This window comes from Engystomops pustulosus, chromosome 10 (assembly GCF_040894005.1).
Source record: "Engystomops pustulosus chromosome 10, aEngPut4.maternal, whole genome shotgun sequence".
Taxonomy (NCBI): domain Eukaryota; kingdom Metazoa; phylum Chordata; class Amphibia; order Anura; family Leptodactylidae; genus Engystomops; species Engystomops pustulosus.
Window position 1 is genome coordinate 53,245,698 of NC_092420.1, and position 144,179 is coordinate 53,389,876.

A 144,179-nucleotide genomic window follows, 5' to 3' on the forward strand; every position below is an offset into this window, starting at 1 on the left:
GCTCAGCCCCATTTTTTGGATTTGGACTTGCGTCGCTTTATATGGTTATAACTTTTGAAAACTATTACTTATCAAAGCGATTCTGAGATTGTTATTTCCCCACATGTTGTACTTCATTTTAGTGGTAAATGTTGGCTGATGAGTTTTGCGTTTATTTTCCAAAAAAAGAAAAAATTATGAATTTTTTGAAAAATTTCACTTTTTTGAAATTCGAAATCATTACATTTTCAGGCAGATAGATTTACCACCTAAATAAGTTGCTGAATAACATTTCCCATGTGTCTACTTTACATTTTCATAATTTTTGATATGTCTGGATAATTTATTTTGATGTCGCACGGCTTACAAATTGAATAGCATTTTCAGAATTTACTCTTTTGCAGATAAATACTGTTTTGAATGAAATTTTACATATTTAGCATCAAAACCTCCTATATAATCATTTTCAAATCTGCACCCCTCAAACTATCAGAAACAGCTTTTAGGAAAATTGTTAACCCCTTGAGATCTTCATAGTAATTGAATCAAAATGGAGGTGAAATTTAGGTCAAATTGTGCCGGTTATACGTTCAGTTAGAACTAAAATTGCCACATTTCCAAAAGATAAAAAGAGAAAACCCAACATACAATTTGTTCTGCAATTCCTCCCAAGTACAGACCCCCCCCCCCCCACACACGTGGACGTTGCTTATTTTATGGGTGCACAGCGAGGTGCAGAAGGGAAGGAGCACCCTGCAGCTGCCAGGATTTTAGTTTTCTCATTGCCCCCTTTTGTAGGCTATAAAATTTTAGCTTTTCCGTTATTGGGGCCATGTGATGTCATTTTTTGGGGGGATGAGATGCTTTTTCCCGTGTTGCCATTTTGGGGTTGGTATCACCTATTTTTGAAAATTTAGGAACTCGTTTTTGAGGGGAGGAGTAGAAAAGCATCAATTCTGTACTGGATTTTTTACTTTTTTTTTTTTTCGTGTTCACCGTTTAACCTAATAATCATGTTATCTTTATTCTATGGGTTGATACGATTACGGGGATACCAGACTTGAATATATTTTCTTACATGTTACTAAATTTGTCAAATAAAACCCTAATGTGGGGAAAAAATCTATCATTTTTGCATTGCCGTCTTCCAAGTGGCATAACATTTTTACTTTTTTGGCTACGAAGGTGGTTGATGGCTAGTTTTTTGCAGGACATGTTGTACCTGGCACCAGTATCATTCTGGAGTACATATGTTTTTTTGATCACTTTTTATTACATTTTTTTGTAAGATTGAATAGGTAAAAATGATCATTTCTGGCGGGTTTTCAACAGTTTTTTTTTTTTTTAACGGCGTTCATCGTACGGGTTAAATAATTATTTACTTTAGGCGATGTATACGCTTCAGATCGGACCCCAGCACTTCCATAGCAGAGATCAGCGCCCCCTAAAACGGTGGGGGGTGATCGTGGGGGAAAGAACCCCCAGAGGCACGTTAGATGCCGCGGTCGGACTGACCGCAGCATTTAATGGGTTACACACCTGCGATCGGAGCCCACACCGATCGCGGGTGTTACACTGGGGTGCCGGCTATATGTTACAGCTGGCACCCTGTGTTTCCCGATGCCGGTTCGGCTCAGATCCAGAGCCAAGCCGGCATCAGCTCCGTGGTGAATATATCCGCCACGGAGCGCTAAGGGGTTAAAAAGAGTTTTTAATAGTGAAAACCCTGTTGTACTATTTGCGTTTGTCCCCTATTGGTGCCATGTGGAATTGAACGGTACGATAGTGGAACAGTGTGGTTTCTGAGCCGGAAGACCGGAGACCTGCACTACAATCCGCCTAGAACCGCGAGACCAAACAAGCAAATCCACCTGCTCGAACGCTGCACCGTAGGAATGAGCACGCAGGAAGTTTTTTACCTCCACTCGGGTTTACGGTCTTGGAGATGGAAAGGTACTGTCCCCTTTGACTGCTTTATATATTTACAGCATCTTTAAAGGACATAGATGCAGAAAAAAAAAAAACTTTGTATACAACTTTATACCAAATTTGTATAGCTTTTATAATGTTTTCATACATTTACAAAAAAAAAAAAAGCTGTGGGTGCTTTAATTTTTTGTGAATTTTGATGACGTTTTCAATGTTACCATTTTTAGGACTGTACAACCTTTTGATCACTTTTTATAAAATTTTTAATATTTTTCAAAATGGCAAAAAAGTGGCACTTCTAACTACGGGGGCCATTTTCTAAACGTCGGGAATAACCATTATTATATTTTGATAGGTTGGACATTTTGGCACACAGCGATACCTAAAAGGTTTGTAATTTTTACTGTTTATTTATATTTATATATCAGTTTTAGTGTACAAGCACGCAAGGAGATGATCGGAGACTAAGAAGTGGAGGCGATGTATACGCTTCAGGTAATTCTTAAAACGATGTATTTTTTATTTGAAACGCGTAGCAGTATACAATCTCAAACAGATTTTCCTCGGGCATAAAAACATACAAATTGCACATTGTTATGAATGGGTTAAAATGAGACAGCCTCGGGTCTCCGTATGACCCGAGGCTGTCATAGCAACTAACCCCCCCCCCCCCCAAATGAGCTCACAGGGGGTGGCGATCGAATCCAAAATGGCGGCGCCCACGTTCCACCAGGATTTTAATGCCTCTGGCAGCTTTTCTTTACGTGCTTAACATCCGCAATTGATGCCAGCACCTACCGTGGGTGTTACCGGTGGGCTCAGCCCCCTCTTTCCTCCTGCTCTGCACCATACTCCCAGTAAGTATCTGAAGATTCGATCCTTTACTAGGGCTGACCTCCCTGTCAAAAAAGTGGTATTGCTAGACAAGTTGTGTACAACTGATGCAAAAACAAGTTCCAATTTTGGTTCATGCCATGATCACACATTTCCGATGACTTCCACCAGAAAATTGGTGCAACCTATATCTAAAATCTACAAAGTTACTAGTTGGTGCAGAATTTAATTCTGGCACACTGGACCTCTCAAGTTACAGCCGAAGGACCGAGCCTCCAAATTCAAATGCATTTCGCACCACCTTATTATTTTTAAGGTCAGTAGATGAAGAATTACCTAAAAGGCTGCACGGAGGCTCAGTGGTTAGCATTACAACCCTGCAGCGCTGGGGACCTGAATTCAAGTCCCAGGGTCAACATCTGCAAAGAGTTTGTATGTTCTCTCCATGTTTGTGTGGGTTTTCTCTGGCTCCTCCAGTTTCCGCTCACATTCCAAAAAATACTGGCAGGTTGATTAGATTGTGAGGCCCATTAAAGGACAGTAACCGATTTGGTAAGCTCTGTGCAGGGCTGTGTAATCTGTGTGCGCTATATAAAGACTAATATATTTATTTAAGGCTAAGAATACAGAGCGAGGGTCCCGGCATGGTCTCTCATTCTCACTCCTTTCTGGTCCATTTGTTGGCATGTTCTGTAACCGCACCAGGTTTTGCCACTGTGAAGTGACCTGTAATGTAAGTTTAATGTTATCAGTAAGTGTTACCCTTTTTGCTGGTTCTGTCCAGTGATATTTTTGCAATCAGATCTGCAGGCAGCATGTTATAGAGCAGAAGCTGAGAGGCATCCATCTACCATCGTGCATGCAGAAAGCGGTCAATTGGCAATAGTTAGGCAAATAGTTTGTCAAAATTAGGCAATTACACAATTTTATTTGGAACCAATCCACAGACCAGAAATAAAATGCCCCTTGAACACAATGCAGTGAAGAGATCTTTTATTTTCTATTGCTTGCAGTGATGACAAGGCAAGCAAAATGTGCAGGTTTCCTCTTACCCATCACATATATGTACATACACACCAATATACATAGTATCTACACAATTGTTTAGATCTCATGTACATGCAAACAATATGACACAGATTCATGTTAATGAAACACGTCCTTGTGAACATTCATACAAAATGTCAGTCATCTAAAGGTTTTGGATGCCATTGGAGATGTTGAAACATCAGTCATATAATTTGTGTTACACCATAAAACATTCCATAAACGGTACTCTCTCTTTAAGGAAATGTGCAGGTTTCTACTTTTTGCAGCGCTATGGCTACCTAAGAGTTAAAACTGGATACCCAATACTGTATGTGCAGTGTGCGACAGAAGAACGACATACAAATGATCCTGAATCACTGCAGAAAGATAAAATGTGTTAAAAAGAGAAAAATTACGTTTTTGTTAAAAAAAAAATGATAATACTGCATAAATAGCTATGGCAGTGAGATATAAAAGTAATAATACTCACAAAAAGAAAACATAAGAAAAGAAACTTTAATACATTAAAAGACAGTTTTATACTTAGAATATATAATGACGTTTAGGGCAGTATAAATTAAAAGGGAATGTAACATAACAGCACTTGCATGATATGCTCACATACAAGTTACCCCTAACGCCACAGTATGACCTAGTTCAGGGCCTGATATTTTGGGGGATGATGATATAAATGTACGCAGCTCATCCATATATTGTGCTGTTGGCAGACAAGGGGTCACACTGGTACCTTTAAGACTGCAGTATTCTTGCATTCATGAATATTGGGAGGCAAGATACAAACTGCAATGGGCACCAGCTACCAGCCATTTTTCATTACAGATTTCTAAAACCTATAGCTTTTTGCCTGCCAATACAGCCATACGAGGGCTTGCTTTATGTGGTCTGAGTAAGACGTTAAACGGCATAATTTAGTGTTCCATATAATGTACTGAAAAAAGTTTAGAACATTATTACGATTTAGCCAGTTAATAAAAATTAAAATTAAGATCCCTTACAAAATTCTGACACGAATTGCAATGATTGAGGGCTTGACTTTTGTGGTTCTTTATATTGGTACTATTTTAACCCTTACTGTGCTAGCAAATCATGTAAAATAGCCTTGTATTTGGTACAGTATAACTACTTCATCCAGACTTTGCCTGGACCCCTGGGGACTACAGTTATTTCCGCAGCAGGCGCCGGTTCTAGAATGAAGTTCTGCTCCCACTGCATGGTCTATAAAGATTGCAGTGACATCCAAAACAATGGTCATTTTTATCAACCACAAATTGTATAGAGGCATCTGTCTGTGTCCAGCTAGCTCTACAAACAGTACTCGTCACCTCTCTATTTTTCTTATGTTTCCCAGTTCATATCATTAAAAAATGTAATGGTCCTAAGTAGACACTGGGAGTGTCCTATAACAGAGATTAGGAGCAAAACAAACGATGATAAATCTTTAACACTGATCTGTGTAGGTGCTGGACTTCGGTTTTATATATGTTTTGCCATTCCATCATTTAATTACCCCTAACTTGGATGTAGATATAAAGTAAAAATATAGGATAAGAATAACAAAAATGTGGTATTAGTAAAGTGTTACAGAAAAGGGTGAAGAAGAGTTTCTTTACCAGATAAATAATAATGGTTAACATTTCATCTGGGGAACTGTAAAGCCAGAAGCTCTTTCTAGTGTTGTAAAGAGGTATCAGAGAGGCAGCCATGGGATAGAGGGGGTTAATACCAGCTAGATAATTTATTTTCTCCCCTTTCCTTTTATTCTGACTGCTTAAAGAGGTGTTCCCATCACAGCGAATTAATACTGAAATGAAAGTTTTATACAATGAAAAGTTTTATACAAATTTCCAATACAGTTTCTGTATCAATTCCTCATTATTTTCTAGATCTCTGCTTGCTGTCATAGTATAGGAAGCTTCTATGTTTTCTTCTTCCAGCTCTGATTATTGTACGGTCATGTGGCTGCGCATCTGTGTTACCATGGACAGATTTCTATCCACTGGAAGTAAACATAGAAGCCGCCTACAGAATGACAGCAAGCAGAGATCTAGAAAGTGTCGAGGAATTGATACAGAAAATATATTGGAAAATTGTATAACTTTTCATTATATAAACAATAACATTTATTTACCTAAATGGGAATACCCCTTTAAGGCTGCCTTCACACAAAGGGTGGAGCCTGTGGAAACAGGCCTGATCCTATGTACTATGCACCATATACATTGTATTATACAGAAATATGGACTTTGCATCTGCCGGATGAACTTCACAGCTGGCACTATTTTAACTGTTACCTGTGCATACAGGTGGACCGAAAAGCGAATTATACTAATGGCTGCGTGCCTAGAGGTATAACCAGCAGAAGGAGAAAGATTGTGATTCCTGCTGTATATAGATCTAGAAACTGTCCTCAGATCAGGAGACTGAACAGGAAAGAACAGGACCCAGGAAATTCTGCAAGTGTGTTTTATCTAGTTCTACAGTGCCAAGCATCACAACGGGGGGATCTTTTAGCTTATGGTTCATGACTTTAGTGTGGAGTTCTATAGATGCTGAAGGACAGGCTGAATTATTGATGAAAGTATCACCCCCTCCCTAACAACACAGTAACAAAAGGCCTGAATTTCGGAGGCAGGTAATGAATTCTCCCTCCCCAGCAACATACCTGGTAAACATTAAGGAAAAAAATTGTAATGTATGATGATACATTGCAATTTTTCACTACTACCCCATTTCCTATACCTTGGTCCGTAGATACATGTCCTTTTTTTTTTTCGCTTTTTGGTAACAGTGTAAATAAACTAAATTACATTCTGCTGGTCTTTGACCATCTCTGTTCAGTAAAAAAAAAATTTAAATTAATGTACAACCCATCCTCCCGACATACCTACTTATATATATAACAAAATAGATATTAGAGTGAAAAACACTATTCAAAATGTAATGACCATATGGTTTATCTTTGCATTTAGCTTTAAAAAAACTGTTAATTCTCACATGATATGAAATACTTTACACCAAATCTCATAAAAACAACCATTCTCATCCTCGAAATGGATAATAATAATAAAAGACACCCACAGCCACGCTTACCTTTCATCCTGGAAAGTGCATGCAACTAGAGAGACAGGATGCACGGCCCCGTCTGCAGCATCTTAGTGTTATACCCTATCGTCTTGTAACACTGCTTACGTTGGCACTCGATTCACCTTGCTGGCTCTTGTACATTCCTAGTGTAATATTCATCATGTAATATAAATGCAGGGCTCTTCACACCGGGGACATCCTAGACGTGTCCACTCAGCGGATGGTCTCAATAAATATAACCAAGCAAAATCCTGCGTCAGGAGATCCAGACAGCATTGAACTGCTAAGACCAGTTTTAGCCCGTATATAAAGGATCTAGCACTAACCCCAACGACAATCAATCTCAGTTATTTTTTAGATCACGCTAAATAAAATACAAAATGAAAACAGTAAAAAAAAACTAATAAACTAAGCACAGACACAGTCACTCTCCATGAGGTGATAAGAGGAGACATGGACCGAGCATTGTATAACAAGCACGCTGCACGCTAGGAATGTCAGACTGGAGAGAATTCTCAAATACGCCATTTCCTTGTCATACCTGGAGACATAAATATAAAGCAAGTAATGCTGTCATCCCAATTCATGCTTACTGGCTTGCATTTTTGAGGTAAGCTGTCTTAGCCCACAATCCTCTCACTGCCCGAGAGCTTGGAAATACTTAGTAAAGTATATAGTGCCACCCTTCCTGGCAGTGATACCAACGGACATTTTACGCCCTTATCCCAATATAGAATAGACAAAAAAATTCCTAAATTTATCCTTGAACTCAACATCATCTTGCAAACACGCAAATGCAGAATAAAAAAAACAAAAAAACAACAACAATATATAAGGCAAGAGATGTCGAGTAATACCACTCACCTAACATGGACAAACGTCAGTGCTTCAGTGTCATACCGCACATGCCCCATGAAGAAAGCATACAGCTTACCCTCCCAATTAAGTGAGTCAAAAACATTTTGTGATAAATAACCCCCCTCCCTTGCACCCCTTTGCATTGCCCACCCTAACCCACCCATAGTCAATCCTGTCCTACATTCCAGTTGTGTGTAAAGACAGCAGGAGGAAGTGTCTGTGTTCACTCAATACAAGTCTCACCGGCAACCAGTAATTGCCCTCTCCATAAAACATCCGGAGGCTCAATGTTTTGGCCAGCCACCGCTATGCTTTGGAAGAAAGAAGTTTTTTGGGGGTCATAGGTCTCTTAGCTTGCCATAGGTGGCTGTGAATGGTCACAGCGTCAACACTGGCAGACATAGTTTTCGCTGGGATTTGACTGAACTGTTTGCGATCAGAGTTATATTTGTAGAGACCGTCAATCATTTTACGCGATATGGAACGCGGTCCGATGCCTGCCAGCTTGGTTATCTCTTCCGTTTCCGGGTAGTAAGTATATATAGAACGGAACTGACATCCCGAGTCGCGGAACAGGATCAGGAAGTTGTTGGCATTCGATTTCTCCATCTCCTGGGAAAGAAGAGTAGAAAATTTGAATATATTTTAATTGAGCTTTCCACCACTATAATATTTACTATTCAAGTTTTTCACACACAGATAAGAAGATTGCAAATTATTTATTCAAACGTACTGGGCATAAATTCATAAACTCATATTGCAGATTCAAGGGAAGCAAAAAAAAAAAACAACAAACACACACAACACAAAAGTGTTGGAAACAAAATTTGGCTTCAAATATGTCTGAAGAAATCCCTCGATCAAGGTCCCAGTAAGAAATAAATAAAACTCCCAAACCATTTTATTGCCCCTCCCCCTGATAAGATCTTATCACATGACAATTACATTTTTAGCACTGACCTCCAGAATCTTGTTCTTCTGCCCTTCATTCACTTTACCAGCCAGGCAACAATGGGATATAGCGTTCTGGATAATGTACTTGTTAGATTTAGCACTTGGTTCCTTGTACAACTTTGGTCCTGTAAATAAAAAGTAGCAAGACTGAAGAAACTATATATGCACTGATATGTAAGATAGTAAGATAGAGAATAGCTTATAATATATAGAATGCTTCATGATATATCATATCACTCACATAAGCCTTTGTGCCAAGGTTAACTCACTCTCAATCCAGACTGCATATAAAGCTACGGGTAGGTGTTTGGAGTTTCGTAGGATACCCATGAAAAATCAGCAACATAAAACCTCCATGCAGATTTTACCTTTCATCAAATTTAGACCCAGAACTGCAGGTAAGGTGTTCTATACTACACACAGGGCACAAAATATAGCTCAATATATCCATCCTTTCACCAACGCTGAACATATGCAAGGCTGGAGACTCCTAGTGTAGCGGCCACTAACCTGTGTACTCCGTAGCGGAGGCCACTGAAGATGTAGTGGAAGCATTTTCCCAGTCTTTTTCCCCATTACGACTTCCAGAACGGCCAGGAGACAGAAACCCTTCTACCGACTCAGACCTAAAAGGGCTGTCAAACAATGCAAAGGGAGGGGAAAAAGATTAGAATTTCCATTTACAAGTCAAAAATTAAAGCTACTGACCACAACAAAAGGTACTGAGCAAACCTCTGATGTCCATGGTAGAGTGCTGGAAAACCCTAATAACCTGTGGATAGGAATATTAATTCCTTCTCAAACCCTCAACATTGCAACAATCTAAAATATGTAATGTTCTAAAAAATCCCCTCAAATTGAAGTTAATTTATTTATTTATTAAATAGAAAAAAAAAATTGCATCCAAAGTAGTCTCTATGAAAAATGTTATTTGTTTCAGATCTCCGTTTAGAAAACAAGGCACCATACTCTTTCAAAGCCAATCTGGCATCAACCCGTAAGAAGCTGAGAAGCGAAAACCCTAGATGTGATTGCTGTATATACTCGAGTATAAGCCGACTCGGTTATAAGCCGAGGTACCTACTTTTACCGCTAAAAACTGGGAAAACCTATTGACTTGAGTATAAGCCAAGGGTTTCAACAGGTGCCAGCACCAGGCCCGCGACAGCTCCGTGGGCACGGCTCGGTCAGCGCACTCTGTGATGTCAGCAGCGGCTGATATCACAGTTGTGCACCAGCTGGGCTGTGCACACGAAGCTGTCGTGGACCTGTGGCCAGCATGAAAACAGAAGAGGCGCAGCCACGGAGCTGTCGCGGACCTGTGGCATGAAGATGAATAGGAGCTGCCCAGGCAGTCGGAATGGTGAGTAGTTTCTTTTTTTGTATAACCGAGTATGAGCCGAGTTGGGAATTCTCAGCACAAAAATTGTGCTGAAAAACTGGGCTTACACTTGAGTATATACGGTACTCTAAAATAAGATTTTATGGGCTAAATTTGCAAACAGGCTACACTATGTTTCCTAATTATCCTCTATGCAGCATTGAAAGAGTATGTTCCGTGTGCGGACGAGTGGAACGAACGGAGGTGGCTTGTTTCTAAATGGAGACCTGAAACGAATAACAATTCTCATAGAGAGCACTGAAATTTTTATTTAATATTTAAAAATACAAAATATAACATTATAGAACATAACAGAAAGCAAATGTAGGGACCATTATTTGTATTTTGGACCATAACATTTTTTTAATTTGGTTAGGAAAGGTTATCACCTTGGAGTTCTTTTCCCAGAATTCACACTTTCATTGTCACCCGTGTTCAGCGAGGCCAGGGAAAAGCTGGAAGCTAAAGAAAAGCAATCCAAAAAAGACACCCATGTTACAGCAAAACAAGTCTGGTAGAATTGGGATTCAGTAAAGAAAAATAATAAATCACAAAACTTTCAGTTCTATTGCTCTTAATTAGCTGAGTTTTTGGTTCCAAGTCCATAAAAACACTCTAGGATTGTAGAAAAACCTACCCATGAACATAAGCAATTATCAGAGTGATTTGCATATTGTTAACGCTTATGCAGTCATTGTCTTTCCAAGAACTATAAGTAGTACTAATTTTACCCTCCAAACACTTATTTTCCTTTACTGACATAATAATGGCTAAAAAGTGATCTCCAGAAAACAGGAAGTTTCAGATTATTATTAGGATTAGTGGTCAATAAGAGAACATCGGAGTCTTATTAAATAGTTACAAGAATTATTTTTAAACAAATACCATGGACAATGGTAATTTTCTGAGGACACATCACCAGATGCTGAAGCTTACAAGGGCACAGCTACTTCGGACTGTCCCCATTAATGGAAAGTAATTTATATTAAATATATTTTATTTATATTTATATATTTATACATTATATGTTCTGTATTATACCTGGTGGTGCACCAGTAGGTGTTCGGGGCAATTCCACGTTGTGGTCTCTGTGGATGGATTTAGGCCTGGTCTTCTTTGCTCTGTTCAGTGTAACCCGAGGTTTAATAACAGAATCCATGTCTTCCATTAACTTCAGCTGTTTCCTGCGCAGGTATTCTTGTTTGATAAACTCGCGTCTCGCCTTCTCATCTTCTTTCTTGCTACGTTCCTCTTCCGACTTTCGTCTGTATGAATGCAGATAATACGCATTGGCATCCTATATCCTCATAAAGATTATCAGATGTTCATGTCCATTTTTGATACTTTTGCATTTACCAAATTACCCTTTTTTACAATTAAAGCTTTTCTGATTTTGCTGTACAAACCCTTAGTAATTTGAGACCACTAGCTGTGTCCTGTAGGTCCTCGAGTTGATGAATTTAGTGTCACAGTCTTCCTGTAACGTTCTATCACCTTACATTCCTTCCTCAATGCTACACACAGAAGCCTTGGAGTAAATGCACATGCACTTTGTAAATAAGAAACTAATACCACTGAAAAATTGAAATCAGTAAATGCTATAGCTTTCTTCACTGCTCATGCTGTGGGTATTGTGTGACTGCGCAGTGAAACCAGATGTAATGCCTTGCACTCTGTGCATGCGCTGGAGGTTCATGCAGACCCCTCTTGATGGAATGGACCGCTGCCAACTTTATTTTCTCTCCAGTGCAGCAATGGGCAGAGGTGAGCAGAATATATTTGGTGTGCTAAACCCCAGCAGTGTAAGTACTTCTATGCCCCTGGCACACTGACCATGTACTGCAAGTACACTATAAAGGTCATGTGCCATTGTTCACATCCGTTTTCATGACTTGGTGAACTCCACACAAACTCTGACGAGAAGAGCCAATGCCATCTTTTACTGTCTACGCATGAACGGCATGTGCTTCTATTCATCAGGTGAATAACACTTCCTCACTCTGTTCTTAGGCACATTAACTAACCTGGCTTCTTCCTTCTTGTGTTCCAGCTCCGTCTCTTGCTCCATCTTCTTCTGCTGATTTTCACGTTCTCTCCTTAGTCTCTTCTCCAGAAGAGCAGCTCGCTTTGCCGCCATATCATTCTCTTCTTGGCGATCATCCTGCAGCAAGGTAACGCATAATTGTAAAAAATTATTAGTAAATTGCTAATTATGGTGTCTCTGCAAATAATAAACATTTTACACAAGTTATAATTTAATCGGGTATTATACATTAAACGGATTTCAGAGATCAAGAGGGTCTGTGTAATTCATGAATATTGCTAGTCCTCTAGATCTAAAAATATTTTATTCCTATGAAAGGAAGTGTTTCCAGGACCTATAGGCACTGAATGCACATATGAAAAGTATTACAAGGTAAAATATTAATAAAACAACAAAAAATACAAACCTTGAAGAAGAAGCCGCAACAGACTTTCTGGTCCTCAGCGATCAGTTCTTTCTCAGCTTCTGCTTCAATGTTTTCAGACTCCGGCGGCTGAAGCTTTGAAAGCGGGACTTCGATAAGGCTGCCATTTTTAGCGGTGGCAAAGCTCCTCTGGCTGAACACTTCATCATTGGGTGTCACACACACAGTTTCTATTATAGGCTGAGACAACACCTCAGACACTGTTGATTCAATGGGTTTTTTCTCCACTTCCACAACCTTCTCAGTGGGATGAGAAGATTTATACGATTCAACTTTGTCAAAGCCCTCATTCCCTGGAGTCTCACTATTTAAACATTCGCCCATAATAGATGCATCTTTAGCTTCTTCATCCTGACTTACAGGTTTTCTATCATCTCCAAAGTAAACAAAAGATCTTGTTTGTGTCTGGCTTGGTGAGAACCTTCGTAGGCGCGGAAGGCTATCGACAGATTGTGGAGGAGTCAAAGTGCGATTCAAAGGAGTTATCTTAAGCTCATTGGGGCGAGGTATCCTTTGGGCTTTTACAGGAAAAGATGATGTTTTTTTGAGGGAGCTTTGAGGAGATCTGTGAGCTTGTCGTGGAGATTCCAAAGTGAAGCAAGGAATGGGGGACCATGTTACAGAAGGCTTGGTAGCTGGTTTTGTCTCCTTCTGGGGTAGTTTTTGTGGTGAGGGTTGTGGTGGAGAGATAACCCACGCTTGCTTCTCTCTCATCTGCATTAACATGTCCTGTTGTAATGCCAATCTTTGCATTTCCTGCTGCAGAAAATTCAGAGAGGAATTTAGTTTTTCAATAGACTTGGTGTACTCTCCTACATCGACTTCAGTCATGTTTTCTTCACTTGGGCTTGTGAGACTCCAAGATTTTTCAGTATCTACAGGTGTTGTAGGAGACTTAAGCCATCTGGATGATATTTGATCGCGGTTTATTTTTAGGGATGGGATGCCAGTAGCTAAAGGTCGCAGTCCCCTTTCAGCAGAGGCTTCTTGATGGGCTTTTTCATTTTCTAAAGACGCAGCTTCTTCTTGTAGGGGAGAGATTCCATCTCCCTTCTTTTTAACAACCGTTAGAAACGCGGTTCTCCCCATTTTCTGCCGTTGACGTGTAAACGCTGCCTCTACCTTCTTTTTCTGCGCCTCGATAGCTCTCCGTTTTTCTTCCAATTTCATTCTCAGCTGCACCACCTCAGAAGCCAAGAGCTGTGTTGTGTCTTTGCTTTGTGGAAGGGAGTTGACTTCTTGGATTTGGCCAAGTGCAACCACTTGAGGAATATTTAGTTCTGAACCTTCAGGGGTAGTTTTCTGGGAACTACTTCCACTGCTCCTACCATCTCCATGATTAAGTTTTCTGAATTTCTGTTCTGCAAAACTCGTCATTTTAATACCAGAACTTGAAGAAGCTGTACTGCCAGCTTGTGATTTGCCGCTAACAGAGCTAGGACAAGGACTGACCGATTCCCTAACATTATTTATGTGAATGCCATAATCCTGCTGTAACTTTAGATGGTCTTCTAAGTCAGAATCTAGACTAACAGTGTAGTCCTTCAAAGAGGAGTCCTCATCCATCGTTTCTGGAATGTCTTCCGATTGTACATGTATTCCAGTGTCCACCTCTGTGTTGTCAGTAACGGGGCTCTGGGATCCTTTTTTATCTAGAATATCTAAATTAGTCTCTGTAAGACATAGAGGTAATACACCAATGTTTATATCAGCGTTATGAAGAAAGAAGCCATTGTTTATTTGATCGCTAATGATAGGAGTAGTCTTCTCTGGGTTGTGAATGATTTCAAGGGCTTCCTCAATACTTGGAGCATCTATCTGAGCGTCCAGTTCATCTGCAGCTATCCTATTCTCATGGGGGCCATTGGGCTGTCTGTTGAGATCACCATCATCAGAGTCCCATTTGTTGCTGGTAGGTGACAAGTCATCATAGTTCTGTGGTACATGCGTCCATTCTTCATTGATGCTATCCGATTGCCCTTGTCCATTGATGGGTTGGAAGGAAAGGTTTTTCCTGATGTGTTTTGGGACACGAGTCAGGTTCAGAGAGAAGCCTTCAGTACTAACAGATCTCCGGATTGGTCTGCTTGGGGTTGTCACTCTGATTCCATCTTCTTTATCAAACGAAATGTCAAAAGATACACCATGCATTGATGACCTAAGGAGGGAAAATGAGGGAAAAGTTTAAGACATGGGCAACTATATATACACATACATACATGATAAATTATAATATATATATATATATATATATATATATATATATATTTATTCATAGAACAATTTGTGTAACTTTTTGCATGCCCACAATTATCCATAGGCTAGGCTCTGACCAGGCTCAGCATTACACAAAGAAATTTTGGAATCATATGTCTCCTTGTGCTGTCACTCAAGGCACAGCATCCACCGAAGTGGATCTAAGCCGAGCCTGCAGTTAGAGCACATGACCACCGCTCTGCTTTATGCCGGGACACCCTTGTAATTGGAGCATGAGTCGACTGTCCACCCTCAGATACTGACAACCTATCCTGAGGACAAGTAAAAACAATACCAAAGGTCAACAACGTCCTCAACTGGCATCTCTTCAGTGAAACAATGCAAAAACGTCTGCAAGTATTGGAAATGCAGACTCATCGGGGCAGATTTATCAAGCTGTCTGAAAGTCAGAATATTTCTAGTTGCCCATGGCAACCAATCACAGCTCAGCTTTCATTTTATCAGTGGCTTATGAATATTTTAAAGGGGAGCTGTGATTGGTTGCCACGGGCAACTAGAAATATTCTGCCTTTCAGACAGCTTGATAAATCTGCCCCATCATATCCTGTATCCTGACATTTTAATTGGAATATATGTAAATCACATTTATTTGATTTGTTATCAAAAAATGTGAGTGGCATGGAACAGTTACAATGAATGTCAAGAATGGCATAAATCCTTAAAACTATGCACTTTCTACAAATTAGAAGGTTCTTCAGAATAGTCAATTAGAGGAAAACCTTTCATCTATTGAATCATTTATGTCCTATTAGAATGTGCATTTTAATATCTACATTATTTCTATGTTCTAAACTGAATGTTTACTCAATGTATATATTCTAAATCCTGCATTACTTTTTATATAGTGTGTGGGCTGCCCAAGCAGTGATCAGCACTATTTGGGTGGTGCCCATGCCGCCTGGGTACAGCAATCATATTTAACCACATAGGGGTTAACAGGGGTATTTTTAGGTCGTTCCCAATCGCAAATTGGACAAATTGTTTCAGTTCTGGTCCCGAGATACCCTGAAGTAGTTAAAGGGATTATCCAAATAATGTCCCTCTCTCCCTTTCCCCTTCATTGCAGCCCAGTGATGGTAAGGATCATACAAAACAGAATCTCATGATTCAGCCATTGACTGGATGAAGTGATCACACCTGGGTTGATAGCAGGAGATCTAGCACTGGTTACACATAAAGAAAAGTATTTGGGACATGATTATTATTATTGATAACCCCCTTAACAATTGCCAACTTAACTCACCGTTTTTCTTTAGGCCAAGTCCCAACCTGTCCATCCACATAGGACATTGAAGATGATCTCCGAATAACAGCTGAAATAAAAACAGTTAATAGAAGAGATTTCATTATTTAGATTTCCATCAATAATTTGCTTTTCAGGGAGTAATTTGTTCACCAAGTCATGGAAAACACGGCTCTTAGTTTTAAAATTTTGAACAAATAAATGTAACGTCACCATAACATGACTTTCAAGGTTCAATAACTTACAATACACATTACAATACACATTAGAAGGTCCTTACAATACACATTAGAAGGTGTAGACAATACTAGATCATATATAATGAGAATTTCCATCACCAATCCTAATAGTGAGAAAAACTTACCTGGGCCAGGCGACGTTGGCTCATCTTGTGGGGTTCTACAAGATAAATTACAATACATTTACTAATGTCACTATTCCTTAATGAATTTCTACAAACCAAATATTATGGCAATAAAAAAAGGTCATTAGTAGTAAAGGACTGGTCTATGGTTATATTTTGTGCAGTTTGTCATGTAAAGGAAGTCTTCATATATCAGACCTGGGACAGTAAAGTAACCCTTTGGCTACATTCCCACTGCCGTGAGCCTGCCGCACCGTAGTACAGCGGGCACACGGCAGTGCGGGGAGAGGAGGAGGAGGTGAGCGCAGCTCACCCCCGGCCCTCTCCATAGTGATGTGTGGCCGCGGCGCCGTAATACGGGAAAAGATGGGACATGTCCTATCTTTTCCCGGGCTATGGAGCGGTACGGTGCCGCACGTGTGCTGCACCGTACCGCTCCCGTAGGGCGCCGCGAGCCCATAGAAGTGTATGGGGGACGTATATACGTCCCCCATACTGTAGTGTGAATGCAGCCTTTATTCAATTTTCTCACAAATACGTTCTCAGGATTATAATGCTGATAACTGATGGCAAAATGCATTAAGTACTATGTATAGTCAGTGGCATTTGTCACCAGGGCTGGCACAGTATTACCGCTATTGGCACCGTAACAGGGCATTACATACTAAACATTATCAATGGTTCCAGGTCTGTACCCTACGAGTGTCAAATTTATTACACAGACCACAAACGCTGAACCATAACCATTACTGCTTCTACAAGTCACTTCCCTAGTAATGGGCAGATGACCTAACCATTCACCAGCTATGGTGTGCCCACACCACCGCCTCTGTGTGACCACACCACCATATTAGTAATGTCAATTTACCTTGGATTTGAAGAACTTCCTAATGTATGCCTCCTGTTAAAACGTGATGATTTAGAAGAGGACTTTGTGGGTCCTGAAAGCAAAATGCACAAAGAAAAAAATATATTATACATAAAATATAGTGCAGCTGAACAAAAAAAGCGACAGGATGAGTAAAAGAAGCGCTAAACTGCTGCAAAAGTAATAAGATCCTATGTGCTACTAGAACAGAAAACCGTTATTGAAACAAGAGTTCCTAGTGATCATGAGAATAAGGGGGCCCAATCTAGGCCAAAAGAATGAAGAATGATGATGTCTGACCAGTGCTCCATTTATTCTAAGTATTCAACAGGAACTTACAGGCCCCTGGTCTTGGGATTGGGGGCTGTACCCTTCTCCTGTGCATAGGGGATAAAAGTAATAACTGGCATAACCCCTTTATAAATACATCAATGTGAAAGCCCTAACCTCCTGAAGAATTGATAATTTCCTGCACTATATTTTACACAATCTTCTTTTCAGAAAGCTGAATTTATAGGGGTCTCCTACAACGACTACTTCTAATTACTTGGAAAATGCAATGAATATAATCTAGTGCTTAATCCGCTGAAACCTTACCTTGAGTATCAACCACCCTTGGCTGTACAAATGAGGGTTTTACCACTTCAAACCACCAGAAAAGTTCTGCCATAAATACCAAATAATTTGCCTGAAAAGATAAATAAAAATATGAGACATCAATGATATAAAAAGGATAAAAAAAACCCATCTAATTCAGCTCCATAAATCAAACAGGACTGCATCCAGGAGGTGGGAGGGCTGCAGGAGGGTTTTGTGTGAAACTCCTCAATACAATGGACTCATCTTAAAGGAAATCTACCATCAAAATCAAGCATAGATAAACCTGGTACACTTTGCCTCAGTCACTGTGCCTGTGCAAATCTCCTTATATTTGTTATCCATGGCCTCCTTTCTAAAATCAACCTTTATAATTATTCTAATGAGCCGAGGGGTTCTGGCGGGTGTTTCCTGAGCCCCTCAGTGTTGTAGCTTCACAGGCTGTTACAATCAGCAGAGTAGGTCTCCTCCCCCCAGCAGAGGGGCTAAACATGTTCTGCTCACGAGAACAGCCTGTGAAGCTGCAACACCCCTGGAGCGCTCCAGGCTCAACAGCATAATTTCAAAAGTTGATTTTAGAAGGAAGGAGGCCATGAATAACAAATATAATAGATTACCACAGTCACGGTGTCTGGATCTGTAAGTAAGTGCCCATGGTTTATTATGCTGGATATTCAGGGTAAATTTTCACAGGAAATCTTTTTATAATTGCTAAAAAATTATGCATCATTGTGTGTGATAATGACGTCCGGTTTTTATTCTTCGTGCCTACATGGCTCTGCAAGAGGTCGTTCCTGGAGCAATAGAAGAGTAGTTTACCTTGTTTAATATTTACTGTATTTTTTGGACTAGGACACACTTTTAAGCAAGAAAAAAAACCTTGCTAAAAAATATGTCTGCATTGTATAGTCCAAAGGTTAGGAGGGTCCACCAACGCAGCAAAAGACTAACGTGGCCAAGCTCTGAAATTTTGGAGCCTATGACACATAAAATTTTTGTTGAAACAGTTTATTCTGGTAACCACAAATGTAATTTTTAGCTGGTGACAGGTTCCAATAGCCTATGTCAGTGATGGCGAACCTTTTAGAGACCAAGTGCCCAAACTGCAACCCAACCCCACTTATTTATCGCAAAGTGCCAACACAGCAATTCGGGCAGTAACTTATCCCAATCTTCTTGCTCCTTGTTGTAACACAACTTTCAATGTTACTTAGGAAATCAATATCATTGACAGAAGGTAAAATTTGGATTTCCATTGGAGCTTCCCTTGACAACCAAGAGCAGTAGCTCCAATGATAATCTGACCCCGTTCACACCTTCTCTTCCTGCAGTCTCAGGTAGATCCGGATGCTTCATTTTAAAATAACGCTAAACTTGTCACATCTTGGGCTTCCTGGACCTGCAGGAGGATCCCTAAATCTCTTGTCTGGTGAATTCTGTCTTGGGGCAATATTCTGAGTGCCCACTGACAGAGCTCAGAGTGCCACCTCTGGCCTATGTTATTGCGATTTGTCAGCTTTTCTGTACCGTATAATAACTCACATCATCTGGTTTCCTGCCAGCAGCATGTGAGGAGTTCTTGGGGAAGTCAGTCAGTCCCCTCTCCTCCGGCGGAGTACATGAAGAATGCATGAGGAGACACACGCTGCAGCTGCCCCTCCCCAGGTGCTCACCACACGCTGCAGCTGCCCCTCCCCAGGTGCTCACCACACGCTGCAGCTGCCCCTCCCCAGGTGCTCACCACACGCTGCAGCTGCCCCTCCCCAGGTGCTCACCACACGCTGCAGCTGCCCCTCCCCAGGTACTCACCGCATGCTGCAGGTAGGGGAGTCAGTAATGTAAACCAATCTACTGAAATGATTCACAATGCTGACAAAGTCATTTTAAAAATCAGCATAGCAAAGGTTATTGGAACCAGTCACCAGCTAAATAGGAGACAGGTTCCCTTTAATGCATTTTGTTAATTACACTGTGCCTATCTGGGATGAAAAATTATCCTTCCAAAATTTATTAAACATTTACATCTTATTTTTAAACCGTTTAGTGGAGGGGCAGATAACATAACAATAGGGCATTAATTTTTAGATGGCCTTCGTGGTTTTATCTTAGCACACTTTTTTTTAACAGACACAAAAGAGTGGCCCAACTTTTTTCTGTGAAATGAAAAAAAGGACAGCAATGGAAACAATTTCTCTAATAACGCATAATAAATGAGATGAAAACATCCCACTGTTTCTGCATGTTGTAATATATACGTTGAAGGATTCCATGTTCAATTCTCTGCAAAATCCATCAGATTGGCTCCCAGGAGATGGGCAGGTGAGCTGGCTTGTATGCTGAGCCATCAGATAGGGATTTAACAGAGAACAGACTCCAAGCACAAATATTACACACTATAAAAGGAAACAGAATGCTGGAAAATGTTTAAACCCAAAGAAACAAATGTAAAAATAACTTTCAAGCTTTATCCTGAACCATAATACAAATCCAGAGCTGCTACTTTATTCTCCCGCCTCTACTGGAGCATCCTAGAAAATGCCATAAAACACGGAACCAACCTTGATAGAGGACGATGCGTAGAGCATATCTTCCAAGCTAAAATGACAACATCCATTCAGGTACTCTTGGCAGAATTCCTGAATTAACTGAAGGTTATAGAGGCTGTCGGCAAGGGACATTGACTCCTTGAAGCAGATATCTACAAAAAAATGAATAAAAGTCAACAAAATATAATAACCAAGTAATAACTGTTGTAGATAAACATATAGGGGAATCGGTGGCCAGATCAATATTCTGATCTAAATCACGATGGAAACATCCTCTTAATTCCATGATATGACAAAGCCCCTAGAAGGTCTTTGAATTAGATAAATACTATGGATGGTATGCATTCAGTGTTTATATGGGGCACCAGCGATGGCACGGGTTGGCAATATCCCCTTATCATGGAGGAGGGTGTATAGAAACAAGAGCCATTGTCCCATAGGTATGAAGCATAGACTTGGGGTACATTCAAACAAATGTATGAGGGACTTGTATCCAGCTGCAAATTTGAGGCTGGATATACCTTCCCCATAGGCTTCTATGGCGACACGAATGCTCAACGTTCCGAGCCGCGACAAAAATAAATAAATAAATAAGAGCATGCATCTGTGTGAATGTACCTGTATTCAACACAATATTATATATACCATTTATTTTTCACCTGTGGATCGACATAAAATGAAGATTAGGAAAGATGACAGATGTAGACGTACGGTACATGTGTGCTACACCGTACTGCTCCTGTAGGGCACCATGCGCCCATCGCCGTGTATGGGGGATGTATATATGCCGTATATACACCCCCCTCACACATTTGTGTGAATGCAGCCTTTATCAGATTAGAGATCATACTGACAGTTTGGGTAGCAATCTTGGGTGGCGTGGTCTAGCCAAAACACTCCTGGCAATGTTTCCAAATAATGATTCCAAATTTTGTTAGCTGCACATGGCTGCTACTAGACATCTTTATAAATAAGAGGGCACGTTTATTAGGGCTTATGAGGCAGTTTTCTAGTGTACAAGCCCAGGTAGGAATGGCTGCCCTTTCCCCTCTTACGCCACCTCCACATTAAGCATCATAAGCTGGCAGCTGAGTGGGCCGGCATGTGGCGTTCCTTCCACAGGCCTGGGCACTGTCTATGGCCTGTGCCCTCCACTGCCCGCCTAGTTTTATCAGGAGGCTGGAGCCTCCCAATGAATCCGCCAGGTACTGGGGGGCACCATATGATAAATGTGCAAGAAGGACTTCATTTTTCATACACTGCTTTTGCGTTTTAGCCTACTTTATGTTAAATGATCCTGTGCAATAGTCGTTTCTCATCTGATTCTGAATGTACTTAAAGCAGCAGATGCTTGTTGTGTCCTAATTTGTAAAACCACAGGATTAAAAGATAGTGTCATTTGTCTCATCACAGTATAAGCGAAGTGTTAATATTGCTTCATCATCTCTAAACTCAACAGACATAGATAGCATCTTTTCTGTTAACTCATGTTTAAGGGGAGTCTGAACTATCAACAAAATAATAAAATACATCTACAGTGAAGCAGAACAATGTTCAAAATGTCACTAACTAGCTTGAAACTTTTTTGTATCATTAGTTTGCTTAACAGAACCATGTTGAACCTGTCTGTATGGGATTATAGCATATTAGTTTATTGCCAAGTGTGTAATTGTCTAATGGTAAACCAAAGCTTAAGTCCTAAGTCATAAAGGCAGCTTAAGAATTGTAAATAGTCACCGGGTAATAAAGCTGAAGATCCAAGCATATCATGGAAAGTGGAAATAATGCCACTGACCTTAACGAGGATCTGTCACCTCTCCCGACGTGTCTAGTAGTAGACACCTGTACCATCCATCAAATACAAATTCTGCAACCGTTTTAATTTTTAGAACTCTACACCAAACCATCTCTCCATTAATGAACCACTGGCAGGTGTGTTGGGTCCAATGCTGGACATACACTTATAGACACACCTTTTGACAAGCAGAAGGAACAACACAACTGAAAGTTTTAAAGGGAACCTGTGAAGCAAACTAACCCAGACTTCATTAAAAACTATGATTAAAAAGCATTGCCCTTAACCCTAAATGGTACCTTTCCATGGCTGCAACGCTAAAACATCAGTTTGTAAATTTATAATTTACCTGATGTTAGCCATTCCTTCTAATTGAGTCACACATTAAATGCCCAATTCAAGTAAAATTTAAAAAGTCATGATATCCTGACGTTCTGCTACATCTGCAATGTCTACCTCATGTATGTATCTGATCACATGAAAGCACAGCAGCCTCCATGGAAGATGGGGAGGAGTACAAATCCATGGAGGCATACTGCGATATCTGTGATCAGATATATGCATGGTGTTTAGTTAGCTAATGATAGGAAAATAAAAGGACCAGTGCTGGTCATTTAACATGCTAAGAAGTCGCATGGGACATGGAAAAGAGTAGCTGGGAGGGGCCGGCTGAGCAGGATGTGCATTCTCCGATGCCAGGGAATAGAACATAAAGTTGATTTATTTGGAAGTAAGGGAACCAATTTTTAGCTAAAAGAAGAGTGTCAGCTAATAGGGCTCTATAGGAACCTGCACTTGAAAAATGTGGTGACAGGTTCTTTTAAGAAGAAATTCTCCAAAAATACTATGAACAAGGTAGCAGTACAAACATTGTAGTTGAGCATGATTAATTGTCATTCATTCTGAAGTGGGGAGAATTTGCCAGTAAGAAACACGAATGACTGAAAGGTTTATGTGCTCAAGATAAAACACATTTATCAAATGGAAATAGATTGTTATGAAATTGGAAAGAACTGTTCTGGCACTATATCCTCTGATTAAAAATTAAAACGACTGTTATAAAAAACCTGCAAGTTTATAAAACACAGCGGTCACAGCCTGGTGGAATGAGCAAGTTTCTGTCATTTCCAAACCTTGGGCGTTTATGACAATCTGCTGCTAGACAGATGTGACATGGATTGACATGATCTGTCAGTCTGTAATACAGAAATATTGCGCATACTACATAAATGGTGTAGTAAGCCCTGTATATATCTCAAGAAACACCTTGTGACTACTGTCGAGTGAGAATCTGCAGGTTACTGACACACAAAGAAAGAATGGCACATGTTCAGTACATGAAAACTCCAACAATAAATGGACCTGCAGCTAAGCACAAGTTCTTTAAAGGACACCGGTCATCAGGTATTTCACCTCTACCTGCTGGAGCAGCTCACAAGGATCCCAGCCTTTATCTAGTCAGTTCATAAATTTGATTCTATAATAATTAATGTATTATGTAAATGAGGCTGGGCACGTGGCAAAAGGCAGTGATGTCATCCCTGTTACCCCTCCCCTCTCCTCCGCCTGGTGTGGCCACCAGCAGGCACATAGAGGAGCCAGCACCATAAGTGTTACATCATTATACAGGCTGTTAGTCATGTGTATAGGAGTATCTCATACACACACAGGCTGCAGGGAGGGGGAGGTGGCTGCCAGCAGAAGGAAGCACATGGAGGAGCCATTATACCATTATACCTCCTCATTATATAGGCTGTCAGTCAAGCACTGGGGGTGTGGCTGTGCCTCCCTCTCATGAATAAGCTGGACAGCTGAATATAATAATGACTCATTAGACATCTCTTAGGTCATTTTAGGACCTCATTGCTTACAGGACGTAGAGGGGCAATGCTTTCTAATGGAAGTTTATGTAATATATAAATATATATAGTTTTGGGGGTTAATTTGCCTGACAGGGTCTCTTTAACATAACATTTCGACGTATGATATATACCAATGACTCCCAGGCACCAACCACAAAGAAATCCATAAGGAAATTATGTGTAGAGTAACTCTCCCACCGGCACTGTAGCCCCTTCATGATAAAATGAGGATTCTGGGGTCTTTCCCGCTAATCAGTCATTATTGTGTCATCACTTGCTTATGTGGTAAATCCCCAATGATATAATACAGTTAAAGGTAATAGGAAATTATGCAAATCTCCAAAATCTTTACATCATTGCAACAACCTACCTTCCAACCTGATCACTTCAGGGCAGTAGAAGTGGATGAGGGTGGCGAGGGCGCATCCATCAGTGCCATCTTTTAAGATGTTCTCCATGAGCGGTATACATGGCAGCTGCTTGTACAGGTTCTGGTCCTTCCTGTATCTGGCCTGTATATGGCAAAAGTGGAAACCGTGAACAAGAAATCACCAGAACCACTGTAATCAAGTTTATATGAATGAAGTCCATACAGTATGTGATGTCCTAGTTACTACATATGAATCACAGCTTCTAGGACTATTGTAATAAATCAAGGTGTCACTCGTTCACTGTTGTAATAACATTTTACAGGGAAAAAAAAAAATCAGAATTTTTATGTAACATATTTAGCAGAGTTCACTAAAACATATGGGAGCCTATGATGAGGTCTTTACATACTTTGTATGTAGCCTAATGCAAATGTCAATCAAGTATCAATATAGCGTTTCAAGAAGTCAACAAAAGCCTCTGGGCCATATGTTAATAACTGAGTTAAGAGTGATAACCAAAGTTTGGTTTATACAAAGACACTAGTTTATTGCAGTAGCCATAGGCAAGTGCCAAGTTCTCAAAAACCAAACCTTGACTTGTGCTCTATTTCACGTGTATTCTCGCTATGGATACCTCCCAGGGAGGATTTTAATGTTCTACAGTGAGAAACGGCAGCATTCGGCAGTAAATTGTGCCATATTGGTGCTGGCCCCTAAAGGGAAAAACCAGGTAAATGGGGACCTATCATAAAGAATGATTTAGCAATGCTAAATGGAGGAGTATTGCTTTGTGCATCATGATGAATCTGCGGTATAGAGCATGATATGGAGGACAAGCCACTAAGAACTAGCACACCACGGATCAGAAGCGGAGCAGAACTTACAGGGACCAGTTTCCAAAACCATTTGGAAGAAGACTTCATAGGAAGCAGCGGGAATAACAGAGAAAGCAAGGGAAGGAAAAAGCAAACAGAGAAAGAATGAATCATATTTAATGAAGCAGCCATAGCCTTACATAGTATACTGTACTGCAGGCTAAGCGGCATGTGCAAACAGGGCAAGTGTAAGAGAACTGAGCTACCAGTAATAAAACCAATCATATATGTGAGTGACATAAGATAAAGCAACAAACTGACAGACTCGCCACCTACATGCCAGATTTACTAATCCGCATTAGGGACTGCAGAACTGTAACCCAGTATGTCCCTTCAGCTCAGCAGTTCTAGGTTCAGTCCCTGAAATCCAGCGCACACAGGAACAAGCCCGCAGTTAAGTAATCCTGTTACTCTGCTGCAATCACTATATGGGAGGTAGTAGCCTCATCTGCGGAGGACCAGAGCATCTCTGTCACACGAGACAACAGCAGTGACGTACTGCTCAGGCATGATGAACCAGGGACACTTACTCATAGGACAAGGCACAATGAATCTGGAAATCTTTATAAATTTGTTATCCATGGCCTCATTCTTTCTAAAATCAACTTTTCAAATGATGGTAATGAGCCTGAAGGGCTCTAGGTGAGTGTTACCAGAGCCACCCTACGCTGTAGCGTCACAGGCTTCTCTCACCCTCCCTCTGCTTCCTTTGCACTTCCCCCTCCCCCTGCCTGCTGTAATCTCTCTGCAGCAAATGCGGTTTCAGCAAACAGGGCGAGGGGGTAGTTGATAAGAATGTTTTATTAATTACATATTTCCTTCTTTATAAAATTAGCTGATACATGACTACAAGTGTGAAAAAATAAGCTAAGTAGTAAATCTGAATAAAACTTTTACCAAAATATATTATACCATATTTTTGGACTAGAAGACGTTCCTTACTATAACACACTTAGGAAAAATATCTTTTACACCAATTAAAATATCCTTGTTGGTTGCACAAAAGCATAGCACACACAGCTATCCATACATTTAAAGGAAACCTACCACTTAAAAGTGGTAGGTATATACACATATACATGGCACCAGCTCAGGGTGAGCTGGTGCCAGAGCATATTTTTGTTAAGGGAACAAAGCCCCTATCTTAGAATTATAAGTTATATTAACTTATAACTTGGCGCACTGCACTTGACGTCCCGAGCTCTCCGGTACACGCGCGCCTGCGCAACTTAGCACGGGGAAACAGGCCGTGCTAAGTTGCGCAGGCGCGCGTGTGCCGGAGAGCTCGGGACGTCACTGGCTCTCCTGCACTTCAGAATCTGGCGCACGCACGGGCACGTGCATGGTGCGCCGAGCCCAAGTGCGGTGCGCCGAGTTATAAGTTAATATAACTTATAATTCTAAGATAGGGGCTTTGTTCCCTTAACAAAAATATGCTCTGGCACCAGCTCACCCTGAGCTGGTGCCATGTATATGTGTATAAACCTACCACTTTTAAGTGGTAGGTTTCCTTTAAACACACAGTTAAGCTATAATCCAATACTCCTATATATTAAAAACAAAACAGAAATAGGAACACACTCATTCCTGTTATACATACACACATAGGAACACACTGGTCACTACTATATACATAAACACAGACACACACACAGAACCCCTTCTTCTTCCCTTGTCCCAGCGCAGCATGTCCCTCTCCTCAGCAACATGAGGACCTTGAGTGATGTAGGAAGCATGTGATCAGTCACATGCTTCTGACAACATCACAGGTCCTGTGGGCAGTGACAATGACAAGACACCCAGGAGAGAAGGTAGCAGTGCGGAGGCTCTCCTCTCTAGGAAATCTGGTGAAGCGCAATGTCAGTGCTTTACCTGATCTCCATTTCAGTACTCAGGGGGGTCTGGCAGTGCTGGATCCTTCTGACTACAAGTGGGCGCACTTCATATGCCTAGATCTCCCAGGACCGGAGATATCCACTCTTAAAATTACAATCGGACTTCTCGGGAACAGGAAGCTGTATTTAAAAATCAAATCTTTACTATAACTTAAAGAGTGGATATCTCTGGTTCTGTGAAGCATCCATACACAAATATCTACATATCATATTAAAGTGGCGATCCTCAAGTTTAATAGGACACTGAAATTGTTCCGGAGATGTAGCTGTTTGAAGTTGGTTACTGTCATGACATTTATAAGCATCCGTTCTGCATGGTGCTTGTATATGAGTATATAGTCGTATGGCAATTGTGCAGGGATAAAGCTACGTTTTTACAAAAGAGCGAGTGGCAGTATTGTGCCTCGCTCACAGTGCCATCCCAAGGACCTACCTTTTGTGTAGTGTTTGGGTCCACATTCTGCTGCTCTTTTACTCGCTGTTCTTGTTCAAGAATTCCCTTCAAGTGTCTGTTTACCTGAAATATCCAGAAATAGGGGGTTATGCAAAATGATTTTCACTTTCAAGGAATATGAACATATACATGTGGTATAACATATTCCAATGTTACAAAAACATTTGCAGACTAAGCAAAGCAAATTTACTTTATTTCTAGACTTCTGATAATTCTCATCACTGCACGTCTGTCCCTGTACCCAGTGGGCTCACAAACCTTATGGCACATACAGTAAGCCCATATTTTATATATTAGACAGTTATCTAAACAATTATCTATTACTAAGCTTTAGAAGAGTGTAAAGATATAGCAAAAACTAAAGTGTCAGCTTTTGCTGTGTGCTGTGGAGAAATGACAAGGGCCATTTACAACAGCTTGTATTGTGTGGCTGACACAAGTGCAGTCATCACTTCCATAAGAACATCACAGATCGGTGAGGAATTCATCATTCACCCGCTGATGCTGTAAAAGTCTGCGCTTCCTACCATATATCAAGTACAGAAGGTGCCTTCTCATATTATTGATGTAAGTAGTGTGGATTGGGCATTATGGATGAGGGATGATTGCTCCCAGCACTGTATAAAGGCAGTCCCCGGGTTACATACAAGATAGGGTCTGTAGGTTTGTTCTTAAGTTGAATTTGTAGTTAAGTCGGAACTGTATATTTTATCATTGTAATCCCAGCCAGAACTTTTTTGGTCTCTGTGACAATTGGATTCTAAAAATGTTGGGTTGTCATAAGAATCAAGATTAACAATGAAGCTTCATTACAGACACCTCTGATAACTGTTACAGCTGATCATTGTAGCCTAAGGCTAAGTACAATAAATTACCAATAACCAGAGGTCCGTTTGTAAATAGGGGTCGTATGTAAGTCGGGTGTTCTTAAGTAGAGGACCGCCTGTATGGTATCTGTGTAAGGTGCAGCAAGGTATCTAGGGCAGAATACCCAGGTGATATGACATGCCACATAATATGCCATTCTGGCAACCTCGGTGTGCCTCTATATGAAACTAAAAGCATATGTAGGCATAAAATGTGGGAATGGAAATGTATCATCTGGCTGAATAATTCTCTTTTTTTATATGTATCTTTGACAAGTCAAGATAAAAGGCCAGCATTGTGGGTAATAGGTGGTAAATGTCTCATATAAAAGGTCTAGTAGTTAATGTGACATCAAAGAAAAAAATCTGTAGTTTACGAGGGTCACCATATGTTCAGGGATAGGTGACCATTGTATAGCTGCCCAATTCCCAAACTTCTGCCATTTACACCCTGGACTTACACAAATGTGTTTAGGATAAGAGGGACAATAGAGGACACCAGTCATAATGGATATTGCCCATATGTAACTAGGTACATAGCACCTATATTTAGGTGGGTACAGGCGGTCCCCTACTTAAGAACACCTGACGGACCTCTGGATGTTGGTAATTTACTGTACTTTAGTCCTAGGCTACAATAAACAGCTATAACAGTTATCACAGGAGTCTGTAATGAAGCTTTATTGTTATTCCTGATTCTTATGACAACCCAACATTTTTAAAATACAATTGTGAGACCCAAAATATTTTGGCTGGGTATACAATTATAAAGTAAACAGTTCCGACTTACATACAAATTCAACTTCAGAACAAACCTACAGACCCTATCTTGTATGTAACCCAGGGACTGCCTGTATAACTACTTTATATTTAGATTAGCCAATAAATTACCGTACATTTTTAAATCCACTGCAAAGGGAAAACAAAGACGACTTCTGTCTATAGTGTGTTATTACAGGTCTCCCAGGAAAGACTGGATCAACGATGTAAAGTAAAGCACAAACTCACTTTAATCCCACAATACTACTTTTCTGGTAGTGATCCAGTACTAGAGAGAAGTCTGTCTGACGTTCACATCCACACAGATCTCATGGCTGAAGAGAAATTGTTGGCACACTTGAAAGTTTACGGATGTCTTGTCCTCAGTGTCAGGAGCCGCTCAATAAACATTTCATGACGTTTGTACAAACCTTTGACTAAAAGGATAAACCTACTCTAACATCGCAGTGAGGAGAAGATATCATATGCCAAGCATCAGAGAGTGAAGTGTGTGCAGGCGGTAGAGCTGGCATCTGCTTGAGGTGCCCAGTACATAGGTGACTGGATGTAGATGCCAATCACATCTACAACCAAGAAAGTTCAGCTCCCGTCCTGGGATCCATCACTGGAGAAGGTCAGCGTGTATGTCAGGCTAGGTACTCTGAGTATTTTCCTACCTTATTTATCCAGTACATGACAGCATCTTCAATGTCGTAGGGTAGGTCCGCAGTCTGGAAGAAGGGCGAGTACTTGTGGACACATGCAATAACTTTTTCTATGCTGACCATCTCCACCGTGTACGCCATCATCAGAGTGTCGATCATTGCGAGATGAGCGCTCTGTATTAAAATAATGGTTAGAAAAATCAGCATCATTTAAAAAAAACAAACAAAAACATGCATACAAAGGATCAGCAATACAAAGAAAAACATGATGACTTAGATAGTTTCTCTGGCGTTCACTTTTACCATTCTTCTTGTGTCTGACAATGGCAGCTCTGATTAGACAGCGTGAGATTGTATAGGGATGTTACTTACAATGTCCACACTGACAGACAATTCATTCATATATTTCTTGTGGGAATTACAAATTACATAAACTGTTTCCAAATTATAATCGGTGACAGGTCCTTTATAATTTACTGTAGCAGTAAGAAACTGCTTTGCCTCTGATCACACCATGGTTAGTGACTTTCCAACTTTTCCATAAACACAATAGGGCGGCATCAATTATTCGGTTACAGAGGCACATTGGTAGACAGCCGTATGTAAATGTAGCCATATGGGAAACATTATGGAAGAGCTAAATATGGAAGGTGAGCGTAGTAGAATAACAGAAAATTCTGCAGTGTTGTGAACCTACCCTTATATAGTATACATAGCTAAGAAACCGGTTGTATATAAAAATATCCAAACAAGATATTGCTATTTATAAAAGAACAATGAATGAAAGAAAACCAATAAAATATATTAAAGGCTCATCTAGATTCATAGAGAGCGCTGGGCCACGCTGTAGTGGATGGGGAGTTCACATAAGGGGATTATAACCTAATCCTTGTAATACGGTTGTTAGGGTTTTATGTATGTGACAATCTCCTTCTCACCTTGATCTAATCTCCCGCACAGTGTCCTGCTCCATTCTCACTCGGAAATTATATGGTGAAACGTCTAATGTGTATGCAGGACCAACAGCTATTTAAGGTGCCCAACCATTTTTATTTTGGGGCCTTTATAGTTCACATCTCATGCACTGCTCAGCCGAGCCGGGGGTGAATGTGGAAAGGAGATTGAGACGACATACGGGCAGCTACATTGTATTATCCACTAAAGCTCTACCAAAAACATTGAGATCTTATTTTTCCTAATACAAGATGACCCAAAGTAGCCACGATTCCTGGGCCACACATGGCCATCTGAATGGACTCTGAATATAGGCCTTTGGGGTCATCTTATGTAGCCAAATCCCCAATTACCAATCACAGTATGAGTTTGAAGGGATAATGTTACGGGTACTGGCAAACCTTATGCGGTTATTGGCTACTACAGATGGACAAGGATCTGGCCCAAGTGAAGTACAAGTAAAATTTTGCATGCTGCAAATATTTAAATATTTTTATGCAGGTTAGACCCGTCGTATGATACATCTCCCCCATCAACTCCATATCTGGATACTGACTTGGGCCTTGTGCACACAAATGCTGTGCGCTCTCAGGTCGCAGACAATGGGCCCATAGTCCGTGGCCTATCTGTCATCGTGATTTGAGGTCCCCTCACAACAGCTAGAACATGTCACCAAATATACAGTCCTATGCATGAGGCATTACTGTATGATATAGGTGACCAGGAACAACGCCCAACATTTAAAACAAATGTTTTTAATTATTTATTTTAAGAACTAGCTGTCCATTTATAGCTCTCAAGCAAATAACCTTAAAATGCCAATTTGTGCTCATGTGCACTGGCAGCATCTGGTCCTCCTGGCAGCTGCAGTTACAGTGGAATGGGTTAACTCCCTTCCACTCCCTCATACATTATGCAGAGCATTAGTCCCAAAATAAAAGAAAGACACTACCTGTGAGTACACGAGTTATTGGCTTTCCTATGCAGCCTGTTAAGACAACACAACAACGCCTATAGAAACACATATGTGATCGGGCCGAGTCCCGCCACCAAGCGTTTATAAACACCATATAAATGGCGAGTGTGGCTGCACACTTACGGCTCTTTCACATTTGTGTTGTTTTTCGCATCAGTGGTTCAGTGATTTTCAAGAATACATTACTGATCATTGTTTTCAATGGGTGCTTTCACATTTCAGTTGTGACCTGTCCTATTTTTTGTGGATCACGTAAGGAAATAGAAGTCCAGGATAGCGCATGCTACATATCACACAACTGTCCTCACACTTATGGTACCTACATACCGTAACTAAACAGAACCATTTCTGCAGTGGGCATGGATCGCTTCCATTCAGGACTAGAAAAGATTATCTGTAATGAAGTCTCTAAAAATATACAATTTTCCCAGACGTGATAATATCCTTGTTTCATTGTGGTTATTATAATGATGTATATAGGATGCCTTGCATTCCTGGTAATAACTGTAATTAAAGTTGTGCTCTGCCGAAACGCTAATTGTACAGGATAGACAACTGGTTAATTAGACGGGGGAGGGGGGGATTGGGGGAATAACAGCAAGCCACAAAGTGACTAGTCCAGACTAAACTATGTACGAGGGTGTCATAATCATTTCTACTATGAAAGAATATGTTGTCACATCTACATCCATGATGCACTGCACACGGCTAAGACATCCATAAAGAACAGCTCTTCATTGTTATATGATGAGTGCCAGGTCCATAGCCCGCTACAAGGGCAGAATGGCCTGACAAGGTAAAGGCTGCTTATGGGGCAGCCCCTTTAAAGGGGTATTCCAGGAATATGAACGTCTGACACAAAAACCCTTGATGATATAAATAAATGAATACAACAATACTCAATGCCATTAGTCACAAAACGGAGCTAAAATAATATGATTTTATGATTTACAAAATTTATGGCCTCTCTAAAGTAGGTGGAGTTATCACTAAGATGGCCGCCACTGGAAACTACAAGTTCCATGATCCTTTAGTTCTCAGTAACTCCTCCTTTCACTTATGCTCTGCTCCCAGTGATGATGTAACAGGTTTTCTTGCTCTGTTACCATAGTAATGATGTGTAACTGCCGCCACCACAACACTGGCCATACTGGCTGCACTGCAACCAACCGACTACAGCCAAACATAGTGATGATCACATGACCCTGCCCAGGCAGGTACAGGACATGTGATGTGGACATGTGACCAGCGGCCATCTTCTTTTCTGCGACGGACCGCGCGGAGGAAATTAACGGACTGATTAAAGGTCCGGAAGCATTTTAATTCTTCATTACAGTCTATGTCACCAGCATTTTCTGCTAAGGGGAGCAAAATTTTAAATAACAACTAATTACACATTAGCTTATATTTTGAGTGCCCACTTGTATATGAATTATGCTGATTCCTGGAATACCCCTTTAAGTGAGTGACTATCCATGCCCGAATGGAAGGTCTAGAACAACATGAATAAATAGACATTTGTTGTTTTTATGAAGCAACTGCTTTAACAGTATTTTCCTGGTCTGAAAGGTACAGACTAATAAACATGTATATTTGGGCTTGTTTTACACCTGTTTTAGGACTTCCCATTTTAGCAGACCTTGTCAAGTGACAACAAGCCCCCACACACTGAATAGATGTTTGGTGCCGCCCAAACACAGGACACAAAGCTCCCACTGAAAGTGAGTATGTGGCACAGCTATAGTTCTAGCTGCTACAGGGACATAGAACAATAGCAATTCCTGGCTATCCTCCTAATGGCAAAACTAAACAAATCAGACAACATTCAAATCTACGTTAGGATTTCTGAGAACTCTAAAGATTTTTTAGTTTCTTTTCTTTAAACAGTTACTAAAGTGCAGTAAACAAAAATGAAAAGTCCATGAAAATTCTTTACTTTCAGTTTCCATTCAGTTATTACAGTGACTGGTATTCCTACAATGGATCAGTTTGATATCCGCTATTTTCTTTCTAATGCATTAGAAAGTGAAGGAAACACCAGTGGGCTGCAAAATGTAATCTTTAATAATTACCCTGCATTAGGCTACACTAATGCATTTTCCGTGTTGCATGGATTCTGTGAATTTTACCTTGGTCATCAATGAAGCATACAGGGAGTAACTTGTCACACCAATGGGCGCACGTAGGGATAGGGTGCCATACCGCCGCTCCGAACACAGGAAAAAGATAGGACATGTCCTATCTTTCCCGGTGTTACGGGGTCACATGTAATGCAGTGCAATAGAGAGGGGAGGGGGTCACATCATGGCGGATGTATACCCGCCCGGTGTAAATGTAAATGTCAGTGTAAGTGCAGGATTTAGGCCACGGATCAACAACATTTATCGGTCCAATGACCATACTCTCTGATAAACTTTTAGAGGCAGCACCCATAACCAGCACCATCGATGCACCACAACACAGCCGAAATATCATCCCAGAAATTATAAAGACCACAGTACAGGAATAAATATATGTATATGTACCCCCCAACACAGTACTGGAGATGCCCCAGAACAGACTAACAGCACTACAGAGTTGTGCCACCACTGTAAATTCACTGGGGGTAACTATATCAGGGATAAAAAGGGATCAAAAAGTCCATCCGTAATTGGGCAGCTGATGCATAGAAGCCGGTGTGCTTTCATAGATTGTAAGCTCTTGCGAGAAGGATCTTCATTCCTATCGCTATATCTGAACATTTTATTACTCCGCAAAATCTTATTTTGTCTGAATCTGTAGTCCATGATCTATAAAGCACGGCCGAATATGATGCTGGGATATACAGAAATAAAAAATTGGAATACAGAATGCTGCCACTATATAAAAACAGGCTGTCCCCTAATTAAGGACACCCGACTTACAGACAACTCCTAATTAAAGACAGACCCCTCTGCCCCCTGTGACCTCTGGTGAAGCTCTCTGGATGTTACTATAGTCCCAGGCTGCAATGATCAGCTGTAAGGTGCCTGTAATGAAGCTTTATTGATAATCCTTGGTCTAATTACAGCAAAAAATGTTGAAACTCCAATTGTCACGGAGACAAAAAAAAAAAATGTTGTCTGGAACTACAATTATAAAATATACAGTTTTGACTTACGGTACATACAAATTCAACTTAAGAAAAAACTATGGAACCTATCTTGTACTTATATATATACCTATATACAGGCCTTGTACAACAAAGTACACAAAATATATGCATAAATACCATAATATGGAAAACACAGAATTTTATTAACAACAAAATAATAATACACATATGATCACTGCAATAAAAACAACCCATAAAATCAATCCCTGGTGGACTAAAAGTACACCGCCAATCCTGTACAATCACATTGTAAACCACAGTCAGTCAATACATTACAAGTGTAAACATAAGGTTTCAATGTAACACACAAGTCAATGAATATAATATATTACATATACAAGTGTATACAAGTGTTTACAAGTGTAAACAAGAGGTTATAACATAAACCTAATCTAAATAACATGGAACCTGGTAGGAGGTCATATAAACCAAACAAGACAAAATAAAGTGCATTGTGCAAAATAGCTATATATACCAACCAGGCTGCATATTGAACAGGAGATAGGCGCTGTACCAGACATATCTTGTACTTAACCCAGGGACTTCCTGTACTTACTATCATTGGGACTTGATGTACTTTCAGCTGCTCCATCTAGTGATTAAGGGTGGTCCCAGCAATCAGACCTTGAGCAAGCAGTTACTTTTCCCTTATGCTGTGAATATGGTTCAAGCTTCAAAAGGTGAGCCTACCCTTTATATCTATCCAGTCTACTGTCTAAATAAAAGGTAATGGGATAGGGATTACGAGCTGGACTCAGACCATACTAAATAGCCAACTATTATACTACAATCTCTAGACCGACGCCAATAAAAACAATGTGACAAGCTGCCAGAGAGAAAACTAAATTGTGAAAAAAACTGACTCCTAAGGGGTTAACAAGTAGCCTTTATTTAGAAGTGCAGACAGAGGGGGTTGTTCCCTTACATGTAAAGCCGGCAGGGAAATGGGAGTCACCATCCATTCCAGGCATACCCCTGCGTCTGCCCCTCTGGCTGCGCCATTAACCCTATTATGGCTCATGTCCTTTTTTTTGCAGATGATACTAACACGAGTTTTTCTGGGCACATGCCAGAGACACTGAACTTGCTTCCTGAAGCCGCACATTCCCGCTTACTCAAGGAATGATTAGCATATTCCAGAAATGTGTCCTACAACATATTGTAAATGTCCCAGAACAGCGCCCTGGTCACCGGTGAATATGAACATGCTTTCTCAGACGGCCTCCTGATCCTGTATATTCATGTCTACAATCCTGCATATGCTTGCTGCAGCCGCTGCGCTCCCCGGGGGCACATAACAGCGGTTATCTCACATTCTCCTCTGTGACAGGTCAGCGTTTCCATCTGATCAGCAATCCTGATGTACCGCCTGACTGTACACACCGGGCAGGAAACGCACCGCCGACCGCTCATCAGCACATTCACCATCTCACAACAAGAGACTTGTACACAGCGATCAACCCCCCACAACCCCCAAGCAGGTCAGTCCAAGAACAATACAAAAGCAACCAAGCAAAAAAAGATTCCCCTACAATCCAACAAAATCTGGCAAATGTTATTCAACGCCATGTCTGACGTCTCTTTCCTGAACTTCCACAGAATGGAACAAAAAACATCAGAGACAGAAAACAGAACTACTGAAATTATCACAAAAACTGGCGCCTTTAAGGGTTTTCCCAAGAATTTAAGAATAGATAAGCAGTGATCTGACCGAAGGGAAACAAACCAGTCAAAACTATATACTGTATAGCAGGGCCGCCGATAGGGCAGTACAACTGGTACTGCCCTATGGGGCCCGGACTCTAAGACACTAGGGGGGGGGGGGGAAGGGTGAGGGGGGGGGAGGGAGGGGGGGGGCCCGGCCGGTGGGCCGCAGACTGTGCGGTCTGTGCTGCACAATATGTGTGGGGTGGAGGCGCCGGGGGCCGCTGGTTAACCCCTTCCCGACATTTGACGTACTATTACTGCATGGCGGGAGGTGCGTTCCCGCAATATGCGGTAATAGTACGTCAAACTTCTGGCCCCGGCTCCTGAATGGAGCCGGGGCCAGAAGCTGCGGGTGTCGGCTATATATTATAGCCGACACCCTCCTCTAACACCCGCGATCGGAGATTTCTCCGATCGCGGGTGTTAACCCCTAACACGCCGCGGTCGCGCTGACCGCGGCGTGCTAGGGGCATTTAACAGGATTCGGACCCCCCCCGCGGCGCTTACCGGGGGGGTCCCGCTGCTCTGATCGTAGCCTCGGGACTGCCGGTGCCCGGGGCTGCGCGATCTTCTTCCGGGTGCCGGGTCCGTGCCTCCTGGCAGGACCCGGCTGTGACACACTGAGCATGCGCAGCATGCTCAGTGTTTCACATAATACAGTGTAATACATCTGTATTACACTGTATTAGGTGAAGAATAGCTTGAACAAGTGATCAGTGGATCACTTGTTCAAGCTAACCTGTAAAAGTAAAGAAAAAAAAGTTAAAAACACTGAATAAACACAATTTTTAATAAAAATAATTAATTAAATAGAGTTAAAGTCCCCTAAACACAAACATTCCCTACACATCTAATAAAGTAAAAATACCTGAAAATCACCAAAACCCCCCACATATTTGGTATCACCGCGTCCGTAACAATCTGTACAATAAGTCAGAAACATTATTGGACCCGTACGGTGAACGCCGTAAAAACAAAACCCGAAAAACTCGCCAAAAATATAAATTTTCATAAAATCCCTTTACAAAAATGTTCTAAAAAGTGATCAAAAAAAGTTATGTGCCCCAAAATGGTACCAATTGAAAGAACAACTCAACACGTAAAAAATAAGCCCTAAACTAGCTCTGTCAACCAAAAAATATTAAGGTTAAGTTCCCGAAAAGATGGCGATGCAGAAACAAATAAGATTTCCTCTGTATTAGTTTTTCTCCAGTAAAATTGTAAAAATAAATGAAAAACTATATAAATGAGGTATCACCGTAATCGTAGTGATCTATAGAATGAAAATATTATAGTATTTTTAGTGTATGGTGTACGACCCCCAAAATATACAAAAAAAAGAAACCCCAAATTGACAATTTTCTTTTCCTCCATACATTAAAGAGTTAATAAAATCTCATCGAAAAGCTATAGACCCACTTAAATGAAGTATTTGTAAAGTGCATCTCATGTCGCAAAAAATAAGCCCTTAAATGTCCAAATTGCCAAAAAAATAAAGATTGTATAGCCAATAAAAAGTGACAATGCATAATCTGCTCTGAATGGCGCAGCTCCCCCTCAATGCCCTGGCGTGTGCCCATACAGCAGGTTACCACCACATATGGGGTATTGTTATACGCGGGAGAGATGGGGGATCAAATTTTGAGGAGCGTTTTGGAATTTTATCCACTGAGAATTTGTACATTTTATGAAAAACACATTAATTTAGCCAAATAAAATGTAATTTCGAAATTGCATCCGATTTTGTTTTAACCCCTGTAAACCAATTAAAGGGTTAACAAACTTCATAAAAGTTGTTTTACGTACGTTGAGGGGTGTAGTTTCTATAATGGAGTAATTTATGGGGTTTTACTTTATTTAGGCCTCTCAAAGTGACTTGAAACCTGAGCAGGTCCCTCAATAGCAGGATTTAGCTTTTTTTATGAAAATGTGAAAAATTGCACGTGACGTTCAATAGTATGACTCCTATTGGCAATCTACCAGAAGAGTGTGCCTTGTCGTAGCAACAGGCCTCAAACCCTGTTTGTGAAAGGTCACTGCGGGGGGCAGGAGGCTTGTTCGGTTTTGGGGTGTGTTGGGGCCCAGACACTTTTGCTGTATGGGGCCCCGAATTTCCTGATGGCTGCCCTGCTGTATAGAGACAGAAGACAACTAATCCGCACACAATATACAGTGATACCTCAGACCACAGATAAAGTGGTGGCAGCTTCCAAGTGTAGAGTATTCATTTGTTACACAATTACATGTTCGTAACGGCCATTGTGAATTCTGTCAGCTTGTAGCTGCCACTAGAGGGAACTTAATGACAACCATAATTACATGGGAGCTATATGTGCGATAATCATGAACAATCCATACTTTTTAAGGGGTATTCCCACAAACACAAGATTCTTTAATATACTCAGGATAACAAAATAATATATACTCTAATTCACTTATACAAAAAATACAGCATTTCACATATATTATTCCAACATGTCTCTATTAGTCCTGGTGCTTAAATTATTGATTGCCCCTGGATACGACCATGCATTACAAGACAAGCTCAGACAAAGGCACTTCCTGCCAGCAAGCAACAGTGTTCAGAGACTTAATCTACAAGCTATAGACAGATAAGCTGAGCTGTGTATTTTATTGATAAGGTGAGGAAGTAGAGCCGAGAATGTCATTGTATACTGTATCCATCTCATAGATCTCATCATCTCTGATCTGTCTCATGTGTTAGATGGTAGCAGAATGTTCAGAAGCTAAAATAAAAGTATAGATAAATCCTGCTAATATAACAATCTAAGCACATTGTCAGTGTGATAAATAGGGCCAGGGGAGGGAGACCTTATACTACTCAAATTCCCCACTTTCCCCTGGCCTACGCTTAATTAGCCTAATGGAGCTAGCAGAGTGTTGTTTGGGAGGGCGCCGAGCTTCAAAAAATGTCCCCACTCGTCTCTGAAGACTTGAGCTGATTTTCCCTCCAATTTTCAGGAGACAAATCGCCATAAAACTCATAAGACCAATACATTGATTAGGGACAGTTACGGTCCATCTCGGCCCAAGGGCATTTTTGGAACCGGTGCTCCCGTAGTATTATTTCATTATTTCTATTTAGGCTCTAGCACCCTAGGACCATAGCAAACGTATCAGGTTTGGTATCAATGAGATCTAGGGATTCATCCGGATCCAATGATACCAGAACCTGGACCCTACGACTTCCCCTTGAGAAGCTTGGAGTGGACAGAGGTGTGTCTGCAACTGATATAATCAGACACATCTGAGGCCAAATCGTCTTTTTGTCTGGGAACCATTTTAACATCGAGAGCAGAGGAAGATCCTAAGGGTGATATCACACATGGTGCTTTGTCTGGGTTTGCAAATGCAAACAAAGCCGAAGCCACCGGGGCGGGCCGCGGCCCGATCGCATCGGCGTTTCTATGGGTTAATTTAATGCAAAACACCGGCGGCTCGTTCCCAATTGCAGGCGTTTACATTGAAACGCCGATGCGATCAGGTTGCGGCCCGCCCCGGACAAAGCGACATGTGTGGCATCACCCTAAGGCCGACAGCACACGTGGCGTTTTGAAACTGTTTTTGGGCCGTTTTTAAGCAGTCCAATAAAAAACACATGCCCTTTTGACCAGTTTTAAATAAGATAATTGGTAAAACTGGTCAAAAACGGATGTGTTTTTTAACCCCTTAACGCTCTGCGCCGTAGCTCTACGGCGCAGAGGTATAAGGGATGTATGAAGAGGGCTCACGGGCTGAGTCCTCTTCATACAGAGGTGGGGTTTTTGCATTTTGCACAAAACCCCCACCGCTAATAACCGCGGTCGGTGCTTGCACCGATCGCGGCTATTAACCCTCTAAACGGGCGCCGCCATCTTTTTTTCGATCGCCACGCCCCCGAACGTCATTGGGGGGCGGCGATCGGTTACCATGGTAGCCTCGGGTCTTCGTTTGACACGAGGCTACATGGTTTATGCAGGTTCGTTACAATGAGCCAGTGGCTCATTGTAATGTATGACCTGCAAAAATGCCATATATTGCAATACTGTAGTATTGCAGTATATGGTAGGAGCGATCTGACCATCTAGGGTTAATGTACCCTAGATGGTCTAAAAAATAGTGGAAAAAAATAGAAAAAAAAAAGTTTAAAAAATAAAAAAAATTAATAAAATATTAAAAGTTCAAATCACCCCCCTTTCCCTAAAACGGATATAAAACATAACAAACAGTAAAAATCACAGACATATTAGGTATCTCCGTGTCCCAAAATGCCCGATCTATCAAAATATAAAAACGGTTACGGCCGGCGGTGACCTCCGAGGCGGGAAATGGCGCCCAAATGTCCGAAATGTGACTTTTACACCTTTTTACATAACATAAAAAATGAAATAAAAAATGATCAAAATGTTGCACAGACCTCAAAATGGTAGCAATGAAAACGTCGCCTCATTTCGCAAAAAATGACCCCTCACACATCTCGCACATTGATGCGTCTTATTAACCATCACAGTGATTAACAAGGTAAACAAAAAAAGCAAAACAAACAAAAGCAATTTGGTTACTATACTATAGTAGAGGACGATAGTAAGGCAACAAGTAATTGACACTTCCGCAGACCTACCGGCACCAACAGTTCTCACAGAGTTCACTACACTTCTTTTAGACAAAGAGCCATAAATTATCCAGTAACTTATTTAAGCAATGTGCCAGTCTTGTATTTATGGTCCATCCCAGTCCAAGGTCAAGGCCCAGTCGGTCTCAACACAATCCAGAGATTCAGTTGGCCAAACCCTTTACCCCAATAGTTCAGCACAAGGTACCGGAACCGCTTGTACTTTTAGCACTACACTTGTAATCCACACTCTTCTTTGTACGGTTTAGTCTTGTGTTCCCTTAAGACATTTAAATGTAAAATTGCACCTCAATCCACGAATCTCCCACGTGCATGGTTTGTCATGGACTAGTCTTATATCACATGAGAAGTTGGTGGCAGCCTACTGTACTGGTAAATCTCTGTTTTAAAAAAATAATAAAAAAAAAAAAAAACACCACCATAATTGACCATAAATACCCCCCTCCTCCAGGAGTCCAGAACTTCACAACTGGTGGAAGCAATTGGATCAAGATAATAGAGAGCGGATGTGGGGTCCATACTCAGACACTAAAGATAACCAACAACAGCTTTAGCCATTAGGGTCTTAAGACCACTGGAGCACTAGACACAGGCAGAGTGCAGTTACAGTCAGGTGTCAGGTACATCGGTTACCAGGATGGCTGGTACAAATAAAGGCAGAAAGATTGCGGCCAGTACTATGGACAATGCAGTAGATCAGGTGGACCAGGAGGAGGTGGGGGCGCTATTGTTCCAGACAAGTGAGAGCATTGCTCAGACTCCCCATGGAGCCAGTCACCAACAGTCAGTCCCACATTGAACTTCCCACCCTCATGGTCCGATAGGCTCAGCGGACATCTTGCAAGCAGTCTTGACAAGTTTGCAGGCAGGAAACCATACTGCATACGAGACACTCATTTCAGTTGCGTCAGAAAAGCCTCAGCAAGCAAAGGGTGCAGAACCGAAACTGTAGTGGGAACAACCGCTGCAGATGCTCCAGCTACCATAGTCTGCCCCAGCTAGTCCAGATTTACCTCCAAAAGCTGTGGGAAGAGGACTTTCCCCTCCTGGATAAAGGTACAGGCTTGGATTTGTTATTTCTTGCCTTTACAAAAACATGTCAGCAGCACTGTGTACCTGTCAGTGTACCTGTGGACCAGAAGGTCCAGTACATGACCCCTTCTCAGAGGGAGAGCCCTTGAAATATTTGGCTATTTATCCAGCAGACTCTGGTCCGACAGTACAACTTGACCCCTATGGAAAGAAGCTCCGGAGTGTACAGTGTGGTCTGCGGACGGCTGGACTGACCACATGAGGGCGCTCTTATGAGCAGTGGACCAGTGGTCCTCGGGATTGGGACTGACCACCTTCCAGCAGCTGAAGGAGCAAATCGCCATAGAGGTATTTTTGGAGCCCAACTCACACGGAGATTAAGGGGGTTGTCATCTTTCACCAAAAAAAAAAAAAATTGTAATGAATAGCTATTCAATTTTTCAATACACTTTCTGTATCAATTCCTCAATTTATCCTAGATCACTGCTTGCTGTCACCCTGGAGGAAGCTTCTAGGTTAACTTTCTGTGTATGGAAACCAGTCTATGGTCATGTGATGTCACACAGGTGCTAGTTAGTATTAGAGAGAGTAATCAGAGTTGTGTGTTATAAGGGGCCGTGCACCTGTGTGACATCACATGACTAGGGATATAACGGCTTGTGCACCTGTGTGACATCACATGACCAGGGATATAACGGCCATGCACCTATGTGACATCACATGACCAGGGATATAACAGGCCGTGCACCTGTGTGACATCACATGACTACGGATATAACGGGCCGTTCACCTGTGTGACATCACATGACTACGGATATAACGGGCCGTGCACCTGTGTGACATCACATGACTACGGATATAACGGGCCGTGCACCTGTGTGACATCACATGACTACGGATATAACGGGCCGTGCACCTGTGTGACATCACATGACTACGGATATAACGGGCCGTGCACCTGTGTGACATCACATGACTACGGATATAACGGGCCGTGCACCTGTGTGACATCACATGACTACGGATATAACGGGCCGTGCACCTGTGTGACATCACATGACTACGGATATAACGGGCCTTGCACCTGTGTGACATCACATGACTACGGATATAACGGGCCGTGCACCTGTGTGACATCACATGACCAGGAACAGGTTTCTACACTAAAGAATGACAGCAAGCTGAGATCTAGAAAACTATGAGGAATTGATACATAAAAAAAATGATACATTTGCTGAACGTAAACAAGTTTTATGCCCCTATAGGCATTAAAGAAAACACAAAAATTTGCACTATAGAATACCGCATTTTTTGCACTATAAGGCGCACCATCAATAAATGCCTGCTAAAACATCTAGGTTCATATATAAGGCGCACCTGATTATAAGGATGAATGACCAGCAGGTGGCAGACCTGTGCACAGTTCAAGGCAGCTGTTGTCTGAAAGTATGGTTTATATATAAGGCGCACTGGACTATAAGGCGCACTGGACTATAAGGCGCACTGGATAGTCCGAAAAAAATATTTTGTTTATTACAGTATCCCGTAATACCACATTCCTGTATTTCCATTCCATGGCGTCCCCTTTATGTTTGTTAGAAGTGTCATCTCAGATACAGACTACAGACCGAGGACACGTAATGTGACTACAGGGGAGAGGGGCGACGGTACAGGACACAGTCCATGGTCTAGAGATCATCTCCTGGATACTGCAGGGAGCCGGGGTCAGACACTGCCAGATATCTGTGCCAGGGACAAGCTGAGCTCACACTACGAGGAGTCCAGATGGCTTAAATGTTGTCACCGAGAGGCCATCACGTTACATTGCTGGGGTTGTCATGGTAATCCGGGATATCAGGGGCGACGCATTACATCTCTAATCTGTCACACAGAAGGAAGACGATTGCAGAAAGTGACTCCACACAGGTCACAGCGGCACTAAGCTGCTTCTATGTGGAGGGGCCACAAAGTCTAATAATCAGAAAATATTAATTATTAATGTGCAGCTTCAGGACCTGAAATATAATCACTAAATAGTTCAAGGGGAAAAAAAAATAACTCTTATGATCATTTTATTTCCAGCTGTGCCTTGCAAAAGTATAAATGAGTTTAAGATAAAGAAAGTGCAACAACATAAAATTCTGCATCGGTCATGATTGTGAATTAGGCTAGGCAGGGGCTCACCATTCATGAGGAGAGCTGAGTCTCTTGCCTCAGGCAGCACACCTACAGCAAGATGGGGGCAGCCCAGGGATGCAGTCGGCTCCTACAAGGCAGGACCTGGGACCTAGAAACAGTGTTTCTTCCCATCCAGCGTCAGCACGGGTGTGAGATACTGTATGGTGAACCCAAAATAAACTAATATATATCTCTTTCATGGGGAAGAGGGGGTACCACTACAGAGTTCGCCTCAGGAAGCAGAGAGCTTAGGTTCACTTCTTGTTTTCTTCATACACTGAGCATATATACGCTGAGGGAACTCCAGATGTATACACTCAGCGTTAGATTAATACTGGTACTGTAGTATGCTACATACATGCATCCTGCTCCCTCCTGCATTCATGGGGGGGAAGAGGGCAAAGGTCAATGTATCCCACTGTAGAAGCATACGGTGGGATACGTCTGTGATGTGTTATACAAATACGTCAGGGATCTGCCCAACGGGTCCTTACAATGTATGTGAAAAACAAGTTACGAACCCATGCTAACCCGGCTGTGCTAACCCGGCCAATGGAACAGTAGGTACTGCAAGCATTGTACATTACACCCCACTGATCTTTTTGAAAGCGATGTTCAAATGACAAAGAGGTATGAAGATCAAAGATTTAAAGAGGACCCGTTTCCTATAAAAACAGCACTGGAGCTGCTTACTAAAGTTACACTGCTAGAGTTATTGAAACCCTCCGATAACGCTAACAAAACACTGCCGCCCTGTACACTAGAATCTGTGCTGGAAGCGCACTGGCGTGTTCATGAGGGGGTGGTCTGAGGCGCTGCCTCTTCCCTTGAGCGTCTCGCCCACTCCATAGGCCAGCAGTGACCTCCGCTTGTCATGTGGCAGTCACCACCACTAAATACGCCCCCTCATGAATACGTGGACCGCTTCCAGCATGGTCCGGCATTTGTAGTGTACAGCGCGGCAGTGTTTGTTAGCATTATCAGAGGTTTCGGAGGTGTAACACTGCTGCGTCTGTTTTAGCACTAGGAGCTGCTTACTTTAGGTGACAGGTTCTCTTTAATCTCAAATTGTGGTAAACAGAGAGCTATGGAGACCATCTGCCAGAGCCAAAGCTCGGTAGGACATTCATTCAAACTGCCATCCGGCAATATTTACGTCCTGATCGCCTATACCCAGTGGAGATAGTATGTGTACAGATATAGACAAAATGGCAGCAAACACAGTTATGGTGTCAAAGTTAAGAGGAGAATGACACATTGCCGATACCGACGCGCGCCGTAGTAGTACGGCGTGGGCCGGCTCCCAATGCATGGAGAGGGCTCACAGGCTGAGCCCCTCCATAGCGGATAAGTCTTTGCTGCATATTGCATATTGGGTGTTTTCCCGTCGATCGCCACCAGCAACTTCAAAAAGATGGCGGCAACATGATGTCATCGGGGAGCGGCCATCCGTCACCATGACAGCCTTGGGTCTTCCGGAGACCCGAGGCTGACTCGTGTTAACCCCTTCATTACAATGTGCTACCAGCACATTGTAATGAATGAGGAGGAAAATCCCCATATACTGCCATACTGTAGTATGGCAGTATATGATAGGATCAATCAGACAACCTAGTGTTAAAGTACCCTAGGGAGTCTGAAAAATAGTAAAAATGTCAAAAAAAAAAGTTAAAAATAAATTAATTTAAAAAAAAAAACTAAAAATGTAACCCCCCCCCCCCTTTACCTAGAACTGATATAAAAATAAATAAACAGTAAAAATCACAAACACATTAGGTATTGCCACGTCTGAAAATGGCCGATCTATCAAAATATAATAACGGGTTTTCACTGCGTTCAAAAGCTGTAAAATTCAAGCCCACAAGACAATGGCACAAATGCGGTTTTTCACCATTTTCACTGCATTCAGAATTTTTTTCCCGCTTCCCAGTACACGCCATGGAATATTAAATGCCGTCACTATGAAGTGCAATTTGTTACGCAGAAAACAAGCCATCACAAAGCATCACAAGCGTGTAAAAAGAAAAAAAAGTTATAGATTTTGGGAGTGGGGAGTGAAAAATGGAAATGAAAAAACAAAAGAGCCGGTCGTTAAGGGGTTAATATCACATCAGGATTTGTGTTTCTAGGTGCCACTGAACCAAAGTTATCCACTGTTAAAGGAAATCAAAATCAAGGGTCACTTACTGATAGATTCAGGCACTCTGACTGTGGTAAACGTATTAGTCGTTATCCATGGCATCGTTCCTTCTAAAATAAACTTTTAACATTATGGTAATGAGCCTGAAGGGCTCTGTTGGGTGTATTCAGAGCCCGTCAGTATTGCAGCGTCACACACTGTTACAATGAGGAGAGCATGTCTTCCCCTCCCTCTGCCTGTATAATCCAGCAGCAGCAGGAAGTGCAGGGGGAAGGGAGACCTGCTCTGCGCTTTGTATCACTGAGGCTCATTAGCATAACTTTAAAAGTTGATTTTAGAAGGATCATATAAGAAGATTACCACAGTCCTGGTTCCTGGATCTATGAGTAAGTGTCCCTGGTTTATCATGATGGATTTTGATTTAGATTTTCTTGCAGTAAGAAACACATTTAATAGTGGATATCACCGGTTCTTAAAGGTGAGTTTCACCTCTATGATATATATACCCATCTATATCTATACATCTATATCTGCCAGTCCAGGAGCATTACAGATTATCATCTAATACTGAGAAACCATTGCTACAATAACATTACTCTGCATAAATATATCACATAAATAATACCCTGGAAATGTCAAGATGCCCACAAAACTATAGGAGATGAGGAACACGGATCACTAAAAAGGTTTCCATGGTAACCACACACTTGTCAGAGCAAATCTACGGATCAGAATGTTCTTCAATACATAAATGGACCTGGTACTTTATTTTATAATATTCAGACTCAGCCAGAAGCCAATAGCGCATCTAATATATATCTGTATATACACATAGAAACAGTCAGATTCAATAGAGTATTTAAAGAAACAAATAACCCCTAAACCGCCATGTCAAGGCCACATTTGAAAGCAGTGTATATTGGGAATTTATCCCAAAACGTACACCTGCATGTTTATGGCTGGTTCAGATTTGGGTTTTTATTGCATTTTTTTCCCCTTATTTTAATCCAAAGCAAAGAGCATCTCCAGTCATCTACATGAAATGGCATTCAACAGCACAACAACTCCAAAAGTACCAAATGAATTCAGTCTACACAAACCTTTTATGTCCGTGTGCTATTCATTGTTTCAACAGTTAGTATGCAGACAGACGCATCTCTACGGCTCCTACACAGGGCTGGGGTTTCCATCGCCCTCAGCGTAGGTCTTATTGCTGCCTCTGTTTGCAGCTCAGCACTAACAACTGCAAACAATGAACCCCTGAGCCTTTGTTTGGGGCCCATGAAATCACTTATCACTACCTTTCTTCTAAATGTTACAACAAAAAGTCACAGATATTTGTGCAATTCTGTTGTAGCCTGCCCCCCTCGTACATAGCCAGCGCGCTTCAGCTCGGGCTCCATCTTCAGGTCTCTGCACGTTGCTGTTGCATATACCATGACGTTGGCCGCTTGCTGACAGAGTGTGTGAAGATGGCGGCGCTCACACTATGATGTCGGCAAGCAGCTGACGTCATGGTGTGTGAGACGCAGCGCACAGAGACCCAAAGGCTGAGCTGAAGACAGAAGAAGACCTGCGGGTGCGTCAGAAAGGTAAGTACATACTACACAAAGTTAGGGGTTTTTGTGCTAAAAAATGGGGCTTATACTCAAGTATATATGGCACTTTCTGTATGAGTTCCTCATATTTTTCTACATCTCTGCTTAACCCCTTAGCGCTCCGCGCCGTAGCTGTACTGCGCAGCTTCCGACGATTAGCGCTCAGCGCAGAACAGCTACGGCGCAGAGCAGATGCCGGTTCAGCGCTACATAGCAGCCGAACCGGCATCGTTAGCCGCGGGATTTCAGCGGTACTTTACCGCTGACATCCCCGGCTAACACCCGCGGTCGGAGTGGGCTCCGATCGCGGGTGTTTAACCCGTTAAATGCCGCGGTCGCGTTGACTTGCCTTCTGGGGGTCTTTACCCCACGATCGGCCCCCCCGCACCGTTTTCGGGGGGGGGGGGGGGGCGATCGCTGTTTTGGCTCCTCCTGGGGTCCGATCGGGACCCCAGAGAAGCCTGGAGGGTTTACCTTTAAGATGGCGTCTGTGACGTCATCTTAAAGGCAAAGTGTCAGCCTATGCATCTGCATAGGCTGGCACTGATAATACCCTGCAATACATTAGTATTGCAGAGTATTATCAAGAACAAGCAATCAGATGATTGCTTGTTCATATCCCATGGTGGATCATGTAAAAAATGTACAAAATAATGTTTTTCAATAAAAAATTACTTTATAAATCACTAAAAATGCCCATAAGCCCCAAAACATATAAAGAGACATATAACGCTCAAAAAAGTCTAAATCATAACACAAACCCCACATATATAGTATCACTGCGTCCGTAACAATCCGTAGAATAAAACTAAATAACTATTGAACCCATATGATGAACGCCGTAAAAAAAAACGTCAAAAACCCGCCAAAAATTATGATTTTTACCTATTATATCCCACTAAAAATGCAATAAAAAGTGATCAACAAAACATATGTACTCCAGAATGATATTGTTGCAAAGAACAACATGTCCCGCAAAAAACAAGCTATCAACCAGCTCTGTAGCCAAAAACGTAACAATGTTATGCCACTTGGAAGACAGCGATGCAAAAATGATAGATTTTTCCCCACATTAGGGTTTTATTTGGCAAATTTAGTAAAACATAAGAAAAAATATTCATGTCTGGTATCTCCGTAATCGTATCGACCCATATAATAAAGATAACAGGATTATTAGGCTATACGGTGAACACCAAAAAAAAAAAAAGTAAAAAATCCAGTACAGAATTGATGCTTTTCTACTCATGACCTCAAAAAAAAGTTCCAAAATTTTCAACAATAGGTGATACCAACCCCAAAATGGTAACACTGGAAAAAGCATCTTGTCCCGCAAAAAAAATGCCGTCACATGGCCCCAATAACGGAAAAGCGAACATTTTATAGCCTTCAAAAGGGGGCAACCAGAAAACTAAAATCCTGGCAGCTGCAGGGTGCTCCTTCCCTTCTGCGCCTCGCTGTGCCCCCATAACACAAGTAATGTCCACATGTGGGGGGTCGCTGCACTCAGGGGAAATTGTAGAACAAATTTTATGGTGAGTTTTCTCTTTTTATCTTTTGGAAATGTGTAAATTTTAGGGCTAAATGAACGTATAACCGACAAAATTTGACCATTCTAAATTTCACCGCCATTTTGATTCAATTACTATGAAGATCTCAAGGGGTTAACAATTTTTGTAAGTGCTGTTTCTGATAGTTTGTGGGGTGCAGATTTGAAAATGGGTTGGTTATATAGGGGGTTTTGTTGCTAAATATGTAAAATTTGATTTCAAACTGTATTTATCCCCAAAATAGTCAATTCCGAAAATACGGAAAATCGCTATCTGATTTGTAGGCCGCGTGACGTCAAAATAAATTATCCAAACATTTCAAAAATTATGAAAATGAAAAGTAGACAAATGGGAAATGTTATTCTGCAAGTTATTTAGGTGGTAAATCTATCTGCCTGAAAACGCGGTGATTTTGAATTTCGAAAATGGCAAATTTTTCTAAAAATTCATCATTTTTTTCTTTTTTTTGTAAATAAACGCAAAACTTATCAGCCAAAATTTACCACTAAAATGAAGTACAACATGTGGGGAAAAAAACTATCTCAGAATCGCTTTGATAAGTAACAGTGTTCAAAAGTTATTACCACAGGAAGAGACACTGGTCAAATTTAAAAAAAAAGTTGCGAGCCTTAACCTGCAAACAGGCTGCGTCCTTAAGGGGGTTAAAGTCAGTCAACAGGAAGCTTCATTGTTTACATCCCATGTAACCTGCCGTTGGTCATGTGATGTCACACAGGTGCACGGCTTGTTATAGCACACGGCTCGGTTTACTCTCTGTGATATTTACAAGCCATGCACCTGTGTGACATCACATGACCAGGGATATAACAAGCCGTGCACCTGTGTAATGTCACAGACCAGGGACCGGTCTTTATGCACAGGAAGTAAACAATATCAATTATTTGCTAAACGTGGACAGTCCCTTTAATGTGAATAGATGCAGTATAAATATAACCTTATGTTTGGCCACATCATTGGGGTCAATTGTAACACATATTAAACAAGGTTTCACCCAGCTGAAAATAAAGAGACCATTATATCAGAATCCATCCTAGCAGACATGGACAGCTTCAGACAATGAGCCCCTTTATTAGGGTCCGACATAGGAGAAGTGTACCCAGCACAGCGGACAATACGATACCAGATATAAGACTCTCCATTATTTACTGCCCGTCACTTAACAATAGAAATGACATTCACAAACGTGGAATAAATTGAGCTACACATCAAGAATCTTGCCTGATGCCCTATATTTGGAGGATTTATTTTATTTACAGATAACACGATGTTTTCTTACCATCTGAATGGGCTTCTTTCTAAGGTCTCGCTCAGTCACCAGCTTTTCATGGTCCGTCACATAGAGCCCACGCTGTGCCAAGGCTTGGATGACAGCATCGTGCCCCAGAAGAGGTTTGGCTGTATCACTCTTAAGAATAAGGCTCCCTGCTCGACAGTACAAGTCTGCAGAAAGGAGAAGGTTCACCACAGGCGGCTTCATATGCTCCTGGTCATACTGATCCGTATAGAAAGGCTCTTGAAGTTCCTCTGGGATATTTTCTGAAAATAATAATAAATAAATAAAAAAAATACACTGGTCAGACTTCCCAATGCAAAGAATATATAAAACTTATTTTTCTTAAGTACACTTGAGCCAGAATAAAAAAAATTGTGGTGGGGGTTCAATTGGGAGTCCAGTATTTGAACCTGACAGACTCCAGCACCAGCCAGTGAGCGCCATCAGGAAGCACTGGTGTCCATCGAGCCATAGATCCACCACTCCTCCTACTATGACAGAGCCAAAACTTCATATGCAAACTAATTCTTTTTCTTTTTTGATCTTCAACCAAGTCTATGGAAAAGATGAGCCAAGATGATACCTTACGACTTATCTGTAGGAAGGGTGATTCGTGCCCAACAGCTGGCATCCCAAGAAAAGGGTCTATTGTACCATTAGCCGATATCCAACATTATGGGGCTTCTGCAGACAGGGGATACCCAAATCGGCTTACCTTATGCATCACTACAGCTCCGATCAGACAGGATATAAGTAGCAGTATAATGTGAGTGGGTGCTAACCATTGTCACTGACCATGTACTTATCACCAAGCCAGGGTATAGCTGATAAAGGTTGTGCTAAGAATACAACTTAAGTTACTAATTTGTTTAAAACTAACATGTACACCAGCTACCATAAGAATTGTCACCTCTGGACAAGTAATCCGAATTATCAACCTTCCATTGCTTCCAAACAACCTTTTATTTTATTTCTAATCTCTGCACACAGACATGTCATCCAGACAACAGCAGCTACTTCCAATATGAAGATCCAAGTAAAAGGATGTCCCCAAATTACGTCTACTGATCCAAACTAACCTCACACAATGAAAATGCAGTGAACAATCTGCACAGCTTCTCCTGCTCTACAACAGGCTGTCTGCAGTTCGGCCACACTGCACATACTACTCAGCTCCTCCTGCTCTACAACAGCATCTGTTCAGCATTTTGCATCAATGTTCGTAAACCAAAAACAGATTGAAACCTACAGATGAAAATGGTCAGAAAAAAAAGTTGCCTTTTCTACGTGACAGGCCCCTATTCTACTAATGGCCTATGCAGAAGACACATCATAAGTAATTGCTTAGCAGGGATACAACATCCAGCACCTCCACCAATGGTCTTCAGTTGTATATAGAACCTTTTTAAAGGGGTTCTTGCAGCATTAGAAGCGACAGTGTTTCCTCAATATATGTCATCACAAATGTCCAAAAGGTCAGGTTGACATTGGGAAACCGAACACAGATAAACCTTGGTCCCCACAATAATAAAAGGCATAAAACAGCATGAAGCCGGGAACATGAAGTCTCCTAGAACATTTTAAGAATCCAGTTGCTGTTAACAGAACCATCGAGACACAGGATACATGTAGGAAAGTTTTGTGCAGGCTTCAGAGAAGTGAACTCACAATGTAGGTCTTATCCGTCATATTTATAGGTAACCTCATTTTCCATCATGCTTCATCCAATAACAGCATTTCAGACAAGATTTCAAACACTTTGAAAAAAAAGTACATAAATAACTCTCATTCACATCAGTAGACTTATTTTTGCTGCGGCTCCAAAAATCTACCGAACATTAGTTACATAGAAAAATAGGCAATGGAAACTAGTTTACAGTCTACAGCAGCCGTTGTATCCAATAGGACAAGTATGACCAGACCTGAAGGCAGGACAGTCTCCTCAAAAGCCTATAAAAACATCCGAAACAAGTGGCATTTGCTGCTATAGCCCTCCTATTATTGCAGAGGTTGAAAGGGAGAAATTACAGGATAAAGTGACCTGTCAATTTGCGCTGTGAGTTTTTCGAGACGCAGGTAGAAGAAATTTTACTAAATCACATCCATTGCTGATAATGTACATCATAGCGTAGTCACCCACTGAGCCTACATCATACATGGACACGGCCCAAGGCTAAAAATGGTGGATATTTTAGGATTTTACTTCTATAACTATAAATGTCAGGCAGAGGATATGGTATATAGAGACGCATAGATACACTACTTTTATATCAGACACCCATTAAACATGTACACGAGGAGGAGAGGATTGTGCCAGTGATTAGAATGTAAACCCGCACAGAGGTGCAGAGGCTTTCATACATACATTGCTCTGGATTGTAACCTAAGGATTTACTAACTATACTAATAATTCATATAATGAAAGTGAACTCTGATATGTTTTGATTCAGATGGGTCTACTTATGTCAATTTGTACCACAGTTTAGTATAACCAGACAACTGTGTTCAGCAAGTGTCTGTTGAACAATGAGATGGAATAAAATAATAAATGATAAGAAAATCTTTGAATTAAAAAAAATAAATAAATATTCAAGTATGTCACAGAAATAAGATATTGGGGATAACTGCAATAGTAAATAGCAAATGTATGATTTTGAACAGAGTCTGGACTAGAGAGAAGATTCTGCGCACTAGAGCTGGATATCTACATGAAGAACCAAGGGAAAAACCGTCCATGTGTTGGACACATACTCCAGCTTGACCACAGTTCATATGAATGTTACTCACAGCATTATAGAGGAGTTTCAGAACTACTGTAGCTAAACTGTATAGCACCATGATAATCCCCCAATATTTCTGAAGGTCACATCATACTATGAAGGACCTACCTTCCTATGAAGCCTGTGTAGTATCCACACAAGCTATAGGTAGGGACATGTAGCCAACACACAAATCTTATTTCTCAGCCCTTCTACTCCTTGGTTAATATGCTGAAGATGCGCACACTTATAGGGAATGGGTCACAGGCAATTTGGGACAAGTATCCACCTGTCCTGTGGTTTAGTGTTCCATATCACCATACATTATTTCTGCCCGGACATACAATTAAAAAAACACATTCATATACTTACCTCAGTCTAGAGCTGTGCCATTCAGGGAAGCCGGCGTAGCCCTGGATCCACTGTTCTACTGGGGTGTACGCTGCCTTATCAGAAATTTCTAGGTAGGCAGAAACATTACTTTCATAGTGGCCACAGTTGTGCGCCGTATGCTGCCATATATACGTGCAGCATCCAGGACCTGTGGAAGGTGCATTCTGTCTTCCAGCCAATAGTCAGCCATCCATCATTTTTATACGGATATGGTACAATACGTTGCCATATGCTTCGTATTTATGGCCAGAATACAGACGTATACACAAAACAGAAAAGACCATATGAACTTGTGCATGAGGCCTAAGCAGGTATAGAGGCAAATCACTTTATCAGAAGAAACTAATACATCCTGCGCTCTATAAGTCACCTCTGTGACACCCTGGATTCACTGTGCATTTCTAGGTAGGTATAAACTTTTTTTTATTAATAGAGGCCACAGGCAAAGAAAAAAATTGGGACACCAAACAAAAGGTCTACGAGGACCTGTAGTCAGTTTAGGGTCCCAAATTGTCCTGAAAGGTTGCCTTTAACGCCCCATTCACACAGACATTTAGAGAACTAATATAAATGGCTGTATATGCGGCCAGGACATGAACCCATGAATTCCAATGGGCAATACGGCCATCCATGTACATGGCTATACTGTCCACTGTGTGAGCGGTATGTATAGAAATATAGAGCTTGTCCTATTTTCCACCTTATTTCTTTTCTGCACAGCTCGCAGAAGTCAATGGGAAGGTATAAAATACGGGCTAAATGCGTGCTGCATAAAGTTGTGCACCGTATGCTTCTGTATATACGTGCAGTATCCAGAAACAGGGGGAGGTGCAATCTGTCAGCCAGCCATCATTTTATAGGGATACGGTCCAATACCATTCGGTCTCAAATTTAAGGCCAGAATACAGCCGTATATACAGAGCAGAAAAGACCATACAGCCGTGTGCATGAGGCCTAAGCAGGTATGGACGCACTGCACTGCACCAGAAGAAACAAATACATCCTGCGCTCTATAAGTCACCTCTGTGACACGTCATAAGTGGATCATTTCTTTTTAAAAGAAATTGAATAAAGTGGTTAAATAATTACTGATTACATTTTCTGGATAATGTTGTACTGACGAATTTTTCTTTAGTAGTGCGATTTGCACAGAGGCTTTCACAGTAATTACATATATATCTGTCAGCGCAGATTAGGCGGCATTACACGGCTCCTGCTGAAGAAGAGCTCCTCTGACTCATTCACTACAGAAGAATTTCAGGACATATTTCCCTCTCTGGTTCATCTTCCGTGTTCATGTCTATGCTGTATGGGGTGATCCGAGACTGACTGAGGACATGCTACAACATGAGCCTGTAACCTGCGCTCCAGGACCCAATATATAGTATGCAATAACATTAACATTCCAACAGCCAGACAACGTCACAACCCAAAACTAATTGAGGATTTATATTTTATTACTTCTTATAGTAGGACTTCTCCAAGTGGGTCACTCCTACCAACAATAGCCCTTGCAGTTTAAAGGGATTGTTCATCATTTAAAACAAAAACCTCATGGGCTGTATTAGCTAGACTCCATTTATCCCAATCACGGCTTATAAAATATATTGCAGCAGCTGTTCTCCTCTCATTAGCTTAGTGTGCAGAGGTTAAAACTGCTACAAAATTGAGAACATATAATGATATAACATATAATGCACACATTGTAGTTGATCCCAAGGTTGGGTTCACACATTGTTTTTGCCATACGTTGCAAGGACACGTTGGGCGAATTCCTGACATGTCCTTACAACATATGGCACAGGCGCATCCCACTGTATGAGCATATGTCGCCCTATGACTCCCACCCCCATATTGTCTGTGATTTGACTGCTGCCAATGTAAGGGGGATTTCCCAAGTGATGTCAATGTCCTTATAAGGACAGTGACATCACCTGGTCCCCCCCCTGCTGAGCGACATACCCGCTCAGCAAGGCTGGAGAAGAGATGCAATACGTCTCATCCACTCCCCGTAGCCTACCACTGCCTCCGCTGAGGACAGGATGGAAAGACATGTTATCTGCAAAACAACTTTGTACTTCCCATTGGACATGGGTCCAATGAGAAGCCTGGGACCCATCTCATATGCTCCCAATGCCTGTGCAGTCATGTAGGGAAGCCAGAGCTGTACACAGCTATGGCGCATGTGGAGTGAAGCCGGGGTTTAGTATGCTGGCTTCATTACGCGACTACGCAGGTGCGGGGAGCACTGGAAGTATATACGTTTTTTATTTTAACAGCGGCTCATTAGGACACTAATCACTGGTCGATAAGGACCAGTGGGTGGTTAAGTGTCCCAAATCGCCCTGACGGGTTCTCTAAGTTATCAGAATTTTTCATCAAATGACACGCATTGCGCATTATATTGTGGGTAGCAATCATGGCCAGAATCACAGCAGACAAGTGTATCTAACATCATTAAAACTGTCACAGGAAAATAACTTCTTTGGATGTTTAAAGACATTTTCAAGACACATCTCAATATTTCTATCCCTCTTATCAATAAAAGAAAACGAGGGGTTTAAGTTTTATTTTAATATAAAATTTCCTCCCCTCTATACTGCATCCACCATATACCACTACATTTAAGGGTTCATTCATGTGTGCTGGAGAGGAGGAGGTGGCCCCTCCTCCCATCATAAAGATCAGCGCCGCCTTACTATGGGGACCTATATGCGGCCGCACGTACGTCCCCCCCAGGTGGCCGTGTGAATGTAGCCTAGGCTACATTCACACACATGTATGGGCGATGTATATACGGCCGATATACGTCCCCCATACACTTCTATGGGCTCACGGCGCACGTGCGGCACCGTACCGCTCCGTAGTCTGGGAAAAGAAAGGACATGTCCTCTCTTTTCCCGTGTTACGTCACCGTGCGCCATATGTTCCTATGGAGAGGGGCGGGGGTGAGCAGCGCTCCTCTTCCTTTCCCCGCGCCCTGCCGTGTGCCCGCCGTGCTACAGTACAGCGGGCAACGGCAGTGTATGTCCCACCTTCCCCCTGCTTTAGGGCACATTCACATGGCCGTCTGCGGGGACGTACATACGGCCGCATGTACGTCCCCATAGATGGCAATAGCGGCGCGGATCCGGCCCGCACACCGCAAGAAGATAGAGCATGCTCTATCTTTTGGCGTGTGTGCAGCCGTGCGCCGCACCTCCTCCTCCTCTCCATCACAAGGAGGTATGCCCGCACGGCACATGCCACAATGTGCACATGCATCATGTGAGAACATTCTCAATTTATGAAATACATAAGACGTAAATCTATTTTTTTCCACATTCTGCTGCCACTAACACCAGGCCACTATAATGATCTTTTCATGCACCCAAGTGGCGATACCTTAGAATAAACATGATACAAAAGCGTGCAGGCCGTCCTGACCATCACATCCGTCTTCTTGCATGACAGCAATAGATTCAGGGAATATTTTCAAGGAATGATTATACCGTATACATCCAAAAATTTATACAACTGTACGTTCATCTGAATGGTGCTTGCAAAAAAAAAAAAAACACCGTCATCCTCATCCAGATGAATGGAAAAGATTTGTATTACATATTCATGTGCAATAAATCTGTAAAACTAAAGCCAGAATCACTGGAGAAAACATAGTAACCGTCGTTCTTCTCTTATATACTTCCCATACATAACATATACAGCGCACAGAGACTGTAAAGCAGCATTGCCTCGGACCCACAGCTAACCACGCAGGTCACGTGACATGGAACGCTGGAAATATAAGATGTTCTTTCCAGCGCTGAGTGACCTCACAAAGAGAATATTTCTCAAGGGCAATGAGCGAGGCAGAGAAATGACCAGTCAACAATTCCATTCCACTGAGTTTTTGTGGTTTCTTTAGCTAAACCTAAAGAGACATTCTGTTATTATTTGGGGATTGACAAATACAGTTTGACTATATATAAACTTAATAACTTATAATCAGACAAACTTCAGAACTGGGATTGTCCAGGCAGAAAAATATATGAACCAGCAGAATTGTTGACAGGCCATTTACAATTATTGGGACTTGTTCAGACAGCCGTACAATCATAAGGAATGACCTGATAAATGCATATGGTCTGCAGAGGAGACAGACCAGGGGGCAATGTGCTCTCCCACTCATACAATTCGTCAACACCTTCTACAGTGGAACATGGAGCAATCTGTAATGTGCATAGACCAAACATATGACTTGTGAATGAGCCCTTAAAGGGGTCATCCCAATTTAGGAGGTTATCCCCAATCACAGGGAGATCCATCTCTGTAGTGGTTAAAGTTTTATCAGCCAGTTTGATGAATATGAATAATTGAACATTTTGGATTGTATTATGTCCAATGTCTTGGTATAGTCAGGTGATTAAAGGGGTTGTCAGAATAGGAATTATTATCAGACTATGGTATCTTCACCTCCTACCAGCACAGCACTGTATGGTTGTCTTGTTCTTTCAATAAAGTCCACCAATGGTGCCCACAGCATGTTTGGTGTGATCATCCTTTCTGCCCAAAGGAAGGGGCACTGTGACCAACCAGCTTCTGGGATTAATAATTATACCTTTATTTATATAGCGCCCTACATATTCCTACACAGAGCTTGCCGGGATCCTTCTGTTATTGTTTGACACGTCAAAAAATATATATATTTCAAATTCAGATTTTTTTTTCCAGCTCCCCAGTACTGGACCATACACTGAATATTATAAATATGCTTCTCCAATTTTTGCAAACAAATCTTATAGTTTCTATAATTAGTTGTAGAACTTTCCAATACGCTCCATGTATCAATTCCTCACAGTTCTCTGTATCTCTGCTTGCTGTGGATAAACGCCAGTCCCTGGTCACGTGATCACACGACCAGGTACAGATTTCTATCAACTGGAAGTAAAAGATGAAGATTCCTATAGCAAGACAGCAAGCAGAGATCTAGAAAATTGTGTAGAATAGATACATAAAGTATATTGGGTAATTATATAACTTTACAATATAGAAAAAAAAATAACAATTTGCTGAAACTGGACAAGCCCTTTAATGTAACATCTGAGGCACACAAAGATACAAATCCCTAGTATGGTCACTTACATGAGGACAAGGGGTGCCAGCTCACAGATACATATCTACATAACCATTCCTCATTATCACTGCTGTACTAGGAGTCACTTTCTTCCAGAGATTTCAGAATGAATAGATCTTTTCATATATTATTTTTCATTATGAAATCCCTGTAATGATGTGACACACATACACATGTATCAGCTGGTAGAGCGGTGTATAACATAACACTGACAGTTCTCCGCTCTGTTCCCTATAGTTATTCATTGCCGATCATAAATAATACTGCACCTGAGAACACTATACACATATTACTCATCTCTGACTACATGTCAGCTATTGTGCTATAGAGAGACAGACGTGGTCCGAGAGACACCCCGTGTCTGCTCATTAGTTTTGGTAGCACCAGTGAGGGTGTGTTCACACTTTCAGTTTTTGATGTCCAAACCAGGAGTGGATTGAAAACAGAAGAGGAAAAGCTTCTCTGAGGGCACATTCACATGGCCATCTGCTGGGACGTACATGCGGCCGCAAATTTGCGGCCGCATGTACGTCCCGATAGACGGCAATAGCGGCGCGGCGCAGATACGGTGCCACAATGCTCTATCTTTTTGCGGTGTGCGGGCCGGATCGGTGCCACACATGTGTGGCACCGCATCTGCGCCGCGCCACTATTGCCTTCTATGGGGATGTACATGCGGCCGCAAATTTGCGACCGCATGTACGTCCCCGCAGACGGCCATGTGAATGTGCCCTTTTGGCGTGTGTGCGGCCGTGCGGCCCTATTCTCTATGGAGGGAGGAGGGGTCACCTCCTCCTCCTCTCCAGCACACGGCGGTATGCATACCGCTGTGTAAATGTACCCCGAGGGTGATGCCACACATGGCGTTTTGAACCCGTTTTTGGTCCGTTTTTAAACAGTCCATTAAAAAGGCATCCGCTTTTTGACCAGTTTAAATTTAAGATAAATTTTGACCAGTTTAAGATAATTGGTAAAACCTGTCAAAAAACACATTTTTCAATAATGGATGCGTTAAATTAACGCAAAACACCGGCGGCTCGTTCCCGATCGCAGGCGTTTCCATAGAGATGCCGATGCGATCGGGCCGAGGCCCGCCCTGGTGGGCGCGACTTTGTATGCGTTTGCAAGCGCAGACAAAGCACTATGTGTGGCGCCGGCCTAAGGGTGAAGACACAGGTGGCGTTTTTAGGCCGTTTTTAGTTAGTGCGTTTTCACATCGTTAAAAATGCATGTGTTAAAAAACGCATCAGTTTTTTAAAAACGCATCCGTTTTTGTCTTTTGTGCAATTTCGGAAAAAAGGACAAAAATGGATGCGTTTTTTAACGGACTGCTCAAAAACGGCCTAAAAACTCCACGTGTGTCTTCACCCTAAGGGTGATGCCACATGTGGCGTTTTGAACACGTTTTTGGGCCGTTTTTGAGCAGTCCGTTAAAAACCGCATCTGTTTTTTGAAAACGCATCCGTTTTTGTCCAGTTTTCCGAATTTGCACAATTAAAAACGCACGCATTTACAAAAAATGGATGCGTTTTTTAACGGACTGCTCAAAAACGTGTTCAAAACGCCATGTGTGGCATCACCCTAAGGCTGGTGCCACACGCATCGTTTTGTCTGCGTTTGAAAACGCAAATGCAGACAAAACCTCGCCTACCGGGGTGGACCGCGGCCCGATCACATCGGCGTTTCTATGGAAGTTAATTTAATGCAAAACACCGGCTCGTTCCAGATCACAGGCGTTTCCATAGAAACGCCAATGCGATCGGGCCGTGCCTCTATCTGCGTTTGCAAGCGCAGACAAAGTGCCACGTCTGACATCACCCTGAGGCCAGCACCACACGTGGTGTTTTTAACTCGTTTTTGGGCCATTTTTAAGCAGTCCATTAAAAAATACATCCGTTTTTGACAGGTTTTACCAATTATCTTAATTAAGACTGTTCAAAAACGGATGTGTTTTAAAAAAAAATTTGTCAACATTGCGTTTACAAAACGCATCTGTTAATGCTTTGTTAACGTATACATATTTGAATGTTTACCATGTGTTTTGCTGTTTCGAACCCGTGTATCTTCATTTGTAGAAGTGTGGGCAAGTGTGATACAGATTAAAACCAGCCAAACACAGGGTAAACATTCAAAAATGCATGATTTAAAATGGTCCAAAAACATGACGCGTGACTTCACCCCCACACCCATCACACTGTAATTTTTGCAACCATTCTACTGTATGTGCAGGTAGTCTTTTGGTCTCTGCAGATGCAGAGTTTTCTATCTAAAATATTCTATTTCATACTTTGAAAATGGATTGTTTCTGAAGCTTGTGGATGAATTTCTTAAATAACCATTCAGATGAACGAGGCAGACACAGAAACTTTGACCATAATTAATAGTTTCTGCAGACATTTACAAACAATACTGAGGCTGGAGCTGTACAGCAGCATATTATATGTAACCTCAAACAAAACTGTAGCTCAAACCCGCAGGCTACATTTACACGCAGCAATTGAATTTCATTTTAAAACACGAATCGAATGTTGCAGGGAAGGGGTGTCCCAATAGCAGATGCGCGTCCACTGCGACACATGTGACTGGACACAAGTGTCACGTGCTTTGCAATGTTTACAAACAAAATTTGTAAACAGAATTCAAAGGCTTCATTTAGAACATTTGATTATTGCAATAATCACATGAAATGAGGGGGTTAATGCTTGGCACTGGCTTTACATGCAGCAAGCAAATGGCCAACTCCACATCACACCATAAAATGCTGCTTTTACCATGTGGCCATTAAAAAGAAAATTGCCTTCAAACACATTCATTTGATCCTGGATGGAGATGAGTGGACCGGTTCAAGTCTGGCGTGTACATATTGCGGTATAGGTGGCCGAACAGTCAATTCGCCAAAATGAACTCCCCTAGCAATTAGCCTTGGCCATGATTGGCCAGGGGAACACCCCAGGGCACAAAGAGCAACGTGATAACATCTATCATTTAGGCAATGTCCAGGTCCAAATGCAGCATGGAGAACAGAACCTGCACAAAACAACTCCAATTCTTATTAAGAGATTTGTAGACTTTATTCTGCGTCCTCTGAAGACACCCAGACACACACAGATTTATTCTCTTTAAACCTATAATCCTATTAATCCATGTAAACTGAATTGTGCCACTAGTTACATTAATAAATTCTTGAACAGCACTTCTGTTTTTGTCCGGGTTATAGAGGGAATCTCTAGAGCTACTATTACTAGAAGGTTCCAGTTGTGTCGTTCATCTTGCCATGGGTGGCATCTCCTAGGTTAGGGTGCAGCCTGTCATCCACGATAAACACTTACCCCAGGCTGATGGGATTGGATTACATAAACATTCCTGTGATAGCTTACAGTCGAGGACACTACAGCCATCACCAAAATCAGACACTATAGCATTTCATGTCAAGGCATGAGGGACCAGTAAAACACATGCCACACTCTATGTAGAGGGGGTAATTGTCAAAAAATATCTATATTCTCAGCATTTGACAAACTCTTCCAATTCCAATTAATGCAGCTTTTTCCCAATCGGTAGTGTGGTATTGCAATTAAGCTTCATTAGCTTCTATACAGCTGAACTGCATTACCACCACAAACCTGAGGCCGCGGTCACACGTACCGCTAAGCGTCCGTCATAACTCGATGCTAGCGCACAGGGGGAGGTCCTCGTCCCGAACGCACATGCGTTTCCAGGGACACCTGTGCGCTAGCGTCGCATTATGAATGGACGTCTAGCGGTACGTGTGACCGCGGCCTTAGTCAGACGCAGCGCTGTTTTTAGAAGAAAGCAGCCATGTTTTTCAACCTCAAAACCACTACTTAAAAGCCCTGTGCACATGAACGTATACTCGCTGGGGCTGTAGCCAGATGTAGCACGTGTCCTGGTACAGAAGCAGTAGGCTGAGCACTTCTCTCCATAGGAGCCGGGCGGCTGCAGGTCTAGTAAATAGATAGGACAATTCCTATGTTTTGTGGGGTGGTCGTCTGTCAGGCCATGGTGCTGGGAGCAGGTGCCATAGACCACAATGGTGGCTGTGATTAAGGGCAGCTAGATCATGGCCACCATTACGGTCGTGTGCATGGGGCCTAAATAGGGTGGGTCATAGTAGTCAGGGATACAAAAGCTGGCACCCAGACTTATGCCCTGATCAGAGGGAGGAAGCAGCCCCTTATGAGTTACCCAACTACTTAGGCTCTATGGTGAGTGAGAATTGTTAGGATGTGGCCTTATTGTCCACCAGCGTCTCCATACTACAGACTTGAATATTGACTTTGGAAAAGCCACACTGAGTAACCACAGACATGCTTCAATGTTCTGGAGACAGACAACTTACCTGCACCAAAGGCTTTGGCCACTAACCAGGCCAGATTACTGGCCACCTTGGCCCTGTTAAAGTCATAATGATCAAAAGGTTTGATGGCTGGAACAATGAAGGTCTTTTTCCCATCCTGTGCACTTTCGGCTAGATCCACCATGGTTGATATGTTCCGGCCTGGAGTCTTACATGGTGTGAAGGGTATATCCAGTGAGTACAAAGTATTACGCTCTACAACCACCTGGGAGTCAGGGGAAATGCACCACCATTATCTTCTCTGTGCAGTACGATCTCGGCGTGCAGAACCCAAAGACTGGTATTATTTAACGTAAACCGTATGGCGATACGTATATAACGCAGGGGGTTACAATGACATGATCTATATACCCAATGTGCAGCTCATCTGTGATGCAGTGTACACATGGACCCTCAGATGCTCACACACTGCAGGGTGGCAGTGCCAGCTCCTCTGCCAGGTCATGTGACCCGGGCACCCCCGCGATCCTCCAGGTGCACTGATTGATGGCTCAGACGTGACGAGGCCACACGTCCCATTCATTGACAGCTGCCATATTCTCCCCGATCTTGTGTAGCCGCTCCGTTATCCGCTGCTGTCTTGTGATGTCCAGGCCCGGGCAGCGCTGTTATTACATCTGCTCCATCAGATTGTCACATCCTCCTGCCCGCTGATTTCTGTCGCCTCTGTCTCTCCCCCTCCACCCTCTTCCCAGTCTCCCTCCCCCGTTTCCTTTCCTCCCCGCCCGCCGCCGCTGCGGGTTTTCCTGCCGCACTGGATAGAAGACACAGTCCTCAGAAGTGCGCACGCGCATCGGCTGCAGGAGGCGGGAAGTACGCAGGCGCAGCCAGAAAGCTGAGCAGGCTGCTAGGGCGCATGCGCAGGGAGCAGGTACTGGCTGCTGGATGTTTGTCTGTGGAATCCCTTGTATGTGCCGGCGCCGGAGCAGCCCCAGACAACATCTGAAATGCATCTCATTTCCATGCCACTCATAAAGCCAGAAATGGCCACATGAGAATATTTATAGGTGTTTGAGGTATTTTACTCTTTATGGATCTATCATCAACACAAACAGTGCACACATCTGCTGGTGGTTGTAGTACTTCCTGGAGTGGAATCATCATTCTACACTGTAAGATCTACAGATCCTTATCATGAAGGTATATGTACAATCACATGTTCCACCACTGTATCTAATGTGTGATAATACTGGTCCATATACCACACATATAGACTCCTACATCCATTGCATAACATAATTTTATAGTGGGGTGACCTGTGAGTTCTATTTGGGTCTCTAAACCAACTACAGGATTTGGTTTAGGGTCCCAAATCAACCTGTATATCGTCTTTAAAGAAAAAAAATATTTATACTTATCCTGGATGTAACTCCGACAAGACACATCAGACTCACAGCAGCAGATCCCAAGATGTCACCTCCTCTTGCGTTACGGGAAGACAAGTGAGTACTATATATTGGCTTCACCTCACATACACTGTACCAATGGTGCTTGGGCAGTGAAACTGGGGTGTACTACAGAGGCTTAACTAGCCACAACTTGCGGGCACCAGGAGCTCCGGACAAAGGTAAGTATAAATGCATAACTCTCAACTGTCCCGGATCCAGTGGGAGAGTCCCGGGTTTTGGGCACTGTCACGCCCAGCGGGAGGTATGGCCCAGGACATCAACTCAATCAGCCGAGTTGGATGAATTGCTATGGTGATACACAGAGCAATCAGATCTCTGCATCACTGCTGGGTCTCTGGAGTGACTGTACACAGCAGAGCCTGGCAGGCGCATTGACACCATCAATGCTGTAGTACAGATGGAGTGGAGGAGGAGGCAGGTCTGCAGCTACGGAATGAGGAAAGGTGAGTATAGTTTATTTTTATGCAACAAAAGAGGGGCAATAAGACGGGGAGCAGAGAAATGGGCACAATAAAAGTGGGGGGCACAGCTAAAGATGCACTATAGGAGGGGGGCAGGGAGTAAGCCCCAAGGCTGCTGACTCCCCTGTATGCCAGGTTCAGCCTCCTGGAAGGAACCTTCTGTAACTAACTGAGCATGTGGTTAGCAGGCTCAGTGTGTTTCACACTCCAACACATTTGTGTGAAAAAAAAATTTAAAAAAGAAATCATTTTTAATAAAAATTAAATAAAGTATTTAAAAAAACTCTAAATATTCTAACAATCTGTACAATAAATATAAAGCAATATTGAACAGGGTGAACGGCTTAAAAAAATGTGAAAAACTTCCTATAAAAGGTTTTAAAACACCAATAATACCAAAATGATACAACTGAAAAGAAAAACCTCAGTTTAGAAAGTTATACCTCAGAAAGGTTGACGATACTAAAACAAATGTGATTTTCTCCAATATTGGTTTACCTCAGTATAATTGGGCAAAGATAAGATTATATAAATAAGGTATCACCGTAATCATAGTGAACCAGAGAATACAGATAAAATATTATAGCCCAAAAAATGTGCTAAAAATCCAAAACAAAAATGTATGATTTTCTTTGTGTCCACCTTGTAGTAGTTAATAGAATATCACAAATAAGCTCTAGACCCCCAAAATGAATTATCTCTTAAAGGCGCTGCTTTCAGTTCATACCCAGCCATGAGCCTATACAGCAGTTCACCACCACATATTGGTACACTCAGGAGAAATTCGTTATCAAACTTTGCAGAGCATTTCATCATTTAATCCATTGTGAATGTGTAATTTTTCCCTAAATGTGTTTTCCACAATAGTTACAGTTTCTAAATCACACTTTCATTTTGTTTTAACTCCTGTGAAACACTTAAAGGATTAACCAACTTTGTAAAAGTTGTTTAACAGACGTTGAGGGGTGTCGTTTTGTTAAGGTAAACCTAGCTGATCAAATCCTGTCATTTCTACTTGTCTTATTTTCATAAAAAGTACTATAATAGAAACAATGAACTCAAGATGGTGCCGGCATCGTGGACCGCAACCCAAAACATCAAGGCTAAAGAATTTCAGAAATTCACTTTGATGACGTCAAAGTGCGACAGCAGGGAAGTTCTCCAAGAGACTCAAGAGACTTCATAAGCTGGGAACTCTGATGTTATGATTAGTATTCTCCTCCTCTTCTGCTTCTTTCCTATTTTTCTATATAGACTTGTAAAACCAAATAAAACTTGCGCAGTGCTGATCTGCCCCTGGCAATGGCATAAATGAGACTTGAATCAGCAGTAGTCTGAGTCATTCCTTACAAGATGCTTATTGATTAGAAACACAGCCAGCACACACTAAAAGAGGATATCTTAAATCCTACCCTAACAGTTTCTATAGTTAATACCACACATACTCAAGGATAAGCCGACCCCAGTACAGTATAAGTCTAAAACCTAATTTTACCACCAAAAACTGGGAAAACTTATTGACTGCAGTTTAAGCCTAGGGTGGGAAATGCATTGGTCACAACCTCCCCAGTATACAGCCAGCAAGCCCCCTGTAGTATATAGACAGCCAGCTCCCTGTAATATATAGCCATCCCCCTATAGTATATAGCTCACTCCCTGTAGTATATAGCCAGCCCCTTGTAGTATATAGTTAGACATCTCCCACTAGTATATAGGCAGCCAGTCCCCTGTAGTATATAGCCAGCCCCCTCTAGTATATAGCCTGGCAGCCCCCAGTGTGGCAAGCACATAAAAATTAAACTGAGTATTCACTATTCAGCTGCCTCAGGCAGCTCCTCTTCTTTAATTATGTGCGCCGGCTCCAGGTCAGCAACAGGTCCATGGCCCGGCCAGCGCACAAACTATCAGCAGCGGCAACAGGGTCAATTCTAGGAAATTTGCTGCCTGAGACGAATATTAAAATGCTGCCCCCCCCCCCTTCAGTAGCCACTCCTATTCCATTGCCCGCACCCACACCAAGTAAATGCTGAAAACTTTACTAACAATTAACATCCCCACATACAGGCTCACTGAAACTGTGGGGCAAATTTACTTACCTGGTCCTGTCGTGATCCTCGATTCGGACGTTCCGACAAAGATGAAGTCCGGCGCGAGTTCCTTCATCCATCCCTTCCCCGCCGAGGTCCGCCGGAGTTCACCTTCTTCTTCCCGTGTGTCTTGCGACACAATTCGAAATGTTAAAAACTGTGTGTAGTCCGAATCCGTCGGGTAGTCCAGCGACCCAGCCCCCGATTTGTGTTGCTTGCAACCCCGCGCCAATGAGTCAAAATCCGATCTCGTGCTCCAAAATCCCCTGTCTAATCCCCTTAGAAATATATATATATATATATATAGGGCCACGTTAAATCAATAATTGTCCATGAAAAATAAAAAAGCTGATACTTACCTGCAGGCAGTGTGCTTCCACACCACACGGCTTTGTTCTCCCGGTTCTTCTATCAGCTGTAGATTCGCGCAGAGACACACCCTGCATGGTTCGGAATGATGCGAGTAGTCGGATAGGCTCTGCTTTGCTCCGCATGTAAATCGCACCTGTGTCTTAAAGAGACAGGGGGGTTCGGGCGGCAATGGGTGCCCAAATCGTCCACATTAAAGCAGGAAATTTTGTCGCTCCCCAAGAGGCTCTACATTTTGCCGCCTTAGGCGAGATTGTCATCTTGCCTTATTACTTACATTTTTTAACTAACATGGAGTACAATGTGTCATGAGAAAACAATCTCAAAATCACTTTGATATGTTAAAATATTACAAAGTTACAATCTAAAAAAAATCTGTCCCTTTTTTAAAAAAATCATGGCAACTACTCCCCTGCTATACTGGTGATGGTACATCTAATCCTACATGACCTGGACTGCCCGTATGGGAACAAAGATAACATTCCTCCGGATAAAATGTTGAGGAGTGGACGGCAGACCTGGCAGAGGAACAAAATGGGACATTTTGGAAAACCGGTAAGTTACCACCCAAATGACGGCATTGCCAGAGTAAGGTAGAAGGTCCGTAATGAAATCCATAGCCATGTGAGGCCAGGAACAGCTGGGTATTGGCAATGGCTGAAGAAGACCAGCCCCAGTAGATTTCAGACAAGACGGCTTATTTTGCGCACAGGAAGCGCCAACAAAGTCCCATACATCCTTGAACAGATCTGACCACCAATAGAAACGGGAAATGATGGCTACTGAGCGCTGCACCCAGGGTGCCCAGACACACCTGAGCAATGTTCCCAAGTCAGAATCCTCTTCCGTAGAGCAGGTCGGACATTGGTCGTGCCAGAAGGTAGCTGCGAGAGGTCCAATGGAGTGGCCACAACCAGTCGCTCCAGAGGAATAAGATGCCAAGGAGCCGGTTCTTCCTCAATGATATCCAATTTGAGAGAGAGCATCAGCCTTGATGTTCTAATCTGCTGAGCAGAGGTGAATAAGGAGATCGAAATGGGCAAAGAAGAGTGATCAGTGAGCTTGTCGTGGATTGAGTCGCTAAGCAGTCGCTAAGGAGATAAAGGAGATTCTTGTGATCTGTGTATATGCAGACCAGAAAATGAGCTTCCTCCAGGAGATCACGCCCCTCTTCTAAGGCAAGTAATTGCCAGCAGTTTTCGGTCCCCTATGGAGTAATTCCTCTCTGCGGAGGAGAAAGTCTTAGAGAAAAAGCTGCAAGTGAGAGTTCCACCTTTGGGAACTTTCGTGGTGAGCATCGCCCCAGCTCCTACTGAGGAGGCATCAACTTCCAGTTGGAAAGGCCTCTCTGTACCCGGCCATGTGAGAATTGGGGCCAGGGCAAAGGCAGACTTTAATTTAGAGAAGGCTTCTTCAGCCGTCGGAGGCCAGAGACGGTAATTGGCGCCCTTCTTGTTGAGAGACACAAGAGAGGAGAAGTGTGGGATAAACTGCCGATCTTAATTTGCAAAGCCCTTAAATCTTTGTATAGCACAGTGTCCTACTGGGCTTGACCATTGAAGAACTGCAGACAACTTGGCAGGATCCATCTGTAGATCCCCGTCGGAGATAATGTAGCCGAAGAAGGGAAGACTCTTCTGAAGGAATTGGCGTACGCGGGACCGATGGGACTCAAGGTCCGTAGAGAACATCAGAATATCATCAAGATAGACCACGACACAGGTCTATAGCAAGTCTCTGAAGATGTTGTTGATGAATTCTTTAAAGACGGTTGGTGCATTACAGAGTCCAAACGGTACTCGAAGTGTCCATCACAAGTATTAAAAGTGGTTTTCCACTCGCCTCTTTTGCGGAGGTGGATGAGTAGGCCCCACAAAGGTCCAGTTTGGAGAAGACCTTGGCTCCACATAGGCGTTCGAACAGTTCAGTAATCAACGGCAGTGGGTAGTGGTTCTTAGCGGTAACCTTGTTAGGACTGCATTAGTCTATACATGGACAGAGTGACCCATATTTTGGTTAAAAAGACGAAGCCTGCATCAGCTGGAGAAGATTTATGGATGAATCCCTCTGCAGATTTTCTTTGATGTAGGCCAACATTGCTGAGGTTTCGGGCTCAGACAGTGGGTACACCTGACCCCGTGGAGGAGATGTGCCCAGCAGCAGATAAACATGGCAGTCGTAGGGACAGTGCGGTGGAAAGGTCTCTGCTTGCTTCTTAGAAAATACATCTGCAAAGTCTTGATAGGAAACTGGGAGAAGAAGAAGCAGAAGAGACCATGACAGGTACTGGATGAGGAACCACAGCGAGACTGGCAATCTGGTCTCCAACAAAGAATCTCCCCAGTCTTCCAGTTAAGCACAGGTGTGTGGAGCTGCAATCACAAAAAGACAGGAGGGAAGATGTGGACCGAGGAAGCACCTAGAAAGACAGTCTCTCTTCATGTAGTGCTCCGACTTGCAGGAATAAAGGCAGATGACCAGGAACAAAGGAGATGACCAGGGGCTTCTCGAGGCGGACCACATGGAAATGATGCTGGGAGACCAAAGCAGCATCCATAACGTCTCCTGCAGAACTGGAAACATGAAACTGGCTACCTGTGCCAGAGCTGAGCAGAACGGGAATGTCACCTGGAACGTTCCTGGGGAGACAGCCTGGCTCTATCCGCCTGCATTGGTTCCTCTGCAGCTGTCACAGCACATGGCTGAATCAGTCTTTGGAAGGCAGGAGCCAAGGGAGGTAAACGTCGGACAAGGACTTGCACTTGTTTGAGACGTTGCTCCTTAGAGCGCTCCATAAACCGGATATCACGTGCAGACAGCACGTCTTTAATTTGTCCCAAAAGACCCTTTTTAAAGGTCACAAACAGATGAGTCCCCTTGATGCAGGTTTAGCAGTGTGGTGTCAGCTGAGAAGGAGATGATGTCAGCTGTTACCGGGTCTTTTCTGCCCATTCCAGGGCCTTCCTGGGGAGGAGGCTGATGATAAATGTCACCTTAGAGCGTTCTCTGACGAACTGTGCAGGCATAAGCTCAATGTGCAGGGAGCACTGGGTGATAAAGCCCCTGCACAACTTGGGGTCCCCATCATACTTTGAAGGCATGGAAAGTCTCAGCGTCTAGATTCTAGGTTCAGCATAAGGCAGGCTAATAGTATAGCAGGAGAAACCACAGGGCTTGACGCTGTTGCTGAATAGCCGTCAATTGCTGCAACTTGGCGGTGACTTGTCCAAGCTGTTGACCTTGCGTGGCAATCTGCTGGGACTGCTGGACCACGACAGTGGTAAGATAAGCCAGTTCAAGAAGAAGAACCTTGGCGGGGTCCATGGTCAGATCTTACTGTCAGGCTCCAGAGGTAGTGGACCCACCTGACCACCGCGGATGATGACGTAAGCCGACACCTGGGACCGGAATCTAAGTGGCACCAAGTTTTCACCAGAGCCCGCCGCAAAGCGGTTTGGACTTGTTGTGGTGTGGTACCACCAGGTCGTTCCACAGGTGCGACTTTGTCCGAGGTGGCAGGAAAGGTGAGGTACACAGACGTTAAGCAGAATCGTAGTCGAGGACAGGCAGGAGGTCAGGACGGGCATCAGGAAACAAGCTTCTTCAAAGGAACTAGGCACAAAGATCCGGCAGGGTGTGCAGGGAGAGGCTGGAATATAAAGGATTCTAGGAAGTGTCCAGCGCCAATTAACGGTGCACTGGTCCTTTAAATCTCCTGAAACCGTCTCCTAGGGCACGCGCGCGCACGGATAGAGGACCGGGAACTGGAACGGGGACAGCTAAGAGGGGCGGGCACCATGTTGGTGTGCAGAGAGGGGAGCGGGTGAGCCAATGACCCGTGATATGTGTCACAAGAGCACCCGTGACATATACAACATAGAGAAATTCCTTGGTGGGACCTCTAAGGTATTATAGATAAAAAGTCATACCTTGACTTTATAGGAATACACCAATATCTTAACGGTCATTTAGTCCCCCTGGGCTTAAGGCTTCAGACTTGATTATGAATTTTGCTTCATTTTGCAGAAGCATTCGTTGGCGGTCACCTCGTGCTACTGGAGGAAGCACTTGCTCAATAGCTGCAAATTTTATAATTTCGAGTTATGTGCTCAATTAATCTTGTGGCCCCTTTTCCTGTCCTAATGGACTTGACATGTTCCCTTAATCTTACAAACAGGTTTCTAATAGTCTTGCCTATATAAAATAAGCCACAGGGGCAGAGGGTAACATACACAACAAACTCACCCATGTCCAGCACCATCAGGTCGACGATATTGAAAAACTGGCATGTCTTGGAACACGATACGGACCTTGGGGAAGCAGTAACAAAAAACCTCAAGTAACATTTAGAAGATGGAGGAAGATTAAAACACATTTAGTAAATAGTCAACTTAAAAAAGGGAGACAAGAGGTCGCAGAACAGAACTGGTAGAAAAAAGCAGTACCAATTGGTGGGTTTAAATGTGGGAATTGTAGCTTTTGTCCACAGTACATTAGGTCAAAGGTACTAAGGTTCGGCAATCAGACTGTTGTTTTGTGACAGTTTCTCAATCCCAGTTGTGTTGCAGGAGTTTGTTGTGTATGTTATCCTCTGCCCCTGTGGCCTATTTTATACAGGTAAGACTATTAGAAACCTGTTTGTAAGATTCATGGAACATGTCAGGTCCAGGATTCGGGTAGTTTCTGGGAGCTGTTGTTTTTTACACACCTAGCCACTTCCTTATCAGGAGAAACCAAGGATCTACTTTCCCCAGGAGTGGGAATATATGCATGACCTCAAGTTTTTCACAAGGTGAGCACCCTCTGTATATACTACTTTGAATATCTGAGTACCCGGCTACATTACCCGAGGCGCCGTCCTCTGTTGTTCCCATTTTTTATGTTGTTCTGTAGGTCCATTAGGACAGGAGAAGGGTCCATGAGATTAATTGAGAACATAAGAAAGGTGCATAACTCAAACCCAGGTTTTATGAAATGTGCAACTATTGAGCAAGTGCCTCCTCCAGTAGCAGGAGGAGACCACCAACGAATGCTTTTGCAAAAGGAAGCAAGATTTATAAGTCCGAAGCTCTAGGCCCAGGGGGACTAAATAATCGTTTAGATCTTGGTGTATTTCTATGTTGTTTATCAACCCCAAAGAATCATTGGGTATTGAACAAGAATCATGTAAACAAAAAAATGTTTTTAACTTATGAATTTTTGTAACACTGTTTTTTTACCACCATATGTTCCTGGTTTATGACTTTTTTCCCCCTCCACCTCCCCATTTATGTTCTCAGATACTATGTGCCCCTTATACTGTACGCAAGTAGTATAAGATTGAAAACTAGCATGGCGCATAAATATTCCCACAGGATCCATAATATATTCAGTTGAGGGATATATATTTTTGGTGCTTAATCCTTTAGGAACACGTCCACTATAATAGGGACATGAACATCGTGGCCACAAAAAAGATTGCATTAACTATTTTGTTGAGAGACTTTATCCCTTTAATCTAGTATTTGGGCGCACAGAGTAGTGCGCATGTGCAGTGGAGAATTACTGCACCATTTTCTGATGGTCCTTTCCTACCACACGCATCCTGACATAATGTCATGGAATTTTAACGCTAGATAAGCACTTTTAAGAAGCCTCACTTGCGCTGTAGGTCTCAGTTGTATGGGTAGATAGTTTTGTAAGGCAAAAGGGCCCGGTGGAAGGGGTAGGGGGGAGGAGGTCTCAATATAAAGAAGTACGGTGTCACATGATTATTCACAAGCCCGAAGAAGCGCCCTGGATGAGAAAAGGCCATCACTTGTACTCAGCACTGACAGCTTCACCCCCTCTCCCCTGCTGTGTAGTAATTTTTGTACAAATACAAGTGCGTTCAATAAGTAGCCGTGTTTCACGGGACGGCAATTAATATTTTACATGATAAGTTGGCAATGAAAAAATTGACGGCCCCATGGGTGCCGCGATTGCTCATGGTGACAACAAGTGGATGCGGCTGTTAACTTCAAAGAAGTGTTTGGAGCAATTTAAGTGAGATCCAAAGGAGTTTTTGCGAGTTGTCACCATTGATGAAACCTGGATTCATCATTACACACCAGAAACTAAGCAACAATCAAAACAATGGATTTCTCCCGGTGAATCTGCTCCAAAGAAGCGAAGACGGTCCCATCGTCCAAAAAGGTAATGCCGATAATTTTTTGGGATGCGAACTGCGTCATCCTCATGGATTTTTTGGAAAAAGAACGAACGATCACTGGACAATACTACATTGAAAACTTATTGGACAGCTTCGACAAAAAATTAAAGGAGACACGGGCACATTTGGCGAAAAAGAAGGTGCTGTTGCAGCACGATAACGCACCAGCACATTCATGCTGAGTTTTCGCCGCCAAACTGCATGAATTGCGTTATGAATTGCTGCCGCACTCCCTGTACTCACACGATCTGGCTCCCTGCAACTTTTTTTTCATCCCTAAAATGGAGAAATGGCTTACGGTCTTGTGGTGAATGCCTTCCCAACCTTTTATCCATGCATACGTTTATCAAAAACAGTGCAAAAGTTGTTTTACATATGTTGAGGGGTGTAGTATGTGCAGTTTACAACTTATTTAGGTGAATCTTTAACATTAGGCGTGCAATGCACTTTTGTCAGACTTATTATAAATGTGGCGCATGGTCTAACTGTGCATCAGAACCCCTTTTATGTGCAGAAATGTGTGCCCCATCGGGTATAGTGCAGCCACTACACAAATCAGGTGTATGCGATACATATGTGGTGCTTTTTTTTTTTAACCGTTTTTTTTTTTAATAATGCAAAAGACATATTCAATACAAAAACAATAACATACAACATGAAAAATTTTATATTTTCATATACCCACCCTCTTCCCCCCTGCGTGGTGAGAACAAAATCTTACTTACTGTCTTTCAATAACACATCTTTATGCTTTGTTAAACATCCATGCATACTTTTCAATTTTTTCCACATCTTTTTCCCAGGCTTTGACATTGGGTACACACTCATTCATTCAATTCCTTACTATCAAAAGTTTGGCAAAAATTTTAACTTTTTTTATCAACTTTTTTTCTATCATTTTAGTTACTTTTACCTTTTGGACATCTCCCAGTATACATAATTTAATAGAGCATTGTGTATTTGATCCCATTTCCCCTATTAATTCTTTCCAACACTTCTGTCCAATATTTTCTAATGTTGATACAAGACCATAATAAGTTATCAAAATCCGCACCCTACTTACCACATTTTGGACAACTTCAGTGTTTGGCTTTATACCATTTGTATTTTCATTTATTTTTAATCCCATTTTTGTATTTTCATTTATTCTTCTCCAGCTTTGTTCATCTAATCCATCCACCAGAGTTTGCCTTTCCTTACACTTCTAAAATTCATAGTGTCTAAGATTATTATCATCATAGATTTATATAAGGTTTTTCATTACAATTTACTCTTGCAGTACTTTCTTGTTACCATATCCAAAAGACTAGAGGGTAAGTCCATCTCCAGAACTTTTTTTTATCCTTAATCACGCTGACACTTCTTAAATACATGTACAAGCAGTTTGTACATTTTAAAATAGTTTGTATGCAATTGGTTTGGTGCTGCTGTTCTGCAGGAAGGTCCGCCTTGCATCATAAAAACACTTTGATGCTCTCTGCATTTTGACCAAGCCCCTGTCTGTAGCATTTGTGTTGCAATTGAAAAATGAAACACAACGTGAGAACGCAGCCTCACAGATCAGAAAAAAATGTAATTGCCAGCATAGTGAAGAACTTTAGAGCACCATTTTAATCTGTTGTTAGCCACAACTAGGTACTGCTCACCAAATAAAGATTAATATGGCACATAGCAATCATATAGACAGGTTTAATTTACAGAATTTTAATATATTATTATTTGCCTATCCACCTATCAGAAACTGTTAGGAAATGTTTGCTGAGGGCTCCATGTCAGAATGATTTACACAAGAATTTGATAAAAATATATACTATAATTATTACTTGGCCAATGTGAATATACAATGGTAAAATGTTACAATGAAGGTCATGACATTGTCCGTTATAAGTAACTATTAAGGACCATATGGGTATGATCCTAACCTATAGTTTGGTCACCCGGCTATAAATACTCAGAGTACTGTACTTACCTTTCACTTTGGATTACACAAAAATGACTGCTGGATACACTTATGGACCACAAAGAAAGATTGTCCTTTTATTTTGGAATCTTTGGTGAATTTTTGGAGACTGTTAATAAGCTCTAGGATAAGCCTTTCTTGTGCTCATATCGTCTTTTCTAGGTTGAACCATACCAGCTTTTTCTTTGTTCTTATTCTCCATGCTTAGACAAGCAGTGTAAAGTGCTTTTTTTTAGTTATCTAGACAAAAAATTTAATTATATATAGTCATAACATAGTCGGTCACACTTACTAAAAACAGTGCAAACTGCACTAAGTTGGCTTTGTGTAGTGTGCTGAGAAGGACAGGTTCATGAATTGTGGCACCCGTTCTTCATGAATTTGGCGCTCCCTGCAATGCCCTGACAGAGTGCACCAACATTTTTTTGGTGCAGCTTTAACATGAGACTTTAACTGTCAGACTTTGCATGATAAATGTGGTCCACAGTCCGACTGTGCATCAAAACCCCCAATTCAATGACGAAATGTGTGTTGCGTAAAGAATAGAGCAGCCGTGACACAAAAGGATTGCCTGTGACACATATGCGGCATGGACACTGGTTATATATAAGTGCAAGCAGTTTAACCAGAAAAACGGCGCAAGGACCTCAGTATATGTGCCCCAGTGTCTCAGAACAAAAAATTAAAGGGGTTATTTAGCGTTCCTGGAAAATTCTTCAGGAGCAAGGAAAAAAATTAAATGTATTTAACTTGTATCTGTTTTGGTTCCTGTAGACCAACCTTTACCTCCTACCTGCTTCTGTCACCCCAATGCTTAGATAACTTTCCATAGACCTCAAATTACTGACTATTGCCATGAGACTGCTATAAAGCAAGTCACTTAATGCAATTACTAGAGCTCAGGCAAGTTGTTAGTCCCAATAATCACGGAAAGAAAATAAAAATCAAATTAGAAAATAAAAACAGAAAATTAAATTATGACACATTTTGTTAACTGCTTAAAAAAATTGGTGGCACATTCCCTTTAACAGATTAAGTATATCCACTTTTCCTCCAATTTTTTAAACCGACACGAGTAGTGACAATACGTAGCAAATTTCCTATTTTTTGACCAGTTCAAGGGAGAATTCCAGACTGCATGACTATATAAATAAGAGGATTTATTGTGAAATTCTAGTAAAATAAATGTTTATATAAATGTTTTTATATGTAATGCTGTCCATTTCTAACTTAATACATCAAGGAAAGTTTGTTAAAATACATCCGTATTTCAACTGTACTTTATGGACGCCCTGTTCTTCGGATTAATGGGTGTTCACATAAATGGTGGAGGTCTATGCATTGCACCTTGTTACCCTTTACTTACAGGATAACTTAAGAACCTGGGAACAACCCCTTAAAAGTACACCCACATACATGGCATTTATATCCTGTGGATTTGCCATGAACCATTTGTGTGTGGTAAATATGGAGCATAATACTCGAGCAATCTAGTGTATGTGATTTATTAACAAATTCATAAACACTGTGCGGAAAAAATCCACAGTGGAAATGCTCCGGATTTGTGTTCCACAGCATGTCATTGCTGCGCCATGGTGCAGAAATCAACCAAAAGAGAGGCTGAGCTCGGCTGTGGCCTACCATGACAAATCTACAGCATAAAACACATCATACCAGATAGTTTCCTTTATCCTATGTGTAAAGATAGCTTAGAGGTATGTCTGACCAAGGCTCTATACACAAGTATTTTGATCTGTTTTCTATTTACTAAAAAACAGATATTGTACGGTTAAATTTATTTCTATTGGTTCACACAATCGGCAATCATTTCCGCATCCCCTTGTGAGCCGACTGCCCAAGCCACAAAACTCAGTGCTTGTGTCTGTGACCATGGCAGCCGATTCTCAGCGGTGCATGAGCGCCAATCACACACGGGTTAAAACCAAAGGACCCATGGTTTGCAGTCTGAGAATGCGTTCATGTGTAGTTATAGTAATGGATATTATTTGGTTAGTCCTTTTTTACACAGGCAGCCAAGATGTCTAGGTAAGTCAGTGGTGTTTTCTCTGTTGCACTTTAGGTGGATGTCCTAAATCAGAAGATATATGTAGGGCTTCATGGCTGATCCTAATATACGTTGCTTCCCAAAATGAGTGATATGGGAGATGCTAGGCATCTTGTATGTTTCTTCTCACCATACAATCAGTCTGTTCCAATACCCAATAAAGGAGTCTTTACCAGTAAATGGCATCAGATTTGTTTTAGAGAGTATGGCGCTTTACAAATGGCAGTAAGGAGTCATAAAGATGAATAATAAGAAATATTTGGCTAAAAATATGTAACAATATAGATGACAACAAGTAATCAGCTGGTTCAGTTAATCCATCAACACAAAAATAGTAAGTATCATATATTCCCCAAAAAATGAAAAAATCAAGCTCCAATTCCAGAAACACTCATAATCATGTAATCTCATAATCAGATGTATACTACCTGTCCACTGGGCTCTCTAGTGAGATGTTATAACAAACATAATAATAGAAAATATTCAAAGGGAACCTATGAGCACATATTGACCTACTTGAGGTGGCATCCTCCAGAAAATGAAGTTAGAGATGAGATGTAAAATCTCAGAATGCCCCCTTTCCTGTAATTGATGGTCCTGTGGCCAAGGACATCATAACTTGTCTCTCCAGAATTCTGGTGAATGATGTCAATCATAGCAAATGATGCGTTGTGAGGCAGGGAGAGTGTCACAGCTGCCCCTGCGACCCGTGTGGCCCACTCACCTTGCCGGGTTCCAGCAGCATCTCCCGCGTCCCCACTTCCTAGGGTGCACCGGCTCTATTAAATTTAAAGGGCCAGCGCACCAATAATTAGCGCTGGCCTGCCGCCTTTCCTGATAAATTCTTAGCCCCTTCCTGTTTTCCGTGCCTGATCTTTGTGCCTCTCAGCCTTAGAAAAAGCTTTGTTCCCATGCCCTTTGTGCTTATAGTGATTTCCCATTTTGACCTCAATTCCGTTCCTGATTATGCTCCTCTGCTGCCTGGCTTGACCTGTTGCTACATCCCCTACTCTGATCCCGTGCTGCCCATCCTGACCTCCCGACTACAATTCTGCCTAACGTCTGTGCACCTCGCCTTAGCTGCCACTGCGGACAAAGTCGCATCTATGGAACGACCTGGTGGTACCACACCGCAGTAAGTCCAACTCACTTTGTGGCGGGCTCTGGTGAAAACCAGGTACCACTCCGGTCCCAGGTGTCGGCTTACGTCATCGTCCGCGGTGGTTCAGTGGGTCCACTACCCCTGCAGCCTGAGAGAGAGCTTGACTTCAGTGCTAAACTTGCTGCTTCTGTGATTTTATAAAACTTCTTTACTACTCAATTCCAAGTAGATTGTCTTAATGTCAACAAGCTGGGCCATGAAAGAAACATAGGTGGTGTTATTATGCTTCAAAACATACTAGTAGTGATTTATTAGGTTAATCCATCATCATTCTCTGCTCTGCTAGACCTCTGTCAGCCCCCTCTCTGTCAGCAAATCTCTTTCAGCTCATGTCAGGGTGAGGGAGGGGGGAGAGAGGAAGGAGGAAGATCTAGTGAAGCAGGGAGACGATGATAACAATAATGCCAGAGACTTCCAACGCCCCAGTGACTTGGTACAGTTTGCTGGCAGGGAGCCAGATAATTTTTTATTATTTTTTAAAAGTGGGTGGTACCATTAATCCCTTAAGGACCAGGCCCTTTTTCGTTTTTGCGTTTTTATTTTTCACTCCCCACCTTCAAAAATCTATAACTTTTTAATTTTTCCATGTAAAGAGCTGTGTGATGGCTTATTTTCTGCATAACAAATTGCACTTCATAGTGATGATATTCAATATTCCATGCTATGTACTGGAAACCGGTATTCTAAATGCAGTGAAAATGATGAAAAAACACATTTGCACCATTTCTTGTGGGCTTGGTTTTTACAGCTTTCACTGTGCGCCCCAAATGACAGGTCTATTTCATTCATTGGGTCAATACGATCACGTGGATGCCAAATTTGTATAGGTTTTAAAATGTGTTCATACATTTACAAAAATGAAAACCTCCTATACAGAAAAAAAATTCTTCATTTTGCCATCTTCTTGCGCTAATAAATTTTTCATACTTTAGTGTACGGAGCTGTGGGTGGTGTCATTTTTTGCGACTTTTGATGACGTTTTCAATGCTTTTATTTTTAGGACTGTACGACCTTTTGATCACTTTTTATATAATTTTTTCTATTTTTCAAAATGGCAAAAAAATTCCATTTGCAACTTCGGGCGCTATTTTCCATTATGGGGTGTGGGAGATTTGGCCCAGTAGAGACCGTGGTAGCGGGGTGCTGTGATGCAGTTCAAGACAGTGACACCAAAGTACAGTCCAAAACAGGTCTCGTCTGCGTTTATTGTAGCAGCAAAATAAAACAGCCTTTACATTCAGGCATTAAATAAACAAAAAAATCCTACCCGTCAGGGTGCTAACTATACAGGTGTTCACTAACTCACCACTATACAAAATCACTTGGCTGCTCCAGGCACAGAGGTCAGTGCTGTGTGCTCTCCAGCCTCCTTCCAGAGAGAGAGAACACTTCCAGCTCTGCTGAGCGGTTTAAAAAAAAGACTGATTGGGCTGCTCCCATCACCTGTGTCCAAGGTGCTGGACACCCAACCTCAGCACTAAGGCCTTGCATAATAGCAAAACCTAGGGGAAACATACCGCCCATCCACAGTTAACCCCTTCAGTGTCTCACATACCCTCCCCCTCTGTTTGACCCTGTGGGGGCGAACACTTTTGGCCATCAGGCAGTGGGTACGAGACAGGGCATCGGCATTCCCATGCAGCTTTCCTGCTCGATGTTCTACCGTGAACTTGAAATTTTGTAACATTAGGAACCACCTTGTGACCCTGGCGTTCCTCTCTTTGGCCTGACTCATCCAGGTGAGGGGAGAGTGATCGGTCACCAGTGTAAACTGTCGCCCTATCAAGTAATACCTCAGGGATTCCAGAGCCCACTTTATCGCCAAGCACTCCCTCTCAACTATGCTATAGTTCTTCTCAGGAGGTGTGAGCTTGCGGCTCAGGAATGTCACGGGATGTTCCTCACCCTCCACTACTTAGGACAGGACAGCCCCTAAGCCCACGTCCGAAGCGTCAGTCTGCACAATAAAGGTCTTGGTGAAGTCAGGGGTGATCAGTACCGGTCCCTCGCACAAATCCGTCTTAAGTCGCTGATAATTTATCCCCTGATGAAGCCCATCTAATGGGCGATACGCGTGGGGCTTCCTTACTCCCTGATCCAGACTACTTCTGGTAATGTAACCCTCTTCGTCCTTGTATATCGGTTATTATATGTAGATTACTTTGGACTGTATTTATACCTGGTGTCATTAGAATGCATACATAGGGCTATGCCCGTATAACTATTTGTTTCAGTCCATCTTTCTTTATTACTATATCATATCTCTACTATCCTTCATTTTGAAGTACTTGGACACATTTGGGAAATTATCATATCCATTATATTCATATTTTCTATGGGAGTTTTTTGTTGTGCACCCAAAATGAACTTTGTTCTTTGGGTTTTTAAATGATTTTAATTGTCTCCTTTTTGTCTATATCTCAATAAAGATTGTTACCCCTTTACATCTGCTTTCTTCTCGGTATATTAAATTTGGACACCTCGTTCAACTTCCTAAAGTCATTGCAGAACCGTAGGGAACCATCAGGTTTGGGAATCAACACAATAGGACTCGACCAGTCACTTTTAGACTCCTCGATAACCCCCAGGTCTAACATCTGCCTGACTTCTTCGGATATGGCAAGCCGGCGCGCTTCAGGGACCCGGTAGGGTTTTTGGTGTACCCGGATGTGGGGTTCGGTTATGATATCATGCTTGATGACTGAAGTACATCCCGGTAACGTAGAGAACACATCCACATTTCGGAGCACAAACTCCTGAATCTGGGCCCTGGAGAGTGACTCTGAGATCCGTACTTCAGGCACCTTGGCATCGGGTACACCTACCTCTGGTGTCCCCTTCTTGGGGACAGACGCTTTTTCTACTCCCACGGCCATCAGGGACTCTCTTTCCCTCCATGGCTTTAGGAGGTTCACGTGGTATATCTGTTCGGGTTTCCTCCTCCCCGGCTGAAATACCTTGTAGGTTACCTCCCCTACTTTCTCCATGACCTCATATGGTCCTTGCCATTTTGCCAAGAACTTGCTCTCAACGGTGGGCACCAGAACTAGCACTCTGTCGCCTGGGTTAAAGGTCCTGAGTCTGGCTGACCTATTGTAGACCCTAGGCTGGGCCTCTTGTGCCCTTGTCATGTGCTCCTTTACAAGGGGCATTACCACCGCTATGCGATCCTGCATAAGGGAGACGTGTTCTATCACACTACGGTGGGGGGTCCTCTCCTGTTCCCAGGTCTCCTTGGCTACATCCAAAAGCCCACGTGGGGAACGGCCATATAACAGCTCAAAGGGTGAGAAACCCGTGGAGGACTGGGGAACTTCACGTATGGCAAACATCAAATAGGGCAACAAACAATCCCAGTCCTTCCCATCCTTGCTGACCACCCTCTTTAGCATCCCCTTCAAGGTCTTGTTAAACCTCTCGACTAGGCCATCTGTCTGAGGATGATACACAGAGGTGCGGAGCTGTTTAACCTGCAGTAACTTACACATCTCCTTCATTACCCTAGACATGAATGGGGTACCCTGGTCAGTCAAGATTTCCTTGGGGAGGCCTGTGCGTGAGAATACCTGGAACAGCTCCCTAGCAATATTTTTGGAGGAAGTGTTCCTTAATGGAATCGCCTCGGGATACCGCGTAGCGTAGTCCAGGATAACCAGGATGTATTGGTGCCCCCTTGAGGATTTGACTATGGGGCCAACCAGATCCATTGCAATCCGTTCAAATGGCACGTCTATGATTGGTAGCGGGACCAAAGGACTCCTGAAGTGGTACACCGGGGCAGTAAGCTGACACTCAGGGCAGGAGCTACAATACCGGTTTACCTCCTTCCACACCCCGGGCCAGAAAAATCTCTGCAGGATCCTCTCCCGGGTCTTCTCAGCACCTAAGTGCCCTCCCAGCACATGTTTGTGTGCCAACTCTAGCACCAGCCTACGGTGAGATTGGGGTACTACAAGTTGCTCAACCTCCTCACCCCGTATCTGGTCGACCCTGTACAACAGCTCCCCAGCAATCACCATTCGGGGGTATATTTTGTCAGCCCCTGGTATTTGGAGTACCCCATTTATCACCTTAACATTCTCCCGTGCTTTAAACAAGGTAGGGTCCTGTAGCTGTGCAGCCCCAAAATTCTCACGGGAAAACTCAAGGTCCGGCATGTCGGCCACCTCCTCGTGGCCCTCGACCTCACCAGCTAGGACCTCTAGGGGAGAGAATTCATCACATGGGGTCACCCCTACTGCTGGTGTGGGTACATCGGCCTCAAAGGGTTCAGGGGCCAAGGCCTGACATACCTGACGTCCATTATCTGCAACAGCACCTGAGGTGGGTCTTCGTCTCCAGAGGTCCCAAAACACCGGTAAGTCTCTGCCGATAATAGCCTCATGAAACAGGGTCCCCACCACCCCCACTTCATGGGTAATAGTACCACAAGGTGTATGTAGGTTGATGACAGCAGTGGGATATTCGCGAGTGTCCCCATGTATACACAACACTCCCACTTTACGCCCACTGTACAGTCCAGGATCAACCAAAGTTCCCCGCACCAGGGTAACCAGACTCCCTGAGTCTAGCAAGGCTTCCACCGTGTGACCCCCGATTGTGACCATACACACTTGGGGTTCTGCATCCGTGACTGACTCGGCAGCCAGAACCGGCCGGGCAAACAGTGACATTCGCCGGGTCTGGTTGCAGTCCATTGGCTCCACTGACAGGGGACAGTTGGCAGCAATATGGCCCATTTCATGGCATCGCCAGCACTGGATACGGCTATGACCTCTGTCACGAGCCTCACTGGGTTTCTGTGTATCCAAGCCCCCCAGTGTACCCCCTCCCAACCTGACCTGTTTCCCTTTTTCTGCAGTAGCAGTCCTACCAGATGGTTTAATGGCCTTGTCACTGGCACTGCTTCGTGTGGGAGGGATAAGTAGAAGATCCTCCGTAGCCCGATATCTCTCTACTAGGGACACGAGTTCCTCAGCATTTGTGGGACCGGCCTGTCCAACCCACCGCTGGAGCCGAGAGGGCAGAGAACGGGTGAACTTGTCAAGAACCACTCTCTCGACCATCTGTGCTGGGGTGCAGTCATCGGGTTGTAGCCACTTCCGGACAAGATGGATCAGGTCATGCATTTGGGAGCGCGGGGTAGTTTTTCAGAGTATGCCCACTGGTGGACCCGGCTGGAACAAACTTGAACGGTGACCCCAAGACGAGCCAGAATCTCCGCCTTTAGCTGGGGGTACTCACGGGCCTCCGTTTCACTCAGGTCGTAGTAGGCCTTCTGCGATTCGCCTGTCAGGAACGGCGCCAGGACATCTGCCCACTGCTCAGCTGGTAACTCCTCTCGCTCAGCTACTCGCTCGAACACAGTGAGATAAGCCTCCACGTCGTCGGTCGCCGTCATCTTTTGTAAAGCCTTCTGCACTGCAGCCCGTGCCGAATGCTGGACAACCGGGTACCCTTGCAAACCAGTATGGGACCCCTCAGTAGTCGTCGCTTGCGGTGCTGCCATAATGCCAGAAAACTTTTCCATCATCAGCTGGAACATGGCTCGGGACTCTTCCTGCTGTTGCTGTAGCATGGCTCGGGACTCTGCCTGCTGTTGCTGGAGCATGGCTTGCTGCTGTCGGGACCTCTCCTCCTGCTGCTGGAGCATGGCTTGCTGCTGGCGGGACCTCTCCTCCTGCTGCTGGAGCATGGCTTGCTGCAGCTGTCGATTAGCCTGGGATTCTTCCTGCTACTGGCGGGACCTCTCCTCCTGCTGCTGGAGCATGGCCTGCTGCTGCTGCCGATTAGCTCTGGCCTCCTCTTGCAGGTATTTAATAAAGTCCTCCATCTTGGCTGTATCCTGCAATTTGCCTGCTGCTTTCACCCAGGCCATGCAATGTTGCAGGATGTAGCGGGCCTTTCAGGTGTGTGTCTTTTGAACTGTCCGCAATCCGAAGCACCATATGTGGGAGATTTGGCCCAGTAGAGACCGTGGTAGCGGGGTGCTGTGATGCAGTTCAAGACAGTGACACCAAAGTACAGTCCAAAACAGGTCTAGCCTGCGTTTATTGCAGCAGCAAAATAAAACAGCCTTTACATTCAGGCATTAAATAAACAAAAAAATCCTACCCGTCAGGGTGCTAACTATACAGGTGTTCACTAACTCACCACTATACAAAATCACTTGGCTGCTCCAGGCACAGAGGTCAGGGCTGTGTGCTCTCCAGCCTCCTTCTAGAGAGAGAGAACACTTCCAGCTCTGTGTCCAAGCTGCTGGACACCCAACCTCAGCACTAAGGCCTTGCGTAATAGCAAAACCTAGGGGAAACATACCGCCCATCCACAGTTAACCCCTTCAGTGTCTCACAGGGGTTAAACGCAGTGAAAAACGGTTATTATATTTTGATAGATCGGGCATTTTCGGACGCGGTGATACCTAATGTGTTTATGATTTTTACTGTTTATTTATATTTATATCAGAGTTAGGGAAAGGGGGATTATTTTTATGTTTTTTTAATATATATATATATATATATTTTTTTTTTTCACTTTTTTTCATTTATTTTTTTTACTACTTTAACCCTAGGTTGTCTGATTTATCCAACCATATACTGCCATACTACAGTATGGCAGTATATGGGGATTTTGCGGGTGCCAGAGGTGGCACTCAGAGCCCTTTCTGTGGGCACCCAGGCCTTCATCCCAACAGAGAGTTTGCTAGATAGGACTCAGGGCTTCCTCCTGTTGTCCAATACAGACCAGGATATGCCATGCTCAGCACTATTTTAAAGCAACTTCCTTGGTTGCCAGTACTAGAGGAGGAATGAGAAAGTGTGGATAGAGATGGATTGTCATTGGAGCCCCTGCTCTTGGTCCCCTGATTCTTCCTCTTCAGGGGACCCTAGAGAAAAGCTACAATCCAATGTTCTCCATCTTTCTTTTGTATTGGTGAACTCAGGATGCCAATATGATTAAAACCGGTTATACAGCAGGGATCAATAAGATACTGCTTATATTGTCATGTTGGCACTTTGCAACATATATGTGGGTTTTGGTTGTAGCTTGGGCACTCTGTCTCCAAAAGGTTCGCCATCACTGGCCTAGATCATGACAGCCTCGGATCTTTGTGTGATCCCAGGCTGTCATGACAATAGATTGCCGCTCCCCGATGAAGTCAAGATGGCGGTGCCCGCGCGCCGCCGGCTCTTTAATGCCGCCGGCGATCAAAGGGTTAACACCCGCGATCGGTGCAAGCACTGATCGCGGGTGTTAGCGACGGGCGTTTCCTTCATTATGAAGCAAATGCCCGGTGAGTATGAAGAGGGCTCAGCCCGTGAGCCCTCTTCATACTCCCCTTTGGGCAGCAAGACGTAAGGTTACGTCTTATTGCGCTATGGGGTTAATGCTAATTATAAAATCAGATTAAGAAATAGTATTAAAAAGGGTACAGCACCATAATTAAAGGCTACCTATGAACGACAACAAATGATAGAATCTGTGTTTAATTTTTTTTTGTTTCAAGGCCCCAATGAGATAAACAGAAATGGTAAGGAATACAATAGTAGACGAAAATAACAAACAACACTGTGGCATTTACAATATCAGTGCAGTATGAGAGAGTCGTATAGCCTAGGTGAAAGTTAGTAAAGACACCTGATTGTACTTACTTTATTGTAGGTATTGATGGACAATAAATGTGCAGCTGCGTTTACTAAGTTATGTAACTTAGGGTCCTGAATACAATGTCAACAAAAGACCAATTTTACAGGAAGAGTCCTAACCTAGAGCACAATGCCAGTAAATAGATTTGTGGAACCTAATTGAAAACCATCTTGACAGATCTATGTGCAATGCATCAGTCAGTGCTGTATACAGGTAGCACTTCGGATTAGAAATATTGTCTATGATGGACCACAAAGAAGTTTTGTAATCTGGCAGTTCCGAATGTTGTTCAATTTTTACACCTCAGCTTTATCATTAACCCCTTATCACCGACACTAGTTTTCAGCTCAATGACCAGACTCGATTTTTCAAATCTGACATGTCTCACGATAATTGGTTATAACTTCGGAACGCTTTAACATATCCTGGTGATTTTGAGAATGTTTTCTCGTGACACATTGTACTTCATGTTAGTTATAAAATTTAAGTGATAAGTTTTGCGTTTCGTTCTGAAAAAAAGTGAAAATTTGGCAAAAGTTTGTAAAAATTCTTCATTTTCCAAGTTTGAAATGTTCTGGTTTCCAGACAGGAAGTAAAACTACCCAAAAAGTTTGATAATTAACATTTACAGAATATCTGCTTTATGTTGGGATGATATTTTATGCTTCCGGTCATTTTTCTAGGATGTTATGAGGTGCAGAACTTTAGGTGCGATTTTTCTTATTTTCATGAAAATTGCCATAACTCACATTTTGAGGGACAACTCGGCTTCCAAGTGACTTTGAGAGGCCTAAATAATAGTAAAACCTCATAAATTACCCCACTATAGAAACTTCACCCCTCAACGTATGTAAAACAACTTCTATTAAGTCCATTAACCCTTTAAGTGTTTCACATGGGTTAAAAAATATGGACCTGCGATTTAGAAACTATGGAATTTTTTTGGAAATACATTCATTTAGGCCAAAACTGACATTTTCAGAATAAATTAAATGATGAAACGCACTGCAACGCTTGATGCCCAATTCCTCCCGAGTGTACTGATACCACATATGTGGTGGTAAACTGCTGTACAGGCGCACGGCCGAGCATAGAATGAATGGAGGCGCCATTCACTGCAGATTTGTATTGTCACATTGTACGACCAATAAATTTTTATTTTTTTTGGTAATGCGATCATATGAGGGCTTATTTTTTATGGGATGAGATACAATGTATAAATAATTTATTTTGGGAGTCTAAAGCTTATTCATGAGATTTTATTAACTATTTCAAGGGGGACACAAACAAAATCATCAATTTTTATTTTGGATTGTGAGCATTCCCCCCCCCCCCGCTCACCGTAACGTAAAAATAATATTTTATCTTTATTCTCTGGTTCACTACGATTGCGGTGATACCTCATTTATATAGTTTTTCTTATTTTTCTCAATTTTCCTGAGCAAAACCAATATTGGAGAAAATCGCATTGTTTTTACTATTGACAACTTTTCAGGGCCATAACTTCTGTATTTTTCTGTTGTCAGATCTGGTTGAGGGCTTATTTTTTGCGAAAACAGTTGTTCTTTTCAGTCGTATCATATTAGGTACCGTAACTTTTTTTGATCACTTTTTAGAACATTTTTTGTGATGGTGTTTGATGAAAAATTGTATATTATGGGAAGTTTTTCGAGTTTTTTTTTTACCTAGTTCACCGAGCGGGTTCAATATTGATTTAGATTTATTGTACAGATTAATACGGACGCGGTGATACCAAATATGTACGTGTTTTGTGTTTTATATACTTTATTTGCATTTTATGTATTACTGGGGAGATTATGGGACTTTTATTTTATTTATTTATTTAATTATATTATAAAAAGATTTAATTTTTTTTTTTTTTACTTTTTTACATTTTCTACTTCTTGGCTTGAATAAGCGATCATCCGATCGCTTATTCAAGCCTTTACACTGCAAAACACTTGTATTGCAGTGTATAGTGAAAGTAACTGAGCATGCCGCGCATGCTCAGTTACTTACAGCCGGGTCCTGCCAGGAAGGCAGGACCCGGTGAGAAGAGGAGCCGACAGCCCCGGGTCACTCGTCGGAACCCGGGGCAGCGACAGGAGGATCCCCCCGATCCACGGGGGACACACTTGCACGCCGCGGTCATGCTTGACCGCGGCGTGCAAGGGGTTAAACACCCGGGATCGGAGTTTTTCCGATCCCGGGTGTTAGTGCCGGGTCTGGGCTGTCATATCACAGCCCGACACCGGCATGATAATAACCCGGTGTCCCGAAAACTTCCTCTGTTGCGCCGCCGTAGAAAGGCGTCGCATCAGAAGAAGTACCCTTAATGACCGCCGTAAAAACCCGATAGGGCGGTCATTAAGGGGTTAAAGGAACACTCATCAATTTTACCCAAATAAACTAGCAGCCCCCTCAGGTAAAGTATTGAATGGCCTTCTAGAATTCTCTATAATAATCTTTATTTATATAGCTCCATCAAATTCCGTAGCGCTTTACAGATTCTGGAGACACATCACAGCTGGATATGCCTCTTCATATTTTACTGTGACTTTAAAGGGGTATTCTAATCTGGGCATTAACATTCAGTTTCATGAATCTGCCATACATAAACATTTCTTCAATTAGATTTTATTAAAAAAATGTACCTGTGTGAAGATAATTTCCCATAAATGTAGTGATATGGTCCCTTAGAAACAAGGCTATGTCCTTGGATACGGCCACCTCTTCTGGAGAAATTGCGCAAATAAACAAAAGGTTTTTGTATATGAAATGTCCAGGAGTTACTGCATGTCCCGCCGCCGTCCTGTTGTAATGATTGTTGAATCCAGGTGGTCGGGCAGGACTCAATAGCGCATGTTTGGCCACTGCGGCCAAAATGTGAGGTGGTTGTATCCGAGGAAGCTATCTTGTTTTTAAGGGACAGCATGGCGTCATTTATGAGAAATTATCTTCATACAGGAAAATTTTTTTTATTAACATCCAATTAAAGAAATGTTTATAGATGGCAAATGAATTTAATTGAATGTGAATACAACTTTAAAGGCAATTTTTAATATGTTAATGAGTTAGATTTCAGATAAAAGAGGCAATTCTAGAAAGGACATTTTATACCCTACCTGAGGGTGCTAGTAGCTGAATGGGGTAAAACCTGGTGACTGCGTCCATTTAATGCTAATTTCACGCCAGAATTACAATTTTCTTTACTTTCATTAACCCCTTCCAGGGTCCCAGTGCATGGAGAGGGCTCGCGGGCCAAGCCCTCTCCATTGCCGGTAAGTCTTTGCTGCATATTGCAGCAAAGGCTTACTGGTAACACCCGTGATCGGTGATAGCACCGATCGCGGGTGTTTACCCGACGATTACCGCTGGCAATCGCCATCTTGCCGCAGATCGTCGCTCCCCGTGACGTCATCGGGGAGCGGCGTTCCGTCGCCATGGTAGCCTCGGGTCTTCTGAAGACCCGAGGCTACTTCGTTTTAACCCATTCATCACAATGTGCTATCAGCACATTGTAATGAATGAGGAGGAAAATCCCCATATACTGCCATATAACCCCACTCACTTAGGCCCCTTCCACACTAGCGTTTTTCACGCGCGAGTCCTGCTCGTGCTTTTGATGCGCAGAACTTGCATTGCACTTTGTCCCATTGTTTCCAATGGGTCTTTCCTCATTTGCGTTGTTTTTCACGCTCGTGCTTGCGTTTGCTTTGACGCGTGTCAAAATCGCAGCATGCTCTACTTTTGCGTTTCATGCGCTTTTTTCCCGCCCCATTCAAGTCTATGGAGACGCATCAAAAATGCATTGCACTCGCAAGCATTGCAAGTGCAATGCGTTTTAAATGGATGGGTTGCTAGGTGACATGAGTAATTCCCCTGCTCGAGATCGAGCATTTAATTAATAAAACGCAGTGAAGAACAGTGAAGAATAGAATAAAAACAGTGAACACAGGATCATTTAAGTGAAAAACACAGTAAAGAACACAGTGAAGAATAGATTACAGATGCACATCTGCTTACTTGTCGGGAGATACGCGCGGAACAGTGAAGAAAAGATTGTAGATGTTTGCATACACTTATCAGAAGACATTCTTTTTCAATTAAATAAAACATTTTATTCCCGAACCATGGTCCCTTTGAAAAAGTCCCATTGACTTAAAAAACGCATGTGAAAAACGCAAAAAAACGTGAACAACACGCGCATGAAAAACGCAAAAACGCTAATGACTCCAAGGAAAAATGGAACCAAAACGCAGCCAAAAACGTCAGTTTTTCACGCATTGCACCCTGACGTGAAATGCAACGCTAGTGTGGAAGGGGCCTAAGAAGAGATGTAATTCCCATCACTACTAGGTAGGATTGTCCAGGCTGATCAGTGGCAGGAATCAGTTACACATGAAATAAGATAAGGGGTGGAAAGGGTAAACCATGAGTCAGTAACCACACACACCATTTCATATGTATGACATTTTCTAGTTTAATGGTACAGATACGGTAAGCTGTTTAACCAACTCCCAAAATGGCAAGCAACTAACCACTGGACAGCCACCAGTTTTAGAATAGACAGCTTGTAGACTGTTGTAAATGATAGGAAAGATACATAATAGTGAACATATAATAGGGAAACAAGAAAGCAGCTCGAATTCATGGCACTGTGCGGCTCAGGGCCAAGCAATTGGAAGGTTGCTGCCACAATCACACATTTGGGGAAATTTCACACTGCCGCATGGGGGACGTATATACGGCCGATATACGTCCCCCATGGACGGCAATGGGCGCACGGGGCCGGTAGGGTGCCGCACACGTACCCCGTGAAAACGGCGCCTTATATTCCTATGGAGAGGGGCGGGGTGAGCGGCGCTCACCTCCTCCTCTCCCCGCGCGCTGCCGTGTGACACCAAGCGCTATGAGACATGACGTCATCAATGTGAGCCGGAAGTGTTGTGCGTCTTTTCTCTCGTCTTCCCTTAATGATCACTGCAGCGACCTCTGCTGACCGGAACAATCAGCATCTTATGAGGAATGACGGCCGGTTACCGGCTGGAGGCATTAGAGAACTATGTTTGTGCCGAGAGCGGTGAAGAGGCGACAGGAAACTGATGGAGCTGGGAGGAAGAAGAGGGGCACGGAGGCGCTGTCATGTCAGGCTTCATTCACTAGTTCTCTATCTATATCCGCTCCAATCCCATCACCTGCTGCTCCTAGTGTGGATTCTCTTGTACAGCCAGCTGACCCTGCTACTAGTCTAACCGGCCCTGACACATCCTCGCCATCATCCGGTGATGTCCATCTCTCATCACAGCCTCTGTCTACTGCAACCTATGGCTCATTTTCATCCAAAGGATCGCATGCAGCGCCATCTGTCCCTGATTTGCATGCAGCGCCTTCTGTCCCTGCATCTCATGCAGCGCCATCTTCCCCTGGATCGCATGCAGCGCCATCTTCCCCTGGATCGCATGCAGCGCCATCTTCCCCTGGATCGCATGCAGCGCCATCTTCCCCTGGATCGCATGCAGCGCCATCTTCCCCTGGATCGCATGCAGCGCCATCTTCCCCTGGATCGCATGCAGCGCCATCTTCCCCTGGATCGCATGCAGCGCCATCTTCCCCTGGATCGCATGCAGCGTCATCTGTCCATGAATCGCATGCAGCGCCATCTCTCCCTAATTCACATGCAGCGCCATCTCTCCCTAATTCACATGCAGCGCCATCTCTCCCTAATTCACATGCAGCGCCATCTGCCCCTGCATCACAATCTGCCCCTGCTGCTGGACCATCTGTAATGCTATCCACACCCTCTCATGCAAGCAATGCCCTATTTTCTACTGCTGCAGTAGCTGCAAAATTTGTTTCTCCTTCTGTCACATCTGCTGATGCAACTCATGCCTCATCATTTTCCAATCTTACTGCCTCTTCTGCCTCTCTATCTCCTGGACCTCTTCCAGCAGCTACCTCTCTCAATACTTCATTAGTATCCACCACTGATGTTGAGGATGAACCTATCAAATCATACAGTAAACATCAGCGCTGGCCACTCCAGGGAGAGCCTGTCTGTGTTGTATGTGGAAGATATGGAGAGTACATTTGTGATCAGACAGAGCATGATGTGTGCAGTTTAGAGTGCAAAGCTAAAGACATAATACAGTGTACAGGAGCGTCCAGGAGTCAGGATCCATCATTGACTCATCAGTCATCATCTTTAATAACTGCAGAACATATTACAGTAGAATCTCCACCACAGGATATCAAGAATTTATCACCTCCAGTACAAGCAGCCGAGACTTTACAGGGGAATAACTTAACTTACACCTACGTAGAGCACGAGTTTATCACTCAGCTGGGGCAGGATCAGGTCGACAACTTAAGACAGCAGCTTGGCTTATCTGCACAAGGAAAAGATGTTTGCAGGCCAATAATAGAGTTTGAGCATTGCAACTTTCCTCCTACACTTTGTACAAACCTGAAACGGGCTGGATATGACGTCCCTACTCCTGTCCAGATGCAGATGATCCCTGTTGGACTAATGGGAAGAGATATCCTGGCAAGTGCTGATACAGGATCGGGCAAGACTGCTGCTTTTCTTCTCCCTGCTGTTGTCAGATGTATGAAACAGGTATTTTATGCAGATTACATTGAGGTTGACGCAAAAATTATACTGCTGTTTTTCCCCCAGATAATCTTACAGAGTTTGTTGTTTTCTTTATTGTTGCACCAGAATGTCATGTGTTGTTTTTCCTCTGTGGTTAAGGACATAAATTTATGATTGGTAGAGGTTTGACTGCTATGATCACAAACAAATATATGGTGAATGCTAGAGGTTACATTTTTTCCAGAAGAGTAAAAATACTCTTTTAATCTAAGTAGTATGACATTTTCACTAATAGAAATAATCCACAGGCATATAAAGTGTAAATAGACTCTTAAATAGCCTATTTGGGCAACTTTAGTAATCTTGTATCATTCATTAACCCCTTAACGCTGAAGCCACTTTTCACCTTCCTGACACGGCCCATTTTTTCAAATCTGCCCTGTGTCACTATAAATGGTTATAACTTTGGAACACTTTAACATATCCAGTTGATTTTGAAATTGTTTTTTTGTGACACATTGTACTTCATGTTGGTTGAGAAATTTAATCAATATGTTTAGTATTTATTTATGAAATAAATGGAAATTTGGCAAAAATTTTGAAAAAAACTATGTTTTCCAAATTCAAAATTTTCTACTTTTTGGAAAGTTGGTCATATCACTAAAATAACTTGATAACTTACATTTTCCATATGTCTGCTTTAACTTGGCATCATTTTTCAAACATCTTTTCCTTTTTTTAGGATGTTAGGAGGCTTATAACTTTAGGTGCAATTTTTCAGATTTTCACGAAAATCATCAAAACCTACTTTTGGAGGGTCAATTTAGTTAGAAGTGACTTTATAAGGCCCACATGACAGGAAACCCCCACAAATGACACCATTTTAGAAACTACACCCCTCAAAATATTCAAAACAACCTTTGGGAATTTTGTTAACCCTTTGAGCGTTTCATGAGCGTGAAAGATAAATGAAAGTGAAATTAGAGAAATGTAATTTTATCTTACTATAGATTCATTGAACACTAAAATTTGCACCTTCACAATGGGTTAAAAAGGAAAATGCATTTTACAATGTTGAGGGCAATTCCTCCTGAGTATGCCAATACCCCTTTTGTCACTGTACCCTGCTGTACGGGCACAGGGGGGCACTTGGAATGGAAAGAGCGTTGTTTCGTTTTTGGAGGGCAAATATGGCTGAAAAAGTTTTCATGTGTCAGGATGCATTTGGAGAGCCATAATGGTACCAAAACAGAGGAAAGCCCCAACAAGAGACACCATTTTGAAAAGTACACCCCTTGGAGAGTTTAGCAAGGTGTAATTTGTGTATTTGCCCCAACAGGTGTTTGATTCAATTAGGCCCCAAAAAGGAAAAAAGGTGAAAATTTTCTCAAAAAAGTCACTTTTACCCCAAATTTTTGTAAGCCACAAGGGATAAAAGATGAAACACCCCCCATAAATGTGTAGAACTATTTCTCCTAAGCACAGAACTGCACCACTTTTGCATATAAAGTGTTGTATGGGTACGCAGTGAAGCTCAGAAGGGAAAGAGGGGCTTTGGCCTTTTAGAAGCCAGATTTGACAATCATCCATTACATGTGTCAGGATGCATTTGGAGAGCCCTAGTGGTACCAAAACAGAGGGGAACCCCAACAAGTGTCACCATTTTGGAAAGTGCACCCTTTGGAGAATTTAGCAAGGTGTAATATGTGTATTTTCCCCTACAGGTGTTTGCTTCAAATAGGTCCCTAAAAGGAAAAAGATGAACATTTTCCCAAAAAAGTCACTTTTACGGCTAATTTTTGTATCCCATAAGACATTAAAGATGAAACAACCCCAAAAAAATGTGTACTAGCATTTCTCCCGAGTATAAAATTGCCCCACACATGCAAATAAAATGTTGTATGGGTACGCAGTGAAGCTCAGAAGGGAAAGAGGGGCGTTGGACTTTTAGAAGCCAAATTTGACAGACATCCTTTACATATGTCAGGATGCATTTAGAGAGCCGTAGTGGTACCAAAACAGAGGGGAACCCCAACAAGTGTCACCATTTTGGAAAGCACACCCCTTAGAGAATTTAGCAAGGTGTAATATGTGTATTTGTCCATAAAGGTGTTTGATTTAATTAGGACTTAAATAGGAAAAAGTAAAAAATTTTCCTATAAAGGTCATTTTACCCCTAATTTTTTATAGCCACAAGGGATAAAAAAAATGTAATAACCCCCCAAAATGTGTAAAGCTATTTCTCTCAAGTGTAGAAGTACCCCACATGTGTATATAAAATGTTGTATGGGCGCACAGTAAAAGGAAAGGGGAATGTTTGCCTTTTAGAAGCCAAATTTGACAGAAATGTTTGACATGCATTTGGAGAACCCTAGTGGTATAAAACAAATAAGAATCCGAAAAGTGACCCTAATTTTTGAACACACACCCCTTAGAGAATTTTGCAATGTGTAATATATGTATTTGCCCCTACAGGGGAATGATCCAATTAGGCCCGAATCATTAAAAAGGTGAACATTTCCCTATAAATGTCACTTTACCCCTAATTTTTGTAAGCCACAAGGGATAATATATTAAATAACCCCAAAAAAGGAGTGAAACTATTTCTCCCGAGTGTAGAAGTACCCCACATGTGCATATAAAATACTTTATGGGCGCACAGTAGAGGAAAAGAGGGATGTTTGTCTTTTAGAGGCCAAATTTGACAGAAATCCTTCACATGTGTCAGGATACATTTGGAGAGCCGTAGTGGTACCAAAACAGAGGAAAACCCGAAAAGTGACCCTAATTGTTGAATGTACACCCCTTGGGGAATATAGCAAGGTGTAATATGTGGTGTAGTGTAATACACGTGGTGAAATGAGCATTTTGAACATATAGGTGGTTTCCAAATATCATGTGCAATGGAGTCCGAGATGGAAATTGCAATTATTTCTGGAACGTTCAGTGCCCGTTATGTGGCGCCCCATATGAAATAATGGAGGGTTATAGGGAGCATCGTAACCTAACAGTTGTTACAATTATTCATTTTACCGAAATTAATTCACAACAGGTTGGGCGTGAATTGTGAATGTGTTGCGTATAAGGAGGTGGAATATACCAAGGGACCAACTAAACTTTTGTCACTCTGGAGTTGTCGCAGGTCTCTTAGTAGTATGTAGTGTCCATCCTAACTTCTCTTTTGGAACAGACTCTTTATTGAGTCCTACCATTAGAAGCAGCAGAATTCACCGGGAAAATGCTGTCCTGGCAAAACACAGGAACATCTAAACCAGAGGTACTGGGGCCCCGTCCTTCTTGTCCCAATATTAGTTTCCTAATATCTTTCTCTTGAAAATGGAGAAATGATACGGCAGGACGTGCACATTGGAACAGCACGTAAGAGTTGTACAGCGTAATCTGTACAATGTGCACGGCCAGCGCTTTTGTACCAAATCTTGTTTTTTCGTAGGGAAATTTTCACCAAGTGTTGCTCTTATTCACCCTAGCGATGCCCATTGTGACGAATATTGCTGCTTTTGGCTGGACCAAATCGACCAGCCAATAGCGGCAAACATGGACAGAGGGGGGCAACAAAACCCCTCTGGACCGCAAGGCAAAATTGGTGGCTGTCAGGAACAGCCGCCACCCTGCCCCGATCACCGTGTCTACAGACATGGTGACCGGTATTACTGACGTCATAAGTAAATTCGCTGCTATTGGCTTGTCTGAATTGATGAGCCAGTAGCAGCGATAATTAACTGGGGGTGTGTGGGGGGGACGTAACCCTTCTGGTCCATGAGGCAGGATGAATGGCCGTCAGGAACAGCCGCCGTCTTGCCCCGATCACTGTGTCTGAACCGTGTTGGCAAGTCACTACCCGCCGCACCGTTCTATAACAACGTGCGTTGGGAATAGGCTATACAATCTTTATTTATTTTTTAAGCAATTTAGACACATAATGGCTTATTTTTTGCGAGATGAGATGCACTGTAAAAAAAACTTAATTTTAGTGGGTTTTTAGCTTATTGAAGCAATTTTATTAACTTTTTACGTGTGGAGGAAAATAAAATCATCAATTCTTGTTTTGGATTTTTAGCATTTTTTTGGGGGGTGTTCACTGTAGCATAACAATAATATATTATCTTTATTCTACGGATCACTACGATTACGGTGATACCTCATTTATATAGTTTATTTCATATTTGTCCAATTTTATTGAAGGAAAACTAGAATAGAAAAAATTGCATTTGTTTTAGTATTTCCATTTTTATAGCAGCATAACTATAGTATTTTTTGGTTGACGGAGCTGGTTGTGAGCTTATTTTTTGCGTGACAAGTTGTTCTTTTCAGTGGTATCATTTTGGTGCTTGTAACTTTTTCGGATAACTTTTTAGAACATTTTTTGTAAAGCAATTTGATAAAAAGTTTAAATTTTTGGCATGTTTTTGGGGTTTTTTTTTTTACCACGTTCACCGAGGGGCTCCAATTATGATTAGGATTTATTGTACAGATTGTTACGGACGCAGCGATACCAAATAAGTGGGGTTTTTTTGTGATTTAGTGTTTTTTATACTTTATTACTTGTGTACAGGGAAATGTGGTGTTTGGGGGGACTTTCACTTTCTTTTATTATTTATTTTTATTTAAAAAAACCTTTATTTATTTTTACTTTTTTTACTGTTACTGACATCTAAGCTTGAACAAGTGATCTTCTGATCACTTGTTCAAGCATTTTTACAGGTTACACAGTGCAATACAGATGTATTGCACTGTGTAATGTAAGACACTGAGCATGCTGCGCATGCCCAGTGTCTTACAGCCGGGTCCTGCCAGGAGGCAGGGACCCGGCACCGGGATGAAGATCTCGCAGCCCCGGGCACCGGCAGTCCCGGGGCTGCGATCGGAGCAGCGGACCCCCCCGGTAAGCGCCGCGGGGGGGGGGTCCGATTCCCTCATCTTAAACTTTAAATGCCTCTAACACGCCGCGGTCAGCGCGACCGCGGCGTGTTAGGGGTTAACACCCGCGATCGGAGAAATCTCCGATCGCGGGTGTTAGGGGCAGGTGTCGGCTATGATATATAGCTGACACCCGCAGCTTCTGGCCCCGGCTCCGTTCAGGAGCCGGGGCCAGAAGCATGACGTAATAGTACTGCATTTTGCGGGAACGCACCTCCCGCCATGCAGTACTATTACGTCAAATGTCGGGAAGGGGTTAAACAAGCTTGATTGTTGAGTGGCATTATTTAAGGGGTTGTACTTGTAACCACCACAAGTAATACTTGGGAGAGGTTGCAGGCTAGAGCATGGCATAGGCCATGTGTACAGGCAGGACTCTTTACTGCACCAGCCCTCAGGCGCGACATGACCTGAACATCGGGAGTCTGTACTGAGTGTATACGCTGCTGTGACATGACTTTAACTGGGCAGCAGAGAGACTTAGTGGCTGCAACTCTTGGACAGAGGGAGAGAGGAGGAAAGTTTATGCATATTTATAGGTTTTTTTTTCAATTGGTGAAATTGCCTGTTCTTGTGTCACTTTATACACTTATGGCACTTATACAGTAATTGAAGTATCCTATGCAGTTCACATTGTTCCACTCATCTTAAAGGGTCTTAAAGGGAGTTTTAAAAATAACTTATTCTTATGATAGGTGGTCAGATGAATTGTAAGTTTTTGGCAGCTTGTTAAGCCTTCCATGTAAAGAATGGGACTATGCATGTAGATACCAGGACATTTTCATTAACCTCTTCTGTATCTAGAAAGATGCCCCTGCAGCGCTTATCCTTACACCCACGCGAGAGCTTGCCATACAGATAGAGAAACAGGCACAGGAACTGATGTTTAAACTACCCCAAATGAAGACTGCTCTACTTGTAGGTGGGATGCCACTACCACCACAACTGCACCGACTGAGGCAAAATGTACAGGTAATCTTAATACTTGTGTCTGTATCCTAGAAACTTTTAGTTCGTTATTAGGTTTATACATTTGAGTATCAAGATCTTCCTTTTGGGAACTATTATGTAAGTTTAAGACTGAAGATGGGAGACTGAATGCAGAGGTGTATATTTTCCATTTAATTCAGTATAGTTTTATAAAAACGTGGGTCATTCAGGTCACTATTGGGATACTAAATTAACTACAGGTAGTCCCAGACTTGAGGACACCCAACTTACAGACTTCTAGTTACAGACTGACCTGTCTGCCCACTGTGACCTCTTTTGAGGCTCTCTGGATGCTGGTAATTTACTGTACTGTAATGAAGCTTTATAGCTCAAACTTGTTCCCTTGACAACCGAAAATTTAGAAAATCCATTTGTCACAGGCACAAAAATATTTGTCTGGAGTTACACTTAGAAAATTTATTATATCCCGACTTACATTCAGATTCAACCTTCAGAATCTATTCTTTATGTTACCCGGGAACTTTCTGTTAGGGTCCTTGGTAAGATAAGGATCTGACCTTGTAGAAAAAGGGGCAAGTGGTTTATAGAAATTTCTTGAATCCATACACCCTCCACTCAGCTCTATGGGAAGATTAGTGAAGTGATTTTGCTCCCCCCCTTTTTTTTTTACCTGAAAAGTGTCTCATACAAGAACATCTGTCAGTCTGTAAAAGAAGGGAAGGAATAGCAGTGGATTAAATGAGAAAGATCTGTGGTCCTAGGGCTGTATGTGTGGCTCATATGTAATTGGCTGTTGTTCACTCCACTGGAAGTTATTCCATAACTTGTCCAGACTAAGTTGGAAATGTATTACACATTTGTATTGAAAAGATTCGCACTTTCTTTTAGGTTATTATTGCAACTCCAGGAAGACTAATAGAAATTATAAGTCAAAATTCGGTAAATCTTGGAGAGTTGAAAATCCTCATACTGGATGAGGTAAGTGAAATTTATAATGTTTTCGCATTTGCTTTTGCAACCCCCCCTCTACTGTGTGGGTCTGTATACTGTCAGTAATTGCATAGTTACAGTAATGCCAAGAAATCACCTTGTACCAGTTCAGGCTCAGGGTGTATTTGCATCTTCAGGACCAGAAACAATTTGTCAGGTTTTTTTGTATGTTTTGTTTTTAACTTTTTCAATTAAATCGCCAGAGCAACCTCCTAAAGCCTGAGCCCCCAATACACAATGGCGCAGATTTTAGGAACCTGGAGCTACCATCTAAATTTTCAGTGGGCGGCCTGGAATGAGTTAAAGGACATCTGCCACCAGGATGAAGGATTATAAACCGAGCACACTGACACTTTAGTAGGGCAGGGTGCTTTGTTTATAGTCCTTCATCCTAGTGGAAGGTTTTCTTTAAGGAGCTGCAAGATGTACAAATAAGTTAAAATTGTCTTAAATTAGTGACCTGTATTTTGCAGGCAGATACAATGTTGAAGATGGGGTTTCAACAACAAGTACTTGAGATTTTGGAGAACACCCCTCAAGATCGCCAGACAGTGCTGGTGTCAGCCACTATTCCTGAAAGCATTGAAAGTTTTTCCAGTCAGCTTTTAAGGGATCCGGTGCGGATAACTGTTGGCGAGAAGAACCAGCCATGCTCTAATGTTCGGCAGATTGTTCTTTGGGTGGAGGAGCCTTCCAAAAAGAAGAAGCTATTTGAAATCCTGAATGTAAGCATTACATACTGTCTGCTTGTTGAAGTTGTGCTGGATCATGTCCAGCTGAGATATAACTGCAATTTAAAGCTTCACACAAGATTACTGCTTTATGAAATATTCTCTATAAAGAAGTATTCCCAACATAGAGAATTATGGCCTGTCCACAAGTATCTTCACATACATTTATTACCATTTTCTCTGTGAACCATCCTATACATGTCTAGAAATAACCTTGCCTTACATCAAGCTATCCTCTCCACAGGACTCAAAGCTTTTCCAGCCCCCTGTACTGGTGTTTGTGGATTGCCGGCTAGGGGCAGATCTCCTCTGTGAAGCTATTCATAAGATCATGGAATTAGAATGTGTTGCAATTCATTCAGACAAGTCCCAGTCAGAACGGACTAAGATACTACAGGTAAAATAATTTGAGATGGTTAAGGGGTATTGTCATTTCGGCACCATAAGGAGTTGTCTGTTACCAGGTCAGGAGTCGGGAAGAAAGAGTTCTCCTTCCGGAGACTGCCAATTAAGGCCACCGTGTAGGCTAGTGGATGCTCCACTAGGAGGATTCTGGGAAAATAATTTGGGATAAGGAAAACCACGTCTCTTTTAGTTACCTTGTAAGGCAGCTCCCTTGACATCAAGCAGCACCTACAAGACGCCTTATGACAGGATGCTTGATTAAAACCAAACCAGTATATCTGTTCCAGAAGGAACAGACTCCCCAACTGTAGACTGCACCTGAGTGGGTCTCTTCAGTACAGTGTAGGGAATGGTTTGGCTGGGTGAGAGGCTTGTGAAGCTCTCCTTCCAGAGATTGCCAATTAAGGCAACCATGTAGGCGTCAGGAGTCTTATAGCCATGAATGCTCCACTAGGGGGATTCTGGGAAAAGTCAGGTTAGGAGAAAAGTTAGAGAGTTGAAGTGATGAGAACATCCCTTAATGGGGTTGTTTGGGATTTCAAAAAATGGTGTGCAATGCTAAAAGGGCTATAAGTGTTCATCACTTCTGTGCAACTGCTACAGAGTGAAACTCCTCCTGTAGCAGCCTTGCAGCAGTGGGATAAGTGTCAGATTGTAGAGTGTCCAGTTGTTCAACTCACTAGGTGTGCAATAACTCCATATACTTAGAGCAATGATTTACCTGTATCCGGATCTTCCAGTCCCATAGAATTAAATACCACGCACATGGGAGACTTGTCATTCTTAGCTGCTGATGGTCCCAGAGGATGAACCGTCGGCTATCAGGAATTTAACATATCCTGTACACTTTTTATAGGACATATTTATGGGACAACTCCTTAAAATATGTCGGATTAGTTTAGGCCTCATTATCCCCCCGTAACTGTGGTTTTATTTTACATTTTAATTTATATAAAATGTACTGATCATGCACAGTGATGTGAGGTGTATTGTGCACGGCTACACATGTTATAAGATACAACATTTTAATGAGCAAAAGGCATAAAACAAGTTAGAGCTTTGAAATTTCATAATTTCTAACATTTTTTTTTTTTTTACAGGGATTATTGCAAGGTCAATATGATGTTGTTGTTAGCACTGGTGTCCTAGGCAGAGGTTTGGATTTAGTACATGTGAAACTGGTTGTTAATTTTGATATGCCATCAAGCATGGATGAATACGTCCACCAGGTAAGGATATCTGACATGTCCGTGGAATATGTTGTATACCTGCCTTTAGTAAATAAAGGTCAATAAATTGACCGGTCATATGTAGAAACTATCTATATCACTAACTATCAGCCAATTGGTAAGCCAATATATATATATATATATATATATTAATGTACACTCTGCACTCCATCTTGAGAGAAAAAGAAATCAGAAATGTACATATTTTTGCTAATTTATTAAATAAGAAAAACTGAAATATGACTAGGTCATAAGTATTCAGACCCTTTGCTCAGTATTGAGTAGAAACTGCTTCTGAGTCGGTGCAATGTTAAAGATGACCATAAGGGTCTTTGGAGACACAAGGCTTTAACAGTCCCCGTCAGCTTTGCAAGGTGATTTTCGAATTATATGAGTCTTTGTTTACAGCGCTGGAGTGGAGTAACACAGAAAAGACACACTGTCCTTATTGAAGATTAGCTCAAGACAAGACTACTTTATTTTTGGCACTGAAACACTTATGTAGAAAATCATTTTGCATAGGGAGTGCAAGTACACAAGCTGGCAATACTATGGGTATTTGACCCCAGAAATGAAACACTATTGGATAGAAGGACACAAAGGAATGTAGAACCATTGGCTGCCTTCACACAAACAAAATGCCCAGGTGCTCCCCTGAATACCTTCCTCCAGGTGGTGCTAGCGAGCGCTAAGTCTTTGTGTTTTCTATCTTACTTTGTTTGAACTCAAAATAACAGAACAACACAACAACGATCAACAGTACTAACAATAACAGAGGTCACCTAAGACCTAATCATAACGGTAACTCCACTATGCCAGAGTGGTCAGAGGTGGCCCCACAACCATTGAATAAATACCAAAAACTAGACAAAAAGAGGGAAATCCATGCCAATAATGAACTTGTAAAATAGAGAAACTTTATTAATAACAAATTAATTCTTTAAAATGTACTAAAAAGTTCCAGGAGAGACAATGTATGAACAACCCAGGTAAGGCTACACAGCTGTATATAGAATAGTACAAAGGGAGCACTGCTCCTAATGGCAGTAATGTGTACTGCACCACATAACAAAAACTCATACCCAGACACAGAAGTTAAGCAGATAAATACTACAAATAAACATGCAGTTATTTGAAAAAAGTATCAGACCCAAACAAGGATAAAAATCTGTGAAAGGGAGATCCCGTGGACCACAGTACCTGGTGTTTTAGTACATTTTAAAGAATTAATTTGTTATCAATAAAGTTTCTCTATTTTACAAGTTCATTATTGGCATGGATTTCCCTCTTTTTGTCTAGTTTTTGGTATTTACTTTGTTTGAATAGAAACCCCACCCAAACTTTAGTTTTCACTAGACAAGTTATGTGAAATGAATGCTGAGTATTTAAAATGTTTGACAGTACGCAACATGGCGTCCAAGACTAGTGCGATCTCCTTAACAGCGACCATGAGTCTTCTTGGGAATGATGCAACAAGTTTTTCACACCTGGATTTGGGGATCCTCTGACGTTCTTCTTTGCAAATCCTCTCCTGTACTTTCAGGTTGGATGGTGAATGTTGGTGGAAGCCATTTTCAAGTCTCTCCAGAGATGCTCAATTGGGTTTAGGTCCGGGGTTTGGTTGGGCCAGTCAGGAATGGTCACAGAGATGTTGTGAAGCCACTGCCTTATTATTTTATCTGTGTGCTTTGGGTCATTATCTTGTTGGAAGGTGAACCTTTAATCCAGTTTGAGGTTGAAAGAGGTTTTCCGTATCCACTGAATGTATTTTGTGAAACTTTCTCTTTCTTTAGTTATATTAACTTTTTGAAGGCATATTCTTTGTGACACACATAGTGATGTCATGTAACCAGACATTGTCCGCTATAATATTACATTGTTATTGTGCACTGTACCTCTTCAATGAGAATATTCAAGAATCCAAGAGTCTTCATCATTTTTGTCAAATGTATTCAGCTTTTTATTCTTTTATTGAATTTTATTGACAAACAACAAAAGACTCACTGAACTCAATAAGTTTAGCTTGGAGGTCATTTTAATGGTTAGACACACAGGTCATCCCAAAAAATAAATAACATTTCTAAACCTGCTCGTCTAGTCAATTTCTATGTATGCTGTGTGTAACCTGTCCTGTGTTTTTTTTTTTTTTTTTTCAAGATTGGAAGGGCCGGAAGACTGGGTCATCGAGGAACTGCAATAACGTTTGTTAATAAAAACAACAAAAACCTCTTTTGGGATCTTGTGAAGAGAGTGCAGCCAACAGGTTCACTGCTCCCCCCACAGTTGGTAAACTCGCCGTATCTCCTGGAGCAGAAGAGGGTAGAACAGAGAAAACATCATGACCAAAACAAGTTAGTCACAGGAGACCAGATCCTTGACCTCATCCGCAAACATGACAAACGGAAACCTCGCAAGTGACTCAATCCAAACACTCTGTGACTTGTATATAAAGGGATTTCTTTTGTTTTTTCATGATTTTGGGATATTTTTAATTTCTCTGGAACATAAAAGATTCTCTCATTATTGAGAGTTTCTGACTGATGAATGAAAAAAGTTTTAGAATTTAATTTCATTATTGTTTTGTGCAAAAAGTTATCTGCAAAAAAACCTATTAAAACACTTTATATACATACTTGTCTGACCAAAGCAGGAAGTATGAAAAAAATAAACAAATAAAAATTACGTCTCTGTGCACAACATCACAAGGACCGAAATAACCATCAATTGTATATTTTAATATCTTCAGGGAGAGAACCAGTCATGCAAATAAAAGCTTCATTAAAAGTATAATTAAAAAGCAGTTATACCTAAAACGGTTCTTTTCCCATGGCTGCAATGTTACAATAATCAGTTTGAAATCAGAGCAGCCTCCATGGAGGATGGAAAGGAGTAGAAGTCCATGGAGGGATGTTGTGATTTTATGTAATCAGATACATACATATATGGTGTCCAGTTTTTTAATGTTTGGAGTCTACAGAACCTGTGATGATGTCACTCTGGTCACATGATGAGAAGAGACATGGGAGGAGTAGATGGGAGGGGCTGGCTGAGTAGGACACGCCTCTCTGATGCCAGGGAAAATAATATAAAGTTGATTTATTGGGATGAATAGGAAACAATTTTAACTAAAAAAAAGGCTACCTTAATAGGTAGTTAATAGGGTCAATAGCTGTATATGTGAAAATATGACAGGTTCCTTTTTAAGATCTCTTTGATGCTACTAGTTTGGACTCATGGTTATGATTGTTAGACTGCAAAACAGTCCTAACTGTCCTAATACAGGCAGTCCCTGGGTTACCTACAACATAGGTTCTTTGGGTTTGTACTAAAGTTGAATTTGTATGTAAGTCGGAACTGTATATTTTATAATTGTAGCTCTAGACTAAATTTTTTTTTTTTCCCACCCAGTGACAATGGGATTTCTAAATTTATTGCTATAATGGGACCAAGGATCATCAATAAAGCCTCATTAGACGCCTTACAGCTGATCATTGCGGCCTGGAAGTTCACCACAGAGGTCACAGGGGGCAGAGGGGTCCGTCTGTAACTGGGGGTTGTCTGTAAATCAGGTGTCCTTAATTGGGGGACCGCCTGTACTGATATATTATAGCCATGCGAATCCCACCTGTTTGATGGGAAGAACAGCAGTCAACAATGCTATCAGTTGTGTATTCACTAGACACTTCACAAACTAAAGTTAATCATGGTGTTGCATAGGTCAGCCTCTGTAGTTTGTTTATATTTTTCTATTGCTGTATATTAAAGTAGCTTCTTGTACACTTTCTATACTTGAGTCTATGAAGATACAGTATGTGTGCTGCCTATTACATTCACCAGCACTTTCTCTGTGGACTGTACCACACAAGCTGTGCACAGTGGTGGGGGCAATAGCTACTTCAATCTCAGCTACTTATTTTAGGCTGCTTTTGTAAAATGTACTTGCATAACCTAAGTGGGGCAAAGTTCAGACGTCTTGTGAAAGTCGGGCACCTGCTCTAACAGTATAGATCGGAGGGAGATCTGATCCTGGTTGTTTAACCTGCTAGATGCATTGCAGGGGGCACCCTCTCTCATCTTTTCCCTATCCCTGCAAAGCTATCCAGGGATAGCGTCTACAGCAACTGGTGGCCTTGCTATAGAAGCGCACCCCCTCGACTCAGATAAGGTGTCTGATCTGTGTATACAAGTACTGGAGTGTATTATACAAGAACTTAAAGGTCCCACAGTGGAAAAAAAAAGTAATAAAAATATTAATGACATGTAGAAAATGAAATCTGCAATTCAATTTCCAGTTTACTGTACTAAATGCATTTTTAAGGTAAAATAATAATTTTAAAAACTATAAAAAAAAATAGACGATAGTGCGTCTGTAACAACCCAACTGAATAAACTATTGCCCTTTTTGCCCAGAACAGTGGATGGCTTAAAAAAAAAAAGTATGGTTCAAGATTTGCCATTTTGTGTACATCCTGGGGGCAACTGGGCTGGTGCTGGAAACAATTGCAGTAGTTAACCTGTTAGTGCCACGGTTGAATCGGGCCACAGCACCTGGCAGGTCTCCTGCTGGGCCCGCAATCTTTAACTTCATGACAGCTTGACAGCAGTAATGACAGCTTGAAGCCTATTAAAGGATTTCTATATTACAGTCTGATAAGCAGTATATTGTGTAACTGATTTAGATCCTGTGGGGTCCAAGTACCCTAGGGGGGCTGAAATAACAGTAAAAAAAAGTTTTCAAAGAAAATGAAAAATCTGAAACAAAGCATAAACAAATTAGGTGTCTCCGAGTCTCAAAATGTCAGATTTACTAAAATATAAAAACAATTATGGTGTCAAACCCGTAACAGAAAATAGCGCCTTAATGTCCGAATCCACACTTTTAACTCATTTTGCTTCCAATAAAAATTGAAATAAAAAGTGATCTAAAGTTGTACAGTTGGCAAAATGGTATCAATGAAGACATCAACGCATCCCACAAACAATGACACCTGTACACAGCTCTATGCACTGAAGTATACAAAAATTACGTTTGTAAGAATATGACGTCACAAGGCATTTTTTAATGCAAGGTTTTAACATTTTTCTAACGGTATTAAGACATAACTAGCCTATATAAAATATATATCTCAGTGCGCCGTTCGGACTGATCCAAAGAATAAAGGAGAGGTGTCCTCTCAACTGCACATTGTAAACTGTAAAAATAAAGCAGAATATAATAATATAATTATATATAATAATATGCCACTCTGTTTTTTGGCCAATTCCACAACATTTGGATTTTTTTCCCATGGCACAGAATATTAAATTTAAATGGTCCCACTATAAAATAAAAAATAAATAAAATCTAAATAATGATTTGTGGAATGATCGTAGTGAAAAGCAGAAACAAAAAAATTATTAATGAACACAACATGTCTCGCCCCACCCCCTGCTCTCTCCCTTCTCCATGTTATTTTTAGCAGCAGCAGGAAGTGTAGGGGGAGGGGAGACCTGTTGTGCTCATTATAACAACCTGTGAAGCTACAGCATTGAGGTGATCTGGTAATTCCCCTTTTGGGTAATAAGCATAATTTTACAAGTTGATTTTAGAAGGAAGGAGGCCATGGATAACAAATATAAGAAGATTACCAAACTCACAGTGCCTGGATCAATGAATAACTTGGTTTATCAGGATTTTAATGGTAGATTTCCTTTAAGGTAGTGACAACTTTCCTTTGAGCATCTACTGGTACAGAATGGTACCCTTGCTGTGCAGCGACTGTGGTGTGATGTGTTTCATTTGTTCGCAGTGTTGAGCCACCATAGGATTGAGATTTAAGATGGATTTGTCACATCTGAGGCACATGATCCCCAACAACCTATCACTGGTGTAACTATTGTACGTGAATGGCGTTGCATTGTGTCCACAAGGACATTGTGACTGTGACTTCTAGTTATATTGTGACGCCATTAAAATAGTAAAGTTATTTGCAGGGTGACGCGTGGCAAGTTATGAAGCCGAAGGCCACGTTCACATCATTGAAACGCAACTCAACAACATATGATAACAGGTGAAGCCTTTGCGTTTCAAAATACAACGCAAACGCCACTAGTGCGGCCTAAAGGAGCCTCAGTAGAAATAACAGTTTTCCCTTTCTATGAATAACATGTGACACAAATTTCTCCATAAAGGCCTCCAGCCAGTAGACGGCAAAGTTATTGACAAGCCTGCCCTATAGTGTCTGGTTAGAAAATTCCTTTTAAGAACTGAGTAACATTCTTATTCGTGTTATATATATAGTAATAAGTAATGTTCTTATAAACATGTGTTATTTTATAACAGCTGATAATATGATAATATCTGACACGGCCCGTGCAGTACTATAATAGCACTGTAGTAGTAGTGGCTGACTACATCATATCGCTTCTAAAACATTGGGCAGAATGCCCTCAACAAAGATGGCCGCCGCACACTCTACTTCCTTCTATGTCCCAGCTAGACGTATCAGCCATTCCACCAATCGGGTGCAAGGAGGGGAATTCGAATACAGAGGCTAGCTGGCAAACGGAAGAAGCTGGAAGAATGCGGCTGCTGATGTACGCAGGTAACCCCGCTCCGGTGCTGCAGTGTGTGTGCTGGTTGTGGGCGCTGGTAGGGTAGGCGATGATGTTTATAGGTATCGCTGTGTGTGGCAGGACTGGGAGATGTCACACCGGGAGATCTGCATTTTGTTTTTATCTTAAAGGGCTATCCCATCTTAAAGGAGATGTGGAGGACCTGTCTGCCTTGTGTGATGTCCACTGACCCATGAATCTTCCATAAATAAACCTTCAGTAGCTCCATGACCAGGTCTCTATCACTGACAGCCTGAGCAGGTCATGTGATATATGAAATGGTCAAATGGTTGTCAGGAATGTGATAAAAATACTCCCATGTCCAATCCAGAGCTCTGTGCAATGATGATAGGCCACACACCGGCACGTGTCCACATCAGCCAATCGCTGATCACACAGGATCATGACATCACTGTGGATGCAGCGGCCAGGTGTGCATGTATGTCACTTGTCATCAGACAAAGCCTTTAAGTACTGTACTACCTGGATAGTATTTCCTCACTGAAATATATACCAGAAAATGATTGCAATTTTATCAATTTTATCAACCACTGGTAGGGTTCTGTTCACATGTCCAGGATTGTTTCTACATGGCGTCGGATTTATCACACTTTGTGAACATCAGCAGTACCTAGCAGACACTGTAGAGGCCCGCTGCACATGTCCTCTAGTGATTTCTGCTGTTGTAAGACCCAGTTCACACACCTTACCTCTGTTATTATTGGTTTAGCGGCAGAAGATTATAAGAAACCTAATATTAATGGCTTCCATATTGATGTCCATTTGCACCACTTCCATTAGGTTTAGTTATCTGAGTGGAGAAGTAGAAGGAAGCCTTGGGGGAGTAATGCAAACAGATACTAACGGAACCACTATACATACATGATCTGTAAAGCAATGCAGAATATGTTGCTATATAAATAAAAAAAAAAATATCACTATTAAATCATGGGAATCAATGGACATTTTGACAGATTCATAAGACTTCCATTATAGTTGTTGTTTTAGGCTTGGAAGTTAATAGTCGCAATGCAGGTGTGAATTGGGCTTAAGAGAATAACAGAAATTAAATACTAATGGCAAATGGAATGCTTTCTGTATACCATAAGTTATAATAGACTTCCATGGACAGAAGGGTTCTTTCCATCATGCTTCTAATATTGTAGCATTACTGGAGGGTTCTTCTATCCCTGAGCAGGAGGCTCCCTGTCTGCCTGCTGCTTATTGAAAAATTTCTCCCTGTGCATAGTAAGGGGTAAGAGGCGACAGCTGCTCTATGGATGCAATGACCTCTGGCTCAGAGCACTTGGCTTGATTTTACATACTATTACAAGGATACAGAATGACGCGCTGATCTATTCTCGGCGTCTATCACTACTGTTTACTTGCCTGCCTTCACAAAACCAATGAATCACATTCTTCTGATATCTAAGTAATTGTAACTTTTTTCCCTTTCAGAATGATGCACTCACAAGGATTTCAAGTGAAATTTTCGCTGCACCGTGTGAAGACACATTCACCTTCTTAAAGACCTTGATTATATCTTGATAACAAATGTTGCCATTAAAAGTTTGTTTTCCTAGTAAGTGGCCTTAAAAAACGACAGAAATGTCACATAAAATTCGGTGTCCTGCAAATATCAAAGAAATCAACCGGACATATGTCATTTCTGCATGTAAGAATGTCCGATCTCCTATAGACCTGAAGCTGCAGAGGAGAGAGACGATAGTGAAGAGTTCTCCTCAAGTGGAGCAGTCAGCTCAGGTCCAGGAAGTCAGTCACAACCCGGAAAAGCGTCTGACTCTACAAAGACGGCCTAGAACTGGATCTATTGAAAATGATGATGCTGATAAATCTACAAAGTCATCCGACAAAGGCAAGACAACCCAAGCGACAACCAACAATGATTCCTCTAGTCAGGCCGACGTAAGAAATAAACAGACCAGTGTTACTGGAAAACCAGTCCATTCTAAATCTCCTTTCACTGTCCATAGAGCTGGAAGTCCGCAGGTGAATGGATCCCCGTCTTACCTAAAGCTTCAAAATCTGAAAAACATAAAGGGAAATGATTCAGACAAAACCATGCGCAATGGGGGTCAAGATGTCACCAGGACACCAGTTGTAAAAAGTTTAGAGAGCCAAAAAACACCCAAAAGTGGGACTTCCAGTCTGATGAGATCAGCATCAACACGGGAAACAAAGAGCCCAGCAGTAACCCCAAGACGTCCTGTAGGAACGTTACCGGCTGGCCACAGGATGGTCTATTCTATGGTTGGCCAGACTGAAAAGCCATGGGAATCCACCCTTCCATCCAGGGCTGTGAATGTAAAGGATGAAACCAGCAGCCATCATCCAGCCACAGTGGACGATTGTCAAAAGCCGGAAACCAGTGCCGTGACTGTAGCGGTGAGAGTCAGGCCATTTAGTACCAGGTTAGTCAAGACTTTATCCTGTTAATGGCAACATTCTTCTTTTACTTTCTTCTTTTTTCCCCAAAAAAACATATTGGGGATGATATATGAATTTGTTTATGGCAGAATTAAGCAGTACCACACCTATTGAGGGGTTAAGACACGTTTGTGAATAGAGTTGTGGCTTTGTGTGGAAAAGTTAGTGAGAGAAAATTTTGGTGCAGTTTTCTGGTTTAAAGTCAATTAATAGGAGGTGCAAAGGATGGCTAGGCAGGCTTGATAAACACCAGCATCTTCTGTGCATCTCTGCTGCCACCACATCTTAGTCACGTGGTGTCTGTGTGTGAAGTTCTCTAATGCAGTCACATGAGAAGGGCAGGAGCTGCGCCATATATCCAGGTCCTAATCAGTACTAGGTGAGACTGATGGGATGGACTTGTAACTGCCCCCTGGTATAGATAAGCTTAGAACTTGCAAGGTGAAGGGGGGGACTAAGGAGGTTTTCAATAATTTTGTCAAATGCGATGAACCAGTGTCCTACATATTCTACATGATTTTCCATGAGCGCCGGTTGCATTTGGGCAATGATGTTCTTTCACATTTAGATGTGATTATATACAAGCTCTATGCAGACTTGGGGAGGGGAGCAGTAAATGACAGCAGCGAGGTCTCCACCCAGCAGCTCAGAGACCATTTTAAATAACAGAAAATTAATAAAATAATCATAGACTCAAGTAAGTCTCATCACACATTAGACTACAGATTTATTCATATATTTTTGAATGGCTGGGTACTGACATGTATAGAATTTCACAAGCAACCCACTAATATCGCAGTGCTATCCGTGGGCTGAGCTGCCCTGAGCACTGGTTTCTGTCATAAATTACCACCCAAAATCCACCAGTTCATCAGCGGTAACTGATAGATTCAATAAAAATCTTGGACTTGTTACACTTTGGCAGTATGGGTTAGTACTAGGCTGTGATTTATGACCAGAGCCAAAGCTCAGGTTTTCTCAGCAGGGTGCATAGTGCACTAACTTCTAATCTGCATGAAAAAACTAATTTTCTATACTTCTGTCCATAGGTTTGTGACAATGTTGGTATAATTTTAGTCAGGGCTGAACTTGCCCGCCAGATCACTGGAGGAACCTCTCAGGGACACCATTTTTTGACTGAGCAAAAGCTCCTACAAGGATTCCCCAATATTGCTTATTATTATATCTTATTGATGATACACTATAAGATGAGGCACAGTTCCTTTATGGATAAAGGATATAGGCCATCAACATTATCACCAATAGACTCCCTTTAAGTTAAATTTGTTGCTCCATCAGTTTTAATAAATGTAATTTTTTTCTTCAGGGAAATAAATGAGAAGGCCACGCAGGTTGTCTTTATGAATGGACAGGAGACCATCGTACAACTTCCAGACTCCAGGCAAAACCAAAACTTTCTCTATGATTTTTCTTTTTCATCTTTTGAAAAATCTAATCCCAGTTATGCAAGTCAAGAAAAAGTGTATGAGAAGCTGGCTGCTCCTTTGTTAGAGTGGTCCCTGCTGGGATACAATACCTGCTTATTTGCCTATGGTCAGACCGGTTCTGGAAAATCCTACACGTAAGTGGAATCTGTTCTGTTATTGTCTATGGGGGATAAAGATGGCATTGGACCCCCTCAGTTGGCAGAACGGAAAACCGCACTTTCTCCATGTTTGGTTTAGATTTCCAGGTGGTGTTCGTCCTGTTAACTGATTGAAGAACGCATAGAAGTCAATGGAGCCCAGCATGAAGCTCTATCCTGTGTGCCACTGACTTCCGGATCGGCACACAGAGTGTCCGAAATCCGGAAGGGAGTATATTAGGGGAACTTGTGAACCCCTGTTCTGCAGATTGTGGGAGATCTAACAAGCTAAATACCTCATAAATCATTTATAAATGGGGGATAAATAGATTAATTATTATTATTTAAGTAAAAGCAATTTTCATTAAGACATTTTAGGTACCCTTTAAATATTTCACCGGTTCACAAACATCTTGGTTCTCCTGTCTGCCAGATTATCCCCAGTTCAGCCAGAGTTTTGTCTTATAGTTAATTGGAAGTACATTCAAAATAGGGGTCTTCTATATAAGGTGCCATAGTATATAAAATACAATCCGACACATTAGTGTAACAATATATACTGCCTTAGTAGACAGTATATGACCTGGTAGACTACTTTCTATAGTATCATCTGTCCATTTTATTTCACTTCTAGAACAATTTGTATATTAATTGACGTTTCTTCTTTATTGCAGTATGATGGGTTTTGGTGAAGAACTAGGAATTATCCCAAGGTTTTGTGAGCACCTATTCTCCAAGATTCATACTATGAAGCAGAAGGTACTGAAGTTCATGTTTCTTTTATTCAGTACCATATGTACCACCAAATATCTTAGATCTCCTACCTAGAGCCTGAGATTTGCCTTTGGAATATAATCTCATTCTGTCTATCCTGAATAGATCTCCTTCCATTTGGAGATGAGCTATTTTGAAGTTTACAATGAGAAGATACACGACCTTCTGGTTTTTAAGGCAGAGAATGGACAGAAGAAACAACCAGTAAGCATCTTTTCTTGTTCATAGTGATATAATATAGCAAGTTAAAACTACAATTGTATAAGTTTTGTGGGAACCATCTGCAGCCCTAAGGTATTTTGATTTCATCATCTGTTGTATCTATGTATGTATGTTTTATTTATTTGGGTTCCCTTAAAAATCACCAAAGATATGAATTTCCTAAATGGCAGCCATAACATTAAAAAGAATGGTAGTGCATAGTATAGATGACGCTCCCAGCACAAAGTAAACATTGAACTTATGGGATCTGTCTCCCAAACTCTATTGTGGTTTATGTAAAACGGATACGTCTGACCTTGCAGGATTACATAACTAGTCTACTGGTGCACAGTTTATAGAGTGTAGACGAGAAGGGGATGGTGGAGGACCTGGCGCTCAGATATTTCACTAAGATGACAGGAGCCTCTTCCGGCAACGGAGACTATTATTGTAATAACACTAGGAGCCTTCAAAGAGTATACATCGCGGGAGATGGCACGAGCGGCTGCGGAAGTAGCAGTATTCCCCTGGCTCTGCAGGACAGGGTGATGAATGCAGGAGGACTTCACAGGGGACTTCACAGGTGAAGTCCTCCTGCATTCATCACCCTGTCCTGCAGAGCCAGTGCCGTCTCCCACGATGTATACTCTTTGAAGGCTCTTCGCTTTTTGCCCAATTTTGGCAGTACGCGATCCGTACTGAGAGTTCAGCAAGTTGATCTTTCCCCTCGGGTCTACATGTACTAGCAGTACTCTCAATAGTAGCACTCATGACGAATCTCCGGTTCGGAGCTGCAGCGTGTCGCTTCGCTAGTATTATTATAATAAAGGGCTCCTGTCATCTTATTGAAATATCTGAGCGCCAGTCCTCCATCATCCCCTTCCCGTAGGGGTCTACACATAATTCCCCTCACCGACGTGGATTCCTGGGTCTGCTGGAGTGAGACTATTGGTTACACTGGCTGCCACCATTTGATTCAAGGCTCATTCTCATCTAGATCCAGGTGGGAGTCACATCATAAATTCTGATCACATACACCTTTTTACGTGACATTATCACACTAGGGTTGCGCCATTTTCTTTGTGCTTATCCCCCGGTGGTCTGACACTTGGCGCTCCCGAGTGCCGTCACCTATTCCAGGTCTTCTTCACAGTTTATAGCAGGGGTCAGGAACCTTTTTGGCTGAGAGAGCCATAAGCGCCACATATTTTAAAATATAATTTGGCGAGAGCCGTACAATATGTTTAAAGGGACGCTGACTAGTACTGCTGTACTAAGCCACAACTGGACTGAAACAATGGTAATTTGCTGTAAAATAAAAACTAAAGAATTTACATGCGAGCTTGCAATCCATAACATCTCGTCCAGCACTCTGGCTTCTTTTTAATGTGCATGACTGGATCTGTCTTCTTCCCACCTGATGATGAGAGAGGGGCAGCTATCAGGCCTGCGCAGAAGAAAGATGCATCACAAGCTCCAGTATAAATTATCTAGTTTTTATCTTACAGGGAATTACCATTGTTTCCGTCCAGTGGTGTCTTAGTACAGCATGGAGAGACACTGTTACACACAAGCCTCAGCTTCTGCAGAACCTCCTCATACATGCAAAGACGACAGGAGTAAGACCTGCTGTCTTTGTATCCCGCACAGTCATTTACTATGGACATTTACAAGAAGAGTACCACTCACCCCACCGTTATCAGATGGGTTGTAGACAATGGGACAAAGCCCATTGTTTGTGGCCTGCAAAATGCCCCCATGTTAATGTGCATGTTGCCTAATATTGCACACACACACACACAGAACAATACACATGACCCACTGATACTGCACACACAAACATACATACAAACATACAGTACAATACATATGACCCACTGATACTGCACACACAAACATACATACAAACATACAGTACAATACATATGACCCACTGATACTGCACACACAAACATACATACAAACATACAGTACAATACATATGACCCACTGATACTGCACACACAAACATACATACAAACATACAGCACAATACATATGACCCACTGATACTGCACACACAAACATACATACAAACATACAGCACAATACATATGACCCACTGATACTGCACACACAAACATACATACAAACATACAGCACAATACATATGACCCACTGATACTGCACACACAAACATACATACAAACATACAGCACAATACATATGACCCACTGATACTGCACACACAAACATACATACAAACATACAGCACAATACATATGACCCACTGATACTGCACACACAAACATACATACAAACATACAGCACAATACATATGACCCACTGATACTGCACACACAAACATACATACATACAGTACAATACATATGACCCACTGATACTGCACACACAAACATACATACAAACATACAGCACAATACATATGACCCTCTGATACTGCACACACAAACATACATACAAACATACAGCACAATACATATGACCCTCTGATACTGCACACACAAACATACATACAAACATACAGTACAATACATATGACCCTCTGATACTGCACACACAAACATACATACATACAGTACAATACATATGACCCACTGATACTGCACACACAAACATACATACATACAGTACAATACATATGACCCACTGATACTGCACACACAAACATACATACAAACATACAGCACAATACATATGACCCTCTGATACTGCACACACAAACATACATACAAACATACAGCACAATACATATGACCCTCTGATACTGCACACACAAACATACATACAAACATACAGTACAATACATATGACCCACTGATACTGCACACACAAACATACATACAAACATACAGCACAATACATATGACCCACTGATACTGCACACACAAACATACATACAAACATACAGCACAATACATATGACCCTCTGATACTGCACACACAAACATACATACAAACATACAGCACAATACATATGACCCTCTGATACTGCACACACAAACATACATACAAACATACAGTACAATACATATGACCCACTGATACTGCACACACAAACATACAAACATACAGTACAATACATATGACCCACTGATACTGCACACACAAACATACATACAAACATACAGTACAATACATATGACCCTCTGATACTGCACACACAAACATACATACAAACATACAGTACAATACATATGACCCTCTGATACTGCACACACAAACATACATACAAACATACAGTACAATACATATGACCCTCTGATACTGCACACACAAACATACATACAAACATACAGTACAATACATATGACCCACTAACAGTTACTTTTATACACTTACAGCCTGTGGTGGAGATCCCCAGGATATCAGTGCAGGGGTCTGTACAGAGGCTGCACAGGAAGCACAGTCTGCTCTCTGTGCTGGATCCCGGCAGACATGAGCTGCAGCCCCTCCCCCCTCCTCACACAGTCGGCTGCTGCAGGAGAGGGTCAGGCACAGCTCCAGCAGCACGAGGTCCCGGCAGACTTAGTGTTTGGTCATGTGACCGGAGCGTCATTGGTATGTACACAATTACTGGGCTCCGGTCACATGACCATGCATCGGGCCATCAGCTGCAGTAATGTAATGTCTGCAGCGCAGGAGGGAGGGGGAATGTGAGGCTTTTTTAAAAATCCAAGTTCTGAAAAGATAAAAAAAAAAATCCAAGTTCTGGATGCGGCCCTGGCCCTGGCTGCGAGCCAGATGCGGCCATCAAAAGAGCCACATCTGGCTTGCGAGCCATAGGTTCCCGACCCCTGGTTTATAGAGTGCAAGCAATTCTTGTCAACCAGTTGCACAAAAGATTTTACTTACTTCCTGCCTGGAAGTCTATGACTGAGCTTGACAGACCTCATCCTTGTATAACGTGCAGAATATCACATTCTGTCTGTTTATATAAAAGATGCATAACGTTTCAGTGACTTTTATAATGTTGGATTGGTAAAATAAACAAATGTGAAAAAACGCTAATTTTACTGTAATCTGTAATCTTTTGACAGCTCAGGGTCCGGGAACACCCACTTCTGGGTCCCTATGTGGAAGACCTGTCTACGTAAGTAGTAGCTCCTAGTGCAGCCTGAGTCTGATTATTATGTGTTGGTAGGATACAGGTCTTGTAAGGTCTTGTGCGCTCTTTTAGCCATACATTCTAAATGTTACTTTGATATATTTTTCAGAAATGTTGTATCTTCTTTTCAAGATATTCAGGTAAGTTATCCAACGCTTTAGCCTGCCTATATTTCATCAGACAAGATCTCTGATGGCTCTTTCTTTAGATGGTGCTGAGTTCTCTTGTGTGAACTTTTAAGTAAAATTATGTTCAAATTATGATTATGACGGCAGAAACCTCAATGATGGCGCAGCTGTAGGATCAGTTGTAGGAGCAGTTGGTATATCTGAGCTCTCAAAAACCTTGGAGTAACTCATATCCACTACGTGTACATGAGGAGTAACATTGCTTCTGGTCATTATTCGGAGGAGACCTTTATGTTCTCATTTATTGCTCCTCTTCCTTTCTCCAAAGAACTTCAATGTAATCAGACTTCGATGAGCTTCTGTCTCTCTTGCTAGCAGTTCCTATTTGACTCTGGTTTGGCTTTAATCCAACATCATGTTATTAGGCTTCCTGAAGGTCATGGTTCATGTTAAGGGTTAGCATTAGGGGCTGCCTTACAAGGAAGAAAAAGAGGCATTTTTTTTAATCCTATCCTGGAAAACGTATTTGCATATTTTCCAGAATCCCCTAGTGGAGCTTCAATGGCTAGAAGTCTCAACATGCGTGCAGGGTGGCCTTAATTGGCAACTCTGTTACTTCTCATTGCTAGCAGTTCATCAGAATTGTTGGGGGGGGGGGGGGGGGGGGGGGGTTTGATAAGAGCTTCAGTAAGTGGACCAGGATTCCAGGTTTGTTAAAAGGTTGATGACCATGTGTAGATCTATGGAAGTTTTTCTTTTTCGTGTTTCTTTCAGAGTTGGCTAGAGCTGGGAAATAAGCAAAGGGCAACTGCTGCGACCGGAATGAATGATAAAAGTTCAAGATCCCACTCGGTCTTTACCCTCATTATGACCCAAACCAAGGTAACAATGTCTCACATAACATGTAACTTGGATTGATTTCCAGTTACATGCAGCTGATGTCCTATGTTTGTAAAGTACAGGAATTGTAAACCTACAGTAAGACTACAGTACATGCTGAAGGTAAATGGGAGGTTACTTTGCTCATGGTGTTTGTGGGTCTACAGGAGTTTCTTCATGTTCAGGAAGCAGTTATCCTGTGGAGAACAGATGTTACTTTAATTACAATTTCTTCTATTTTTACCAGAACATTACTAAGTCAGTAGTGATTGCTATGCATGGAGAGTAATAATTTTTGGGTAAAGGTCAATTCAGAGGACCTTCAAAAAGCCCATAAATTTAGGAGTAGTTTGTGGAGATATGGGAAAGTAGTTTGGGTCCTTATCTCCCAAATTGCCCTGTATGATTTTTTTTTTTAAGCTGGCGTATGAAAAAACAAAAACTTTATACCTGCCTCTTTCCTTGTTCCCTTCAGCAAGTGAAGCCGCATAGTAAACTTTGACTTTGCTGCGCAAACACTGTAGGTACGGTGCATGCGCAATGAAGCCCGGGCATTATCCCGGCTTTACTTGCCACATCGCCATAAGACGCGCCGGGGATCTTCTAATGTGCCCTTTTAGACTCGCATCTAATTTTTCTCAACATACAGACCTCATACAGGTCAACTTGGGTCCTAAACCACAGGTCCACAAGGAACTGTAGCTGGTTTAGGGTCTCAAATCAACCTATCAATGAATAGTGTCTAATGATACAGACAAGAACAGTTTTCATGAAATATTAATCCATTTTACTTCATAATACACAAATACAGTACATTCTCCTTAGTGTCATAAAATCGTTTCATCATAATATGTAAATAGTATAGCTTGCAAATCACATTTTCATGAGAGTAGCGATATTCGCTAGAAGTCAGAAACATTACACACAGAGCTATCCCAAATATGAATACAACAAATCATACACAAAACTAATACAATTATCCCAGCCTTACGGAGGATCGGATCTAACGCATGTTATGTTATAAATACACAAAACTATGTTATGCCTTATCTTATTAAACCAATTTTCTTCCGATCCCTCATCGTAGAAATACATTGAAATTACAATTTTCATTTAAGTCTTAAAGGAAACCTACCACATGGGGGCGATAATTGAGGAGATAATGGGCTGTAATAGAGAACAAATATCACCGTGACTTTTACAGAGAGAGGTATATTGGATTTGTAGGTTGGAGTCTTTGAGGCCTTAAGACTTAAATGAGGATTGTAACTTCAATGTATTTCTACGATGAGGGATCGGAAGAAAATTGGTTTAATAAGATAAGGCATAACATCGTTTTGTGTATTAATAACATAACATGCATTGGATCCGATCCTCTGTAAGGTTGGGATAATTGTATTCCGTTTGTATATGATTTGTTGTATTCCTATTTGGGATAGCTTTGTGTGTAATGTTTCCGGTGGGGAGCGATATAATTAGCTTGTGCAGGTATGTGCCGTGCATGTCTGATGAAGGGAGCGTGTCCCCCGAAATGTCACTTCATGTGTCTCACATCGTCCTGTTCAGTGTCCGGAGGGTTGTGAGTCTCTGCCCGAGGTTGAGTTATGTGAGTGTATCTACTGATGAACTTTAAGCTACGCTATGTTTAGCTACTGACTTTTATCGATTGTTGCTACACTCATGAAAATGTGATTTGCAAGCTATTCTACTAACATATCATGATGGAACAATTTTATGACACTAAGAAGAATGAACTGTATTTGTGTATTATGAAGTAAAATGGATTAATGTTTCATAAAAACTTTTCTATGCTCTGTATTTGTGGACACTAATCATTGATGCGTTGAGGAGTTGGAGATCCTCTAGTACTAGACCTGTTTGGAGTACTGTCTCCACGTATCCTTATCTTTGTTCTCAAATCAACCTGACAGGTTCTATTGAAGAGTTCCAAAAGGTGGATTTTTCTCTGCGCATGAAGGCCCACAGTTTTAAACACATTTTAATGTTTCTTATTTGCTTATTATTATATTATTTGTATATTATTATATTATATATATAGTAGTAGTATGGTAATCATAACATTTGGCCACGCAGTGATAAATGTTTACAAATCAATATGTTTTTAGTCATTATTGTGAAAATGCATTTGTTTCTGTTGTATGTACTTGCAGACTGAGATGGTGGATGGGGATGAGCATGATCACCGTGTTACTAGCAGGATCAACCTTGTGGATCTGGCAGGCAGTGAGAGATGTACTTCAGCAAAGACCAGCGGAGAGCGCCTCAAGGTGTGACCGTACAGCAGCTTACTCTCCTATACCAATATTTTTAGATATGTACATATTCATATATGGTATCATTTATTTCTCCCTCATCCACCCAGGAAGGAGTCAGTATCAACAAATCTTTGTTAACCCTGGGAAAAGTGATCTCTGCTTTATCAGAAAACTCGCAGATGAAGAAGAAGGTGTTCATTCCATACAGAGAATCAGTCCTCACCTGGTGAGTAAAATTTAGAGGAATGCTAAAAAAAAGTTTGGGTGTGCCTTTTTAAATAATATCATTAATAACTAGGATGTCAGATGACATTACTGAAAAAGAGTAGGATGTCTTCAAAGACCTAGTAACTAGAAAATACATTGTATTGCTTATCCTTAGTTATCATGAAAATACAAAAATGTGAAATAAACAATTAAAATGCAATATATAAATTGGTTGGTACGGGAACCTCGCATATCAACCAGTATTGCCCATAGTCATCATGCCATTATCATTAAGAAATCTCTATGGTTATATATGAATAAATCAATACCTGTTGAGTCTCTGTAAGGTTGCACCTGGTTATGGTTCAAGGGCAACCGCTTGGTCTCCTACTATTTTGAGTAGTTCATTGGGGCAGATATTTGCACTGACAAACTCTCCGATTTCCTGCAACATGATTTTATTGATTCCAAAGGAATATTGTTTACATGTTACATAGTTAATGAGGCAGACTGTTACATACAGTGGCATATGGTTACTAACGTATAACAAAACAACTTAACAAATTGCACACAGTTAAATATGAGGTCACTTACAGTTGCAAATAGTTACTAACATTACATACAATTTGAGGTGGGTTACCCAAGAACATGAGGGAGGAAAAAGGTAGGGCAAGAAGAAAAGAAATCTCAGAACAGAGTTACAGGCCCTGGGATGTAAAGTTCAATTATAACAATCTCTCAAATAGCTTTGAAGGCAATGCACTTGCGTTTGTCCAACATGTTATGCAATAGAACAAATTCTTGGAGTATTTACAGTTAGGTCTCTTATAATTTAACACTTGCCTAATCTGACAGTGGCATTGTTCCTTTTTCTGCACAGTCTCACTGCAGCTTTGTAGAGCCCAGGTGCATAGGATCCGCAGGAAGTAGTATTGAATAAAACTATTATTATTACTGATTACTCTTACACTTGGTCTTTGATTCCTTAGGTTGTTGAAAGAGAGTCTAGGAGGCAACTCTAAAACAGCCATGATAGCCACAGTCAGCCCGGCCATCAGTAATGTTGAGGAGACTCTGAGTACACTGAGATATGCAAAGCAGGCCCGTCTCATCATAAACGTGGCTAAGGTGAATGAGGACATGAATGCAAAACTGATCCGAGGTGAGTGGAATGTGTTCTAGACGAGCCTTTTATTCTATCCACTCTACACATATGGAGTACTCAGCTTTGTGGTATACAGAATTCATTTATTTAGCATTCACTGTAAATATTTCATGCAGACGGTTTTCTTACTTATAGTACAGTCACCCTCCTTGTGTATTTTTACGATAACTTTCTATTTTGTCATTTAGAACTCAAATCTGAAATTGAGAAGCTAAAAGCATCTCAGCTATCTGCCAGGAATATAGATTCTGATAAGTATCGACGCTGTCAGCAAGAAATTTCTTCTCTGAAGCTTAAACTTAGCCAGCAGGAGAAGGAGATGTCAGAACTGCACAGGTAAAAAGACGCAGATCCATCAAGTTGAACCTTAAAAATTAAAACAATTCTTATATTGGTTAGTCATAACCTACACACTACAATGTTGCCTCATTACACTGCAAATTTACTACTTGTTAAATCCACATGTAATAAGTGTGAAGATTTCCCATGGATAACAAGTGATAGATCACAGCAGCACCAAGTGTACCTCTTTATCTGCTAAAGTGGTCTTTCTAAATTGTGTGGTTATGGCTCAGCTATTCTTGATACTCATACTGGCTCTTCAAAGAGACTTAACAATCGTTGAGAAACGCACAAAAAAATCCATTGGTGAAAAGCCTTAAAGAAAATCTACCATTTGATTTGATGCATTATGAAGCAAACGTACCTTGAGACTGCTGTAGGATCAAGATATGATGCAGGATCATATCTTGGTTAATCCCTGAGCTGAGTGGTTTTGCTGAAAAAACAATTATAACATTCAGGACCTTGGGAAAGCTTGGTCAGGTTAGCTGCTTAGATAAACACATTAGACATGAGTTTGTAGTTACAAATAGAGGTTGGTCAAGACATGACTAATCAACCTGAGCTGGATCACTCATACACAGCAGCTGGGGGATGCTGCAGCAATTTATTATTCTGCTTTCAGGCACCACTTAGAGATTACATCATCCTCTCCTGCAGTAAAAAACTCACGAGAAGCGCGGAACCAGCCATAGAAGCAACAGATAATGTTCTATCTGTTTTATCAACAAAACCACTCAGCACAGGGATTAAACAAGATATGATCCTGCATTAGTGTAGCTACAGCATTCTCCAAGTATGTTTGTTTCATAATGCAGTGGTGGCGCACCTATTGCACGGGTGCCAGAGGTGGCACTCAGAACCATTTCTGTGGGCACTCAGGTTATCAACCTAGGGCAGAGTTCACCAGAGAGGAACAAATCCATCAAATCTTTCTGCAGTACCAGGCAACGTAAGAGATGCTGCTCTTTGGAACTGTGAGAAAAGTGAGAAGGTGTGGACAGGGCTGCAGTACCTTTTGAGGTCCCCATGCTGGACCCTTCATTCTTCCTCTACAGAGAGGGGGCTGATACGATTGAAAGATGTGGAAGAACAGATAGCAATACGTTAAAATGCCATTTTGGCACTTCATGGTAAATAAGTTGATTTTGGTTGTAGCTTGGACACTCAGTCTCTGAAAGGTTCGCCATCACTGTCTTAATGTGACATTCCTGCTAAAATATTTTATGATAAGTTACCATATGGTATATTTAGGTGAACAAGCTGATAGGTAAAGGATAAAACATTTCTATTGGATTTATGGCTTTTCATGGTTCTTATAAAGGGCTTGGAAAGAGAAGCTGGAGCTAGCTGAGCAAAGGAAGAAAGAGGAAACCAAAGAACTGCAGGTGGGTTTTGTTTACTGACTTCTCTGCATTTAGCAGATGATGAACTTCTTCCTGAAACATTGAGAAATAGTTACAAAGTGATGAATGACAATTATTTATAAATGGATAGAATCGGCGCCGGTTTTAAATAAAGTGGGGTCCTGGGCAAACTTAAAGTGGGACCCCAAAATAAATTTTATGGCATTTTATTGCCATTTTGAAAAATATAAAAAAATTCTATAAAAAGTGATCAAAAGGTAGTACAGTCCTAAAAATAGAAGCATTGAAAACATCATCAAAAGACACAAAAAATGACACCACCCACAGCTCCGTACACCAAACTATTAAAAAGTTAATAGCGCCAGAAGATGGCAAAATGAAGAATTTTTTTAATTTTTGTACAGGAGGTTTTAATTTTTTCGAAATGTATGAAAACATTATAAAACCTATACAAATTTGGTATCCCCCTGATCGTATTGACCCAATGAATGAAGTAGACATGTCATTTGGGGCGCACAGTGAAAGCTGTAAAATCCAAGCCCACAAGAAATGGTGCAAATGTGTTTTTTCATCATTGTCACTGCATTTAGAATTTTTTCCCGATTTCCAGTATACGGGCATAGAATATTGAATACCATCACTATGAAGTGCAATTTGTTACGCAGAAAACAAACCCATACACAGCTCTTTACATGGAAAAATAAAAAAGTTATAGATTTTTGAAGGTGGGGAGTGAAATACAAAGACGTAAAAACGAAAAAGGGCCTGGTCCTTAAGGGGTTAATAACACTTTGTAGTTTACAAACAGTAGTATGATAAGGAAATCTGTAATATGGGACTGTAGGAGAATTTTATAGAGATATGGACAGATGATGGGTAGATTTGCCGCCCCCCTAACGCCCTGGATAGAAATTTTTATGGGGTTGGGTTTCTGCACGGATTTGCTGTGACACTTTTCTCAAAGTTTAATTAAAGTTTTAAATATTTTTTGCCATTTTGTTGTGTCTTCTAGAAAGCGGGGATCACTTTTAAGATGGACAATCGCTTACCAAACCTTGTAAACCTCAATGAAGATCCTCAATTGTCTGAAATGTTGCTTTACATGATAAAAGAGGGAAAGACCACAGTAGGGAAATATCAAGAAGGTTCATCTCATGACATCCAGCTGACGGGGGCGCTTATAGCAGAAGATCACTGGTAAGTAACACAGATATCCAGATATTAATATGTTATTCATGTTCTGATCCTTTTGGCCTTTCATGCATGTTGTCATAAAATGTATTATGTTAAACGTTTTAAAAGTTTTTTAAAATTTTTTTTTTTATTTTTAGCATCATCACAAACCTTCATAATACAGTGACTATTACACCTACGGGAGACGCAAGGACGTTTGTTAATGGAAATCAGATTTCATCTTCAACTGTTTTGCATCATGTAGGTCCAGTTCCTTCAAGTCCTAGAGCAGTGTCATTATCTAGTATTAGCCTAAATGTTCACGTGGAATTTCCCTCAAAACTACGCATTGACTTCCCAAAGTGTACTGGTCAATGGGACGCACAATGGGGCACATTTACTTACCCGACCCTGCTGAGTTTACGAAAATTGTGGGCCCCATATCCTGCATGTATCGCTTCCCCGCTTAGGTCCGACAGAGTACACCTTCTTCTTCCTGGTGTATGTAAGTGCATTGTCTTGCGACACAATTTGAAAGTTAAATTCCAAGCACAGTCCGAATCCGTGGGATCGTCCGAGGGGCTGCCGCTTGATTTTGCATTAAAGCCAGGGCAGCTGCGCCACGCCACAGTCCGATCCCGTGCAACACAATCCCCTGTTAAATACCTGTCCAAGCGGCACAAATCCCTTAAACGTCGGAAAAACTGTCAAAAGTCCTTTGGACCTTAGTAAATAAGGCACAATATTACTGGTAATATTAACCCTTTCCTTTTCTGTGTGTCACTTTCCTTTTTAGTGTGTCACTTTATTGATATCAAAAACCAAACACAGACATAAGCATAAAATCAATTAAAATTGTACCAAAGTACATACGATTACATACCATGTTATTTGAACTATGGTAGCTGCAGTAACATAACACCTCCTGAATAGGATAAATACACCCAGACTACCCAAAGAGATATGTAAACAGGTAGAAAGTGCATATGCATCTGTCAAGCTGCCATAGAAATGAAGACCATGCAAGTTAATGCCTATAGAGTACACAAAAAGTTAAAAAATAAACCCAACAAAGGGAATAGGATAACAGAGGCAAAACCCTAGTATACATTACGAGTGATCTGGCAATAGACCAGTACAATAGCAACACCAAAGCAGGGTGGTGTAATGGCCAGGAGGCCATTTGATGTATGTTGTACTGTGATGTATGCCTGTACTGTGTTTAGAGATAGACCTGGATAAGTTCTCACAGGCTGCATGTCTAAGAAATACTTTAACTACTTTCCATAGGGGGCAGGAGAGGGCTAATATAAGAGGTAATATTGCCCCTTCCTTACTTCCTCTTATCTGTCTTAGGCTACATTCACACGAACGTATGGAGGACGTATATACGGCCAATATACGTCCCCCATATACGGCACCCTACGGGAGCGGTACGGTGCAGCACACGTGCGGCACCGTACCGTTCCGTACCCGGGAAAAAGATAGGACCTGTCTTATCTTTTCCCGTAATACGGCGCCATGCGCCATAGGTTGCTATGGAGAGGGGCGGGGGTGAGCTGCGCTCACCTCCTCCTCCTCTACCCGTACACTGCCGTTGCCCGCTACGGTACGGTACGGGCGGGCAACGGCAGTGTGAATATAGCCTTAGTGGTTCTTCTGCAAGAAGATATGCCGATATGTTTTTTATTTTTTCATTGCACATACCTTACCTTTTTATGGTGGTTACATTGGTCACATGAGCACATGCTGGTAGACATATCTATCTCTAATCCTGTTGTCGGATATTATTTGTTGCTATCTGCCATGTCTTAATATCACCTTACTTAGAGTAGAGGAAGCAGAGTCATGTATAACTATGTGGACATATAAGACTAAAGAGAAGCTGCTTACACTTTGGAGCTGTAAATATGGTTTCTAAAAGCTTCATGTGTCTTACCTCAGGTATTTGACATATGTATAGCAAAGATATGTTACAACCCCTTATCAAAAATGGTATTTTGATTTTAAACTTGCATACGTTTTCATACGAATACTACAAATTTTGACTTTTTAGGGTGATCGTATTATCCTTGGAGGTGATCATTACTTCCGATTTAATCACCCAGTGGAGGTCCAGCAACTAAAAGGACCTTCAAGAATTTCAACTGTATCAGAAGGGACCAAGGACTTTGAATTTGCAAAGAATGAACTCCTTCAGGCACAAAGATTTAAGTAAGTAAAATGTTTCTAATTAATTTTGGAAATGGATATCACTGTTTTTATAATAAAATCAAAACCTTTAAAACCTTAAATCAGACTTGCACCTCATACACACGAACACCTGGGTGCAGAAGGGAGGAGCACTTCTCACCGCTCCCATCTCCCTCGAATTACAAGCCATGTGCTCACGCACTGTGACCGGGTGCAATAGACCCTTATAGGAGCCGTGATGCGGCTAAAAATTGTGCGGTTGTATCACCGGCACCCATGCAGTCGTGTGCATGGGGCCTTCTACATATGACCAGAAAAAAATCATATATGATCTTTATATGCTAGGCTAGAAGAAGAGATTGAGGAAGCTCGAGTGAGAGCCAAAGAGGAAATGATTCATGGAATTCAGATTGCAAAAGAGATGGCACAACAGGAGCTGAGCTCCCAGAGGTGCGCCTATGAGGACAGAATCCAAGCTCTAGAAGCAGTGCTCGTGAGTGTCATCTTCCTGTATTATTATCTATATTGCTGTATCCAAGCAGTTATCAAACTCCATAAATTGTTCTTTACCTTTAATGCCATCATAATTAGAAAGAGGAGACTCTGAAGAAACAGCAGCAAGAGATGAGTAGCAAGATTGCTGCTAGCAAAATCCAAGAGCTGGAAGAGGCTAAGCTGCAATTACAGCAGGAAGTGAAATTCAACAAGAGGAGACTTGAGATGGAGACAATTGCAACCAAACAGGTAGACAAATTGCTGCCGTGTAGGACTGTGCCAGGACACCCCTAATAAGAGATTTTATTAGGATCTAGAGCGGCATCAGTTTCTTCTGACCCCTCCACATGTATGTGCCAAGAATGTACCGTATACACTCAAGTTTATACAGTATATGTGTTTTAATGAGGTGATGGGAAGAAAAGACTGATCACCTTGTTAAATTAACATAATCCCTATTTCTGCCATTGGAGGAGAGTTCTGGAGTCCCCTACATATAGGACCATAGCCTAAAAAAATGCAATGGGGCAGCACTCCAGTAAGTATAAAGGTGATCTTTATTCACCCATGGCAAAATAAGGTGCAAAGTTTCAGCTCATCTATAGAGTCATTATCAAGCATACATAAGTATAAGTACGCTTGATAATGGCTCTATGGATGAGCTGAAACGTTGCACCTTATTTTGCCATGGGTGAATAAAGATCACCTTTATACTTACTGGAGTGCTGCCTCATTGCAATTTTTTGGATATCTGGCCTTACAAACCGGTGGATGGGGTTTGTTGGAGGTGTGCACCCACCATTGCACTTGATCGATTATACTAGCTGTGCTGCTCCACAATCGGACTGTTTGCTATTAAAGGACCATAGCCTCATGCCCCCACACATATGACTATAGGTCTTGATTTGGTAATTTCTCAAAACCCATTTAATCTTTTATAGTAGATGGGTTTAAAAGGTCACACAATTTTTTTACACACTTTGCATCGGTGAATAGCACAAGCTGGGATAATAATTTGTAAAACAAAAAAAAAAAGTTTTCTACACTTAATTGTCCCTTTTCCTTCTTCCATCCAAAACTGAAATTCACTCTGGTATATATGATAAAAAGAACCTGTCATCAGCAATTGGCCTAATAATCCACTACCAGTATATTTTCAAACAGCATAGCACCCAGATTTTGTTTCTTTCATGGTCCAGTGTGGTGGCATCAACCAGAAATAAAAATCAACCTTGAAATGAGATGTAAATTGATTGTATAAAGTCAAGTAGGCGGAGATTTTAACACTGAAGTCAAGGTGGGGGGCTCTGATCACCTCCTACTCTGATTGACATCATGCATCAGACTTTAGGAGCTCTAGTTAACCCCTTAACGCTCTGCGCCGTAGCTCTACGGCGCAGAGGTATAAGGGATGTATGACGAGGGCTCACGGGCTGAGTCCTCTTCATACAGAGATGGGGGTTTTTGCATTTTGCACAAAACCCCCACCGCTAATAACCGCGGTCGGTGCTTGCACCGATCGCGGCTATTAACCCTCGCGGCTATTAACCGAGCCATCTTTTTTTCCGATCGCCACGCCCCCGAACGTCATCGGGGGGCGGCGATCGGTTACCATGGTAGCCTCGGGTCTTCTTTTGACACGAGGCTACATGGTTTATGCAGGTTCGTTACAATGAGCCAGTGGCTCATTGTAATGTATGACCTGCAAAAATGCCATATATTGCAATACTGTAGTATTGCAGTATATGTTAGGAGCGATCTGACCATCTAGGGTTAATGTACCCTAGATGGTCGAAAAAATAGTAAAAAAAAAAAAGAAAAAAAAAAGTTTAAAAAATAAAAAAAATTTATAAAATATTAAAAGTTCAAATCACCCGCCTTTCCCTAGAACGGATATAAAACATAATAAACAGTAAAAATCACAAACATATTAGGTATCGCCGCGTCCCAAAATGCCCGATCTATCAAAATATAAAAATGGCGCCCAAATGTCCGAAATGCGACTTTTACACCTTTTTACATAACATAAAAAATGAAATAAAAAATGATCAAAATGTCGCACAGACCTCAAAATGGTAGCAATGAAAACGTCGCCTCATTTTGCAAAAAAAAGGCCCCTCAAACAAGTTATTAGCGTCAGAAAATGGCAAAAAAATGTTTCTCTTTTTTGTGCACATTCGTTTAATTTTTGAAAATGTATTAAAACACAATAAAACCTATATAAATTTGGTATCACCGCGATCGCACCGAACCAAAGAATAAAGTAGGCATGTTATTTGGAGCGAAGAGTGAAAGTCGTAAAAACTGAGCCCACAAGAACGTGACGCACGTGACGTTTTTTTCAATTTTTCCACATTTGGAATTTTTTTTCAGCTTCGCAGTACACGGCATGTTAAAATAAATAACATCACGGGAAAGTAAAATTTGTTACGCACAAAATAAGCCCTCACACAGGACTGTACACGTAAAAATGAAAAAGTTATGGATTTTTGAAGTTGGAGAGCGAGAAATCGGCCAAAAAACCCTGCGTCCTTAAGGGGTTAAGGATGTTTCTTGATGCAGGACCATCCATTAGTTTCTGAGCAAGAGAGAGCTTGACTTAAGTGTAACAATCTCCGCCTCTATGACTTTATACAACCAATTTACATCTCGCTTCAAAGTTGATTTTTTGGAAGATGCCACCACACTGTGTCATAAAAGAAACCCGATGTGGAAGGTGTTAAGTTGCATGGCAACATACAGTATGTCAGTGTGCTTTGTTTACATATTTAAATTTCTTCTCTAATTTGCGTTAGCAGTATACGGGAGACCTAATGGTTGCTGGTCTCCACCCACCAGCATGTCAGCAGCTGAGAATTGGACACAGAGCCTGCAGATTGGGAAAAACTTCTATAAAATGTACACACATTGTACTGTTGATATGCAACTAGGTGCATTATAACGATTGGTATTGAAAATTGAAGTCTAGTATTTCTTTGAAAACATTTTTTGTGTTTTAAGTAACTGTGTGGAGAAAAAGCCATATGGTTAAATATTATATGACAAGATGGCAGTGATTTCTTGTCCTTGCTTAGGCTTTAGAAGATCACACAATTCGGCATGCCAGAATTCTGCAAGCACTGGAGATGGAAAAGCTGAAAATTGCCAAAGAAGTGGAGATGCTTCAGCAGGAGAAAAATAATAGGGACAGAGGTTTGTCAAGTAGCTATGGATAGAAATTGTTTTATTTACTATGCAGTCTTGGATATAGTGCATAAACTCAGATTTCTGAATGGGGGCCCCCTCCTGCTTAAAAATATACATATTACACTCACATACACACATTTACATACCTGTATACATAAACATACGGTTCTTCATTCGCACACACATTTATACACTCTTACAAACATATGCACACATATAGAGCATGTAATAATAATAATTCCTTTATTTATATAATGCACACAGATTACGTAGTGCTGCACAGAGCTTGCCAAATCAGTCACTGTCCCCATGGGGCTCTCAGTCAAATCAACCTACCAGTATGTTTTGGAGTGTGGGAGAAAACCGGAGACCTGGAGGAAACCCACGCAAACACATCACATATACACACAAACATACAGGGCTATATACAGATCTACAGCATATATACATACTATGCATGCAGTATATACACACGCATGCAGACACTGTGGCCTAATTGTGGCTGCTATGGCTGCTACCACAGTAAATATGCCCCTGCATAAACTAATTGTTTGACCTGAAATTTTCTTAACGCTCAGACACTCCATCTCTCCATGCAAAGGTTTAGCAAAACTCTCCGGTTGCCACAAGCATCAGAATGCAGCTTTCATTTTATAAACTACTGTGGGAAGGTTTTGATAAATAAGGCCCCTTTCTAATTTTCATAAACCTATAAGTCACTTGTCCCCATGCAGTCTAAGGATTGCTGTATGTAAAGGATCATTACATGGGTGCAGAGCGTCCATCTTCCATTGAGTCTCACTGTGGACAGAAAATCTGCTCTTGTAAAAGGAAAGAGAGTGTGGATTACTTCTTAATATTATTCTGTCCCCTGAAAACCAAAGAACAGGCATATTTATTTCCAGCTTGCCCGATCCCTCTTTCCCACAATTTGCAACTGGGGAAAAGTTGGAACATTCCCATTCTAATTAGATAGTCGACTGTTCATCTATAAAAGTTTGCAAATTTTGCAGTAAATTAGGTTTTTATGTAAACTGTATATATTTGCTTTGCAGGTTTAAGTTGTTCTTTTCTTTTAAAATGTATCTGCATTATAAAACTGTATATCTAATCCTAATGTTATAAATCTTTAATTTCCTCTTCATTTCCTAGTTCAGCCAACTTGGAATGCCTTAAAACTTTCTATGATGATTCAGGAAGCGAACACCATCAGCGCTAAACTTAGGAAGCACACTACATTTAGTAGGTAGGTGCTTGGTTCACGGATGCTCTCTGGTACAGAGCTTTTGCTTTACATGCTTATCTGAAGAGGTACCTTATACACACGAGTATAAGCTGACCCAAGTATAAGCCAGGGCCCCTAATTTTACCACAAAAACCTGTTAAAACCTATATTTTTTTTACTCGAGTATAAGCAGGGTTTAGGGTTTCAGCACATTTTTATTGTGCTGAAAAACTAGGCTTATACTCGAGTATATATGGTATATGATAACTTAAGATGTCTTCAAGCAAACATGTGACAGAGAAGTACACAGTATATGCAGTTTAGATGAAATTTGGGGTCCACTTTTTTTTGAACGATGACTATAATATATATATATTTTTTTTATATTCATGTTTCCAGGCATGATGTATCGGAAAAAGATAAAGAAAACCAGCCTGGAGGTTCTGTACAGATTCTGGTTAGAAATCTCAAGTTGGGCATTGTAACCTTCTGGAGTCTTGAGAAATTTGAATACAAGTTGGCAGCAATGAAGGAGTTGTATGAGGTAACTAATTTACTATTACACATCCATTGTCAACTACTTTATATTTCTCCATAAAGCCCCATGCATGCAAATGTACTTGGGACCGATATCTAGTTGCACCATTTGTGGCCGGATATCAGTCCCCAGAGATGCCATTGGTGCCTAGTCATCCCGCGAGCACCGATGTTTCACCGCGTGCACGGAAAAATATAGGACATGCCCTATATATCGCTGTAGTACAGCGCCAGATGCTTGCTTCTCTCCTGCGTGCTGCTGTATGCTTGACATAATACTGTTATGGAGATATAAACTGTCCAGTGATCTGTTCTGTTTGTCAAAAAATAGTGATTCTGTTAAATAATTTTGCTAGCAGATTAGACCTTCTGCACACAAACATGTGTGCAAAAGAGTTGCAAACAAGCCTTGTTTGTGTCCCTTTTGGGGTAGTAGGGGACCCACTAGCCCCATTGATTTCACTAGTTGGGGCAGGAGTAGGATCTGCTTTGTAACATGCAGCGAGGCCTTTCAGCAAAGTCGCAGGCACGATACAAGTCTTTTTATAAAATTTCTGGCACATAATTATCTTACATCGCTCCTGTTACAAAAGCTGAGCATGTACGTTACTAGAAGCCATATTCAGATACTAAAAGATTTTAAAGGTGGGAACAAGTGCTCGTAGGGCAACCTCTCTGGATCTGTGTGTATGCAAGTGACTTGCTGGGCAGTGTGAGTGTACTTTCTTCTTACTCTACTATGCTGAGCACAGCTTGTAGAGCTTGTAGTGCCTCAAACTGATGTTCTGTCGTAGCCCAATCCTCCGGAGGGACACTGGTATATTCAACTAAGAAAAATTGCATCTTGGTGGTTACCCACTTGGATTTCTTTTCCCCTATTGGAAGCATGGAACCACCAAGATCCATTTTTCTTCTTTTCCTTCACTGGATGCTTTATTTATAATTTAGACTTCTTTTGAGTTTCTAAATCGTGGTGCTTTTGTCTCTACATCCACAGAGTAATGGCAGTGTAAAAGATGATGACCTATTTTATGACCCAGCAGATGAATGGGAGCCAGACCTGTCCAAATCATCCATGTCCAATTTCTCAAGGCGCAGGTAAGGTGCAGTGTAAACATCTGAACATGCTAAATGATTAAATCCAAATACCTCTGGACTCCAATTTTAACCCACGAGCAGATATATATCGGACGCTGAGCACAGTGATTAAGCACTCAGATTCTGATATATAGGACGCAGACGCTTCTTGGTTTACTGGCATCACCCTGTTTCACGACAGGGTGACGAATGGATGGGTCGGGTGGGGATCGCAAGGCGACATCAATCAATTTGATTGGTCCTGCGATTTTACGCTGATCATGACGGATGTATGACATGACTGCGGAGGAGGTGGTAGTGCACGCCGGGTGCGGAGGAGGTGGTAGTGCACGCCGGGTGCGGAGGAGGTGGTAGTGCACGCCGGGTGCGGAGGAGGTGGTAGTGCACGCCGGGTGCGGAGGAGGTGGTAGTGCACATTTGAGAACTTGCTACTAAAATTATAAACCTACTAACATTCGTAAAAAATGAGCAAATATAAAAATTATGGAAATAGAAGACAAGTGGCAAAGTTTTATACAAAAATTGTGGTTTGACATAATAGAAAATAGAAAAAATGAAAATTTAAAACTTTGAAAATTGTAATTTTTTAAATACTTTTTCCTAAATTGTTGAATTTTTATCCCCAAAAAACCCAACCAATCAGCAAAATTATACTCCTAATATAAACTACAATCTCAAAATCTGTTAGATAAGATAGAGACACTAGTCTGATTTTTAAAGAAAATGGACTGAGCCTTGTTGTGTAAACTGGGGTAAAGATAGCAGATACTGCAGGAATTTTATTGATTGCAACATCCTTTGTTTTTTAAAGGAGCAAAAGCCTTATGAAGAATAAGAGGATTTCTGGATGTCTGTATGAAATTCGAGTCCATCCTATTCAGAGTTTACAGTCAGGACATGCGTCAGGTGGGTATTTATGTCAGATAAATATAGGATAAACTTCTGATTATTATTTTTTTTGTCATAGTTTTGAAATTCTTGCTTTATTTCTTTTATGTTTATCTACAGGTTTAATGAACAAATCCAGCAGTTTCCTGAGTAAATCCAGCAGTGTTTGCTCAAACCCCACAGACTCCCATCTTCCTGGAATCTGTAAGGATCTTATAGGTTCTGCCCTGGATTACCTCGGACAACGTCATGCAGATGAGAGCAGTATGGGTGACAGTGTGATCCGCTGTCTGCGTACTGTGTGCACTGCAGTCCACAGTCTGTCACGGGCATATGATCAGCAGGATGATGATACCACCGATGCCTGTGAGTGTATAATAGTCTTATTTTACATCTTTTTCATTCAAATATCCTTGTCGTAAACTATGTTTCAGAATTTCGGAATCTTGTATTGGTATATTTTTCTTTGGACACACGTGTAGCCATCAAGGTGTGACTGTTGTGCGGCCTATACCTAGTAACCAGCATACACGCTGCTGTGCCTGGTACTGCAAATCGTACACCTACAAAAATGTAGTTGTGCCATCCTAGTGATTAGTACCAATCCCTGTGGGCACCCAAATGGTCACACATTGATATCCTGTGCTAAAGATTAGCTACCACTTTGTATTCCTTAGAAATGTCTATGTGATTGGCTAATCATGTGCCTGCTGCTCCATTTATCTCTATGGCTTAGAAAGTGAATGGAGTGACAGAACACCTGTCCAGTCTGCTGCTCCATTTATTTGGAATTAAGCAGATCCTCATTACCATGATATGTGGAGGTCTCATCACTGAGCAAGTTATTCTATGTCATGCGTGGACAACCGCTAATAATAATGGCATGATATAGCTGTAATCTTAACAGTTTTATAACCTTGTGTTTATATGAATTTGGATTGTTACAATCTCTTTTTGGTCTATCTTCCAGTGTTCTTGGTTAATCGTGGGGCCCAATTACAGAGCATACGAATGACCTCTGCATTTCAGCAGCTTGTTGTATTAAGCAAGCACTGGTTGGACCATCTGCCTGGAGGCCTGGGCAGTGGCCAGCTCGCTGACTGCTTGATGGTGTCAGTAAGGAAGCTGGGGGGATACCTACAGCTGCTCCTACAGGTAATCTTCTCATTGTGTTTCTTCCTGCCTGTGTGCTATATATGGGGATAAGTAATAGAAGTGTAGGGAGTAAATGGCACACACAGATGCTGTTTGCTCTAGTAAGTTTCCTCCTGGCTCCACGTCTCTGTATTGCTGTACTATGTCCTTCATACTGAAGCTCCTCCTGGGGCTGTTATCTTACTATCTAAACCTACTGGAGCCTTCAGCAGTCTGTATGCCTCTCCTTCTCTTACTGTTCTTACTCCTTCCCCTATAGATCTCTGTAAAGGAGCTCTTTTTTTCGATAGAAGTAGATTCAGAATGAACAAACCATTAAGAAAGCAAGGATGGGGTAAAAGGAAACTAATGTTGTCACTAACATTACATTTACACTTTAAGGAAATTAGTTGATGATAGTAGGTACAAGGAAATCTACCTTCAAAATCAAGCATGATAAACCAGGGACACTTACTCATAGAACCAGGCACTATGACTGTAATTTGTGGTATGTTTTAATTTGTTATCCATGGCATCCTTCCTTCTAAAATCAACTTACACTAGTGATCCAGAAGGGCTATGGGGGGCCCCTCCATGCTGTAGCTTCACAACCTGTTACACGGTCCAGAAGCACTTCAGCATTGTGTGCTGAAAAGTCCTCTTCTGCAGTTAGATTACATCAGGCAGTGGGAAGGGGGAAGTGCCAAAGGGGCATGTTGGGAGACAATGTAACAGCCTGTGAAGCTGTGGCAAGAATGAGATTTTGTAATACCCCCCAGGGCCCTTCTGGCTCATTAGCATAATTGTAAAAGTTGGTTTTAGAAGAAAGATTATAAATATTATAAGATTACAGTCAGTGATTGGATCATTGGTTAATCATGCTTGATTTTGTCGGGAGATTTCCTTTAAAGGAAATCTACCATTTGATTTGATGCTTTTCTGAACCAAACATGCCTTCAGAATACTGTAGCTAGACTGGTGCAGAATCATATCTTGGTTAATCCCTGTGCTGAGTGGTTTTCCCGAAAAAACAATTATAAAATTCAGGACCTTGGGAAAACTGAGTGAGCCTGGAGCTTAGTCAAGGGACATTAGTCATGTCTTGACTAAGCTCAGTATTTAATCAACCTGAGCTTGATCACTCATACACAGCAGCTCGGGATGGTGCAGCAATTGATTATTCTGTCTTCAGGCACAACACAGTGATTACATCATCATGTGAGCAGTGCATAACTAATGTTAGAGGAAAAGTGCTGAGCCCAGGCAAAGGAGCGACACAGCTTCATTATTATAATTTCATAATTGTCAGCAAAACCACTCAGCTCAGGGATTAAAAAAATATGTTTCTGCATCAATGTAGCTAAAGCATTCTCAGGTATATTTGCTTCATAATTCATCAAATCAAATGGTAGGTTTAACGCTGGTAATAACTCTGTAACTGCTGCAGCTATAACCACTTTATAATTTTCATAGGGCTGTTGCTCTGATATATCGGCCATGGTAGCAGAAGCGAAAGATAAAGCCAACAGCACAACAGAGCAGATACTACAGAGCATTGGGAATATGGCTGCACTAACTGAATTGCCTCTCCCGGAAGAGGAATCATCAGAAGAACATGGTCTGCAGGTATTAAATCTCCACAAGCAGAAAGGTCCATAATTTGGATACCTCAGGGGATTGAATATTATCTGTAATTGCTGTATTTGTTGGTTTATAGTGTTTCTTCAGTTTTTACTTCAGGCATGTGACTTGAAGGGAACAATGTGGTTATTCAGTGTAATGCTTTTCTTGATTGAAAATCTGAAACAAAACAAAATTTTGCATCTATGATTCTCCAGAGCCACATTTTGCTAAGAGAGATTGTTGCCTTTATGTTAGGGGGAAAACCTGCAGAATAATACAGTAACAGTGTATTAAATGGGATTTATCTAATTTGATTTCTACTTTCCCTTTTCTTCCAGAAGCCGATTAGTGAGATACTTCATAATGGGATGCGCTTAGGGATTCAGGGTCTAATTGAAAGTGGAATACAGGCCGCAGTCATGATGCAAATAGATCTGGATAAATGCTCTGCTCATGATAAGGTAGGTACATGTGAGGACTTGGGTGGTTAAATAAATTAAACCTTTTTCCACCAACCTAATGGAGTTTTTCCACCCAAAACATTTATCCCTTCCCACAAAATAGGGGAGATGTGTACAATCCCTTTCTGTAAGCATGTTAAAATATCTCCTTCTAGCCTGATCCTTTTTACTTTGACCAGGAGTCTTCCATTCCCCTGTAGTCACTTTTACTACTTTTGTATCCCCCCCCCCCAGGGAGTATACTTTCAAAAATACAGATCTTTATGCTGTTTATTTTCAGGTTCTTGATGATATAAAGAAGAAATCCAACACTTTATCTTTGTTTCTTAAGAACAGCCTTGCTTCTTGTGAAAAGGTATGACATACTGCTGTTTTTATATTCCCAGATAGGATTAATGTAAAAGATAATACCTGTTAAAAAGGCATTTTCAAACCGCATAGCATATCACTGTTTAGTGTTCTATGTCACTGATATTACCACCTGCTAGGGAACTTAGATCACAACCTAATTTTACTCTAAACCATGTAATGTAGAGGAGGAAATTCAGTGTCTTTTTTTTTTGACAACAGACTGGGAACTCTTGTGTGATGAATCACAGGGATATAAACTTGTGTGTTGGAGTAGTCACTGATTATTTTGAATAGACAAAATTGTGCCAATGAATAGAGTTAAAATATATCTAAATAACTAAATGTGGATAAGTGGAACACAAAAGATTAATCTACATGAAAAAACAAGCTTTTATGAAGACAATAAGGAAACCGATTAAATCCTCCTAAAAGATGTCAAACAAAAAGTTAGAGAATGTTAGGGCTTCTACAGGAGGAAGTTGGATATAAACCTTATTCAAGTACAAACTATGGAATACCTGAATGATTACAGACCCATTGTCATTAGAGGGATAGGGGGAAATTCACAAATTGGTGCATCAATAATGTACTCGTGCTTATTGTGAGTAAAACTAAAGAACTAACAATTAGTTTCTTGCAACAAACTGTAGACTTGGCCGAGCCTCTATGCATTGGTAGCAATTACTTGTGCATCATCTTAGAGGGAAAGGCCCCTAAGTCCCCATAACCAATTCTTAGCACATCCCTTAAACAGTTTTTAAAATCAGGCTTTTAATAGATAAAAAATAAATATATATCCTTATACCCCAGTCCTGCAGTGTCTCATGTCCCAGAAGTGTGTGTAGTCAGGAAGTTTCCCACTCATCCTCGGGAAATCGCTTTGTCCTCAACAGGTTAAAAAAAAAAAATTACCCTCCCCCTCTCGCTTATCCAACATCTAGGGCACAACTATGTGCCTGCCCCTCTTCTTGCTGACCACGTCCGCATCTGCAGGTGGACATGTGCAGATACAGGGGAGCCGGCCACCTAGTCCCTGCATCCATCCGCGCATGAGCCGCACTACGCTTGGGGTTGCTAGAGGCATCGGGAGGTATGCAAACTCCTTAGCAAGTTGTGTACCTGGCTCATTGCTTATCAACCCCAAGTGTAGTGCAGCAGACTGTGGAAACTGGGCAGCCAGCTCCACTACATCTGCGCATGTCCGCCTGCAGATGTTGACTGCTCAGGCACAAGAATTGCACGGTGAGCGAGAAGAGGAGCCAGGGGCGGGTATCCTAGATGGAGTAGCAAGGAGGGAGATGGGCGCTTTATTTTTTTTGTAACCCGGCTGAGCAGTTTCCTGAGAGTGGATGGTGAAACCGTTCCTCACTAGACACACCCCCGGGAAACTGCAGGACTGAGGTACTAGTAAACTTTCATATAACTTTTCTTTTTATCTACAAAAAAAAAAAAGCCTGATTGATTTTAAAAACTGTTTGGGGATGTGCTAAGAATTGGTTATGAGGACGTGGGGGAAACAAAAAACGGGGTCCTGATGACAGGTTCCCTTTTAATAATAAATTATATTGACAAATTAGACTAAAACAATTTTTAGGTGAGCTCAAAGTAATTTTTTACGTAGATTACAGTCCTTTATTATTTGCAAAACAATGGCACTATGAGATATTTTAATTTCCCTCTGGGGCTAAATATAGACAAAAATTTCTGATCAAATTAAATGACATTTGTATGTTTAGTTTTCTAATGTTTTATGCAAAGCATAGATGTATAGTCCATATTAATTTGGCTTCCACATGTTAGGATTTATTTTTTTGTGATCTATTATAGATTTTGAATTTCTTCTTCTTCTTTTTTTTTTTAGCTAAACATTGACCAGCTGCTTAGAGACACATCATTTACTGTTCAGAGCTCCCTGAGTACACGACTACGTCGTATCAAGACAAGCATGGACTTGCTGCGAAATAATGTTACTTCAATATTGAGAGGTAAATCGCTATGTGTCATTACTATTGTTCAGTCTAATTTGCAATGATCTTATTGACTGTCATTAAAAATATCCTTAGGAAAAAATTGTTAACTTTTAGCATTAGTTAATTTACTTTAGCCTTAAAGGGCAATACGATGAGCAAGAACAAGGCCCTAATAGGGTTACCTATTTTGTACTTTAGTCCATAGCAACTATGGGTCAAGTGAGCTGCCGGCAGTATGACTCTGGACATGTGATGTCCGGGGTCCCACATACTTCCAGTAGGTGAAGGGAGCCATCCTATCATTTCTGTATGAACACCTCACATCAATTGTTGAATCTCCTTGATACCACTGACAGGGGAGTGGTTTTCACGGAGGGGACGTGTACACAGTGATGACAGCATGACCCCTTTCCGGGACAGAACACTTCATATGATGTGTTGATGCTGCTGGGTCACATGAGCCATGGCTGATACAGACTTTGCCAGCCGTACCGTAGCACGGCGGCCACACGGCAGCGCGCGGAGAGAGGAGGAAGGGGAGAGCGCTGCTCACCCCCGCCCCTCTCCATAGGGATACATGTCCTATTTTTTCACGGGGTACGATGTGGTACGGTGCGCCCATTGCCGTCAATGGGGGGGGGGGGAGGGGGCGTAAATCGGCCGTAAATAGGCCTAAAGAGAAACTTTACTAGGCATGACGTGATGTGTATTTACCGTGGTAAACTTTCTTATAAGTAGCCAGCACCTTAAAATGCATTTACTGCAGCACTTTTTGTATGATCCTAGTACAAAGGCTTTAGAAACAAAGATCATTCTCTTCTGATGATTTGCACCAACTTAGCTTCTAGGCATGGTTCCTATTTTATAGCTAGACACAGGATAGTGCGGAGGAGCATTTCCCTTTAATGCTATATGGCCAGATGTATGTCTGTTTCACATGATCGTGTATACAGGCGATTTTATGTACATATTGTGCAGTAAAGCAGATTAACAAACGGGATCCAAGGTCAGGACTTGCATAATCCAAGGTCAGTGAAGTGCCAGGGTTCACAGGAGGAGGAAGGTTCCACTTCTGCTCTCTGCATTGTAAGGAACATCTCGGTGAACATGTCAGGGCCGCCATCATTATCCACTGCGGAGCAGAGACCAGCCAACATTGCTACTGTACATTGTCCTTACTGAGGCTTCATCCCCGGCCAGGTGATGGGACGGTGTATGGGAAACTGTAACATTAACCGTTTATAACTGGAGATAATCAGACCCAATGTTTGCTAGCAGCTCACCATTCATTGCTGCCAATGATTGCTACCAATTGGGTAATATGTCTGGGTCGCACGGATGAACCTGAATGCGAACATTGGGTCTGCTCGTCTCTACCTATACCCAAAAACCTCAGTATCTTTCTTTTTTTTATAAACCTAACGTACCATTATGTAAATCTCTTTATATGTCAGGACATTGGATATTTTATGTTTTTAAGTAAACTTTTCCCCAAAGCTTTATTTTGTTTTCTTTTTTAATTGCTAAAATGTAACGACATATCATAATTACAAGCTTGGTATTACTTTTACTTCATCTCTTGCAGGAGCTGAAGTAGATGCTTCAGAAGTTCTTACATGTATAAATGACCTAAATTCATCATCAAATCAAGTGAATAAAATCCTGTCAGTACAAGTCATTGACCTTCCTGAGCTTCAAACCCTGTTAGAGGCTCTGTCATGTGCCATTCACAAGAGGTACAGCGACAGACCTTCTCCTAAATCTCTCTATGTACAGTCCCTAGAGGCATCGAATGATGGTGTGTTCTCACCTAGTACAATCCAGTGGGTGTAATTCACAGTTTCTACAAGTGTGACTTCACATGTGTGATACCTCAGTCATACAAGTTTATAGCATTACACGAATTGCCACCATTCAGAGCCTCCCTAACCAGAGCTCCAGTTTATGTGACTTATACCATCTGCATATTACAAAAACCAACACTTTGCACTGTCGCTTCCACAGCCGTACTCCATGGTAATTGGCAGAAAGAAAACTTGCATTATGCCATCCGAGTCCCAACATTGCATGACACAATTTGCTACACCTGGACAGCAACCTGTTCTAAAACTTTTGCACTGTATTAAACCTTCTTTGTAAAGATTGTGTGTGTACATTGTTATCTTGAGCTGTTGTGTTTTTTGTTTTTGTAACATAATTTATATAATATAATGTTTTAGAAGAATGTGTGAGATTTGTTCTAGTAACTGAATATAAATGACTGTCACAATGGTTTTTAATAATAAGTTAAAAGATATCACAATGATTATTAGTGTTTTTAGTTTTCATTTCACTCTAACTTTTTGCTTTGTATTCTGTAATGCACTTTATATGACCTCTCTCTGGGTCCAACCCTCGCAAAATGACTTGTGGATCTGTGATATTGTTAGTTCATATTATCCGACCCATTATCATGCAGTGTATTAAAACTGTAACATTGGAATGAGAAATGTGGCCGTACTACACAGATTTGAAATTTAAAATAATGGGAAGGAATATTTTTTGGAGCTTGAGTGCATTTTGCCTCAAAGGGGTTTTCCCATGAAAGAAAATTCTCAAATTTCAATCCCCTAGTGATGTTTACACAATAAAGATCATTTGAACCCGTCACTTTACAATTTTACTCGGTTTTATTGCTGTTTTAGCTCCTATCACTCAGTGATAGTCAGTGCAAAATTCCCAGTGTGGGCGGGGACTCCAAGCAGACGCATTATAATCCAGTCTAGTTCTGTGG

The 144,179-nt window shown here is 41.7% G+C and overlaps 3 protein-coding genes across 5 annotated transcripts in view; 2 read left to right on the forward strand and 1 right to left on the reverse strand.

Annotated features, from left to right (window-relative positions):
- Positions 1–3,652: 3,652 nt before the first annotated feature.
- On the reverse strand, positions 3,653–64,534 carry CAMSAP2 (calmodulin regulated spectrin associated protein family member 2). Of its 2 annotated transcripts, XM_072127895.1 has the most exons (18): positions 63,792–64,534; positions 51,170–51,429; positions 29,987–30,148; positions 27,664–27,747; positions 25,345–25,377; positions 24,460–24,601; positions 20,445–20,584; positions 17,887–17,977; positions 17,290–17,362; positions 16,422–16,456; positions 16,058–16,127; positions 12,520–14,695; positions 12,094–12,230; positions 11,111–11,334; positions 10,459–10,531; positions 9,199–9,323; positions 8,695–8,813; positions 3,653–8,346 (listed from the first exon to the last, which is right to left on the reverse strand). In XM_072127895.1, exons 1-18 carry the CDS (start codon positions 63,931–63,933, stop codon positions 8,041–8,043), a joined length of 4,392 nt encoding a protein of 1,463 aa, XP_071983996.1. In that variant the 5' UTR covers positions 63,934–64,534; the 3' UTR covers positions 3,653–8,040. The 2 variants fall into 2 exon arrangements, with proteins under 2 accessions (XP_071983996.1, XP_071983997.1); XM_072127896.1 differs by lacking the exon at positions 25,345–25,377 and having other exon boundaries at positions 63,792–64,533.
- Positions 64,535–92,059: 27,525 nt separating this feature from the next.
- On the forward strand, positions 92,060–106,784 carry DDX59 (DEAD-box helicase 59). Of its 2 annotated transcripts, none has more exons than XM_072126657.1 (7): positions 92,060–93,778; positions 99,497–99,664; positions 100,532–100,621; positions 101,107–101,358; positions 101,609–101,761; positions 102,870–102,998; positions 105,156–106,784. In XM_072126657.1, the coding sequence occupies exons 1-7, from the start codon at positions 92,225–92,227 to the stop codon at positions 105,414–105,416; spliced, it is 2,607 nt and encodes an 868-aa protein (XP_071982758.1). In that variant the 5' UTR covers positions 92,060–92,224; the 3' UTR covers positions 105,417–106,784. The 2 variants fall into 2 exon arrangements, with proteins under 2 accessions (XP_071982758.1, XP_071982759.1); XM_072126658.1 differs by having other exon boundaries at positions 93,620–93,778; positions 99,501–99,664.
- Positions 106,785–109,422: 2,638 nt separating this feature from the next.
- The window catches only part of KIF14 (kinesin family member 14), a 35,428-nt gene continuing 671 nt past the window's right edge, over positions 109,423–144,179 (forward strand). The window contains exons 1-30 of the mRNA XM_072127225.1: positions 109,423–109,582; positions 111,051–112,024; positions 113,368–113,622; positions 114,300–114,384; positions 114,505–114,603; positions 118,641–118,693; positions 118,818–118,848; positions 119,611–119,718; positions 121,887–122,003; positions 122,099–122,217; positions 123,188–123,360; positions 123,552–123,699; positions 125,030–125,093; positions 126,085–126,269; positions 126,404–126,506; positions 128,302–128,459; positions 128,784–128,931; positions 129,030–129,182; positions 132,008–132,125; positions 133,272–133,365; positions 133,744–133,888; positions 134,879–134,979; positions 135,791–135,885; positions 135,988–136,233; positions 136,838–137,022; positions 138,475–138,627; positions 138,963–139,085; positions 139,366–139,440; positions 141,298–141,421; positions 142,992–144,179. The exon at positions 142,992–144,179 is cut by the window's right edge and continues 671 nt beyond it. Coding sequence (XP_071983326.1) covers positions 111,201–112,024; positions 113,368–113,622; positions 114,300–114,384; positions 114,505–114,603; positions 118,641–118,693; positions 118,818–118,848; positions 119,611–119,718; positions 121,887–122,003; positions 122,099–122,217; positions 123,188–123,360; positions 123,552–123,699; positions 125,030–125,093; positions 126,085–126,269; positions 126,404–126,506; positions 128,302–128,459; positions 128,784–128,931; positions 129,030–129,182; positions 132,008–132,125; positions 133,272–133,365; positions 133,744–133,888; positions 134,879–134,979; positions 135,791–135,885; positions 135,988–136,233; positions 136,838–137,022; positions 138,475–138,627; positions 138,963–139,085; positions 139,366–139,440; positions 141,298–141,421; positions 142,992–143,239 — 4,530 coding nt within the window. The 5' untranslated portion in view covers positions 109,423–109,582; positions 111,051–111,200 and the 3' untranslated portion in view covers positions 143,240–144,179. The remainder of the gene's footprint in view (positions 109,583–111,050; positions 112,025–113,367; positions 113,623–114,299; positions 114,385–114,504; positions 114,604–118,640; positions 118,694–118,817; positions 118,849–119,610; positions 119,719–121,886; positions 122,004–122,098; positions 122,218–123,187; positions 123,361–123,551; positions 123,700–125,029; positions 125,094–126,084; positions 126,270–126,403; positions 126,507–128,301; positions 128,460–128,783; positions 128,932–129,029; positions 129,183–132,007; positions 132,126–133,271; positions 133,366–133,743; positions 133,889–134,878; positions 134,980–135,790; positions 135,886–135,987; positions 136,234–136,837; positions 137,023–138,474; positions 138,628–138,962; positions 139,086–139,365; positions 139,441–141,297; positions 141,422–142,991) is intronic.

Excerpts from the sequence above, each read along its gene's own strand:
- CAMSAP2 (XM_072127895.1), bottom strand. The coding sequence starts at position 63,933 with ATGGTGGATCTAGCCGAAAGTGCACAGGATGGGAAAAAGACCTTCATT. Across the intron at positions 51,430-63,791 it reads GGCCAAAGCCTTTGGTGCAG|AAAATATCCCAGAGGAACTT; the intron begins GTAAGTTGTCTG and ends TATTATTTTCAG. Across the intron at positions 16,457-17,289 it reads GGAAGTTCTTCAAATCCAAG|AACCCCACAAGATGAGCCAA; the intron begins GTAAATTGACAT and ends TTTATCTTGTAG.
- DDX59 (XM_072126657.1), top strand. The coding sequence starts at position 92,225 with ATGTTTGTGCCGAGAGCGGTGAAGAGGCGACAGGAAACTGATGGAGCT. Across the intron at positions 101,359-101,608 it reads AGCTATTTGAAATCCTGAAT|GACTCAAAGCTTTTCCAGCC; the intron begins GTAAGCATTACA and ends TCCTCTCCACAG. Across the intron at positions 101,762-102,869 it reads AACGGACTAAGATACTACAG|GGATTATTGCAAGGTCAATA; the intron begins GTAAAATAATTT and ends TTTTTTTTACAG.